At 41.5% G+C, this 144,179-nt stretch overlaps 2 protein-coding genes and 2 long non-coding RNA genes across 22 annotated transcripts in view; 2 read left to right on the top strand and 2 right to left on the bottom strand.

The window, feature by feature from the left end:
* Window positions 1-8,448: 8,448 nt before the first annotated feature.
* RAB31 (RAB31, member RAS oncogene family) lies at window positions 8,449-72,480 on the bottom strand. 3 transcript variants are annotated; one of them, XR_005817794.1, is made up of 8 exons: window positions 72,330-72,480; window positions 46,819-46,898; window positions 43,795-43,876; window positions 31,065-31,136; window positions 29,060-29,166; window positions 23,805-23,914; window positions 14,062-14,173; window positions 12,657-12,781 (listed from the first exon to the last, which is right to left on the bottom strand). XR_005817794.1 is itself a non-coding variant. In XM_040550003.1 (8 exons), exons 1-7 carry the CDS (start codon window positions 72,366-72,368, stop codon window positions 13,720-13,722), a joined length of 510 nt encoding a protein of 169 aa, XP_040405937.1. In that variant the 5' UTR covers window positions 72,369-72,480; the 3' UTR covers window positions 12,657-12,781; window positions 13,671-13,719. The 3 variants fall into 3 exon arrangements, 2 of the variants coding, with proteins under 2 accessions (XP_040405936.1, XP_040405937.1); XM_040550003.1 differs by lacking the exon at window positions 14,062-14,173 and adding an exon at window positions 13,671-13,739; XM_040550002.1 differs by lacking the exon at window positions 14,062-14,173 and having other exon boundaries at window positions 8,449-12,781; window positions 72,330-72,479.
* LOC121066480 lies at window positions 70,573-75,659 on the top strand. Its single transcript, XR_005817795.1, has 3 exons — window positions 70,573-71,102; window positions 74,345-74,480; window positions 75,007-75,659. It is a non-coding gene; the product is annotated as an uncharacterized LOC121066480 (long non-coding RNA).
* An 8,814-nt stretch (window positions 75,660-84,473) lies between these two features.
* Window positions 84,474-89,092, bottom strand: LOC121066488. The gene is made up of 2 exons (XR_005817797.1): window positions 88,889-89,092; window positions 84,474-84,617 (listed from the first exon to the last, which is right to left on the bottom strand). It is a non-coding gene; the product is annotated as an uncharacterized LOC121066488 (long non-coding RNA).
* Window positions 89,093-89,162: 70 nt separating this feature from the next.
* PPP4R1 (protein phosphatase 4 regulatory subunit 1) overlaps window positions 89,163-144,179 on the top strand; it is a 63,720-nt gene continuing 8,703 nt past the window's right edge. The window contains exons 1-13 of one of the 17 annotated variants that reach the window (XM_040550021.1): window positions 89,202-89,241; window positions 89,906-89,950; window positions 104,273-104,357; window positions 112,770-112,876; window positions 122,912-123,054; window positions 124,696-124,842; window positions 126,376-126,483; window positions 127,241-127,306; window positions 128,746-128,904; window positions 129,835-129,965; window positions 131,479-131,996; window positions 139,606-139,781; window positions 143,619-143,714. In XM_040550021.1, the coding sequence (XP_040405955.1) occupies window positions 104,299-104,357; window positions 112,770-112,876; window positions 122,912-123,054; window positions 124,696-124,842; window positions 126,376-126,483; window positions 127,241-127,306; window positions 128,746-128,904; window positions 129,835-129,965; window positions 131,479-131,996; window positions 139,606-139,781; window positions 143,619-143,714 (1,710 nt within the window). In that variant the 5' untranslated portion in view covers window positions 89,202-89,241; window positions 89,906-89,950; window positions 104,273-104,298. Of the gene's footprint in view, window positions 89,277-89,451; window positions 89,672-89,782; window positions 89,803-89,905; window positions 89,951-89,970; window positions 90,189-90,259; window positions 90,390-104,221; window positions 104,358-105,139; window positions 105,266-106,773; window positions 106,981-111,159; window positions 111,203-112,769; window positions 112,877-122,911; window positions 123,055-124,695; window positions 124,843-126,375; window positions 126,484-127,240; window positions 127,307-128,745; window positions 128,905-129,834; window positions 129,966-131,478; window positions 131,997-139,605; window positions 139,782-143,618; window positions 143,715-144,179 lie in introns of those variants that run through there. The other 16 variants (XM_040550030.1, XM_040550018.1, XM_040550020.1 and 13 more) reach the window with 16 other exon arrangements.

A 144,179-nucleotide genomic window follows, 5' to 3' on the forward strand; every position in this document is an offset into this window, starting at 1 on the left:
CTCAGAGAAAAAAAAATACTGCATTTTGCTCTCGTTAGCTATTCAGGGACGGTGCGATAGTGACAAAATGAGCTGAGCTGGATTTCGGCTTATGCATCAGTAATGAAACTTTTAACCAAGTTAAGATATTGAATGTTCAATCTTAGTGCTGGCTAAGCCAGAAAGATCACTTTTTAGGCAATTTTCACATTCTAAGCTGAGTTTCCAAGTCTGGCATGTAATCTTCAGCAAATCTTAGGAGGCTTGATCTGGATGATTTTGATGCACAGTAAATCAAGGAATCGCATCATTACATTTTTACAAATCCACACTTTAAATCTGAGAATTAGGCTCTTCCCTAAAAACTGTAGGTCATGAGTTTGGGAAAGCTTGCATATTCCAGTGACATGCTTGATATTTCTTCACAATTTTTGTCTTTGTATTTATTCAAAAGTGAAATGAAGTTTTAAATCTTATGTTTTCTCTCTTTTAGAGGATGAAGTGGATGTAGAATTCTGAATAAGTCCTTTGGGCCACTGGCTCAATTCTAACAGATTTCAGTAACATCTTGTTATAAAAGACTGGACAGGATGGTGGGCTTCTGGCCACATTACAACTGACTAGACTTCAGATCTGTTTCAGCCTGTGTAACATAGCTGGTTCCGTTCTTAAACATGAGCAGAATTAATTCATGTGATGGGATGAACGTAACAATGTCCAGCCGTTATCTGACTACTTTTCTAGAAAGTGGTAGAGCAGTAGAGTTTACACAAGATGAGCTTAAACAGACATTTGGACATTTTCAGTTTTTATTGTCTTTGTTACCTTCAAGCCAGTTGGGTAGCTAATAAAATGTAACACTTTCTTTCAACTGTGCCATCAGCAGCTACCACATGACATCACAAGGAAGTGAAATATCTGCAGTTGCCTCACAGGAAAACTTCGAGATGCACAGAAACACCCATGAAGCCTACTCTTCTATGAAGCAACACTGAGGCCAATTGTGACACAAGTAATGGAGTTGCCATGGAGGCCTGACAGTGTGCTAATTCAGAAAATTTTTGCATCATCTCATCACAGACTTTCTATGGCACGGTTGTGTATGAAATCAGATGGGCCACTTAGCTTGGAACAACTTGCTTACATTTCTAGCATGATCTGATTTCTACTTTCTTGCCTGTGGCTGGCTGCCTTAAAATACACATCAGAATTATCTAACACCCAAAATTTAGTTATGCCTTGGAGCACTTGCTAAGAGGAAGGAAAATATCCAAGGCTGGGCAAAATGGCAGGAAGCATAACGTCTTTCCTCAAGCATCTTGGAGAATGGGGATCAATCACGGAAATTGTGGCACTGCTTCACAAAAAAAAAAAAAAAAAAAAAAAAAAAAAAAAAAAAAAGCGAGTATTCTTCAAAAGCAGACGTGTCAGAATGCAGCCTCAGTAACTTCAGGCTCTCCTGCACTTCCAGAGACATGGGCTGAGTCATCTTGCCAAATTGCCAAGTAACCACTTTCACGGAGCTTTGAAACCCATAGCTCCCAGACTTCCTCATCTCGCTGTCACCGATGTGATGCGAAACAGGCTTCTCAGACGGAGGCTCTCTTTCTAATCTGGTAGTTGCTTCAGGCCCTGTAATTTTTCTAACTGTATCTATCACACAAGAAAGGGTGCAATTTTCTGCCATGGCATGCATCTTTCACTGGTGTGTGATTTGTAGTGAGATGAGGTGAGGTGTCTGAAAGACATGCCTGCTGACAGTGATAACTTGATGACTCAAGTCTTCTGGATTTTATAAGGCATCAATTTCCCCCTGGGAAAAATAAAATTAAAAAAATCCTCCATTTTATCTTCCAGTGATGGATGTTTTGTTACTGTAAAGCCTTTATACTCCCAGCAGCAAGTACTTAAGTACATACTACATGCTGCGGTTAAATAAGTCAATGTAAATCTACTTGGATACATTTGTCACCATCTTATTCTTTCTTCCTTAGCCTTTTCTGGAACAATTTGCCCTTTTCATGTAAAACAACCCATCATGCCAAAACATCTTTTAGCTAGAATCGAGCTTCATGAAAAGCTAAACCATGCAGGCAGCATGGCTACGTAAGTGCACTGGAATGCATTAGCCAGTCATTAGTAGTCCAAGGCTCCTACTTGCTGACCTGTGTGTCATGGACTACGTGAATGTGTGTCATCTTTTATTCAATGGCCTTTGTACTATGTAAATTCAGGCATAACCACAGGTGAAGATATAGTATCATTTTTTTTACAGATGGAGCCTTTAGCCACCTGATGCACTCTTAATCTTGAATTTGTTTATGCTCATTTGTTGGCCAAGGTTCCTAAGCAACAATGGTGTTAATGTGGCTGTGTCATGAAATGCATGTATATGCACTTTGACCATTTATAATGTGACAACCCTTTACCCAAAATCCAAATTTTCTATTTCAGACATCTCTTTTTTTCCTTCTCTACCACCTCAATGGGGCTGTGACCAACCTCAAAGAGTATCTTCAAGGGTAGGACATCATCACGTTGTGTGTTCCTTATTTCCTCTTCAGACTTTTATAGTCAACGTGACATTCTGGCCTTGTTCTCATTTCAGGAAAACTATTTCCTCTCCAGAAATTTCAGCTTCTAAAAAGTAAAAAATAATAAATAATAAGAATAAAATATTGTGGTGAAAAAATTCCAAAAAATATGAGATTCCTTTCCAGCTATCTCTGTCTTGAGGAAACAAGTTTATCTGTTTAGAGCCTAAATCATTATAAGTTTGTATTTCCAGCATATCTCCAAAGTCTCCTTTGTATGCAAAACTGCCAAGAAATAGAGTCACTGCCATTAGAAACTGATGTTAATAAGACTTCTGCCCCTCCTTCCTGTGACTATGGGGAGAACTATTCTTGTGTTAAAGGTTGTGTCGTAGGAGGAGAGCTGGTTAGGTGCCAATGGGCGGTTCAGATTGCCACCTTGAAAGCAAATTTTCCCTGAGAACAGAGAATGAGTGTGGTAAATCTCAGAGGACAAATAGTATTTCTAAAGGGAGTGGTGCCAGGAAAGCTTTTTAATTCTTATTTTGATTCCTGAATGTCTTAAGAAATGGCACAGAAAATCTAAGTATTTATTTTGAAAGTCCTTTCTGAGAGCTCTTATTAGATTCCTACTATACATTTTATGCTTTTTGGGTAAAGATTTACAGGGCAGAAATGTAACCATATGATGAGTGATGAACATAGACAGGAACTTGGATAGTTGGTAGTAATTCTAGGTTTGCTGATGACTTGATTTTTTGCGGAGCTAGCATATTGAAAAGGGATTTTGAAATGCACTGTGTCATCCAGGTTGCATCCATTCCTCTTTAACACTAAACTGCTATGAAATCTCCTGACATGTATTTGTCAGCAAAGCAGCCAGGTTCTTTGAAGATGACAAGAAGCAGGATTTCTTTTATAAGGTGCTTAACCTACATTTCAACCCTATTAAACAAGCAAAGAAAAACCAGAACTATGCTCATTCATTTTTTATTTATTTGCAAAGTCAGTAACGGCAATGCTATCACTTGCCCCCCAAATCACGGTATATTGCCAAACAGGAAGAAATGTGATGTTCGTTTTCCTCACGAGCGTCTCTTAGACTTGTAAGCTGACTTCCTTATTGATTGGCACTTGTCAATATGTAATCAGAAGCCTAGTGATTGCCTCTCTCTTAGTCTGTAACAGATCATTTCCCTAGAGTACTCTACTTGCTGTAGGGGAATAGGGATTTAGTTATCTCCTTATTTAAACATGTATTTTACTGCAGTGAAGGGAGCAGGAATGGCATTGACTACGTAAAATAAACGTGAATGAAATGTACTTCAGTGGAAATGTATTTTTGTTTTCTAAAATACCTGGAGTGTGGGAATCAGAAAGGTTAAGGTTCTCATCATAAACTAGGTGTGTCTTAAAGAAATTTACAAAGATGGTCAGAAAGATAAGGTTCGGGCTCTCAGGGAGGCTTTGGGAAAACAAGGTCAGCACTTTTCAAAGAAAGCGTATTTGTTTGAAATACTTCAGGGTGTCTCAGGGATAAAAATGATTTCTGACTGGAGTAATCTAAGAGCCAGAAAAAAATAAATCCTTCCCAAGCTGATACATTTTTAATACCTAACCAGAAGCTTCAAAATTCTTTTCCGCTCTAGTGCAGGACTTTTATGCACTGATTAATGACATCTTATTAAAAACTTGTTAATTGCTATGACACTAAATGCAAGTTAGTACAAGTCTATTGCACTTCAAGTTCTGCCAGTGTATTATCTTCGAGCTTTCACAATAACTGTGTTACAAAACAATTTGAATAACACTTCGGGACTTTATCTATTGAAAACACATGATTGCGAATCCTAATATAATGAGCATGTCTTCATATTCCTACAAAATTCATAGTGGTGATAAGTGATAAAGCAAACTAATCTGTATCAGGACACACTTGGTAGTATCAGAAGCATAAAAATACAGACATTTTGCAATAAGGACTCTTCTTGCAGAGCTTAATCCAGAGAGAAGAAACCCATCTGAAATTGATTTTTCAGACAAGCTGTATTATGCTACATTATGCTATTACTTATTCCTTCTCATCTTAACCTGCTAAATGTGGTCAACCATTGATTTTACAGTTTCTAGTGAGGAGTCTTATTTTTGAACAGTGAAAAAAGCAATTACATTATATCAAACAATGAAATTAGCACTGGTCCAGCTGCTAAATAGATCTAATCAAAAGCAGATCTTATTAACAGTCAAGAACACCATCAGACATGAATGCATCCTATTGTTGAAGCTGGGTCCTTAGGGAGTAACCTGCACCAATTAATGGAGGGGTTGGCACAAATACTTTCAGCCAGTTTGTCCTCCTGTGAGTGTTTTAACGCTTTTAAGAAAATTACTCTGTAGCCCTGTGTAAAACAACATCAAGGAGGAAAAGAAAAATTGCACACCTTACTGTTTTCCTTTCAGGGAAAAGAGGTATTTCACAAATCTGATAGCAGCCTAAACACTTTTGCAGATTAGGTGAGGGGGTGGAAGTATGAAGTAGATACACAAACTGTTTCATCAGACTCTCTGTCCTCATTTCAGAAGAGTGCTTGAGAGATCACAGCAGGGTGTCCTATGATGCTCTCTGCAGAAAGACTGAAGCTGCATTAGGGAAGTTTTTGAAGCCTGTAACATCAAATACTTTTCATTATGTGCCCTGAGACACAACCTTCAGTTTTCAAAAGGAAAGCACAGAGGGTTTATTTCCCAGCCAACTGTACAGTTCCCCCCTCATTGCAAAATAAAACTACAAACTAACCTAAAGCACTACGAGAACATGCTCCCAAGCCACGTGAAACCTCCCACTAACAATGCAAGGACTTCTATGTCAATGGGCACAACTCCCCGCACTGGAAGGAAAAACAGCATTCACTTCTGATTTTCCAACACACTGATAGTAGTTACAAGCAGCTTACTTAGTTACAAAAGATGAGGAAAAGGCTGAGGCACTCAATGCCTTCTTTGCCTCAGTCTTTAGCGGCAAGACCAGTTGTTCTCTGGATACCTGGTACCCTGAGCTGGTGGAAGGGGATGGGGAGCAGGATGTGGCCCTCACTATCCACGAGGAAATGGTTGGCGACCTGCTACAGCACTTGGATGTACGCAAGTCGATGGGGCCGGATGGGATCCACCCGAGGGTACTGAGAGAACTGGCGGAGGAGCTGGCCAAGCCGCTTTCCATCATTTATCGGCAGTCCTGGCTATCAGGAGAGGTCCCAGTCGACTGGTGGCTAGCAAACGTGACACCCATCTACAAGAAGGGCCGGAGGGTAGACCTGGGGAGCTATAGGCCTGTTAGTTTGACCTCAGTGCCAGGGAAGCTCATGGAGCAGATTATCTTGAATGTCGTCACGAGGCACTTGAAGGGCAACCAGGCGATCAGGCCCAGTCAGCATGGGTTTATGAAAGGTAGGTCCTGCTTGACGAACCTGATCTCCTTCTGTGACCAAGTGACGCGCCTGGTGGATGAGGGGAAGGCTGTGGATGTGGTCTACCTTGACTTCAGTAAGGCTTTTGACACCGTTTCCCACAACATTCTCCCCAAGAAACTGGCTGCTCGCGGCTTGGACTGGCGTACGCTTCGTTGGGTTAGAAACTGGCTGGATAGCCAGGCCCAAAGAGTTGTGGTGAATGGAGTCAAATCCAGTTGGAGGCCGGTTACTAGTGGAGTCCCCCAGGGCTCAGTGCTGGGGCCGGTCCTCTTTAATATCTTTATCGATGACCTGGACGAGGGGATCGAGTGCACCCTCAGTAAGTTTGCAGATGACACCAAGTTAGGTGCGTGTGTCGACCTGCCCGAGGGAAGGAAGGCTCTGCAGGAGGATCTGGATAGGCTGGACCGATGGGCTGAGGTCAACTGTATGAAGTTCAACAAGGCCAAGTGCCGGGTCCTGCACCTGGGGCACAACAACCCCAAGCAGAGCTACAGGATGGGAGATGAGTGGTTGGAAAGCTGCCTGGCCGAGAAGGACCTGGGAGTATTGGTTGATAGTCGGCTGAATATGAGCCAGCAGTGTGCTCAGGTGGCCAAGAAGGCCAACAGCATCCTGGCTTGTATAAGAAGCAGTGTGGCCAGCAGGTCTAGGGAAGTGATTGTCCCCCTTTACTCGGCTCTGGTGAGGCCCCACCTCAAGTACTGTGTTCAGTTTTGGGCCCCTCGCTACAAGAAGGACATGGAGGTGCTCGAGAGAGTCCAGAGAAGGGCGACAAGGCTGGTGTGGGGTCTGGAGAAAGAGTCTTACGAGGAGCGGCTGAGGGAGCTGGGATTGTTTAGCCTGGAGAAGAGGAGGCTCAGGGGAGACCTCATCGCTCTCTACAGGTACCTTAAAGGAGGCTGTAGCGAGGTGGGGGTTGGTCTATTCTCCCACGTGCCTGGTGACAGGACGAGGGGGAATGGGCTAAAGTTGCGCCAGGGGAGGTTTAGGTTGGATATTAGGAAGAACTTCTTTACTGAAAGGGTTGTTAGGCATTGGAATGGGCTGCCCAGGGAAGTGGTTGAGTCGCCATCCCTGGAGGTCTTTAAAAGACGTTTAGATGTAGTCCTTAGTGTTATGGTTTAGTGGAGGTTTTGTTAGTGTTAGGACAGAGGTTGGACTAGATGATCTTGGAGGTCTCTTCCAACCTAGACGATTCTGTGATTCTGTGATACTTAGGCTTTCCTTGAATTATGTACAGAATCCCAGCACGGCTGAGGCTGTCAGGTCCCTCTGGAGGCCCCCTGCCCCAGCCCCCTGCCCCAGCAGGGCCACCCAGAGCAGGGTGCCCAGCACCACATCCAGGCGGCTTCTGAAGGTCTCCGTGAGGAGACCCCACGGCCTCTCTGGGCAGCCTGTGCCAGTGCTCGGCCACCCGCACAGCACACAAGTGCGGCCTGCTGCTCAGAGCTGTGCCCGCTGCCTCTTGTCCTGCCGCTGGGCACCACTGCAAAGAGCAGTTTATCGTTATGTACCTGGGTTCATTTTCATTTTTGAATAGCTGGAAAGAGATACATAATTTTTCAACGTGATTACGAATGCTTTAAAGTAGGGAACAGATCCTGCTGGGTATCTTCAAGTGGGATGTACACTCACAGCCTACATAATCCCTATTGAAATACTGGTTTCTCCTTGCATAGATAATTGGTGGGTTTAGTCACCTGCTACTTCTTAGTCACCATGGTCCTGTAAGTCAAGATATTGATAAGATTTCTTATGTGCTTCTCGTTTATTGGTGTGCATTGAATTTATCATGGTAGTTAGAAAAGCTGTACTCCAAAATCCTATTTTTTTACCTTAAAAAATAAGACCTTTATTCATAGTCCTCATCACTGTGGTAGTAACTTTAAATCTCTGAATCAGACAGTGCAACAAATTCAGGTGAGTTTAAAGGCCTCTTGAAACAGTAGCACTAAGAAGTATGAAATACTGCACGCTTCTTAAGGGAGTATTAATTCTTAATTCCTAAAGACACGCTCAAGGGGCATCAATAAAAAGTAAAAGAAATGTACCGCCAAAAATAAAATGTATGAAAGAGTGTTATATGAGCCATACTAGTCACCTTTACTATTCCAAGCGAGTGGTAACCGCAAGCTTGCTTCTTCCTGACAGCCACTAGTCTAAATTTCCACGCTGGTACTGGCCACTCAGGTATTTCTCTTCTAACAGGTAAGTCAAACAACTTTTGGGAAAGGAATTTTCAGATGCTCTTTTCCTGTTTTTTGAAAGCCCGGCTGAACTCCAGGATTCTCCCAGAATGCATTCAGCTTCTGCTAAAAGGCCAGTGCAGTCACACACGTTTCAAGCAGCATTTTAAATACCAGTTAAACACTCCGCAGACAGCCATTTTTCTAGAGCAAATAATGTGAAAAGCAGGACCTATTTTGTTCTGCTTTATTGAAACCAGACGTCCCCAAATCAAAGGTATTTAAAACATTTATTAGCATTAATCGTTGTAGGTTAAATAAAACACAAAAACTACATTTTAGGGCAAAAATATTATTAGGTATGATACAATTAATATGTAAAACAGAAATTAAAGTATTAACAGATTGCAGCATCCTATACATGAAGCGAGTGGGTCCAGCCCAATCAAAGCCCTTATATAAACAATACAGAGGAAAAGTACTTAGCAAGTGATTTTAAACTGACAATTTATCACTGACTGTGGTTTAAATAATTAAGGGTAGGATACTAAAATACATCATCACTGTACTGAAAAGGTCTGATTATAGTCAGAGTGCTCTCATTACATCTAGTCATGCTTATCATCACATGCCATGAAGGATTAGTGAGAAGACAAGGGATGATAGATAACTTTTCTAGCTATTAATGTATACCCATGTTATATTGTAGCACTTCAGATAGACCTGCTGTATCTTGAACAAAAACAATTGGACTTTTTTTAATTTTCCTCTTTTTTTTTCTTTTTTTTTTCTTTTTTTTTTCTTCTTTTTTAGTGCAACTTCAATACTTCTGAGTCCCAATTCTTGGATAATAATGGTGTTTTGTAGATTTCTCAGTCTGCAAGACCAACTTTTTCTACAATATGCCATTTTCATGCATAAGAATGGCAAGTCAACAATTGTACCTATGTGTATCTCCATCTTCTTGCTAACCTTCAGCCTGCAGCTTTTAGTTCCTAAAGATGAAATGATCATTAAAAAAAAAATGTACTTACAGAATACAATGTGCAGTATATGAGAACCAGACATAGTGAAAACACTACATGTCAGCATAACAATATATAACTTTACTTATATACACACACATATGCAGAGCATATATGAAAACTAGTTCCTTCATAATCTTTTTTTTTTTTTTTTTAAACTAGTTCATGACTAGCTGGAAAAGCAAGTCACCCACAACAACTGGACGGTCACAGCCTTGAATCATGGTGCAAACAAGACTCCACCAAGCATACTTGGTACTGCAGCTCGTGTTTCAGTCCTGCTGACAGCTCTCTTGGGAAAACCAATCTTCAACAAGTCCAGCACCAGCTGGCCAGTGAAGAACTGCAGCACTATTATTATTATTGCTATTATTATTATTATTATTAGAGCAGATCAGCTACAGATTTAAGTGCTCCTATACAGTAATTTAGCTTTCAACCAGCCATTAACTACTAAGGAATTACAGTTGCTGCTGAAACTTTTGACTCAGACTTTGTTTTTTTCTAAGTCATTTTTCTGGCTGTTTAAGAATGGTGGTGGTACTTTCTGAACAATGAAGGCAACAGAAGAAAGCAGAAATCATTAATTTCACATTCGAAAATCACAATTTTTGAAACCAACCATTCCCCCGTTTGAAGAGGCAAGTTAAAGCTGCATTTCAGCTTTGACAAACAGCAGATAGACAACATCATCATTGAATGCTGGCCCCATCTTCAAAGAATATGCAAGCTACTGTACAATACAGTTGCTTTATATTTTCACCTGTGACTTCTGAGTTGTCCACTGAAGCTTACTGTAACCCAAATTTCAAGAACTTAATCAATCAAAATCCTTATTCATTTAAAACTTCCTTGACTAAAAGCAGAATAAAGTAATTTAGATTTGACCCACCAAATGCAAAAATACCTTTAGCCTATTTGCTAGCATTTGAATTTAAAAATCTGCCAGAGATCCATCGTAACAATTTCCAATTCTACACTATTTAAAGATGTAACTCACAAACCTGCACTGATTCACAAACAGCTCAATGGCAGCTGTGAGAGCTGCCTGTTCAAGACAATATCTATTTCACACAGACCAGCATTAATTGCCAGTTCCAGCAGAAAATCAGACTATACAAGGTACTTTTAGAACTGTCTTACAAAGCTTTCAGACATCTCAAGTAGGATTTAATGCATTTTGAGATGTCACATTACAAAAAGAAAGATGCCATACAGATTTATGAAAAGTTAACAAGTCAGTTATGCAGAACTGTTATATGTTGAACTAAAATTCCTAACATCTTTTAAAATGTGGGCTAAATCATATCTTGTTTTCTTGTTAACAGGCCTAGCCTTTGACCGGGTTTTACTTAGGAAGCACCAGATCTCTTGCAGCATGTGGTCATAGATCCCATCAACTACCTGAATCTGTGTTGTCGATCAGTTTGATATTTCTTTAGCACTGCAGGCCTGGTTAACCTCCCCTGCCTTCCAGTAGCTGCCTGGGCTCCCTCAACAGCTCAGGGAAAGAGCCAAGCACCCTGGGCAGATGCACTTATACTGGGATGGGATGAGAGGGTCCCTAAAGGAGTCTGTCTCCCTCCCCACCTGTCGCTGAATTTTCATGTGAATGACGCTGGATTATCTGTAAAATACTTGCTGCAACTAAGCAGTGGCATGGATCTTTTATCAACATAGGTGACAAAACAAAGTTTACCCTAAATATCGTTTCAGGTGGTAGCTCTTGTGTCTATGTGCATTATCCAAGTACAAATTTTCAAGTACAAGTGCTTTCAAAGGAATCCAAAATACCTGAAACATCGTGCATATGTGAAAAAACCAATGTAGTTTAGATTCTGAGATAAGATCAGGTGAGGAACATCCCACCTGACATTAATTATTTCAGCCCTCTGAAGAAAAGAAAATAATACTGTTCAGTATATCCAGCTCTGGTTCAAGCGCTAATACTTTGTGCTATTTATCAAAGCAATCTCACAACCTAGCAATAAAGTCTGTTTTTATGCATAAACACAGAAGCCCAGCTCTAGCCTGTCTGTTTACAATTTATAGCAGAAAGTTATTTTTCTCTTTTGATTACTTTTCATAAAGCCCCCAACAATGTGCGCTGAGTTTAACTTTCCCAGTAAGAGAACAAATGAATGCTGAGAAATGCGGGTGGGACTCTGCTTTTGAAGCCTGTATTCCTTATCCTAGTCCAGATTTCAATTTGAATTGATGAAGAAGAGGGAGCCATAATTTATCATCTTAATCACACACATTCATAAAAGATCGAAGTGGAGAACACATGCAGTTTTACAATACTCCCAGTACATAGCCATCTATTGGGTTTATTTTTCTACACTATATTTTTTCAAGTGCATTAAGCTTCAAATGTATCAAGCAGTAGGTCTTCCAAACTGGATCCCTGTGTTGGTGAAGAGACTATTCCACAAATGAACAGAATTGCATTTGTAAGGAAACATTCTATTTTGTTTTATTAGATTCCAGCCTTTAAGCCCAAATTATATGGTGCTTTCTTAAACCATTTTTGTACAGAGCTGCCATTCTTCGAACAGCCTCAGTGAGACTTCCTGGAGTGCTGAGGTGAGACAACGAAGGAGTCCTCCTGACTCACTGGGGCAGCGTGGCACTCTTTTAGAAATAAAGAAGTGGAATCTTTTAGCAGAGACAACTTCGGTCTGGGACACAGATTTGGAGGAAACATGGTAAGTAACAGACGTTAAATCGAAATTTGTGTTCTCTACAATTTCAGTGATTAATAAAGCCTATGCCCTGGAAAAGAAATGGTTTCAGGCAAAGCGCAGTGGCTGCAACTTCCATTCTTTCCAGAGCAGTGAGAATGGCATGGGGTCCAGCAGTCTCCTTCATGACGATTCCTTCTTTCACATACACAGCAACCTCATGACACAGATTTTGACTTGTAGCCTGTAAAAATTGCACTCACTCATCCTTTGGATCCATTTTACTAGTTAGCAAATTCAGTCCAGTTCTTGCTGGTATTTACCGAAAGCAGAAGATGAAGGTACAGATTTAGAAAAATACAGAAGCAGAGTCCAGCTAGCAAGATGTCAGAGAAACTGTAAGCCAAAACTCTGGTTTTGTGTGTTTTTGCACCCTATTGTTACACAGAAAACTCTAAAGACATGCCAAGTCCACTTTGCAATGTAAGAAGAGAAGGTTTTGTAGCAAATCTAGAATTTATAATATAAAAGGTTCTTTTTATTAAAAAAAATAGTCATTGACTTAAACAGAGAATCAGAATTCTTAGGACATTGTAATTTTGAGTGGATTTTCCAAGTAGGTTTTGCAAAATCGCTTTGAAGTAAAGCTTTCCACTTCTGGTCCTTGCATTATTACTCACGGGAAGTATTGAAATTACTGCTTTCAAGATAAGGAGCCACATCACCGAGATCATGAAGTCCTTTCTCAGTGAAAAAGCAAATGGTGTTGTTTTTCAAGTAAATCTCAAAAGATCAAGTTGGGTCAGCAGCACCGCCTACCCGTCTGTGAAGTCTGCTTTCCAAGTTTGATTGCTCCATTGTTACCATTTTCATGAGGATCTAAGGGTGGAATTTGCCGACCTGAAATACATGAGGAGACACAGCATATTAAATTTTCCCAATGTAGTAACAACACATGCAGACAATTGGATGATTTAGTTTCCGTAAGAATTACATCTGTAAAGTTAAACCAGAAAAGAACCATTTTCTTTGTACCTTGAATCTTTTCCCCTTGCATTCTGCTTATGAAAGAAGAATGTTTTAACATTTAAAAAAGACATATGAAATATGGCTATCAAAGAAAGCCCTAAGTACACTGAAATTGTTACACATGTATTTCAAAGTTATCTTACTTAGAAATTCACAATTAAGAAGCAGAAAAATCCTTGGTTTTCTCCGAATTCCAATTAAACATGAATGGTTCTAGTTTAACAAGATCTTGACACTCCTAAATCTGCATGTCATTTAGTCCTTGTACACTAGAGTTTTACAAAGAACTGTAATTAAATACATACTGCCTACACTTGGAAAAGAAAAACAAATCGGTTCTTATTGAATCCCTCTGTCCTTCAAGGGGTACCTATGTCTCCAGGGATGACAGCTTTTATTAATTAACAACACCCATCCCCAGCTCTCCTGACTTCTTAATAATCTTAAGGGGTGATTATTTTAATCATCTGAAGAAGTTCAGCCATCACAGAAGATCTAGAGATCTCCCCCAGGGCATAAAGCACTGATCCACGTCTCTACCCTGTGTCTCATTAGTACTGCTGCATCTTTGGTCTAACTGGCTTATCTACTCATGGACAACGTACCATAATATGCTCAATAATCAGAATTATAAGAGGAAAAACAAGATCTTCCCCAGTCCAACCTTGGTCTCTGTCTTTGGTCAGGCCTGGCTTTTCCATTACACCTACTGTGTCATCTCTCTTTCAGTATCTCAGAGGTTACAGTCATGATAACTTACTTTCTCATTACCCTGTGGATTTGCTGGAAATTTTTTTCTGAAGCTGAATCTAGTTTCTGTGAATTACTCCTGTTTTTACTCTTACCTATGTTAAATAACAAGAGTCAAAATATTTAACTGTTGTTATATGACACTTTGAGAACATAAAGGTTCAGTGAACAGCTGATCATAATTCAGGTGGGTCTTAGGAGTTCAAATTTCCCCCTCCTTTGCTGTATTTATTCACAGCTCTCTCTTTCCAAACGTTCCATGAATTATTTATATACGTTGAAGCCTGAGTCCTGCAAATTATCTGAGGGTGGTGGCAATGAATTAAAACCGTTCAGGTAAAATCCAATCCCAATGAGATCAAACAGCAATATTTCATTGGTCAAACTTGTCCCTAAATTACCTTTGGTCAAATCCATCAAAATTTCATCTATCTTGTTCAATCATTTCTGAACAGGTGTATTATACAGCAAAAGTGAGACTTTTGAAGCAGACAATCTTTTGTATTTCTATAACTGAATGAGAGGACAAAAATTCATCATATTACTAAGGTAAAAATACTGTACCTGGTCCAACACAGTAGGAAACAAGTATCTTGAGGGCTTAAGCACGTATAAGCACTGTCATTACAACTCTGCACTCTACTTTAAGTCAGTAAAATATCAACTTTACACCCTGCATGCAAGCAAGAAATCTAGCCATAATCTAAGTGCCCTTCCAAGGTAAAATAAAAAGCAGAACAGGTGGTCAGGGATGTTAGGATGTAATCAGTTCTATCAGCTTTGTTTGGAGACTGTCTCCACTAATTCGTAAAAGCTTTAGAAATTATGAAGAACATATTATCTGTAAGAGGCTTTCCAAGAAGATAATGTTGTCATTTTAGAGACATACCTACCATTTCCAGGTAAAATAAAAACCTGCCCATTTGTCCCAGAGCACAATGTAGCTAAAAACAGTTGGAATCTATGGACACGGTTTCTATAAGATACCATTAAGCAAACAATCCCTAAACATTTGTTTCTTCTTACAGTAAGTTGGGAAGAGGAAAGCTCTTACAGGCAAACTAGCTTAACTTTTATTTTAGAAGTCCACATTAAACACTTATTATCTCTATCTGTTTCTCATTCAGTATTTCATAGTTCTTATAAGTTTAAAATATTTTCTATAGCACTTTGATGGTATGCAAACAAGCAGGCAAGCTTATCTTTGGAGCAAAAACATTGTAAGCTTCAAGGTTGGCAAACACTTCAGGGCAGTTCAGGCACTTCCTGGCCAGTTCAGGGCAGGACACCATACACATAGTTAAGAATCACCTCGGTTTGTTTCATTTCTCACAATGATTTTTTTAAAAAAGTAGATAACAGATACCAAGCATAAAGAGAAAAATCTCTAGGCATAATATTTGCTGATTAATTATTCTGGGCTTTGATCTTAAGTACTGTTTGTCATTAACCACTCGTTTTCTGTTGTTTGGATATACCCCCTTGAATTCAACACAAGGAAATAAAGTTTTAAACAGCTTAAAAGTTTACAAGGTTTTCTTTTGTTTGTTTTTTGTTTGTTTTGTTTTGTTTTTAGTAGGTGAGTTTGCTCTCACTCATTATTTCTCCTATTACAAGATTTGTTAAGCCATCAAGTTAAATCATTTTAATTTTAGTAACAAAACTTATCCCTGCTCAAGGAACTTTTACCATCCGACGAGGAGCTGACAGGAGTAACTTCTGCTGGAGCACGAAACTCAGTCTAATAACTAACTGGGAACTGGCTCCACAGCAAACGATATGGTGATTCTTCACTGAGAGTCGTGGGAAATGGTATTAATTTTAGAAAGCGTGCTTTCATTACAGAGCAATGGATCTAGGTAATAGGAAAATAACCAGCCAGAAATCTGTGTGGCTGATTGTCTCCCCCTGGGCCTCCTTAACAGCCAGTCTCACAACCGCACTGTAACAGGGAAAGGTTTAAGTTGCAAAAGAACATGAAGAATTAGCAGAGAAATGCTGAGCCTTCATCTGCATTTGGTGCTTCTGAAACAGCTCAACTACTATTGCTACCTAAAAGGATTGTCATCATCTCGTGTTGTAATTCAGCTATTGATAAACATAGCGTTAATATTGCTGACACCAACACAGTCCAGCTGGCACCGAGTCAAGATCAATAGAGGTTATAAACTGAATTAATTTTTTAAAAGTATATACTCATTTAAAAGTATTTTTCACTGGCATACATAACTTCTGTTCCAGAGGACAAAAAAAAAATGCCCATATACCTTTTATAACCTACAGCACTGTTAATTTATGCTATTTTCTGCAGTTGACATCAGATAGGAGCAGTAGTGCCCCGACATTTGGCCCAACAGTTCTCTGCTCAAGAAATAAATAGATTAAGATAGTTCCTCCTCAGACCGAATATTGCTCTGTTAAGACTGAACTAGCTCAAAAGTTCTACGGGATATGGAACTCTTCTATTGCTTAACTTAACAAACTAGACCATAAAAAGAATACCTTTTCCACATTTTACAGAGCAGCATACAGCCAGCCAGCTTACCATTTGACAAAAGAATACCAAGCACATGCTTTAGGATTCCAGATGAAATAGCTGATTAGAGAAAAATAGATGTGCATACATTTATCTAAGAACTGGTAAAAGAACTTACAGATTTATTATTAAATCATTCTGCTAGAGGCAATATAATGCTCCATATGGTTCCCATCACTGACACTTACATGGAGTCAAGTCTATTGACTGTGATTTAAAATTAGATTTTGCACCTGCATTAATTATGTAATTACATATTTTGATTTAATTTCGCTAATGTTTAGAGCATGTTTCATAGATTATTTTATGTAATGAAATTGTTTGTAAACATTCACCTCTATGCAGAGGCCTTGAGGTCCTCCATGATCTCATTCCAATAAGCACATAATCATGTATAAAATAATAAGCATCACAACAGACTGCTCAAGGTAGGATTACAGAAATATCAAGGTTCTGAAGTGAACTTTCCAGGTTAACAGGTGGGAAGCACTAAATCAGCTGTATCTCCCCCTTTCTGGCATGTCTGAGTTGGGCTGAGGCAGTCCAGAATGAAGGTCAGGGTCTTCTCCAATGCCTGGCTGAGTTCCAACTCCTGCTTTTGGATCGGAGATTTGTAATGCAAAGACATTAATTGGCACTCTGGGAATTGTGGTTCTGAGAGTGCCAGAGGCAAAGGAAGGGAGGGAGGGACAAGAGGTAAAGAAAATAAGAAGGGAGAAAAAAGAAAACTGGAGCAGGAAGCAAGAGAGGCAATAGGGACTGGGTGACAGCTCTGCAAGAAGATCTTGAAGAAAGGCTGACGGGGATTGCTCTGCTGCAGCTGGAAGCATGACGCATCATCACAGTAATAAAAATCTGCTCTCTTTGTTCCTTTTTGAATGTGATGCTCCAGTTGTAAGCGCTGAACAGATAGTCAATTAGTGTGTGTAGGAGAAAGGAAAATGGATGTGATGTGATCAACCTTAGCTGGCACATCCAAGTGATGAAATTCAAGCCCAAAAGAAGCACAGTCCAATCTAACAAAACGTCCTATCTAAAAAAAATCCTAAAGTCCTATCTAAAACATCCTAAGTTCTATCTAAAAAAAGTTATCTAACAAAACTACAATTCTGCTAAGGGTAAGAGGCAATGCATTGTGGTGCTGCACTGTGGCTCTGTGCATTTCTCCTACCTGTTCTCTTTCTGAAAATGGTGTACAACACTGGGGGGTTGGGGAGAGGAGGCTGGAGGAAGGGGGCATTTTTTGTTAGGGTGGGACGTGAAATCCATCTCACTTGGCTCCAGAGCAGCAGCCTAACGGCTGCCACAGCTTTCTGGCAATGTGCTTGCTGTGGCTCACCTGAGAAAAGCTGGGCTGCCTCAAGTACAATGGTTAGACAGTGGCCAGAATCTCCTCCTAAAATTGCTAGCTGTATCACAGCAAGGTGAACCCCTGCAAAGTACCGCTTTCTATAAACCATATTAGCAAAGCCAGCCATCCGTGAATGCACGGCAGAATGCAGCAGGCACATCTTACCCAACAGTTTTGGCATTTGCATACATGACCCTTTGTGCACTTGTGGGACTTATGGCAGTCACACTTCTTATCTCCCCAAATCCTTTCATCCTTTCAAACCAGTTTCACTGGTATGGTAGATTTTCCCCGTGTCTCTTATGTGGGTTATAAAGTTTGGCCCAGTAGTTGATCTCTATTTTCCTCTTCTCCCCCATACTTGCAGTGAAGCAGAATTTTCCCAATTTATGGAGCTGATAGCTGTTTACTTCACGCAGTAAATTTTCATGCAAGGTAGCACACGTTTACAATAAAGGACATTGCATAATTGAACATAGGTTGCAATTATTTTAATGCTACTAATAGCATATCTAATAGCATCTCCAACCAAGATCTTTTTTTTTTTTTTTTCAAGCAAAAGGATAGAATTGTGACATTCAAATTCTTGCTAGGGCAAGTGGCAGTACTGTTCACGTAATCGAAATCATCAGAAAAAAAAAAAGACATATATGCATCAAAGTAAATAACAGGAAGCCTAATGCCTTTAATTAATAAGAACTCCAATCTTGAGTTGAGGTCCTCCTGTAATTAATTTGGGTCTGTTTTGGTTTACTGACTTGTTTACGTTGAAAAGCTCGCCTATGGTTGGAGAGAATTCCAGGACCTTACAAATTTAACTTTAAGAGTAGTCCAAAGGCCAGTAAATTTTGCCTCACTAATTAAAATTTTGAAAGCAAGAGGAGAAATAATCCTATAACACAGGGAGGGTAAACTGTAAAGAATAGAATCTCAAACATTTATAAGTTAATTTTCTTCCATCTTTTACAGTATTGTGAATGCCTCCCACAAAAATTCAGTTACGAGCTTGGGTTATAGCAAATCACATGCCAAAAGTGGCATGTGAATTGCACTGTAGCGTAAAAGTACTTGATTTGCTTAAAATGTCTTTCATAGACCTCTCCACAGTGGTTCACAGATCTCTGCATATCAGCAGATAACAGGATGAAAGCCACCCAAAGCCCACCTACAACTCCATTCATGTAAGTAAGGCCATTTATACATTCCTCTGCAGTTTGTCGAGTATACAAGTGGTTAAGTTGTAAACTCCAGAGGGTCTTTTTCGTTGTTGTTGTTGTTTTTTAATCTCCCAGTATTTCTAGGAAACAAGTATTTGGGTTACATTAAATATTCAATATACGAGCTGCTGGCAAGGCATCAGAAAATCAATGGCTTCATATGTGTATAACTGAGCATTTACGACATGAAAGGTTGTATCCAGAGACAGAAACTCTCTGCTCTAATTAGCAAGCCTACTCTAGGAAGAACTTTCTTCTACGGATTGTAAAACATAAGCCCGTCTCATGCTCTTAGTACTAGCATCAGTAAGACCGAGTGTGATAACAACTCTTTACAAGCGTTTTGCAGAGAAACCCCGATAATCCTATTCCTCATTTCACAGAAGGTGCTGAAATACTCCAACCTTGGTTCCTTTGGTAGCACAGGCCCCTATGTTTGCCAGACTTGGAGAAATAATGTACATCCAGAGTTTATTTGTTGCTTAAGGACATGGTTGTTTCCCATTTCATTTGGCTAGGTATTCTGCAAGCAGCTTACTTGTCCCACTGCCTGTTTACCTTTGGACCTGCGGAGGCAGAGGGCTGTTAACCTGGGAGGTACATCTCAGCTCTGTCGTTCGCAGAGGTGGCTTTTATGTAATCTTCTCTCTCGTTTCTGGGGCACCTCCGTGCTCAGATAACAGGCAGTATACACACACACTGAAGACAAACAGCTGGGTGTGTACTAGATTTGAATAATGTAACTAAGGCTTGTTTTACTTGTTAAATGAGCGGGTGTTTGAAAATTACAAGGGTGTGATTGCTTGGGGAAGCAGTACACTTGGGGAAGCTCGCTAAGTCATTTAAAACCCGATGGGTAAGCTGCCTTCACAGGCACAATCAGTGGTCAGTGTACTACAGTGTACCCATAAACAAGAAGGGACATACAGACATGGTGTGACCCAACACACATCCGCAACTTTTACCACTATTTTTAATACATTCCTGGCATTTTTGCCGTTGCTGAAGTCTATACAAGTGGCGAGTTCCCAGCATCTCCTAGGGCTGTGATCCTTCTAAGGCTGGGAATCAAAACTTAATTAACATTCACTTGCATAGACACTTATCTTTTAAACAAAAATAAAAAACCCTTACAAACATAAACAACACAACTAGTAGAACACATTATATATATATATAAAATTATATGATCTTTATATGCAATCTTTATATATATATAAAAGAAATTTGAAACCCTTTTGATGCGAAAACCCTTTCAAGAAAGTCATCTGGAAAAATTTAATCCAAGCAGGGAATATATGACTGTACTAATGACATTCTTTTCTTGTTTACAGAGAAATAAGCAGCCATGTGATGTTTCACAATCACAGCAAGCCTTCAGTCAGGCGCTGCTAAATGTAATCAGGCTAAGTTGACTGGCTTGCCGTCTGAAATCACAGAGGTACAACAGACAGCCAGGAGCTGCATTTGATTATGCAACTCAGTGAAAACTCTCCAGCACAGAGGACACCGACTTTGCTGACTCTTTTGCTCAGTCTGCATCCCCAACTTTATTGGCCTAAGTATACTGCCTGCAGAGTCCCTGTCCCACCAGATTTGCCCCATTGTCAAAAATGAAAAGTTTTTGCAGATTCTAGTCTTTCACATGTTGCATTTTCTTGGGAAGAATTAAGGATAACATATTTGCTTTAAGGCTCTGCAACTTAGACATACCTCAAAGCAGCCAAATCCCCAAATCCTGAGACTTATCAAAAAAAATCTTTTAAAAATAATGTAATACAGTAACTTTATAAATGAAGTGATCTGTCTATTACCTCCATAATTTTGTCAAGATTTATCTGGTTGTTAGCAAAACAACCCAGTTTCCCTCTTATTTTCCACCTTCTCTATCTCATTACGTGGAGTAATTTTTCCCATTATACTATTTCACTCCATTCACAATACTTTCCCTGAAAAAGAGACAGCTGTTATCCACTTTAAAAAGCTGAAATGGTTATGTTCAAACATCCTTGGAAATATAAAGCGTAAGCAAGCAGAAAGTAACTTTTTAGATAAATTAAAGTGTAGTCTACGCTTTCCGTTTGCTGCATCTATTTTGGGAAGGTTTTTAATGGAGAAATTCTCCACACGTGTTGGAATCTCCTCTTAAATCCAGAGTGCAAAACAGACAATACATTAAGAAAGCATACCTACAAGAGCCACTCTACACAATAGCTGCTGCCTCTGCTATGAGGCTGGGGAGGTGCACCATGCCCTTCTACAGAAGCACAGTGAGAAGGGCACAATCTCTCAGGCAGCACGAAAGCAAACCCAAAGCAGCAGCAAGACTTACAGGACACCGCATGAATAAAACTGTCAACAGGGTTGGAGCCCCGCAGAGGGGCTTCATGCACAGAAAAGGCAGAAATGCTGCCATGCAACTTGGTCCAGAGACAGACTATTTTTGAAGTTGCAGCCTGCTCACTGGAGCCCTAAATACAATGACTGAAGTGGTGTTAAGACATCAGAAAGTTATCCCTTTGGTCAGTCAATCATATTAATTCATTCTTCTGCTAGGTAAGCATTTTTCACTTGGTTTTCACTGTATTTCTGTGAACACATACTACCAAATCTCTCCTTTCTCTCCTCTGAGTACTTGATAAAGTCACGAGTACATCCACTGAGACCTAATATTTCTATATATAGAAATAATTGCCTGTGGTATTAAGTGCACTTGCCTGCTTATCTAGTTCATACCAAATTCAATTTAGCTGATTTTCCTCATCTAATATACCCATTATTAGGGGCAGTTCATGCTGCCAGCTGCAGCGCTGCCTATCAAAAATGGAAACTAATTATCTAATTACGTGGCAAGGATGAGTTCCTCCGCTAGAACATTCACAACCATCAGAGACAGGCAAGGAAGTAAACTATCACAAGGAAGAACCGGTTCCTCCAGACAGCCATGTTACACATTCGCCCTTTTTTAAAGGACGTAACAGAAAGGTAGACATATTCCAGGAATATCAGTTCTCATTGACAATTTCAAATACAACCCATGCAAGCCAAGCAATACTTGAACAGGCCTATCTCAGGCAAAACACAATAGATAATACAAGCTGATTATGAATACGTGAAGGGAAATAAAGACCTTAGAGAAACAAAGGTGAGGTTGAGCTGGACATGCTGTCTCCTAGGCCTCTGCACCCCAAAAAACAGGGTTCGGAGAGAGGAGGAACCACCAGTGACGGAAGAGGATCAAGTCACGGAGCTTTTAAGAAATCTCAATCTCTATCATATTTGAAAGGTTTGGGACATTGAGGGAGGCCCCCTATGGCTGAAGAAAGGCAAATGTTACATCTGTCTTCCAAAAGGGCAAGAATAATAAGCCTGGGAACTAGAGTGTGGTTGGCCTCACTCTGCTTCCTGGAAAAAACATGGAACAAATCCTCTCAGAAGCTGCTTCTGAGCACGTGAAGGTAAAGAAGGTGAACAGGACCAGTCAGCATGGGCTTAACAAGGGTAAACCATACCTGACCAGCCTTATTGTCCTAAATGATAATATTGCTGGATCTGTGATGAGGGGAGAGAACTGGATGTCATCTTACCTTGACTTCAGCAAGGCTTTCAACATTTTCTCCTACAGCATCCTGATATACACAAGTCGGGCTTTTATAGTCTAGATAGGTAGACTATTAGCTGCATGAAAATTTGGCTGGATCATCAGACTTAAAGGCCACTAGTTAACAGTATGTATCTACCTGTAAGCCAGTTACAAGACAAGAACTTCAGGTACCTTGCTTAATATCTTTTATATTGGTGACCTGAAGGAGAAAAAATATGCATCTACTCCAGGCCTGCAGACAATGACAAGATCAAAGGTGAAGTCAACACGCTTGAGGGCAGGGCTGCTGTTCAGAGGGCATTAGACTAGAAGGATTGAGACAACAGGAGCATTGTGTGATTCAGAAAGGACAAATGCCAAGTCCTTCACAGGGAAAGGAAGAGCTCTTGGCTACAAGACTCCCTGGGGCTGGCAGCCCAGGGAGAAGCTCTACCCTAAAGGACCTGTGGGCAGCAAACTGAGCACAAGCCAGCAGTGCTCCCTGGCAGCAAAGGTGGCCAACAGTATCCTGAGTCATACCAACAACACGTAAGCCAGTAGATCAAGTGAAGTGTTTAGCTCCCTCTAGATAGCGTAATGCCTGCTGAGTAATGCATCCAGTTTGGGGCACCACAACATAAAAATGTTGGCAAACTGGTGTGGCAGCGGCTAAGAATTGAACCAGGGGAGGTTCTGACTTGATATGGGGTGTGGTGGAGGGAGAGGGCCATGCCACTCTGAGGACTATTTAAGTACTGGATTTGGCTGCCCAGAGAGGTCGTGGGACATCTACCCTTGGGCCCAGCTGGAAAAAAGCCTGAGCAACCTGGTCTGAACTCACTAGCAAGTCTGCTTTGAGCAAGAAGTTGGACTGAAGGTCTCCTGAGGTCCCTTTCAGCACACAAGGTCCTGTGATTCCCCCCACTCTCAGCCAGAGACCCAAACTGGAATTCGTAGGACACAAACTGAACCAGACATTTTTTCTGATACTTGTGAGGAATGTCAGCCCCATCTTGTTTAAAAGACTTGGAGAGAACCTTTTTTTTTTTTTCTTTTTTTTTTTTAAATGGATTCCACTGGAATGACTATTTTCTACTTGTTGTAGCCCTCCAGGCACATTTCTCAACATTTATGTTTTTATCAACACAATAAGATCAACAGTATTTCCTCCACAGCAGACTTGGTCTGAAACAGAAGATATGACTCAGTTTGGGATTTAGACACAGATTTAGAAGGAAGAGGCCTACCCTATATCTACTATGTTTTGCTCTAGCACATTCAAAGTCACTCTTAGCTTACATCTGCATAAAAAGCAGCCACACTACTGGCCTAACGAATTTCTTGATGTCCTTGGGAAAGAAGATTTTAGACCCGAAACAGACAACCATTTCCAGAAGCCCTCTAAACAATCACCATTTAAAATAAATAAAATCTTGTTTATAAACTAATTTACTTACTTATTCCTTGAAAGAGTTCTTCAATGTTAACAGCATTCTTTGCACTGGTTTCAACAACAATTGCACCTATAGATTCTGCATATTCTTTGGCATCCTTGATAGGAACCTCCCTATAAGAAAATTGACAAAAGAAAGCAGTTTTTCAAAAAAGAATTTAATTTTAAAAAATAGCTTCTTTGTTGTAATTGCTCAAATCTTTATCTCAGAATGATTAATATGTGTTGATAAACCATGTGATACTTGCTTCCACCCTGGCCCACATAGATACAGCAAAATAACTCACGACAGACAGATCCAAGATAAAAAAGACCATTGTGGACTTCACAAAATAATTTGTAAAGGCCCTGGGTTTTGCTTGTTTGCTTTTTGAATGTGTGGCGTAGTAATATTTGGAAGGTAACCAGATCCAGAACATACATGTTTATTCAAATTAACCCTTTTGATCGTGTACCCAATTTCCTTCAAGAAGAACTCCTTTCAGATGGTTCTTAAAAACAAGATTATCACACCAGTACTGTGGGTTAAAGTGCCCCAAATATCTCCAGGCACAGCTATTGCCCATTATCCTCCGAAATAGCTTCATTTTCATGTTCTTTTCTCTTCTTTCTCATACACATAAAATAACATAATTAAGATACATGTTTCAGGTGGTCACAGAAGCCTCTCTACCTGAACTTTTCCTGACAGAAACACACTTGAAAACAATGTTGCAGCTGAATACTGTCAGTTCACTACCACCACACACATTAAATAAATCTGAAACTTCCTGCAGTCCAACACTGAAACGTTAAACACAGCCTAATCAGAAAAGCATTAGTATGCTCTTCCTCCCTGCAAAAGAAGTCATCTTTTTCTTTCGTCATTTAGTCACACTCCAAATATCCATATTTCACCAATGACTGATTTACAGATTTCTTGACCTGCTGTTGAATCCATGCCTTGAAAGAAGGGAGATAATTTAAATGACAACCCCATTTATTTGTCTTTTAAACATGACCTTAATAAGAAAAGCATTAAAACAATAGCGAAAGACCTACAGCTCTGCTGATGCAGCCAGCAGCAGTACTGTCCTTACCAAGTATTCAAACAACATAGGGTATGACTACTGTGAAAGAAAACAATAAGAGCATCATATGTCTAAGTGTTTGCAATGTGCAGGAAAGTAAGGCAGACTCTGAAAAGAAATATGAAAGCCATTGACTCCAAGCGCATTGGCAAGAACAATTTGAGTGTACCATTTTTGCTGGGGGAATAAAACCAATCCGTGCCATGTCACCAAAGTGACGCCGTCTTAAAATCACAGGTAGAATGTCCTCATTTCGTAGCTAGGGCTTCATGCATGAAAAGTTGGTAAATGCAGTTTACAACATGCAAAATAACTGCTTCAGACACAAAGCAAGCCCCATGCTGATGTTGTATCTGCCTGAGCCAGGTGGCTAAGCTGATCCTGGCTGTGCCTGCCATTATCTGTAACCACTGCTCTTCCTGAATTTGAGCAACATCTCAGAAACAGAAACTGAATGTTAATGTGTGAACACATGTTGAAATACCAGGGTGCCAGTACTACTTTTATTTCCAGTTGTTCAGTATTTCAACTGCTGTGTTTTGCCTGGCTTTACTGTTGCGTGTTGCACAGAGTTTGCTTCAACCCCTTCACCCCACAGCTGTGACATACTAATCCAGAGATTCCTAGTACGATTTCATCCTATTACCAGTGCCTTGGACTTTAACAGAAGTTGGAGCGCAACAACGTAATTTCCCAGTTAGTTTATGGAGGTATATTATTTTAAATAATTCAGGTCTGCTGCTCAGGGGAAAGATTTAGAGAGGCAGAATAATTGCCTGATTTATTACAAATGGTTTCTGAAAAATTAGACTGCAATTACAGTATCTAGAGCTTGCTGCCACTACTTGCTTCTTTTCATTACATGCCTTTTTATTGTAGAAGGCACAGTGAAAGCAGCATTCCCCTCGCTAATTGTGAAACGGCACCTTGGCCTTTATCATGAAAGATATTGCCATCTGTGGATGGCCGCTGAGATATAAAAAAAAAAAACAGGAACTTAACTACATAGCGTAATATTCAAACCACAGTAAAGCAGACATTTCAGAGCATAGGGTTACGTAATGCAGACTTGCTGTAATTTATATAAGAAAGCGAACTTCAGCATTCCAGGAAAAGATAAAACAGCAGCACGTGACAATATTCCAAGGAAGCACCACAAAACTTCTGAGCCCTCTCTGATGACATTTCTAAAGGAAGCCTATAAACTTCCACAGCACATGGGCAGTAAGCATCTCCCTCCAGTGCTGCTGGAACTGAAGACTCCGCTTGATTTATACATAGCCTGAACGTCAACACGGCTAAGATTCTACCTTGTCCAAAAGAAAAAGCACAAATGGTCAAACTCTAGGCAAATAAATGAATAAACATCAAGATGGGTGAAGAAGGCAAGAGCCACCATCGTAGTGTTCAGAAAGCTGAGAAAGTTCCAGGCCTACAGGGAAAGTTAGAAGAATACCTGTTTTGAAATTCATCAATTATTTCATTTTATGCTTTCTAAAGTGTTCTGTTGATTCAATCCCCATTGAGATTTTCTGAATAGTTACTGAAATAAATAAATATTCCAGATGAATAGGGGAAAGACCTGATCAGGAATTTCTGCCGAATTCTCTAACCAAGGGTCTGGCACTTTCCAGTGAACATGATATGTTAAGGTGCACCATATTTTCAGAGAAGTAAGTGCTACTCAGTTGGTGTTATGACTATTATTTCTTTATTGCTCATATTTATATATAAATATACGATATTTACAACTTTTTCATGTTCATATCTCAGCTTCTGCCTTTGAAACTATTTTTAATGACCTGTCAGAAGGACAGGACACTGTAGGAAAAGGCTATTACTTAAAAATATGCCAAACATTCAGCAGTACTACAGTTTTTATAGTTTTATAACAAAGATGGGGATTTATACTAAATAAAACTGCCTGTCTAGCAGTAGAAAATCCTTCAAAGTGAAGAAGAAATTTACTTCCACAAAGCACCAAGAACTGCTGATAGCCTATTAACAACACTGTGAAAAGCTGCATGACTACTGTGTGTCCCAAATCCATCTGGCAGATCAAACACGATTTTAGATGCTAAATGAGGAGGGCAACGTGGCCAATGATTATGAGAAATAGTGCCAGTATTTGCCAGAGGAAAAGAATCAGTTCCTGCTTCTTCCATTCATACGTCCTTATATTGCTTCCTACTCTCATAGAGATGGCAGAATGAAATCAACTGGGACCTGGTCAGCCAGTCCTCTTTTGCTTCCATTCATGTAGGTCTTTAAAGCAGCTGTCTCTCTAATTCCCAACAAAACATCTGCCAAAAGTTCTACAAAACCAATCAGAGATGCCAAAAATACATACAAACAGCAGCTTGCTTTTGTGTGCTCACATCATCTTACTTTTAAATTCTCTGTGCCCAAACGCATATTCATTTCTACTCATTGGAGACAGTGTGATAAATTGGTGACACATTTCACCCATAATCATTTTTACTGAAGTCACTTTTAAGACATAAAGCAAACAGAGGATACATACAGATGCATGTATTGCAGAAACAATCAGATTTCTGGAAAAACTGTGAAAATAACGTGTATGATACAGTCTGCTCTCTATTTGTCCACCAAAAATCTCTTTAAATGGACATCACTGGATGACATTAGAAAGAGAAAAGGCTGGGGGGATGCAGAAAGAATAACTGAAGAGGAAAGAAAATCTCAAAACTTTTCGTAATTATGGGGGGGGGGTCAACAAAACGACTAACAGTTCATTGAGGACAATGAGCACCATGCAAACACTGGGACATTTTGTGTATGGAAGAGCTGCACTGGCCTAACAGGAGCAAGAAATGTATGATCAGCAATCAGGAAACAACAGGTAGCATCTGAGAAAAATATGGCAGGAAAAGCACAGTCACTGAGGAACCACGGTATTCTCACAACACTTCTACGGCGCAAGCTTTTCTTCATGTCCCCACATCAACACGTCTCCAGTAGAGCACATTTGAAAGCTTGCAGCCGCAACAAATGCTACCAGAAGGGAGGGGGAGGAGAGGCTATAGATTCATTTGCAATTAGTGCCATTTTTGACAATCTCCAAATTTATTATCTTTGATTTAATCGGGCAAATGTATTGCTCAGAACATTTAAGCAATAAATTTAAAGTGACTCTCAGGGCAACTGAAAGCTCAGATTCCTGCCAGCTGATTTTTGCTTTTATTTTTTATGCACATCCTTCCTCTTGTTTCTACTTCACATTTGGAAACCTTTTGTTTCATAGTACAGGACTCAGCTTCACCATGCTGACAAACATATCACTTCATCTTGTAGGAGATACCAACATATTGTGTCCCCCATTCTTATGAAACCAGGAGTCTCCAGTGTCAGGGCTTGTTCACGTTTTACAGAAAGCTGTGACTCAGTTTTGTGTTGGTTCAGGACTGACTGAGGAATGAGAAAAAAAAATTACACAGACTCAACCCTTATATATTCCTTGATTCAGTAAACACTGCATCACCTACATCAAGTTACACATGTGCTTCAGAGGTCTGGTGAACCTGGGCCAAAATAATGACTATAAAACAACAGGGGGATATATCTGAACAACCATGACAGTCTTTGAGGTCCTTAAAAGAGAGCATCACATACAGCCATGGAGTCTGTACTCATAGCTGAAGCAAGAAATAACAGTCACAGACTGACACAAAGGTTTCACTGTTGTGCAACAGAATATGCTTCCATTCCCAGAAAGGATAAATGCAAACCCAAAATACAGCTAGCAAGCAGAAGGGTGAATCTAGCCTCACTCTCATCCCAAACAACAAAATCTCAGCAGATTCAGCCTTCCCCTCACATTCCCAGGAGGTTCTTGCTCCACATAGGTGACAAGTCTTTCCCAAGGTCACACTCAGAAAAATACAAACACAAAACAAAACAAAACAAACAAAAAAAGTTTCTACATCCCATATGAGACAGTTTCAGTTGTTGCAAAGCATAAAGCACAAGTTCTCAAAGCTACTCTTTGAATAAAGTTACTCTACCTCAGGCCCATCCTTCTAGCTTTACATTGCTGGGTTTGCTCATACCATAACACATTCTGCATTTTTAATGTGATTGGAAGACAAAAGTAAAGCAAATTGGTTACTTGAAGGAAGAAACCGCAAAGTCACTGCAATCAAAGCAACAGGAAAAATGGATGCATTACCTGATATCAGAAAGATCACATTTGTTTCCAGCAATGGCCATTACAATGTTTTCAGGACCATGTTCTTTTAGTTCTTTCACCCATTTCTTCAAAGTATGAAATGAATCCTAAATCAGAGAAATGATAAATAAGCTACAAGCCTAGTTGCCATTTACGTGTGTATTTGCTTTTTTGTATTTTTCAAGTCAGAGGAACACAGCTTTGACAGTATTAATGTAATAATTTCATAGACCTCAAGTCCAAAAGAAGATTGATGGATCTATGCAATCTGTTTTCCAAACTACATCATAAGACTGCCCCAAAATTTTGAACTTGCTCACTGTTTTTAAATTTCTTTATTTTCAAGCAGCACTGAACGTTTCTCTTAAATATTCACTGATGAAGAATGCCACAGCTCTTCTTTTAAGTTTATTTAGCAGCTGATTTCCTTCATTTTTCATGTGAGCTTCTTTTGTCTCATTTCAACTTTTCCCTAGTGGATTATCTCAGCCACTCTCATATTTTCAGCAATGTCCAGAAGAGTTTTCAGTGACCCCTTTCTCTCCTTCTTGAGCACACAGCCATACCCCTGCATTTCCAAATTTGTGACCTGGTAAACCTCAATTTACTCATTAGTAAATGAAAGAGGCAAGTGACAATTCATCTGGCTTTTTCCCTCCAAGTAGAAAATTCACATACTTTTTGATGCTACCTACCTTTTAATAGTAAATTTTCTACTTCTGCACACCACTGAACTAATAGCATTAAAATCACTTTTGTTCCTAGAAATATTCATTTTAATTCATTAATATCTCTGAAGGGGGAGCACTGTCAGTTATTTGGGAAAAAACACCCATTCTACTCTTACGCTCAACTCTGTGAGCATTAGGCATCAAAAAGTGAAACACACATTCACCTTTCCTCTCCTATTTTCCCCTCTATTTTGTGAGTTGTTCCATGTAAGTTAGGAAAAGGGATGGCAAAACCAGGTTCTATTCTTATAATGCATTGCAAGATCAACTATCAGACATTTAAATTACAAATAATCATCAGTCCAGTATAATTCACTCATTCTCATCTTTTCTTGCAAATTAGCAAAAGGAGAACAGTACCACTGTGCTATAGTGGCCACCGTCTGCTGCCACCGATCGTTTGTTACACTAATGCACTGGAGAACCAACTCGGCCTTGTCAACCTAGCAATAAATAATTCAATCTGCAAGATGGGAATAAAATGCAAGTGAACTGTTATGTCCATCCATCCATTAATGTCTCCTCTAACTTGGCTTTATCAGTAGGGGGTTTCTTTCAAAAACAAAAAGGAATTCCGCTAGAGCCTCCAACCTCCTCTGGCTGAGAAATGAGGAAGAGCAGTTTAGCATCTGAAAATACAATTTTCATTCCAAATGAATAATGTTGAGCCAAAGGTCAGAGACTTATTATTTCATTACTAGTTTCAAAGTTAAGCAGCTCTGGAAGACTTCAGTTCCTCAATGCAAACACGAGATTATATGCTTACTTAAAAACACTTAGTTTTAAAATCAGTAATATGTAAACAAAAGAATTTCTGTCCAGTTGACAAAGCAGCTAGCTGTTGTTGTTTGTTTTTTTTGCAGTAAAATTCAATTCCACCTGCTTTGGGTGACCCTGCTGAGCAGGAGGGATTGGACCAGATGGCCTTCAGACGTCCTACAAACCCTCTGTGATTCTGTGACTACAGGTGGTAACAGAAGTGGGGGGTGTTGCAGGATCTCATCATGTCTGCCCAGCCAAGGGAAATCCAAAGGAAATTCCCCAGAATGCAGCCTCCAACCTTTTGCCTGGACAAAGTTTAAACATTACAGAAGAACTTTACATTCAGTGTTTTAAGACAGTTGGACACTTCCAACTGAATCTACACAAACTACAGAAGCCTATAAACCCCACTGACATTAGCATGTAACTACTTCTGAAGCTGCAGGTTTTACATCAAACCTGGGCCCAAGCAGAGTACTTACCATAGGCAAAGATCGTGCACAAAGCCTTACCTGCTTGGTGATATCATAAACTATGACAGCTGCTGCTGAACCTCTGTAGTACATCGGAGCCAAGGAGTGAAACTGTTAAAACACAATGCCACACCAATAAATAAATAAATCATGAATAAAACATCATTTATCCACTAGAGACCAGGCCTCGGTGGCGGTTGTGGGTCTCCAAATTTCCTTAAATCCCCATGAAACAATGAAAATGAGTCCTCCTCCTTTTCTTCTGCTGCTCTTCATCCCGCTGGACTTATGTGATCAGCACTATGGGCTCTATGCAGGTTTTGCATTACAGTGAGAGGACTCTGAGGAGTTTTGACATGAAATTCCCTGACATTTGGAAGCCTCACCTGACTAGATATATACCCCTTACACTGGCAAACACCAAGGTTTTGCTCTGTAGTTTTAACAAAACAAATTCAGCTTGGGGTTGAGGTTTGTAATAACACTGCAAATCACTCAAAATTAATTAGTCAGAAAACTATGAACACCTGTCATGTTTAGTTATCCTATACTGTAACAGTTTGAAAAACATGGGTTCTTGCCATTTAAGTTACTCTTCAGCTTGTTTCACGTCAAACATCCTTTTAAGAAAAAACAAAAACTACAAATATGTTCAATATAACAACAGCTTGCCAATGAACAGCAGTTTTCACAATTTACCATGACTAAGCACCTGATTTAGAATTGCATCTTATAATTACACAGAGAGAGGAAGTCGAGAAGCCTTTTTGCTGATTCACCTAAAGCTATTCTTAAGCAAACCAAAAATAATCTGTCCTGGAAAATACGCTTAGCCTCACTGTACTCATGGAGCCATTTTGCAGATTTTCATGCGTAAAGAAAGGCACCTGTAAAAGCTTTGTACAAAACTGCAGCTAATAACTGAAGACGGGTCCTGAACCAACTGTGTTATTAGGGCTGGGTATGAATTTCAGTGCCTGGTGAAACCTTTGTACAGACCCATGTGTCACACCGCAAGCTTCTGCAGACTCATGGAACACATCTTTGCCTGGAAACTGTACGTCCAGGCAGAGCATTTACACCTAGGCAGCCCAGGAACATTTCATGCCATTTCCTATGTAACACAAAAAGCGAGTTATTCCTAATAATACGAGTCCATGTGCCAGTGTGTAAGCTGTTCATCCAGTTCAAGGTCGGTGCTTTCCCGTACCAACGGGAAGGATGCACAGGCAGTAAGCGTGACAGATGGCCAAGGGCTGAAGTGCTTTGGGGAGGGATGCAGGTGGAACAGCTCATTAATAGGAGAAAACAGCAGGAAGGGGGATGAGAAAAGGAGAGAGGAATCAGTCGAGAAGACAGGTCTGAAGAAAAGGGATCAGCCAAGATCCTCAGGGAGTCGGGTAGATGTGTGTCTGCTGGGCTTATAGACTGCGGCCTTACTGCATGTTTAATGCAGTAAATGCTTTCCAGCATTTTTAGCCCTCCAGATCACTACAGAAATCTCCAGTGTGTTGTGTTAAAGTACCCTGAAAATCAGGGAGCTTAAGTGAGGAGGGCAGTCTGACCTTTCGCTGTGTATATGCACCCCTCCCAGTCTGTAAACTTCTGGAAAAAAATTACATATCCCCTACACATACTGATTTGGTTTTAATCCAGACGACAAGGTATTCATGAATTTACAAAAAGCTCTCAGATAACAGTAATCACACTTCACAGGAGCCATGCAGTTAAGCTCACATGCTTTGGATTCCTCCAGCACTGGCCCAGAAAGCACACCAGGAAGCTGTACCACTTCTTGGGAACGTCAGCCCTTTTTCTTTTGACCAGGTGATGAGAACACTTTCTGTAATAACTGTTTCCCTGAACAATATTGCCAGTGTTAATGCCAGAAATTAAAAACCGTGCTGAAAAGCAGGCATCTTCCACTGGATCCTGGACAAGTAGGTTTTAATGAAACCAGGATGCAACCTACCAATTTGTTTGGTAGGATTAATTTTCAGCTGGGTTCCCAAACCAGCTTGTTGTGCATCTGGTAAACCCTGGGCTCAGCCAAAAGGAAGGAGTGGGAAAGCGTGGTGGAGAAAAATGAGGAAGGGCAGGACCACTAGATGCCAGACTGACAGTGGTTCAGACCACACTCAGGTAAGCATGTGCTTCCAAAATTATTTTGTGCACATCTCTCTGCAGGTACAGCCTAGTTCTGCAATCAGTTTTATTTTTTTCCTCTTTTTTTTTCCCTCTATAATGAAAGCCATAGTCATTGTAAATCAGTGAAGGTAAAATGCAAAAACAAAGAAACCCTCTTTCAAAACATTTTGGAGATTAATTAATCGCCTCAACAGCATGTCGCATTCCATTAACAGCAACACCAGACTAAGCCAGCTGACCCTTTCCTTGTGTCAGGAAACACAAAGTGGCACACAGAGGCGCAGCACGCAGGAGGAATGCGGTTCCTCTGCTGTTTAAGACAAAGTAATCTTTTCAAATATTCCAGTTCCTTGCAAGCTTGCGAAGAGGGAGGGCAAGATCACAGCAAGGGAGATTCAGAAAGGCAACTGCCTTTGAAGGGCACTGAGATTCAGAATAGATGTTGATAACACGTGTGACCTTCCTGCCCTGTAGTGCTGGAAATCTATTTGCTTGCTCAGCTGGCAGGACAGTTATTTCCCCTTCCATTATTTTACTGTAATATCTTAGCTATAAGGCATTTTAAGAAAACACTTCATTCATATTTGAGCATGTGGCTTCAACTTTTTTTTTTTTTTTTTTAACATCGTGATAGATTTCATCCAGCACGTACTTTTAATGACCAAAATGGGATTACAGTGCATCTTAATGCAATTTCCTAAGGTCTGTAAGGAAAAAAATACCGTGAAATTTTTTAACAACAGAAAGTACACTAGTAATAACTACCATCAATTATCACAGTACGGAATACTTATCAAATAAAACCAAAATTCAATCCCCTTTGTCATCTCTTTCATATAGTCCAATAACAAACATCATGATATACTAAGTCCCAGTCATAAGAAATCACTGTTGTCCATGAGAAAACAGAAAAATAATCTTTGCAGCATCAAATAAATCAATGGGCATCGAAAAATTGTAACTTGAAATAACTTTAATAAACTAATAATAGACTCTCTTAACAAATGTGTTTTATCAGCGTGGATTTTCACAGGTTACAAACAAACCAGTAAAAATATGCAAATAACTACATTTACTGAATGCCTTCCCCCCCCTTTTCTTTCTCTTTTTTTCAATTCCACTGCCCAAAAGCAAAGCTGTCTTGAATATTTTTCTGGCCTAATTATCTGGAAAAAAAGAGTAATGCAAAATTAAAGGGATATATAATGCTAATGTGCATATTTTTCACCTGCCAAGGACCAAATGTGGGACAGAAGCCCAAAACAAGTGTCACACAGAAAAGCAGCTCACCGAATTAAATCTCACGGGATTACCTTCTGTATTAGAAAAGTACAGTGTCTATAACCTCGATTTTATAGCTCAGTATTTCTGTATCCAGAAATTCCCAAGAAGATTAGGAGAAACAGGAGCAGTTCAAGATTTGGCATGAGGACAGCTCTGCTTCTCAAGAAAGGCTATCTGAATGGTGGGTAGGCAGACACGGCTCTGCCCCGTGGACACCCCAATCCCCCTTCGCTGCCACCCCAAACTTGCCGAGGAGTCAGACCCTCTGTAACCTACAAGGAAGAGCAGCCAAACAGCCACAGAATCAATAAGGTTGGAAAAGACCTTCAAGATCATGTGGTCCAACTGTCCCCCTACCAACAATGTCACCCACTAAACCATGTCCCTAAGCACCATGTCCAACCTTCCCTTGAACTACACCCCCCAGGGACAGTGATCCACCACCTCCCTGGGCAACCCGTTCCAATGCCTGACTGCTCTTTCTGAGAAGAAATGTCTCTTCATTTCCAACCTGAACCTCCCCCAGCACAACTTGAGGCCATTCCCTCCAGTGCAAGAAGAGGCCGACCCCCCAGCTCCCCACACCTTCCTTTCAGGTAGTTGCAGAGAGCAATGAGGTCTCCCCTGAGCCTCCTCTTCCCCAGACTAAACAACCCCAGGTCCCTCAGCCGCTCCTCACAGGACTTGTGCTCCAGGCCCTTCACCAGCTTTGTAGCCCTTCTCTGGACACGCTCCAGGGCCTCGATGTCCTTCTTGTAGTGAGGGGCCCAAAGCTGAACACAGCACTCGAGGTGCAGCCTCACCAGAGCAGAGTACAGGGGGACGATCACCTCCCTGCTCCTGCTGGCTGCACTATTCCTGATACAAGCCAGGATCTACCAGCTCCCACTGTCAGAAATAACGACGTCGCTTAACCCCTTTCAAAAGCTGACTAAGGTCCAGCTTAATCACGTTTTTCCACACTGCTCCTACAAGGATGATATTATTTTGGCAATTACAAAAATTCTGAATTCCCAGCTTGAATGACTAAAATTCAAGCATCAACGCTTGCCTTTGGCTGAAAGATCGATGCAGAGCAGTCTTTTAGCTTCTGCTTTGCCAGCCTGCTAAACCAGGCTCTTTTGGTTGGAAGGTAAGTCTAGTGCAAGAAGGCAGGATCTAACAGCCTGCCACCTGGTGTCCCTTCTGGGCACTGAGAATACCTCCTGTCCGTGGAATGAGTAAGCAGCTCACCCCATATGGGAATTCAGAAGTCCTGTACCTCTCATGCAGCAACCACAAAAACCATGCCGTTTTCTGCAGAGTGCCAAGGTGGCAGGCAGGGAATACCGACCCATGCCCACCACTCATGAGCCTGTTCTGCTTTTGTAGGGTTCGATAGCAACTTGTAAGGCTGAGGTCACCACCGCATCCAATGCAACAGTTAAGTTTCACGGGCGTACCTTTCATTTCAACAGCTCCATCCAGGCTGAAAGGGCCATCCAAAATATAAACAAGGAACATATTTTACCATACTAAAGAACAAAACTAATGACTTGCGTAGCTTCACGCAGTCCCGAAGACTCTTTTACTTAAGAGTCACGCGAATATTTGAAAACTGTCTTCAGAGCACACTCCTCTACCAACGTGTTCCCTTTGCACTTGTGGCTTACCATCGCTGCCTCTAAGGAAGAGGTTGTGAGGCCACACGTGACCTATGAAATTTCCTTTCCCGTTTTTCTCTCGGAATCTGACTAAAGACAGCACAACCCTCGCAGCTGTACAGCCACGTGCCACTGAGGACAAATCCACTCTTAAGCGGTGCAAATGCAAGTTCAGCATAACCAGAGCTGCTCTAGTTGATTCCAGGAGCATTTGGGGATTTTGCAACCCCAGATCTGGCCATCTCACTGAAGTCAACAGAAGTTTCACCCTTGCAAAGGGCAGCAAAATGGAAGCAACCAGCTATTAAGGAATTCACCGTTTATTTAGAAGCTCTGCAACTTTTTTGTGAAAGTTCCTTTGCTTTCCATTTCCCACGTATCCCATCATGAAAGGGTATCCTTGGTCTTATGTAACACCTTTTACATGTCCTCTGTACTAACTGCACAGAATGGGGAAGAAGAAAATCCCACAAAGTAGCCATATCAGAATAATCAGAAGAGAAAAACAAATTCAAAGGAGCACAACATAAATCACACCCAAGTTGTGGTAGTGAAAGTCTCTCAACCACGTCTTGTGTAATGTTAGTTTAGAAAGCAAGAGAGAGGCCAAATTAATATAAAAATAAGAACTGCCACTCCTGCCTATTTATAAAGAGGCTAACAAATCCTGCTGAAGACAGCTTGGGTTCATTCAGTCTGCCAGGCACACCAGGGAACACTAATTCATGTCTGCAGCTCTTTGCACCATCCTGCAGTGCTACACCCCAGCACTGGCTCTCTGCCACACCAGGCTGTCTCCTCCAAACTCCACAGCCAAAAAGAAAAAAATAAAATAAAAGTAAAAAAAAACAGAAAACACCCACAACCCCTCTATTGGATTGTTTTTATCATACTGGACTGTAAAGAGCATCACTTGTTCTTGCTGCTGAGGGATTACAATTTTGCCTACATGCATAGCCGGGAAGGGTAAGGATGCACAGCACAAACAGAAGCAGACCAGTGCTCAGAGAGTATTGTACACCTCCGCACATCAAGAGCTGAATTCAGAGAGTGTTTTCCACATGGTGCCTTTTCAAGTACCTGCAGGTGCACATCAGCACAAGGCTTGCTTCCTGACTGCTGCAGTCATTCAGCTAGATTTCATTCTCATTTCTGAGAAGCTGCTCTCTGACTACATACGTAGCCTCTGAGCGGCCAAGACCAAACCCCTCGGCTACTCTCGAGGTGCACAGCACGAGCTCATTGCAGCGGTCTGTGCGCCATTAGCAGCACATATACCACAGCCTGGGAGCCTCTACTTGCCCAAGTCTAGGCATTTAATGCCTCTTTTTATCATCTTCAAGGCATGGCTGCCAAAATAAAAAATAAAAATACAGGATGTGGAGAGAAGCAAAGGAAATAAACCAGAAGTGTCAAACAGATTATCCCAAAACATAAGCTTCTCACACAAGAAGCAGCAAAGGAAGGGATAAAAAATTCCTGACATTCTCAGCTGGCAAAGAGTAAATGGAAAAATGTTATGCATGAATGCCACTATCAGATACGATTTAGCATTTTATAACCTTGAACAGTTTTTGCTGCCATGATTCAAGACTGTGATTCTAGTTCTAAGGAAGCTTTAAAATGTATATGTTTTCTTATATCAGTGTTTCATGAAGGTCAGGAGGGAAAAAAAAAAAAAAAAAGGAAAGACGAAGTAAAGATCAGTCAGATATCACTCCTGTAAGGGTATATAGGAAATCTCAGGATTTGCAAGCTTAATAAGTCAGGAAAGATCTATCTGTCTCTGATCTTACATGTATTTTTGCTAGTTCAATTGATGAAGATTTATATAAGAGAATGAGCATTTTTCTCAAAAATGTAAGAATTCCTAAAGCACGGAGGGAAAAATGCCAACATTTTAAGATAATCTATTTGAAAATATCTTAAATAAGCAGAAAACAAATCTTTGCAGCATCACAAAAATGACCCGTGCTGAGCCTTTCTGCAGTTTACAGTCACTAACCACACATGTAAAAGACAGCACGCCTAAGCCATGGCTCAAACTACACATGCTGCAAGTTTGTTGAAGCTTAAAAAACATGTTGGCTTACAATGACTTACCTTGCTTTATGCTCACCCTAAAAACAGTAAAATAAACATATTCACTCACTAGTTCCAATGCCACTTGTGCTCTCACGAACACACACTACCAAATCACCCGTTGACCTTCACAGCACACTGGCAGTAGCATCCGTGGGGATGTCCTTACATCATGTATAGGAAACGACCTCACAATGAGCCAGCAGTAGGCTACCATCACAATTACCCATATACAACTGTAGAGCAAAATTCAGACATCTTCACTGCAGAAGCAACTCAAACCATTGATACATGCTGTTACCTCCTCTCAGGACAGTGTGATTTCAGTGGGAACTTATACAAGCTTGGTAATTATGTTGGCAAGGCACGATGTGCTAGTAACCATCGACCTGTTCTCATTTGAGACTGAGTCCACACAGACTGGACAGCTTCAGCACCATGCTGAGTTACGTTTTGTTTCTGGAAAGAAATCATCTTAGGATGCAGCCAGATTTTACATGTGAACAAGTTTCTCATGGTTTTGTGGTACCAACAGCAAGGTACCCTGCCTCCTCTGCCTGTTAAAGAGCAGAAATCCACTACTTCTGTTTAGGTCCAACATCTAATTTCCAGCTTAGGAGAAATGCGGAAAAAAGCCCTCCTATCAAGGAGCATTTACACACCTTACCTTGTGACACTGCCTTAGAATCACCAGAACAACTACTGTCACTCAGAAAAGAGGACTATGAAACGCTACTTATATCTTTGCCAATCTTTTCCTGAAAAATCATAGAATCATTAAGGTTGGAAAAGACCTCCAAGGTCATCTGATCCAACCATCCCCCAACCAACAATATTACCCACTAAACCGTATCCCTAAGTACCACATCAATGAACAGTTAAAGAAAAAAAGAAGAAAAAAAAAGAGTACACTTAAAAAGGACAGAGATAAATTTTTCTGCCCTAGAAACATGGCCCTCAGGCTCCCTAAGTATTTGCTACAATATTCCTCAGCTGGCAAAATGGAAAGCTGGCAGCCACCCAAGGTATTCAGACAAAGCATTGTAATTAGAAGCTACTTAGGGCATCATGAACCAAAATATATGCTAGTAAAAACATCATTAGCTAACTTGTGAAGAGATTGTTCTTAGGGAAGGGAGTCTTTGCTAACAACAACAAAATTGCCATGAATTTAAGTCCTGAAGTCCACAGCAACAATTTAAAGCTGATGGGGAAAAAATGTAAGATGGGAAGAAAGGGAGATTTGAAAAACAGGCTGGATGGAGGGAAGGTGACAGTCTGAAAAACAGAATAAAGTGAGCTCGTCTGAAAACAAACCAACATCACACAACTGGGTCTGCAGAGACCAGTATCTAGACATAGAAAAGCAGAGGGATTTTGTTAAGCATATTGCCAGTTTAATGCTTTGCCTACCCAAGAAAGGCAAAAGAGGAAACAAGATAAAAGGATTAACAAGCTTTCTCTTTTTGTCATCAACTACAATGTGTGTTCTCCACAGTGAACGCTGCTGGAAAGCCACGTCCCCCTCCCCAGCTCTCCTCCAGGAAGCATGCAGAGCATTCTCTGCCACCAACACTGCGATAGAAATGCTTTTCATCTCCATTTTCTGCTGCATTGTTGTCATTGTGCAGAAGTGACAGCTGTTTATTATCTCCCATAAAATGGCAATTTTAGTTACTTCTTGGCTCTGCCTACAATTCCAAGTCTCCTGACACAAAAGAAATGAAAATATTGTATCTAATATCCACACCAATCAGAAGTTATCTGCTCTCCACAACCAAGCTCTGTCTGGCTGGTCTGTATATTCAGTTTCTTCAGTAAACCCAGGTGTTACTACAAGCTTTCAAAACCAATAACAACCAACATTTCCAAAGGCTTGACAAGCTACAAGTGGGTATCTGAAAGTTGATTTAATGCCTCAAGGGGGTGCTGAGTGCTTCCAGCTTGCTTTTCTCTCGCCTTTGCTTCCTCAGCACCCTGTGTGTGATTCTTTTCAGAAAGAGTCCCATGAATTTCCAGGTTCTCTCAGCTTGCTGAGGGGGACCAGGAGGCACACAGCATGCAGCTGGCACAGCGGGGGAAGTACAGGGTCCCCCAGCTCCAGAATAAGCACACGCGTGTCCCGTGCGCGGCCTGGCATTTAGAAGAACAAAGCTAAATTAACCCAATGTTGAAAGAGCAGGAAGCCCTAAAAAGAGTTATCAGCTGTATTGACAACAGAAGCATTGACAAAACTCCCAGACTTTATCACTGGAACATAAAGACTCAACAAAACGAAAGAGAACAAGGAAAGGACAACATTTGTTAGTCTGCTTACAAATGTATTCTAAGTTGTATTTCTCAAAGCAGAAACATCATTTAAAATACATTTGTTAACACAATACGAAAACAGCAATAGGCCCTAAGTTTGGGGGTAGGTTGGAAGCTTTGGGTCATCACTGTTCAGAGGATAACTAGAAAGAAATCACGCTTTCTTGAATAGCAGATCAGAAGGAGCAACATGATGAAGATAAAATAACAAGAGTCCCAAATAGAAATTAAAATCAATAAACTACTGAGAAGAACGATGTGTTTACCCATAAAATGGGGATATTCCAGGACAGAGAACCACCTAGACCTCATCTTGGGAAACTCAGCTGACTTGGTAGATAGGGTTCAACAATCATCAACATCATTTATCACCCCGTATTTCAAGAGTCCAAAGGACTGGGAATGCATTCTGGAAATACAGAAGAAAAAGATCCCTAGGCCCTCTTCAGGTCCCTGGCCTAAAGATGTTATAATTCATTATTACACATGAAAACCATTAACATAACTTATCTGTAACAGATTCTGAGCGATTTAACTATATTTGTGGTTGCCACTGCTCATCACTGTTCGAAAAAGGAAAGGAAAACAGATGTTTGGAAAAAGATGAACTTAAAAAAAGGGGGGGATGGGGACATAAGGGACTAGATGGGAAGGACAGATTTTGTATCCAAGAGTCAAAACTCAGTCACAGATTTCCTGCCTCAAGTGAGGTATCATTCAGCTTCATTAATACAACATATTAATATTCATCTACTTTAAAAAGCTAATACTCCTAACATGCTTTGAGAGTCTTAAGATTATGTGGTAAAATAGATTCATATTTCTACCTACATCTGAAGAACAGAGTTCTATATAAAGTACATAACATGATGGGTGAGCAATTAGCTGATGGACTGGGCTCAAAGAGTTATAGCAAATGGGGTGACATTAGGCTGGTGGCCAGTCACTAATGGGGTTCCACAGGGCTCCATTTTAGGGCCAGTTCTCTGTGATGTTTTTATAAATGATCTGGATACAGGACTCAAGTGCATGCTAAGTAAGTTTGCAAATGACACTAAGTTAGGAGGAGCCGTTGACTCCCTCAAGGGCAGAGAGGCCTTGCAGAGAGACCTTGACAAAATAGAAGCTGGGCAATCACCAACAAAGTTCAACAAGAGCAAGTGTCACATTCTGCACCTGTGATGGGGCAACCATGGCTGCGTGTACAGACTCTGGAGAGCAGCCACAAAGAAAGCAATCTGGGGGTTTTTGTTGCCAGAAAGTTGAACACAAGCCAGCAGTGTGCCCTGGCAGCCAGGAGGGCCAACCATGTCCTGGGATGCATCAGGCACGGCATGGGAAGGGATTGTCCCACTCTGCTCTGCGCTGGTGCGGCCTCACCTCAAGTGCTGTGTGCTGTTTTGGGTGTCACTATGTCAGAAGGACATAAAACTACTAGAGAGTGTCCAAAGGAGGGCTACAAAGATGGTGAAGGGCCTGGAGGACAAGATGTATGAGGAGCAGCTGAGGTCCCTTGGTTTGCTCAGCCCCGAGCAGAGCAGGCTGAGGGGAGGCCTCATGGCGGCCTGCAGCTCCCTCACGAGGGGAGCGGAGGGGCAGGCGCTGAGCTCTGCTCTCTGGGGACAGCGACAGGACCCGAGGGAACGGCATGGGGCTGGGACAGGGGAGGGTCAGGCTGGGGGTTAGGGAAAGGGTCTGCACCCAGAGGGTGGTCGGGCACTGGGACAGGCTCCCCAGGGCAGAGGTCACAGCACCGAGCCTACCGGAGTTGAAGAGGTGTTTGGACAACGCTATCAGACATATGATTTAGTTTTTAGTTAGTCTTGCGTGTAGTCAGGAGTTGGATGATGATCCATGTGGGTCCCTTCCAACTTTGGATATTCTGTGATTCTACGATTGTGTGCCAAAGAGCTACAAAGGGAGGAAAAAAAAAAAAAAAAAAAACCAGAGTGGAGCAGTGGAGAGAGGAAGGAGAAAGAATAAGCAAGGAGAAGCAAACCATGGGAAAGAAAACTGAACCTTTGCTATCTCTGACCAACTGAAACTCCACACACAATCTTGCAGTACCTTCTTCAGCTCCAGGCCATTCAGAAATGGAACAAACAAGGTTCAAGGGAAGGGATGATGCCGTATTTCATGAACGTTTTTAAATATCCCTGTTCCCATCATAAATAACACACCAAATTGCTAAGAGTCAACAGATTTCAGAAGGCCCGCTTTACGTCACGCTGCACATTGTAAAGAAAAGCGTGAGTATTTCCTGCACTTGACAGCAAAATTCTTTATTGTCTGCAATTCACACGCAAGGTTTGGAGAACACAGCAGGATGCAGTAGGACAGACACTGCAGTCTGTATAAGCACCTAATTTTACCCCACCCTACCATGAGCATAGCTGCATTTTTCTAAGAATAGGAACACTGTAATTTCATAGCAAGTTTTAATGATGCTTTAAAACATGTGCATGGATTTTTCCATTTCTTTTAAATTTCTCAACATAAATGTAGGCATAGATTAAGAGAACTCTACAGTCAGCCTGCTCTAGAATACCACTGCCATTAAGCCTATTAAAAGAAACAAATGACCAAACAGGCGTATATACAATCAATATGAAAGATTGCCCATCATTTCCATTATGGCTTTTTTGAAAAGCCAAAGGAAAAGCTATTTAATTTGAGCAATTCACTCAACCCACTTGGGGAAAATTAAGAAAAAAAAATAAAATCAAGACACAAACCCTACATGGTTCAGGTTGCCAGTGTTAATCTCAAAACCAACACCAGCAGACAGCTTGTGCCTACATTCAATATCCCAGCTCAGGACAGCCTTGGAGTCACCACCAGCTTAGCCAAGTGATTTCCAGTGTAAATGAAAGCTGCCACATATAAGTCTCAAGAAACAACAGAAGAATTGCCCAGCCTTCAGGCACACCAAGCTGTGGCAAGGAAAGTGGCCACCAACTCATGCAGCTGCCCTTAGGGATCACGGTGTGGGCACAGGTAATGTCTGCAGGCTGAGGCACAGCTCCATCATGAAACCAGAGCTGAAATCCACAGCCAGCTTTTCTTTTAGGTCAGTTGTACTGTCAGCCTGCTTCTGCATTTTCTCCAGCCGAGAAATGGGAACCTGTTTTACAGTGACTGCCAACCACCTACTTCACAGAACCTTACAAAAAAATTCAGCAGATTTACACTTGCAAAGTCTTCTTAAGATGAAAAAAGGTTGTGTTGTTTTTTTTTTTTAAAGTGAGCAAATGCATTATGAGACCAAGATAACAAAAATGTACTGCACAGTTAATACTCACCCGCTCCTGACCAGCTGTATCCCAGATCAGAAATTTATGAAGCTCATTCCCACAAGGCACAGTTTTAGTCATGAAGGATGCTCTGAAAAGAAGAGTAGGGGGATCTCACTTATGGTTAAAAGAAGGAAGCAGCATAAATCCTTTACATGAGTGACATTGAATAAAAAATACCTACAGATCTTAGCCAGTTCTGCTGGGATAGACTACATGTAGGGAGCCACCAAAACTTTGATAAAATGCCTACAAAAAGAGAAAAGCCTCTGTGGTTCAGAGGGCTTATGAGCACAGGAACGCAAACGCTCCTGCCACTCACACTCTGATGCTGCTGCCACCTGTCTCCATCTTCTTGGTGATGCAGACCTGAGAATATGTCAGTCAGCATCATACCAGGCAACAAATGCATGAATTTTCAATTAAATCTAGGAGGATGGTCACGAGCATTTGATCAGTAGGGAACAGACAAGTCACCTGCTGAAATGCACAGAGTAAATCAATTAAATAAAGTTCTTCCCCCTCTCAGCCCAGATGAAGAAATCTTTGTCGCTTCTTTTATTTTTTGTAGGAAATGTGATTTGCCTATGGTTTCATAGCGTGACTTTTCTTCTATTAGGAAATAATTTTTTAGGCTTTTTCTACATTAGAGCATTTGAACTGAAAGCTGGATGGGAGAAACTGCCAAACTCTGGTAGATTTTTTCCCTCATGCTATCTGGACACTGCTGAGCAATTTCTGCTGCAAAAACTTTTTTCCCAGCTCATAAAGATGCATTTGATACAATACACTGTCATTACAAAAGCACCAAATTATATCAAGGACATATGACTGATCAAAACATCTCCCGAGAATGATATACAAGAGTTCTTCTCTACAGCCATCTGCAAATTGTATGAATTTAACAATGCTGCACTGCATACAAAAATATTAAGGCAAGCAAACAAATAAATAAAAAGTAGCATTTTCTTCGGTTATTTTCAGGGTGTGTGCTTTCAGCTGTCGTTCTTCTACTCCAAGTATTAAGCAACACTTCACAGTTCCAAAAACAGGAACTTCAGAGCCTCAGCAGCTACTGTAGATTTCAAGGACTGTATATTTAAAACTTTTGATTAATTCTGAAAAAATAATGACAACAAAAAACTTATCGACATAGTCATCCTACACAGACAAGTACTATCATCTGCATGCAAACTAGTCTTCACAATTTAATCCTCAAATAGAAAAATATTTTTCCTCTGTTATCACAATTGTGAAAATTAAAGGATTTTTTCCCCATTTGAGCAGAAGACATTTACTTGGCAACAACAACTACTTGGGGAAAAACGCTGATGATGACACAGAAGTGAAGAACCACTCAAGTTTCCATCAATTTCTTCACTGCCAACAAGTGTCCTTCAGTCAGTAATGTTACTCATTATGTGCTTGCTTGGTTCCCTTCTCTCTGCCCATTTTTCTCTATTCATTACAAGTGGGAGTCCAATATTGCCCTGGAATTTCAAAAAGTTCCTCTGCATTCAAAAGCAGAGGTTTGAAAGAAATCTTCCAGCCCTCCAAACACCTCTCAAAAAATTACCCATCTTTCACAGAAGATTTAAAACAGCTATAACACACAAGAAAGATCAGCCTTTCCACCCAAGTTACTCCTTTGTGAACATCACATATTCAATTCCTCTCCCATAAAAGATCAAGAATTTTCAAATTTTTCCAGGTAATGCTGGACTTGGCAGATTTGTCCCTAGGATATTAAACAAAAAAAAAATGGAATTAAAATGAGCTACAGGACTAATATGCTTCTGATGGTCTGAAATGCAAAAGCCTGTCAGTTTTTATAAAGAGCAGGTGTGAATTATACTTTGTTTAAATTGCATTATCATGTCTTTTTCAAAACAGGGACAATGTGACATCCTAAACCCAGATGAAAGCACATCCACACCTGGGAACAGGCACTGTCAATATCATGGTCCAGCCTGACAGCATGCACAACTTAGGAACATTAAGGGTTCCCCATCATTCTTCTGTCACCACTCAGCCATGGGATGTCCTGGTCATTGTGCAGATCATAGCCTGTTTGGGTTGTTAAGCTCCAAGGATTAGATCTGATACCTCATTGACCACTGGGAACTAAAGTAATTTTAATCCTAAACTCTTATGATCAAAGCATCATCTCCCATGGGAAGTTCTTGATGAGTAAGAGACCTAAGATGGGTATAAGACAGGTGAAGAAAAATGTGATAAATTAAAAAGAGAACAGTAAAAAAATGATTCATAGGATTATTTAGGTGTTATGGGCTCACTAGGAACTTGCAGGGAAAAAAAATAAACAATTATGGGGTTCTTTTTCTGTTCCTTTGTGTTCTTGGAAATCTGAAGTATCTCTATGTTTACACAAACACAAAAAATATCAGTTTAGCCTCAAGTCCTATTTCTGTGAAAACCAAAGCAACTAGCTTTTACTTACAGAGATTTCCCAATTGTTCTGCTGCATGGAAAGTAAACAATAGTACATGTAGCATTCACCCATTGTCAGCTCATATACATATAGGCTCTCTCTATATGAAAATATATAGAGAGAGAGACGTATATGTCTATAACAAACATTTTACCATATTATACCATACACCGGACCATGCAAAGGGTGAAAGGAACAACACCTGGAAGCCATGGCCATGCCCAACACAGGTCAGTAGAGGTCCTGGGCAGCTTCAGCAAAGAGGTGATTTCAAGAGACATCATTCACGTGAGAAACAAGGCACAGCTCTGACACCCTCTCCATCAGAGAGCACATGGCCATAAAGTAAGTTGCAGCCCACTTTGTGTTCCCAGAACAGGGAGAGCAGAGCAGAGCTGGTTTGGGCAGCCCCAGGCTCTCTAAGCAGGTAACACAAGCGGAAAGCCATTCAAGGAGACTAAAGGGTTCAGTGAGATTGGCAAAAATGCAGTGTTCAGAGCCCCAAAAGTAAGGAGAAGAGAAAGTAGCTCAGCTGAGGGCAGTGTCTATATAAGAAAAGTGATATTATGCAGGGTACTTACCCAATAGTAGGACTAATATTGTGATCAAAGTGGTCCTGGACGAATCGACAAACAATGCTTGATTTCCCAACCCCGGTATCCTGAAATTAAGGAAAAGTATGACAGTGAACTCAGGAGACCTTAGTTATCTGTATTTTACCTGAAGAAATAGTCAGATATTTTCTGTGACATTTTTTTTTTCTAGTGGTAAGTGGGGCAGGTGAAATAGTTCAACAGAAAAGAAAGCACAGGGATTATTACTTTTTTAGCGTCAGAATTATGAAAGGTTCTCCCCATTCCTCATCCCAAGACTTCCCTCTCTTGAAGCCTTGTATTTTTGGGGTGCATTTATATTCCTGTTGGAAGGAGTGCAGTACTTCGAGCACAGCCATTTACTTGTTAAACAAAAAAAAAAAAAAGATGCACTTTCGAACACAGGGTGCATTACCCAGCAAAACCATGCGCCAGAGAATAATTTCATTCAGGCCTGTTGAGGTATTCAGGTATTTTTGAAAAGGCAGGAATCCAAAGGGCCGAATCCCCTGAGACGTGCAGCTACCCCTGTGCCAGCTGTGCTGCTGGACTGGGGTGGAGCAGCGCTGCTTTAAACGCGACACAACCTGCTCTCCACACTGCGATGCAGAAGGCTGCTTCGACTTGCACTTATTTCCCCACCACAATCAATAAGCAAAGATAAGAGCTGAAATCAAATGCAGAATCCCTCCCAGACGAGGGGTAGGATGGGGAGAGGAGGAAGGGAAGAAAGCTTGACATTACTCAGAATTACTATTTTAGGCATTTAAGATATGAGCAACTTCCCCCCAAAGCAGCATTTTTCATGTTCCCTCTGCTATCCTGAGAAGCTTTGTATGTTAGGTAGCAGAATATAAATACAGAGAATTACAAAGGAAGGGGAATAGCAATATCACTGTGTCTCCCAGAGAAATGCAAAGAGCCTTCTTAGAGACTAAGAGGATGCCAGGAAATCGATCCTGACCTTTCCGAGACATCAGCGATGACTGCCCAGGGCCCAACCCAAGTCACTAAAAAGTCTGTGGAAAGCTTTCTATTAATTTCATTGGAACTAATTGCAGAAACTCATCTGACATCCATTTGTTTCTGCATTTTAAGACATTTGAGTAACTTACACAAATTTATCAGAAATTGCCAAGACAAGACAGCAGTTTGACAGCACTACGTAACTACATTTAAAAAGAAAAAAGCCTTTGCCTCTCCCGTAATCAATTTTGTCATTTTTATCTTTTTTTCAAATATGAAAGAAAAAGGATGCCAGTATTTAATTTCCTTCCTGTGTTTAAATGAAACTATAACACCACTGCAAGAAATCTTTATATACTGCACTTATTAGAAAACCATCATTTCAACTCTCATATTTAATTCAAAGCTCTCCTTAGTCAGCTTAAAAGCCACAATAAATGCTTGTGCTACAAAGACAGTTGTTTATCTACCGTGTTCAATCGATAGAAAAAAAAAAAGATCAAAGAGAGTAAGTGTTTAAAACCAGCCCTGTAGCCTTTGATCAATAGCAGAAACACATCCTATTGCTTTTCCCAAATTTTGCCTTCATTATCAATTCCAGATGACATTTCTGTATAATTATTAGACCAGGATAGCACAACACATTTTTAAAAAGACAATTCTCTGTGCTGAAACTGAGAATCTAATTATTATTCTGGATTTAAAATGCTGTGGGGAAAAAAAAAAAAAAACTACCACCCACTGAATGTGAGGAATTATGTTTCCTTCTTGTGGGGACGTAGTTTCTGCCACTGCATTCGAAACTAGATATTGCTTCGTGTGACCTGATGGTACTTTAGTTTCGTGTACTTTTTTTCTGCTCCCTTGATGGGTCACTAAGAAAGGCAACTGCAATTACATCTCTTAAGCAAGAGGAACCCAGTCACCAGCAGGGACGTGACATCCACACGCACGGATTAAAGCCCAGCTCATTTAATGGAAACTCCTGCGTCTTCAACTTCCAGTTCATGACTCCTGCTATCATTTCATGCTAACGTTAACTGAACTTCAGAAGTTTCTCTTTCCCTCACATCTCTCGCAATGAGCACAGCTAAAGTCAAGCACATGCCAGCTATGTTGTTTGCCCTCAAATACCTTACAGGCACCCTCAAGACTTCGCTGCTGTGGTTGCTTTGACTAAAGAGAGGCCAAAATTTACCCTTGGTCTAACTCCAGTGAAACCAGTGGACCTGGACCACCAGTGAAGCCAGCCTACACTTTCCAGGAGCAGTCAGTTTATGGCACAAAGGGGTCCAGCCGAAAAAGCCCTCCCATCTCATTGCCTCAAGGGTCTGAATGGCCAGCTACCCGAGCATTATTAGAGCCCAGAGGGGAAGGGAATGAAACAGAGAAACCTTCCTACTTTAGGCAATGAGTGTCATTCTACTGCTGAATTTAAAGCTGCGCAGAAAACTTTCAGTTCGCAGTACCGTGCCCACAGGCATCAGGTAAAACACCCACCTGCCCGAAAGCAAAGCAAAGCACGGTGCGTGGACCTTATGCAACAACTTGAAAACTTCGTAGAAATCTTTTACTGCTAATCGGACCTTATATTTTGCTGACAATATTTAGGGAATGACTTTCCAAGTAGCTCTCACAAAAATGAAAGCAAGCATGGTTGCTTCAAAGAAGTAGAAACGTCATTCACTTCTCAGCAATGCATTCAATTTAACCTCCTCACTACAATATGCAAAGCATTCCTGCTACCACCTGCTTTGTTCTTTGCTACGTGGTCTTTCCCTACATATATTCATTTTTCTAAAATGTGATGAGGATGATCATCCTTGTTTTGTTTCTTTTTCTTCAAAGGGTTATAACAGACCTGTCAAGCCACATGCCTTGCTAACACTCATGCTTGTGGATGACTTCTTTTTTCAGTTCTCAAAGTTCTGATGTTCACCAGCTTTTACATCCTTTAATCTGGTTCTTTTGTTTCACTCCATTGGTATACATATAACATCAAACACACACCAAGGAATAAAATTTTGGCCTATACAAAAGGTCACAGCAGTACTGAGCTGAGCGGATTTGACAACCTACAGAAACTGGGAATACGTCCTGAGGGATTATGTCACACTTTAAGGAACAGATCCTGTAATTCTTCTGAAGAATCCTGATCCATGGGAAATCCGAGCCAAGGGTTTCAGCACTATGTAATGCACATGCAATGATGGGGAGCATACCACCCCATGGAAGGAACAGCAAGCAAGAAATATGTCTGTAATGACGACTCTGAGCCGAGAGTCCTGATCCTGATGCATTAGCAGTGACTGAGGCAGGCATACGCAGTCATTTGCATTGTCAGAAGAACAGTTGGATGAGTCACTCATGGGACCAACCGCATGTTTGCTTTTCTCCTTTCTTCTTCACAAGCCTCGTAGCACATTTACAAAATTTCAGTTATAAACTGCATTGTACTGAGATGAGCCAAAGGGGTGGGGTGGAAGGAAAGGAGTAGAAACGTAATCCACGGTAAGCAAACCGCTGTTAGTTCACTGAAGTGGCCACAACTTCAGAACCTCCCCCGGTCTGCAAAATGGATGTGAAAATCTAAAGCAGCATCAGATGGTTCTGATAAATACAAGGAACCAGCACAAGCATGACCGATTCTTGATTTTTTTGCTCCATAAACCTGAAAACACATTCTCTACTCCTCTGAAATCCTTTAACCACAGATTGAGGCAGGAGGATTTTAAGAGCGCCAGAGCAGAAAGCAACATGCCACAAAGCTCGGTGCTTCCACCCACACTCCTGCTCACAGAGAACCACCCCATTTGGCTCTTCTCTGCTCCCATTACTGTAAAGAAGATGAGGCTACATTTCAAGCCAGCAGAATTACAGGATGCTGGCAACTAATCTGCAGGCAAACAACAACCGAGATGCTGATTTCTTCTGGCTGATCCACAGCAGCACACGAAAAAAAAAAAGTTAAAATACGAGCCGTATATATTAAAAAAGAAAAGCATTTTCTCATTACAAATAGGCAGTGGGTATATTCCTCTATCCACTGTTCCAGATGTGTGCATTCTGGCAGGGGAGAAAAAAAAAGAAGAAAAAAAAACAGGAAAAATTAGCTCTTTAATTAAATATGGATGTCTTGTTTATACCTTTGCACCACCGTAGGACTCAGTCCTCGAAGCACTTTTCCATGTGGAATGGAGCTATATGACTCCGTAAACACATCCCTGATTAGGGCCTTATTCTTTAGCCCAGATATGTAACAGCTTTTAATAGATTCAGACGGGTCAAGCCCTTTTGTGCTGAGCAAACTAAATTCTTCATGTAAATTCTTTCCACATCTGAAACAGAATAAATGGTGAATTCACAAAAAAAGTCCATGCATTCTGTGACTGATGACTAAACAGTAGTCCTATAATTATGCATACTGCTGCAACAGCTATTTTATTCTTGACAGCACAGAATCCTTCTGTGCCATGTTAACACACTGGGCTTTTTAATATATGTAAAATTAGATAAACCATGCAAAAAATCTTTTATGACCCTAAGATTTTGGAAATGCAAATAGAACAAGAATACTATACGGTATTTCACATGAGGAAATGGCATGCTAAAAACAAACATACTGCAGAAACTGTCTTCTGTCCTCTACTTGCAAAGTAAGAAGAAAGAAAAAAGAACATCTGGTTTGTAATCACTACAGATCTCATGACTAACTTCCCATTTCAGCTTTAAAAGAGGGTTCAGATACCCTGGCGACGGGTGCCATAAAAATCTGCACTGAGAAGTAAAGGAGAACTGATCTCTACAAAATACCGATCAAACACATGGCTCCTTTGGAGGGATGGAAGTTTTCCCATCAATTTAGACAAATCCAGGATTCAATCCAGGGTATTTCAATTTGTATAAATTGAAAATGTCTGCCCTTCCAAAGCATTTTTTGGTAATAACTAAGATTCATTCAGACGTGGTCTAGAGGCAGATGTCTCATTAGAGCTGGCAGGGTTTAACATGAGTCCTGCGTATCGCAAGAAGAATGACCATACCTTAACAACCTGCAGGGTATTAATACTAAGTGCTCAGAAAAAAAAAAAAAAAAAAAAAAAAAAAGCAAGTAAAGCATATGTTATTTTTCAACAGTAACGTTAGAAACTTTTGAAAGGCAAAACTCTTTAACCTTTTCTGTAAGCAGGAGGACTTGAAGCATGCCCCAAGTGGCTTCTACTGCACTTGGTGTGACCGCCCCTACACCTCGCACGGGAACACATCTGCCCTTCAGATCCAGTTGCTGCCAAAGCTCCCCAAAAGCTCCCCACACTGAAAAAGCCAGGCTGCAGACAGAGGGCAATACCAGCAAGCTGTTGAGGTGCACTAAGTGCATGCACCATAAACAGCCACGGTCAAATAAGGCCACTAAGGGTCTTGTCAGTGTACCTTCCAGTGAGGTAATGCTGCCTTGTGACATCTGACAGACACAGAGAGGAGGGGAAGGGGAAGAAAAAAAAAATAATAAAGGACAGATCAACATACAGAATAAGGATACAGTCAAAAAGCAGTACTGTTCTCATGGAAGAGGATTTGCTCAGAGACGAAGCTAGCTGCTCCTTATTATTGGAATAAAGAACAATTCCTGGCTCCCAGTCACATATTCATGCCAATGGACAAGTTTCTTGGCCGGTTTCTTACTAACTGAAAATAACAGAGAAGCCAGTTTATGCTCAAGATTTCCCATTAAATTCTCCCTTTTTGTTACATGCTGACCTGACTCCTGCCAGCACCACAACAGATAGCAAGGAGAAGTCCTTGCTTTGCTGACTGCAGAACTACCAGTGTTGAAGTAATTAGGATGTACAGATGAGAACACTTAAATTGGTATGAAGTTTTCAAAAAAGAGAAAACTGTTCTTTATCATCAGTATATTTAATATTTTTAATACAAAAGAAGGCGCTTAAAATCTCTGCAGCTGGCCGGGCAGATCTGAAGTACAGAGATATGGTTTAAATTTTAGGGAAAGAAAAACAATCAATGAGTCTTAAACAAAAAAAAAGGCAGAGACCTTTCATTTTAGTAGCTCTCCATACTGCAGCTGGTTTGGACTTGGCAGTTCAGCCTCTGCACATTAAAATAGCCGCTCTTTCCACTGTCAGAATTGGCCATGATTTAGTTTTTGATTTACAGCTGAATCCCCCTGGCCCATTCCCATTATCCACAGCAGGACTTTGATGGAATTTGAAAATTCGCAGCAGCGTAATCACATCGCAGTGCTGCTGGATGGCTGGCATTTTATTAGCTATCATCAAACAAATTGCTGGGCCTGCACTATCAAGTATTGGCAGGCTTCTGCAGAAATGTATGCTCAGCTCTGGTCAAGCCTGGTATCTCGGAGGAATGTTGCTCCTCATGCAATGACTGGCTTGCAGCACTGAGATATCCAGCCTGCATCTTTGCTGCTTGCAGAGATGCTAGCCCTTAACCCACAGGCATGTGGTATGGCTGAGGACAGGAATATTGCTGTCTTTTAAACTCCAACGGAAGGTAAAAAAATCCATGAGCTGAGCAAAAACAAACAAACAAACAAAGCTTTGCTATTTGCAGCCTGCTTTATAGTGCTGCGTGCCTGCCATTAACATTTCAGTCATTACTCAGAAGATCAGATGCAAGCAGCATTGCAATATTTTCCATGTCTTACTAATCCAGTTACAGCTGCTCTGGAAGGCTGTGGCAGGCAGCTTGAAGAGCATCTGAAACTGGCTTCGGGTTTTTATTGACTGTATGAACATACAAGGAAGAGTTATGCACAACAGAATCCTGATCACAGTTTCCAGGGGCAGTATTTGAATCCAAGAACCATCTTACCCAGTAAACTTCTGCTTGCCTTAAACATATCCTTTGTCCTTCCCTGTATTTGGGTATCACTTACTTGTCTGAAGACGCTGCAGTAAGGAGAAATAATATCTTTCAGGAGACCCGGGTTCAGAGACACCCCTGGGACTGAACTGAACCTGCCAAGCATCAGGCTTGCCCCAGCAAAAACGCAGGCACTTGCTGAGGGGTGGTGTCTAGGAAGAAGTGCAAATAGCTTCTTGCTGGATTCAGTTTTTCCATCTGCAAGACGTATCAAGTGAGCAAACGCCACCGCTGCATAAGCACATAGATGAAAATGCAAGAGCAGCCCTCAGACTGACACAGGGGCTCCCAGCTGCTTTGGGAACATAGAACTGCCTGTGACTGTAGGCTGAGCCAGAGGAAAGCGGGCTGAGGTGTCCTGATGCCTTGCTTCCGTGGTCCAAAGGACACACGCCTCATTCTGGCCACAAATAGTTTTTGTGAATTCTAATTTTCTGTACATCCCTGTATGGCAAGAAATAGGTTATTTCCACGATGAGCAATCTGATCCTCAGAGAAGACCCTTTTCCTGTTGATTTGCTGGGAGCCACCTACCAGAGCTCAGCGCTGGGCTGTGGGTGCCCTGCTGCCCAAAGCAGCAGCATGGTTTTTCAGCCCTGGATCCGAGGCTTGTGCTTCTCCCCTCATTCCGCTCACCACCTTTAACTGACTTTATTTGTTACCTCGGGTACTCTGAAGGACTTGCACAAGCCCGGCAATGTGCCTCTGCAACAAGAGCTCCAAGCAACACCAGACAATTTTACGCCACCGGTGGCGTACTGGACACTCTGCAAAGGTCCGGGGGATACTTGGTCACAAAGCAAATTCTCGAAGGGAAGAACTGGAAGCAGAGTCGGCCTCTGGGACCATCAATGTGCTATCGTGCATTTCCCAGAATGAAAGGTGTTTGCCAAATGAACAGGAACATGACTGCTGAGTACTGGAGTGGAGCTCCTTGGCATCCATCCCAGCACAAACACCCCAATCTCGATGCAACTGGGTTTGTAGGGGCAGGGTTATTCTGCAGCTTCTCATTGTTTCAGTACAAAACACCACAGCTCTTTGGGTCATTTGTCAAGAACGTCCCTGTTTGCATTTCTGTTTCTCATACACTCTTCCCTAAACTCATTATACGTACTAATATCGGTCTCTTAAGTAAGTGGGTATATTACTCCCATGAAGTTAAGATGGTCTGCGTCAATTCTCCCACAGCAAAAACTACTCCTAGTCATCATTTTTAATTGCTAGTGTAATTTCAGGCCCATGCTGGTGTTGTGGAGCATGAAATAGCTGCAGAGTAAGGCTTTATCCTCTGGTGTGCATTAGAATTAGATCAATTCCAACTCCCTCTACAGATAGAAAATGCACTGCTTGTTCTCAGAGATGCTTTTCTACTCCAGCCAGGTCGGTCTTGTTATATTACGGCACAATCCTTCCTCCTAGTGTTGCAAGGACTGTGTTTGGCACTGGAACTTTTGGCTCTGCTGGTCTCAACTCACCAGCTATTAAATGAAAATAGTAATGACTCGATTTTACCTTCTAACTGCATTATGAGCATTTCAATCTGTGATAGTTCCAAAGTGTTCAGATGCTACAGTGACAAAGAGCCACTGAAGTGCCTCAAGAGATAGCCAAGTGCTAAGTGAGTTTGTTTGGTATCTTTATGCACCCTCACTACCACCTGTATATCCTAATAAGCATTTTAAAACCGAAAAGTATCTGCTGGCCAGGCTTTAATGCTATCTGATCTCTGAGTCTATAATGTACCATCTGATCCCTTCTCTCTATTTGTTTTCCTTTTGCCCACATTGATTAGTAAAATGCTTACAGCGACTGCCAATTCTGCTTTGCCTCAAAGCTGGATGTCCCTACGGTCCTATCCACCTCTCCCGTTCCCACTCAGCCGTCATAGCAAAACATCTGCTGCCAGGTTTTGGCTCCCTTACCAATGTGATTATTCAGCATGTGGTTTCCTTTCACATGCATCCTGCACACATCCTACTGTGGAATTAAACTCGGGCATATACAGCTCCTCTGCTATCTGCTTTACCAGGAGCCAGCCAAATGCTGTCCTACTTGTTCTGCCATTTTGCAGATTTTCTCTGGAAGCTAAAAACTTGCTATATATTCACTGTGACAGTTTCTCTCAATTGCTCTCCACCAGGTCCTAGCTCGGTAATCTTCTAGAAACAGAAAACCCTAATGCCTGAGTTTCAAATACACCTTCTTTAATATTTTGCTGCATCCTTTTCCTTTCTCATAAAGGAAAAAAAAAAAATGTATTTCCAACCTTCCCCCACCCCTGGACTGCAATATTAAGATCTCTCCATCTATCTACTTTTACCAGAGATGTGCCCAGAGACCCCAAACAAGATCATGGCCGGCCTCACTAAACTAGAAAGTACAAAAGCAAACATAGACAGCCAAGAACATTTTGTCATCCTGTCAAAGTGATGTGCTTGGTCAGAGAGGAGAGAGACTGAAGAGCAGCTAATGTCTATATAGGAGCTAATTGTAACAATAAATTCACTTTCATAGCAGCGTTCATATGCAAAGATATGAATGCTCCTAGGAAAGTGAATTTATTGTTGGAGCGGGTCCAAAGGAGGGCCATGAAGATGACCTGAGGGCTGGAGCACCTCTCCTGTGAAGAGAGGCTGAGAGGGTTGGGGTTGTTCAGCCTGGAAAAGAGAAGTCTCAGGGGAGGCCTTATAGTGGCCTTCCAGTGCCTAAAGGGGGCCTCCAGGGGAAAAAAAGCTGGGGAGGGTCTCTGTCAAGGTGTGTAGTGATAGGACAAGGAGTAATGGCTTTCAACTAAAAGAGAGGAGATTTAGACTAGATATAAGGAAGGAATTCTTCACTCAAAGGGTGGTGAGACACTGGAACAGGTTGCCCAGAGAAGCTGTGGATGCCCCATCCCTGGAAGTGCTCAAGGCCAGGCTGGATGGGGCTTTGGGCAACCTGGTCTGGTGGGAGCTGTCCCTGCCCATGGCAGGTGATCTCTAAGGTGCCCTCCAACCCAAACCATTCCGTGATATATAATATTATATGAAACCAAGCTGTATCCTAGAGAGCTGGCAAGGTTATTTGGCATTACCCTACTGTCATAACAAGGCCTCCAATCTCAAGTGTTTCATGCTAGGTGGGAGACATGGAGAGTTGCTGCTGCAGCCAAAAGACCTTTGGGATGAGCGGAGTGGCCATACCTTCCCTCCTCTCTCCTTCCCAAACACTTGGCTTCCAAAAGGATTCATCCAAAGTGTTCTCTTATCTCAAACCAAGACCATCAGCTAGCTATTCAACTAGGAGGAACTCCACTAACTTCAGCTGAAAAATTGACTCAAAATGTGGAAAGGTTTCTCCAAATGTGGGGACTCAAAAGAAGGCACATTATCACCTTGAAAGAAGGCAAGACCGTGATGGAAAGACAATCCAGCCAGAAAAGGAGCTATATTTCCTTCATACATAGTCCAGCGATTGAAATGGCATTAAACCAGCAGTAAGGAACAAATCCTTGTTTTACACTGCAGTGGATGGCAGGAGTAGCAGTCGCTTCAACTATCTATGATCCAAGAAATCACAAAGTGGCACACATGACTGCTGTACACTAACTCACCCAGAGCTTACAAACTATGCTGCTCTTCTGTGAACTGCCAACTCCTTTTCTTTTTTTTTTTTTTTCCCCTCCCCGTTTCTCCCTTAAAGTTGGCAAGGAGCTATAAAGCAATCTTCGTTTATGAGAAACGGGGCTGCGGAGGGAAAGGGAGAACAAAGAAGCTTCCTTCAAAGCTATTTTTTAAAATAACTCCAATACAGTAAAACTAAATAAATAAAACCATGAGGCAAAACAGAAGTGTAATTGATGAAGAAAACATGGCCTGTGGGTCAGTACCGCAGCTACCTCAGCTTCTTTCTCTTCACCATGACTCAAGAACAGTAACACTGTAGAATATATTAAATAATAATAATAATAAACTTTGCAGCCAGCCTAGAGATTTAAAGCACAGGAACACCCAACTTAGTAAATTTTAAAGCTTGTCTGTTTTAGTAATAGAAAAGAAAAGAAAAGAAAAGAAAAGAAAAGAAAAGAAAAGAAAAGAAAAGAAAAGAAAAGAAAAGAAAAGAAAAGAAAAGAAAACCAACACAACCTCATACTCTAATTTAAATGTATATGTTTAATCACTGCATCACACTGCACAAAGTGCAAGCTAACCACATTGCCATGCTAGCATGAGTGTGGATGGCAGAGATATCAGTGCTCAGTCACTATTAAAATTATTTAGAAACTACTTCCCCACAACAAATTTCCAGCTAATTCTCCAAACCTTCTCTTATATGCTTCCTTCCCTTCACCAAACAAGTTATCAAATTCAGAGCAGTAGCTGAACTGCCAAGAGAAATGGAAGGCATTAAATTGAAATCAAAGAGCGGAATCTCAATCAATTTCTTCTGCCCTTGTCAGCATGTGGTAGGGGAAGAAGTGCCTAGCCTGGTGAAAAGGAAGATGGGAACTCGGTGCTTATTTGCATTCCGTCATCTTAAATTGTGGCTTTTGGGGGCACTGGCAAATTGCTTAAGAAGCTAAATCCCTTGTTTTGAACAGCCTCTACAGTTTCAAGTAAGAGCTTGACGTCTATTGAAAAAGCAGCTGGAAATTAGGTGGTATCAACCTAGCTAACTAATAAGATGAGAAGATGAAAGGAGAAACCCTTCAGAGAGTGGTCACTCACACACAGACCTCCTTTGGAGCCGCAGCACATGCCAAGGAACCTGCAGAAAAACTTCCACTGGATGCAGGGGGCCCAGGTGGGTACCCAATAGCACGAAGACTGAGGGCATCTTCAGTGAGACTTGCGCGTGCTTTATACTACAGACAAGCAGCTTTTGGAGCACAACAGTGTGGTCACAAGCTGCGTAGAAGCAGTCCAGTCTTCTGGGGTCCTCAACATCGAAAAAGCCTCTGGCTGATTCAGTCACAGGGAACACCTGTGCCTCAAAGGGGTTGGCTCAAGACAGAACCCATGGCTAAGAGCAAAACCCCTCGCTACTTGACACTGCTGCCCAGGAAAGAAGCTGCAGCACAAAACCTAACGCTGTGAAACCCTTCTCCAAGGGCTGGAGGGCACTGCAACACAAAGGAGGGCATTTATTTGGGAAATAGCACCACCTGGTGACTCCTGGCACTAAGGGAGAAGGAAGTGAGACAACTTGGCCATACTGGGACAGGAGGGAGAGAAAGGAGCGCTTGCTAAACCGCTCAAGTGAGTTGGGGAACATGAGCCTGGGTAGGGAGGGAAGATGATGACATGGTGAAGTTGCAAGAACTAGACAGGTGGGTCAGACAGAGATGGAAAGAAGAGTGCCTGAGCACCTTCCCTTGGAAACAGAGGCATCTCTCATTGCTGTTATCACCGCAGGACCGCTGCGTAACAATGAGTGGCTGGAAAGGCAGATGGAAAGGCTTCTCCACATCCCACAGATAAATCACTGTACTAAAGCACCAAGAAAGGAAACAAACTAACAAAACACTGCAAAGCATCAACAATGTTGACCAAAGTACCAACCTGAGGAATTTTTATTTGCTCATTTTTAGGAGATCTATAGCTGTGGGACCTTATAGAGCCACTACCGTGCAAACAAGAATCATGCCTCTCTTTATTTGCCCTCTACTCATCTCTGAATCACAGGGTCCTCTTGACCAAAGTGTAATAGAGAAGTGCTAGTAAATTTACCCTCCCAAATGTCCCAAAAGAGATGAAAAAAAGTATTATCTCGTACTCCTTGATATACTCTTCCCATCTCTTCACTGACACCACCCTAGTTCACTCTAATGACCTCTCCCAGTTACTGTCTTGCTGATTTCCCAGCTCAGTACCACCAAATATATTTAAGTGTGATCACTTCCATGTCCATCACTTCATTTTTCAGGTGAGGAGGAGAAAAGAGTCCCATTTTACCATGGGAAATTTCCTATCGTGGTGGTTGGTGGTCACTGTTCTTCACCTTCCCCAGATAAGTAGGAGCCACGTGCAAGCTTAGCAGATCTCTTAAGCATGTCAGACCTTATCAGGGAGGAGCTAAAAAAGCCAAAGTAAAACAAAGAAAAATTGCAAGTCCTACTTCAATGCCTATACAATTTTACTAAGAGCACTATCTGGCAACTCAAATGGAGCTTATTTTCTGGTCAAACTTGGGAGACCTTTTAACATTCACACACGGATTTCCTTTTCCTATCCACTCTATCTCAAAATATACATGCATTCACAAAAATATGCATTTGGCATACTACTCCTCATGCAGGTAAATTCCTATTTAAAAGGCAGTAAAAACCCGTGTGAATAATATCTGCTTGAGAATTCAAATAATTGGCCCTGAACTTGAAAAATTAAGGAATAAGTGTAAGGAAGTAACTTACCAGTTACTGTACCTCACATTTTAAGAGATAACGAGGGGTGATTGCAAGCTGTTATCTCTATTGGCCACATGCACACGCACCAGCATAACAATCTGGTCAAACACCATTCATCATCATTGTGCAACGCAGTGATGAGAGAAACTAAATTCAATTTTCAGACTAAATACATAAATAACCTGAGGCTTTCATAGTTCAGTAAACACATTAGGCAACAGCATCCTGACAAATGTTGTTTTTGAGTACAGTTTGGCAGCAAAAAATGAGATAAACAATTCCGTGTTATTCTTTCCAAATCAAATTCTTTTTCTAAGTGAACCTTCCCCACATATATTTATAACAGTTGAAACTTTCCAAATAATCGTATGACAAGGAGATAATCTTTGACCCAAACTGTTTCACACGAGTTCCTTTTTACATTCGAACACACTGTCTCTTCCGTTGTCAAATCCTATCAGTGGGGTCATAATTCCAAAACTGACTTGTTAGTGTCACTTAATAAATAGCAAGCAAAAAATATATATATACATATGCCTGTCCCCATATAGAATTTATTTTAAATCCCCCAGTCAGTCTGGAATCAATAATCCAATCCAAAGATTATAGTTTCGTATTACAGATTGCCCACAAAACCCAGTCTGGATGAAAGTAATTTGGTTTTCTGCTCAGATGCATGAATTCACTTTCTTCTATTAAAAGAAGGCACCAACTCTTATGCAATTGACTTTATGCACATCAGTTAGGTACAATATTTGAGGAAATGGCTCTTGGTATTCAGTTTACTATTTCAGTAATATAAAAATTGTCATGTGGTTACCTGGAGAATTTGTAAGAGAGCTGAATTACCTTCAAACTTGCCCATCCAAGCCCAGCAAGCAACTCAGTTCAACGTTCAGACATTCCTCCCCCCAGTTTGCTACTAACTCGTCTACAAAGTATTATTGCATTTCATACCAAAGAGGAAGGAAAAAGCCACATAAATTATGAGTGCCAGCCGAAACACCAGTCAAAAACTTGGATTCTGGAGAAGAGAAAACCTCTCATGCACCAATGGGCAACAGAGAGGAAGAAGGCAGTTTCAGAGCGCGGCTATTTAAATAAATTTCCCTTAACAAATGGAAATCAGCATCGCAGCTCTGATCTTTGCTCTAAGTTAGCAGAGCCCCACCAAGTGATACAGCACCTGAGAGCTACCAAAGGCAAACATCTTGTTGCCCTCATACGCTCCCTCTGCCCCATGCCTGCCCCTCATATGTTGGGCCCAAGCCATCCATGAAGACCACTTCCAGCAGCAGCTTTACATTGGCCAGATACCAAAACTCTGTCAAATACTCTCCTGCTGCTTATCAGTTCCCTTCCAGCTGATCCACCCAGCACCTGTAAGATCAGTAATCTCTCATGGCCATTGAAGGTAGTCTCCTTTGGTGAGCAGCCTAAAGGTCAGCCAGCTGCTAACACCGTCTTCTTTATCCAGGAGACCCTGAAACCCCACCCAGTCTTTGGAAACCTGCATTCATCAGCTTTCCAGACAAATTACAAAGAGTGCCTTCCCTCAGGCCATCAAGGGAAGGCAGTCAGCTGAGATTTACTGGAATTTGCTTGTTATTTTGTTATTTGTTATCTACATACTAAATGGCACCATAAAACCCTTGAAACTGGGTGGTTTTGTTTCCCAAACTGATGGGCAGGAATAAGAACGGAAAATAGGAGTAAATGTGTAAAATGTGTAAACCTAAGCTAGATTTTTTTCACCAAACCATTATGTTTAATTAACTCAGATTAGTAGTGATTTCATACTCATCTCATGTGTTCTCTAGACCTAAAGTTCTCCCTAGTACTATAAGCACCACCACTTATTTTGTAGTGTCATGTGAGGACCCACCTGGTGCTTTCCCATGAAAGTAAACAGAAGCGGTAATGGCAAATACAGCATAATAAAACCTGGGGCTGAGTTTTTTTATCCGTTGATTTACTGTGCACGGTGCTGTGAACTTACTGAAAGTAAAGATACCTGCACCAAACAGGCTAGTAAATGGACGACTTTATCAGCGTAAGGCTACATCCTTGAAGCAGCTAGCTGCTTGAATGTTTTCACCTCCTGCTGATTTCAGCAGAGATGAAACCCTGCGTCTCCCAGAGCTGGTACCACTAGTGCCATGGAGTTTAGTTTTTCAGGAAAAAGCCCTTTAAATGAGCAGAAACGGGTTTTGTTGCCATTATCATTAAGGCACCTTCCACACTCTCCACCACAAAAGTAACCAGGAGATTAAAGTGTCTAACTTTCCTCTGCGAATCACTTGTAAGTGCTGATACACCTGGCCATTTTATTTTTTTTTTTTAATTTCTTTGCTCAGAAATTGGAATCCACCCACAATGGCCAAAAGCACACAGGCTTTGCAACCTCCATTGAAAACACCCAGGGAACATTTCAAATGGCAGCGCTAAACCGAGAAGTTTAGTGCAATTAGGAAGGTCCACTCAAGGGACAAGAATAGCTGGGCTAGAAGAGTGGATTGGGTCTTTCCCTGCAAAGCACAGGAAGACTCAGCCCCACACCAGGCACGGAGGACACCTTCTCAGCACAGCCCATTTGGACGCTCAGTGTGCACACTGAGTGCTCAGGACCGTGCAGGACTGAGCCCACAGTTGGCATTGACTGCGGAAGGGCAGGCACAGTGGCTCTGGATGACATCTCCAGCGGCCCATGAAGGCCTAGCAGACCTTCCCTTTCAGCTACCGGCTCTATGACAGTGCATTCTCAACTGGCCAAAAGGTACAGCTTCATCTGATGCCCTATAAACAATTCTACAGGCTCAGTTCAAAAAATGTTTTGAAAGATAATACAGCAAAGCTAGCAAAGTTACAGCTTTAAAAGTTAAAAAAAAAAAAAAAAAAAAAGGACACTAGAGGCTAAACTGAAGGGAGAAGTGGCCGGCTTTTTTCACCCCACCATATTTTTTGGTGTATTATTCACTTTTCCCTTTTGCTCTGCTTTGCATGGTTTTCTGTTTCCCTGCTTTCAGGTTCTCTTTCCCTCACCCCCCTTCTATGATTTTACCCTCTGTGTTCCTCATTACTGGTCCCCTACAACTCTTTTAATCCTTTCCCCTTCACTCTCTCGTTTTCTTCCCTCCTTCCCCAGTATTCTCTCTATATATCACTTTTTTTCTCCAAATCTCCTCTGTGCTGATACTTACACCCATTTTTTCTACAGGTCATCACTTAACTCAAACTATTCCTGGAAAACTTTTGGGTGCTAGGGGTCTCACTCTCCATAAGACAAACTTTTGTTTTTTTTTTTTAATTTGGTCTTATTCTACAAGCCCCAAAGGTTCCTTCTCTCTCTCATCCTTCACACCAGCCTAAAGGTTTTCCTAAAGGCAAACCTAGTCACAAAATTCTGGATCAACTTAATTACCTGGTCAAATAAAGCACAGTCTCCAAAGAGTCTACCAGTTCCTAAAAACCAAGCAGAGGGAAAAACTGAGCTACTTCATCGACAGCTAATGTTAAAAGATAGGAATCACTCAAGAGCTGTGTTATCTCAAATACTTAATTTACATAAACTTTTTTTCTTTATCCTCCACATAGCCCGGCATTCAGCTGTGTATTAAAGTATGTGCTGAGTCTTAAGCTTGGAAATCAGTTCAGCCCGTTCAAAGGCTGAAGGATGTACCCCATACACTGCCGAAGAGCACCCCAGTGCTTCGAATTCAAATTAGGGCTTCAGCAACATAACCTTAAATCAGTATTTATGTTATCTGGTTTTATACAACTGACATTTCTGGTGTTTAAAACATGCTCCAGATGCCTCTGTAATGCTCAGGCATGCTATCAAGCACACCTTGCAGGAAAATAAATAAATAAATAAATAAAAATATCACAGAATAGACTACTCAGAAGAATATTTTAATAGACTATTAGCACAAGTTATACTCTGCTGCTGCAGTCACAACCGTTGAAGAGATTAACTGTGGGACACACTGCTTTGTTTCTTCATTGACATCCAAGCAAGTGAAGACAAAAACAAAGAACGTTTTTTTTTCTAAGAGTACAATTATCAGCATAGCAATTGCAAAAGTTGAAGTCAGCATGGATTATGCACCATGAAAGGCCCGTGGCCTAAGTGTGGTTGGAAGCTTCCTGTTCATACCAGCTTTAACGAGATACACTGCAAGTGCTGATTTTATGACTCTTAAAATAGTCCCACTTAAATTACTTATATTTAGTACACTTCAAGAAAAAGAAAAAGGAGGAAAGTGCTTCCTGTTCAATAACAGGAATGAGTTCTTTCTCACTTCTCAAATCCCTCCAAGAGTTTAATCAGTCATCAGATTTATCCAGTCACCATGAAGAAGTGTGCCTTTATGTACTGGTAGCAATATTTGTCTGTCAGCAACAGTTTTCCTAAATTAACAAATGCTATCTTAAGCGAACAATCATAATATTTGCCTCCACAGATGGCAGAAGCTGCTTGAGATTAACATTGTGACTGCGCATGGACAAACACCTCAAGTATCTCAGTTGTGACATGCTTCTAACTCCTAAACTGCTAACCAGAGTGGTAATGTACTTTCCTCCCTTTAAGTGGGGAAGCTGAAAATGCATTAAGTCCCAAGAAATGAGCTGAGCCTTGTATAATTCCATGCTGCATCCAAGTGAGTCCTGTCCAGGATGATTTTCACATCGCTCTTTGGAAAGCCACCAGCGAGCACGGGAGGCCATGCAAGCGACTTCAGATCTGTCCCACCACCCTGAAGCACAGCTTTGGATCCTGTCTACACTTGAGTTTTGTTTGCCGCAGAACTAAACGGGCCAAAAATAAATAAATAAATAAATATTTCAAAATCGATCCTGCTTTAGGAAGCTCTTCTAACTCTGCTCGTCTCTACAGACAGGCTCTAAAATAAGGGAAAATCTGCCTCTGGCAGTGCCTAACTACAGGTGAGTCCACGCAAGAGGCTGATATTTATCATTTCAAAAGATCGCTCTGGCAGTATTTATAGTCCCTGGTGACTGTGCAGGGCAGAGAGTGACCCTGTCCAGCCGATGACGTGAGCCACATCCTGTCACCCTGCTGAACACAGAGGAAACAATAACTCTGGGACACAAAGTGTTCGGGAGCTGGATCTCACGCACGTGTGCTCCCACGTGTCTCCCAAAGAAGGACTTAATCTGCCCAAAACAAAAAAGCACAAAACCGAAGACTGCTCTACCCTGCCCTCCAAGAAACATAAAAACCACACACCAGCATTTATGTTTAAAAATAGCCACGCGCAAATAAAAAACGTTTGTTCTGCTGACTGCTGTTCAGCTTTCATTAGTGGCTCTGCAAGCCTGGAGACTGTAAATTAAAACACTGGCATGTGCTTACACAAGGCAGTGCTCAGAAGAGGCCCGTTGGCCGCATCCGCTCACTGCTTGCTTAGGTTTTCCTTCTCGTGGCAGTGTTCGAAACTCATTTAGGGGCACAACGAGCCCTGGCAGGGAGCAGAGCACTGAGGACTTGCTCTGCCCTGCCCAAAAAGCAGGGCACGAGCCAACCAACCAGCGTGATTAGCGCTGGATGGAAGTAATTTTTTTTTCTTTTTGTATTCTATAATTATCCAAAGGAAGTGGAGGGAGGAAAAATAAACTGGCTTCAATCTGCTGTAAAGTTGAGCAGGCTCAGCAGTTAGAAATACTCAGGTATGGAGAAGACTAGATTGAACACCAGCTTACGGTGGCTTTCAAAGGGAAAGTCCATCAGCGCAAGAAACTCCAAGAAAATAGGAAGCTGCCTTCCTTTTCCTCCTCCCTCATCAGGCAGGGCCTGCTCGGGACAAGCTGTCCCCATGCGTGTCCTCATGCCACCCCTGCAGCAAGGCCCAGAGACGCCCACACAACCCAACAACCAGCCCTGGCCATGCATGGGGCATCGGCTGGCCCCAGAAGCAGCTCTGGGAAAACACGAGTGGAGGAACAACCACATCTCCTAACCAAGGATGACAACAAAGGGGTTGAACCACAATTCCAAGCCACCATCCTGCATCAACAGAGGTGACACAGAGCCAGAGAAGAAACAAGCAGCCCTGTGCTCAACAGCTTGTTCTCCGAGGATGGGACGCAGCCTGAAAATATGTGATCAACAAACAGTCCCCATAGGGTCTTCCAGCTGAAGACGGCATTTGGAAGAGGGAGCAGAAGGGAGTCAAAAGAAAAGACAGCTGCTTGAAAGCAAGCAGAGCTGAGCTGTAGCCCCTCTGTAAATGCTTCTCTGAAGAAGGAGTTAGTTTTGGAAATTTTACAAAGAGTACGTTTATCCAACCTGTACGCTTACAAAATCTACATGCTCTGTTCAGACACAACCTAACACTAGCAGAATTTGTCGGCACTGTAATTTATAAACACCATCACAAGCAAAAGCCCTGCAGCCCAGCCCAGCTACTGCTTATTTTGCCACTTCCTTAAACTGGATTTGAATTGCAACTGTAACATTAAAGGAAATAAATCATTGCTGTGGAAATAAGTCTTAATATTAACCTGAGTCTCAGGAAACAGACTTTAAATGCACATTTTAAAAAACAGAATGAGAGCATTTTTCTCTTCCCCACACAGCTCTTGCATGCAGTTTGTGATTGCTTCATAGTCTGCCTCAGCATTACTTTACTAAGGAGGGCTAAAACTGCACTCATCCGTGTTCAAAAAATGGGGTTTATTACCAATTCAACTTCCTTATTTTGGCAGAAAGAACGAATTTACTTTTCTCAGAATTACTGTGAAACAAGAAGTGTCACAGCTTTTCAGCCACCACTAAGAAATCAAAAAGAGGGGCAGAAGCAAGAGGCTGGGGAAGCTTGAAAAAAAAAAAAAAGTTTGTAACACTTTAAGCAAAAGAAATAAATATGATTTGACAGATAGAAAAACTACAGCCTGCACATGATTTGTGGACAATAGCCACATCAGGACGGTAGGGTCTCATTCAACAGGCAAGTCAAAACCAGAAGACAGGAGCTGAGCACTGATGCTCAGTTGATGGGACCCAGTTACACGCCGTCCTCCCCAACAAGAGACGGCCACAGGGAATTATTTTTCTGCCCAGTTTATTAGTGACAACAAACTTCGTACTCGGACGCTTTGCAACTACTGAAAATAAAACCTGCTTCCAGTTCTCCCTTCTGCTGCTTCAGAGCTCCTCTGGAGCTGTCAGCATGGTTGTGCTGCTAGACACGAAAACAGAATCTGGCCTCTGCACTTATCTTTTCCTAGAAAGATGTTTGGGTCATAACAGTTTGCTCACTCTTCTAGCTAATTCCACTCAAAACTTCTGGAAGATGCAAGGAAATAAATGTTTGGAAATAGGTCAGGAAAGCAATAAGGCCAATGTCAATATGAAATCATGAATTCCGTTCCTCCGTGGCTCTACATGATAAATTGTTTACCTAGATATTTAGTGTCTACATTGCAAAAATCTGATTGCACCACTTAAACCAATTTTACAACTTAATAGGAAAAAATATTTTAGGCTTCTCGACATAATTGTTTATTGATACAAAAGACAAGGCATTTTTCACTTGTTATGTAATTGGATCTTTTATGCATTTTTTTTGCCCCAAAACAAAATAACCAAGGTCCCTGTCTTCTAAAGTGCCTTGGCAGGCTGTTCTTTTGAATGGCAGAGTAGGGCAATGGAACATGGAAGCAGCACGTGCATGCCCAAGTGCAAACTTTGGCCTCACCAGCTTTCCCAAGGAAATGAGGCACATGCAGCCCTACTAACGGTGTGTCTGGCTGCCCGCCTTTCAGTTCCTCATGGGCTTAAAATTGTTGTCCGGTTGAACACATGATTTGATATAGGGCTAGAACTTCCAAGACTTGCAGCCACCTTTGTCTTTTGCACTACTTTGGTCCCTCTTGTTCTGTTCGAGCCTACAACATTGCAGCTCATGGTTTAGAGTCAAATGAGAAGTGAAATCGTTGTATTTTATAAACTGCAACGCAAACTAAAAGAGTCTCAGTCATTCACCATACATATAATGGCTACTTAAATAAGAAGAGTGGGTACTTCAACTTCTTCCTGAAAGGTCTGATGTACGTGTGCATATATTTTGCTATGGGGATTTGTTCTGCATCCAGCACAATCCAGACCTTTACATTATCATGACATTAGGATAGGAAAACCACAGGGATTTGCTCCTCAAGGAAACTACTACCACATTCCCAATTACTTTAAACATCAAACAATTCTGTGTTCAATTCCACACTCTAATGCAGACACCACACACTGAGGTGCACACCGACAAAGGTAACAAACTGTTCTCCAGACCTGGATCAGGATTAGGTTTTGGAGAAACTCCCGAAGAAACTTTCTCCTCCACAGAGGAGATGCCACTCCTTTCACAAGTTTAGGCTCACCAACTTCAGACACCATTCTGAGACTACGTGCGAGCATCTTCCAGCCAGCAAGGAAGTGAAAACACAAACAGGAGGATGAGAAATGAAGTCACAGGCAAGGAAGATTTTAGGCACTATGTTTGGAGAAGCTTTTTATGGTATGAGTAGATAAGCTTTGGAAGATAACCCTGGAGAGAATAGAAACCTTTGTCACAAGCCTTTTAGAACAAATATGTGTCAGGAAAGTTTAAAGAGGAGCTTTAGAACCAAGGGATCTCTTCCAGGCCTAACTCCTTTGGTCCTGTGATGAACAGTCACAACATAAAAATGTAGTAAACAAAAACAAAAGGAAAGCAGCCACAGAGGTCACTTCAGATGGCAGCTGGCAAGCCACCTCCCACAGCCTCTCTGAGGATCCAAAAAGTTTCCTCAGGAAGCGACAAAGACAAGAAACTTCGCCTCAGTCCTAGACCTGGCAACCTCTCCTGCTGTTGCCACACAGAGTTATGTCAGGACTTGGCAGAGAGCTGTAAAATCGCTCCTCCAGCCTGCATAAAGACAACGCCGGGAGCCAGGGCACATGGCACTGCATGGCCGCAGCCAGATGAGGAAACCCAGATGCTCTTCCCAGCTGTGCACGTGGCCACGCTTCAACCCTGAGGGAGCCCAGCAGCCCCTCTTCGCCCCTTTCTCCTTCACCCCCCTCAGGAGGGCTTCCACCCAGGACAGAAACATCATGCAAGCCAAATGGGAGCTGCAGTTCAATTCCCCAGACAAAGTGAGCTGCAGCTAAACCCTGCTCAGTACCAGGAGCAGGCAGCCTCCAAAACACAGAAAACTTATGTGAACAAACAACAGGTTGGAGTGAGAGGCCAGGAAGAATTTGGGTTGACAAGACAGGGCTTGGAGCAGATGCTCAAGTGGCTGTATTTACCAAGATGAAGGCGTTGCACATGCAGATACATCACTGCCCAGCAGCGGTAATTTACTACATGAAGCAGTTTAGGAGCAGGCTTGAGGCCACTTGCACGGCAGCATGCTCAAGGTAGCTATTAAAATTGTAGCTTCCTCGCTGTTACACCTGAGGCCGTGAGGCACCGAACGATTAGGCAGGCATCCTGTTCCTACCAGCCCAGGAGCAAGTTGAAACCATCTCTCCTCACAGAACATTGCTTTCCCAAATCCATGAGTAACAAAGCTCCGTGACCAACAAGGCCTGCCTTCCAAACTGACTCACACTTGAGATGCCCCAAAACCCCTCCCTGTCATTCCTGGTGCTTCCTTTAACATCCACAAGCCTCACGACCACCCCCTTGTCGTGTGCGACTTCAGGCTGCTCCAAATCTCTCCCATCTCTCCCATAGAGTTTAGAAAACTCCAAGCTACTTCTGTGGAAGAAAGAGTGAAACTCAAGTACCAAAACTCAAGCTTTGATGGATTTATATTGAAAATGATGAGCCAGGTTATCTCCTGTGCTGCAGCAAGACCTGGGCAACACAGGGTTTTCCCTCCAAGAGCCGGTAACTTACTCCCTGTCCTTACTGCTGTGGCACCAGGCCTAACGTTAGCCCTGATGCACAGCACCGTGAGCTGGTGGCATGGAGCATAGCTCTGCTTTCTCTGTCCCCCTCTCTCCTCACACTCCCATCTACACCTTCTACAGCCGAGCAGGGCTTCAAGGCTTGTGGAGATGGTGGCTTTGCCACTGCTGAGCCAGCTGCCAGTTTTTCCTCACTGGGGAATGCTGAACAGGCTGAAATAGCTGAAGTCCAGGCCCTTCGCACAGCTGAGGGCTGTGGACCATCGGGGAACTGGTGCAGATTGAAACCGCGACCCTCCTGGCTGACATAGAGGCGCAGTCTAGGGCTTTGCTCAGAAGTGGAGGTGAAACAGGCTTACAAACTAACTTAATCCATAATATCTAAGGATAAGAACTTGAAACGTGGACATGTCAGACTTGACAGATTACCAAGGGGTCTACTGATGCAAAACAGATTAACCTACCAGGTCTAGGACTGATTGAGAAGATGACTGTTTAGACTCCTCTTAGTAGATCTGCAAACTTATTTTTGGGTTGCCACCTAACTTTTAAGCAGGTCAGAAGATGAGTGGCTGCGGTTGTTCACACACACAGGTACCATTTCCCTGTACGGGCAGTCTGTCTGAACTTCATGAGGGGATTTTTGCAGGATTCCTCACTTTTGGGAAAACAGAGTGTCAGCCTCCACAGGAAATGAGATGTCTGGTCAGAAGTAGGTGGTTTTCTAGGATTACACACTATTAAAACTCAGGAAGGAACATCTTCTCACTAATCACTAACTACTAAGCAAATATAACTACAAATACTTACATCTTCCCGAGGGTTTCCACTGCCACCCTATCATTTTAATGAATCTGCACAGTAATTACATACTGCTGGTAACACAGGGCTGCTTTACAGCTTTCTTTCCCTGTCTTAAAAGTAAACAATTGGACTGCGAAACCTCCAGTACATTTCAATGTTACACAACAGCAGTAAGCAGTGGGCAAGAGGAATGCCATTCCAGAAGACACTTCATCTCTAGAAAATTGCAGGATTTTCTGCTGGGGGAGAAAAAGACTAAAGACACATCCACATGTTCTACCACAGGCTCCTCAGGTCTGTATAAACCGCATTTATTTTGTCTCTGTGCCATTTCCAAAGCTGAAGGCAGGAATTCTCGCTGCGAAAGGAGGACTGGCCATTGCCAAATAGTCCCTGGTGCTCTGGCACCACGTCCTGGCGCTTACCCAGGGCAAAGTACCCACTCCTGCTGGGCTAAGTGTCAACACACGCCACGGAGCACGGCGGTGGCTGTCTTAGTTTCGTGTTCAGACGTTCGGCTCGCTAGTACTGCGTGAAAGAATTCACCCTAAAATGCCTTCATTCATGCAGCTCTCTGAGCGTTTATGGAGATAAGGACCTGAAAGCGGCCTGACTTGCATCCGATACGTTTGAGACATTTGATTTAAGAAGGAAATAAAAAAATAAAAAAACAAGTAGCAATGCTTGGCTGGTGACTGTCAGAGGGGGGGGGTCTGTTCTCCCCGCAGTGTTTATATCCCCACTTGGATGTGCAGTTCCCTCTGTGCAGGGCAGAGCGGGGGCAGGCGGAGCCAAAGTGCAAAGCTAAGCACATTGTTGCTCCAGATGTTAAACGCACACACGATTTCACAAAAAAAAAAAAAAAAAAAAAAAAAAAAAAGGGAAAGAAAAGAAAGGAAAAAAAAAAAGGAAAGGAAAAAAGGAAAAAAAATAAAGTGAAAGACGAGAAAGAAGTTGCAGGATGGCAGTTCTGTGAGGGGTCAAGGCACAGCAAAGCACAGCACCCGCCGGTACCAGGGGGCCGAGGCTCGGCTCCCGGCCGTGTCCCCCCCTTGCTACCGGGGCTCCGGCTGCCGGATCCCACCCCGGGAAGGGCTCAAGGCGCTGGAAAACCCCTCCGGGGGAGCCCCCCCTTAAAAATATGGCCCCTCGCACCACCCTCCAAACCTTTAAAAAAAGCCAAAAAGAAGTTGAAGTAATTAAAAATGGGAATAAACAAGCACACAAAGAGAAGAGCCGCCCCCCCCCGGAGGCTGCCAAGTCTCGGCATGGAGGAATTTAGGGCGGCCGAGCCCCCCCAACCCCGGCCCGGACCGACGGGGGGAGAAGGAGCGGGGGTAGGGAGGGGGGAGCTGGAAACCTCCCCCTCTTTTTTCTCCCCTCAACCCCCACCTGCGGCAGCGGCCGAGAAAAGCGGGACAAAAATCTTAATAATAATAAAATAATGATAATAATTAAAAAAAAAAAAAAATCAGAAGAAATAAGAAGAAGAAAAATCCCCCCGGCGCCGCCGCTACTCACTCCAAGCAGACACACTTTCAGCTCGCGTATCGCCATCATCTGCCCGGGGCCGAGCCGCTCCGCATCCCCCTGCAGCCCCGCACGGCTCCGCACCGCCCCGCACCGCCCCGCACCGCCCGGAACGGGCCCCGCCGCCGCCCACGGCCCCGCCTCGCCCCTGCCCGCGGCGGGACCGGCCCCCGGAGGGGGGGACGCCCCCGGAGGCTCCCGTCTGGGTTTGCACAAGAGCAGCCCGAGGGCACGCCGGTAATTCGGGCTGAAAGGCCGGCTGCGCTCCGGTGCCGAGGTGCCCCGGGGTTGGGGGCGGGGGGAGCTTGGTGTGCCAGGACCACGGCAAAGCAGCAGAGAGTTGTCTGCTGGGCTTTAAGGCACGTAAGCCTCTGTCCTAGGGACTGCCTTAGTCCTCCCTTTCCGCTGTTTTGTCGTATTGAACAGGTAGAAAAACCCTTCGGGGAAAACTGGGAAAATCTCAGTTAGTCGCTAGGAAGTCACTGCCACGTCATTAGGAGCGTCCTGGCAGCAAGGGGCATTTACTACGTCAGGAATTAGTTCCACCTTGGGTCCGCAGGCTGATGGGCCAGGAGATGTCTGCGCTCCCCCAGCCGTCCCGGATCCTGGGCCAAGCATCCTCGGAAATGGTGTCCCCAGGGAGGGAACCCCAGGGCTTTTCTGGTAGAGCTGGTCAGGAGGGGGTGTTGGAAGAGAGACCAGAGGAGAGGCCCAACAGAGAGGTGCTTGTGATTCATCTTTTTATTATTATTATTATTATTATTTTTAAAGGTGAATTTATCAAAGAGGAAGAAAACAGCAAGTTTTCAGGCAGCCCTTACAGGATTATGCTAGTATTCTGCCTACTCAGTCTTCTACAAGACTGCCTTATACTGTAGGGTCTTTCAATAAACAAAATACACTCGCTAACATAGAAAATTTTCAGTTTTTTACTGATAGCACAACTCATTCAAACCAGCTCAACATTTCAGCCAGTAATTAACTTTACAAATTGGCAGGAGGCGTGGAGTTTTAGGGCTTTACACCACCCTTTTTATCAATTTTAAGCCCAGGTTAAACGTTGCCCCTATGACCTTCGGTCAGCCCTTTCCCCTGAGAATCCCAGGCAGTGTTATGGTTCAGGATCATCTGTTGCACAAATCCATTTTTTGGTCACATCTTCAAACATTTCTGTGTCTCTCATATATCCCAGTTGCTATCTACATTCTGCAGAAGGAGGCTGACAAGCAGAGCACTGTGTTCAAAGCTGTTCGGTGTCACACCCACAGCTTGTCCATAGGTGCACTTGGATTCAGCTACAGCGATGCAATGGTAACGAGACGATACATCGAGCAGCTTAATGAACTGTCCTGTGCGGCACTGACTTTGCAGCTTTCATTGAGGCACCATAGCTTTCCAAAGCCTCTCAATGCAGACATGCACTGGAGTACGGTAAATAAAGTTCCAGTTTGGGAGAGCACTTGCTTAAGCCCGTCCATTTTCAGGATGGTGATGCATCCTACTGCCTTCAAAGCCCTGTAAGCCCTGATGTAATGCAAATCAGCGCCAGAGAAATCCACCTGGGAAAGTAAGTCCCATTGCCACGTTTCTTCTCGTCTGTGGAAACGTCTTCTGAAATACTCAGTGGTGAAAGAGGAGCCATTGCTAGAAAGGCTAAAGCACGGACCTCAGGTGATAGCAAATAACCAACCAGCTACTTATAAACAAGCAAAGTGTTTAAAACAGCGGCACAAAGTTGACCTAGAGTTAGCTGTTCAGGCCGAAACAGCAGGAGAGACAGAATTAAGGAAGGGCAATTTAACTTGCACACAAGAAAAAAAGGAGACCAAAAAAAAAAAAAGAGAGTAACCAGAGGAAAAAAACTAACCCATTGTATTCAAAGAAGCTCAGAACCAGGAAGAAAAAGAAGTCCCCCAAAACTATGGAGATAAGAAGAGAGAAAAATAACAACACAAACAGACATGTGCTCACGCATTAAAAAAAGCTAATGACGTCTTTTCTTCCAGGAACTGGCATAATCCTTGTGTTTGTCTGCATGCAAGAAGCTGTGGTCAGGAAAACATTTTTGAGGAATTGGTCATGTTTCAGTGTTTTCAAATGTCTGGTTAAAAGGAAACGAAAACAAGCTTTTGCGTCCTAAAGGTTTGTTTTTTATTTTTTTCTTTGATACCATCTTTTTCAAGTCATAATTAGAAGTTTTGAAACAATGATTTGCCTCACTTCTTTCTACCCAACTGTATCTAGTTTTGGGGAAATACAGTCAGGCAGCATTGGTTTTCAGTAGCCTTCCCTCGGAGTTCCAAGTAACCCGTTCTCTCCTCAGAAATCACTTGCTTCTCTTTCCAGAAAGTGGAGGAGCCAGACCATCCTTCACCTTCTTCTAATTTTATAACCCTGCAATTGCACTGATCTCAAATTAGATCTCACCGAATTGCACTGATCTCACCCTTAGTGTGAGATTTAGCTCCTCAGATCTGGGCTTAAGCCAGCAAGATGTGATCAGGCTCAAGGTGTTTCCGAGTGTGATATCTTGAAAGTTTGTTCAGGCCTGTCTCTAGCTGGAAATCCAAGGTAGTGCTGGTTGCTGTGGGAAGGTAGGATTGATTCATCCTTCATTTTGTGGTGTTTTGTGTCTTGCTTTTTTTTTTTTTCTTCTTTTTTCCCTTAGACGGCTCAAGCGGGACTATCCGGTCACTCAGCCTGATTTTCTCAGAGTAACATCACTGGTTTCACACGAATAGACCCATCGAGGAAAGGTAGCAAGAAAGCTGTCTGGTGAGGTGCACAAGAACAAGAATCAGAAAAACGTGGTTATCCTGCTGCCTCCAGCATTGCCTGGTTGCAAAACCTGGGATGAGGTGTTTATCAGCACTCTGTCTTGGGCTGTCACAAAAAAAAAAAAAAAAAAAGAAAAAAAAAAAAGAGTGGTGTAATGGTATTTTTCTAGCCTGCGTTGTTCGGAAACTGGATGCTCGTGAGGTGCTGGCAAGGCTCCCAGGCGCACGAAGGCATCTGCCTGCCTGCCCCTGCTTTCTCCCTCCTCCTGGCTGGTGACTCTTGACCAGGCTGGGGGCTGCACGGAGCAGGGGCAACTTAACCCCACTCTGCTGTGGGGGGCCTGTCTGCTGCTCCTGGATGTGCAATGCAGCCATGGCAGGCAGACATCACGCCGGCGCCTGCCCGGGGAACTGCCAAAACCTCTTCCAAGGAAAGCAGCTGCCGCCGAGCGGGCAGTTCTCATAGCAGGAGGAGAGGCTTCCAGCTCAGAGCCTGCGTCCTGTGCACAGTCCTGTGGTTACGAAACGGCCACACTTCTGGAAGATGCTGCTTTCTGTTTGCTTGTTTTCTTCATTGACAGGAAGGTCAGAAAAAGGTTGCCCTGGTCAGGCATCACCAGACTCCTCAGATGTGAAAAATGCAGAAGAGGAATGGCCTGGCAGAAGGAAGGAATGGCCGATTTCAGTCACACACATCTTAAGCCACTGCAATTTCTTTTACTTTGGTAGGGTTATTCCACTTTATTTCACAGGCAAAAAAAGTAAAATAGGCCCTTCACAGCCCACTGACTCCAATGCTGACTCCAGGAGAATCCGCAGCTGCCTGTTACTTCAGTGTACTGAGGAGCTGCTTCATGTTTTAACATCTCTCATTTGTGGCATTTATACGGTCCGGTCACTCCCTCCCAAAGAGAAAATCTGCTGGGAAAGGTTAGAAGGGAGTAAACCGCTGCAAGATGCTACTTGCAGTTTCACTGCCAATTGCTCTGAAAGAACCGGGGATTGTTTGCATAAAGCTTACTGGCATGCTTCTTGATGGACTTTGAAACAGATGTGCTGTTCCTAAAGCATTTAGGAAATGTTCCTGAAGCATTTTCCCTAAAGGGAAAGATTTTTGGCAATATAAATGTACACTTGTAAAGAGGGACAAATTTACCCTGCTCGTTTGCTGTCAATCCCCAAGGCAATCTGCTATCATAGGAGAATGCTAGTGAAAACTCGTTCAAGTTTTCTCATTCCTCTGCAACTCCTGTGTCACAGCCCCAACCTGATGAGAGTACTGCATTTCTCCACTCAGACTGTTTTACCAGGAAAATCAAAAAGACCGGAAAAACAGAAGCTGAGGTGCAATATGAGAATGCCACAGATAAGCAAATTAGCACCAAGAAAGGATAAGAACTAGCTAAAGAAAAATATTAGCTCAGCTGAAAAATAGATGCAAATTGGCCTTAGACATGTTTAGACTGGAAGTTAGGAGTAGGGCTTTTCAAGGCTTTGGAAAATTTTTCTGATAGTAGCTGTCAGAGCGACAACTGAAAACAAATGAAAAAAGAAAATTATGCAAGAAGAAATTTCTGGGATGACCTGAAATAGCAGAAGTCAAGACCCAGTGACACAGTAGATTGTTTGTCTATATTTCTAATGATTTGCCAGTCAGCATCAATTGTTTAGGTCTGGACATCAGGCCTGAGGTATCACAAATGAATCAAGTTAGAGCCTTTTCCACTGAGATTGAAAGCACCAAAGTATTTCATTTAGTCCAGCAAAAGCCATCCAGCTGCTTCAGCCTGTGCTTCTACAGGCTGAATTCATGCTCTCAATTACTGATGGAAGCTCCATATCTTACTATCAGTCTCTTTTTTCCTTATGAACCCTATAAAAACATTTATATGAGCCAGTAATGTTGGACGAGCCCTTTCTCATGTTGCATTCCATAAAAAATCTGCCTGAGCATGCATGTATTTGCAATGTAAACAGCAAAGGTTGTTGTGATTTCACGTACCAATGCACAGCTCAGAACAGGGGTCTCGTGATCTGTGGGCATCCAAGGCAGCAGTTCAGTGGTGTCCCACAGCTGATACAACATGGTTCATTTTGCAGATCCTCTCCTCTCCTCTCCTCTCCTCTCCTCTCCTCTCCTCTCCTCTCCTCTCCTCTCCTCTCCTCTCCTCTCCTCTCCTCTCCTCTCCTCTCCTCTCCTCTCCTCTCCTCTCTCCTCTCCTCGGGCTGCTTGTTTTGAGCACGGTTTGAAACCTTCTCCAACGAGGTGTTGTCTGACTGGAATGATTACCTGAGGGAGAGAGCTCTTCTTCTAGCACAAAGCCTTCCAAAACGCATCCTTGCAAGGATGGCAATACCTTGTTGCCTTCCAGCAGCAAGGACAGCCCAGCAAGGGTCTCATGATGAATTGCAGCTGGATTTACTGAATAGTAATGCTATCTCCTTCTAGCGGTATATTCTGCAGTATAATATTCTTATACAGAACAGGATAGTATCTAGTGGCTAACTTCACCCCGTTCACCACCATTAGCTTTGTATGGGGAGAAGGAGCCTGTGTTTACTACCAAATGAAAGGAAGCCATCCACAATTCTCCTTTTAATTGAGCTTAGCCTTGTAAAGTATGAAAAGGGTATTATATTAAGGCCAATGTTTTACTGTCAAGTAAGCAGGCTCCTATTGTGCGTATTGCCAAGCAGAGATAACAGGGCTCTTATGCAGTCAGAAATTTGTCCTGCCAAGTAGGCACCAGGTTTGTATAAAGCACACTCAGTGCATGTGTGTGCGCATGTACTGCCAGCCAAAGATTTGAGCTTGGCGTTGATTTTTCCCATGAAATCCCCAGGCAACAAATGCATGCTGATAGGCATTTCCTTTGTTTGCAGGAGACCCGAACCAGGGATCTTCCAAACAGGTCTCAATAATTTTTTTCATATGAAATTGCCCCTATCCATCCTGGCCTTACAGTAGTTTAGGTGTGGACTCGGATGTCTGCAGCCGGGCTGGGATCTCTCCTATCTTTTTATCTGCATCAGTGCAACTGAACATTTGTTAAAAACTATCATGAGGTGACTGAAAAGGAGAAATTAAAATTCAGTTGTAAGTGAGGTGGTGACTGAGGAGACTTATCTTATTGACTAAACTTGACTTAGTTGTTTAACAGTACTACCTGTATCTAGTAAATAGGAAAGCAATCTGAGAGAGAAATCTCAGAGGGAGGAAAGAAATCTGATCACAATATTGCTGCAATACAACTATCTCATCATTCCCAAAAGATCTCTTGCAGCATGAATGATAGAGTTACTAACATTTTGTTTGTTTCTTTGTTTCTGCTATGAATAAAATATTGGTGTGTTTGAGTTTCAGTCTGAGTTTGGGGGTGTGACTTCTCCTCCCACCACCGATCTAAACAGTCCCAAAATGGGGAGGATATTTGATGTAAATTCCAAATCCCTGTTGGGTTCTAGGTCCTTTATGAGGACAAATTAACCCCTAATTAAACTTGCAGTTTTTGCTATGCTGACACAAGTTATAATTATTGTTGTTATGACGTCCATGTTTTTCTTTTTAGGACAAGTCCTAAAAAGTTTAATACTTGTTTCAATTTCCGTGTACATCAGTGGTAATGCTGCCTGGTTATGGACTTCAGAATTTGCCCCCAACACATGTAATCTCAGTTTGTTCAGACTTGAAAATATATGTTTTTTTTTGTGTAGTTTTTTTTTTTTTAATGTTTAGTAAGAAAATGCTCTACAAGGTGGAAAAGAATTCACTATTTGATCAACATCTTTATCTTTTCTAATGAAGAGCGATGATATATTTATCTCTTCAAATAAGCAATAAATTGTCAGGGCCCTGAGTGCACCAACAGATGCTGATTACCCTGACATAATTCATAGCCCAGACTATTTTGAAGAGCAGAAATTGAAAACGTACACATTGCAGCATATTTTAAAGGTGATTGAACTGTGACGGATGCTTCAGGTCCAAAGATCTGGCAGTGCACTAGGAGGCTGTAAATGTTATTATTTAGAGTAGTTAAATTCCAAGCAAAGGTGGAATTCTATCCTGTCTTTTAAGGGTACACAGACATACCTTCACCAGGTAGCAGCTGGATCAGGAAATAACATATCACCCTCACTGCTAGAAAATGGGTAAGAACTGAGGGGAATAAGCATAACAGAGCAGTAAGTGGAAAGCTCAGCTGTGAAGGTATAGTTTAAATAGAACTGACGTGAGTTACCTGCAGTAACAGAGTCAGCAAATTGGAGATATACATGAAGGACAGCTTTAGAAAGAAGCTTCCACAGCCAGAATCTTTCTAAAGATCTCAGAAAGGTAATAAAATTTATTAAAAAATAGTTAAATCTGGCGCTATAAGGGAGCCAAAGAATCACTCAGTGAAAACCCAGAAAAGAGCCAAAAGCCTCATTTTGGTGTTAGGACAAATTTGTTAGGACAAATTAAAAAAAAAAAAAAAATCCTTTTCTTGGTGGAGGTGTGAGTTCGAGAGAGCCCTGCTGAAGCCCAGTTCCTTCGGTGAGTCCTGCGGATCGCACGAGAGTGTGGAAGCCAGCCCCTGGCCCCAGTGCTCCTGCAGCCACTGCAAGGGAGAAGCTTAGTCTGTGAACGATTCAGACTTTTTTCGAGCTGATGCTGTGCACTGAACTTCTGAGGCAGCGCACCTGGGTGGGAAAATCCCCCTTGGCTTGGCCACAGCCCCAGGGCGCTCTTCTCCTCCCTCTTGGGCATCTGGGTGACCTAGGGCGCAGCGCTTGCTTGTGGCTACAGAACAAACAGCAGCCTGCAAAGAAAGGAAACCAGGCCTGTGGGAATCACCGAGGATTGAGGGACCTGGGTCCCACTTGATTTGCGCAGAGGATGGGGGGATATTGAACTCACAGATGGCTTTGTCCTGCAGGAACTACGCTGTGTGGGTGCAAAGACTTGTGTTGAAACGGGTGTGTTATCCCATAGAGACAACAAGTTAATAAAAACGTATTTATTCCAACATGGGAGCGAGGACCTAAGTGTCCCTCCGAGGGGACACCCGTTTCTTGACCTGGTGACCCTGAGAAGGAAGCACAAAGGGAGGGCTGGCTGGTTTCTTTAGCTAGCCCAAGGGAAGAAGTAAAATATGCTTGATGTGCACGTGATGTGTCAGTGGGACCTAAGGAGCTAAATGTGTAAGAAAAAAGGATGCTGATATTTTTGAGGATAAGAACACCTAAGGCCTAAGTACATGTGCTGCTCCCTGCTCTATCTTTATGAAAACTTTATCTCTGGATTAAAGAAACTAAGTCTAACAGCTTGTTTTTTTTCAAGATAAGCCAAATTTTCACTGCCTCTCCTCTAACTCGCACTGGCACGCTGTACAGTGCCTGCTTTTGTGTCTGCTTACCAGAAGCTATCAGAAGTAATGCATATAAAGTAGAGCTTGGTAAGAGAAAGAGCTTTTCATTTACCCTCAAGTTCCAAATATCCTGAGGTTTTGTTCCTCAACAATTCTGAGGACTGTAAAGATCAGCTTTTACTGTCCAGGTGGAGGACACCACAGCTAGCACAGCCTTCGATTTTGTCCACTTGTCACTGAGTTGAGTCACAAACCAAAATCTTCCCTATATATTTAATCTCATTTAAATCTCAAAGTACATTTGAGTGAGAGGACGTAATATATTATTTAGAGCTGGTCCATTAGCCTATGGGTTAAAAGCATTTGTGCCCATAAAAAAATTAAATAAATAAATTAAAAAAAGCACAGTTGATAGGAAATTTTGAGAACTAGACAGCATCTGTGAAATATTAATTCCTTATACAGAGGTCTTGAAAAACAGCAGACTGCCTTCCCAAGTGAAAGGCAGAAAGCTCTCTGAACACATTGTACCTGCACTGTTTCCTACACTGAATCTTTTCCAGCATTAGCATTAGGGCTTGTCTTTTTTTTAGCCCCTGATAGCAGAGAGTTGACTGTGTCCCATTCCGTCCCTGTTTTGTGAGAATATGGTCTCTGCAAGATATCTCTTCTCTGTAACACTCTTCCTCATGAAACAGGGTATCTACAACTGTCCTTTCACTCATTTTCCTTTTATTCCAGTAAACTGTCCTACCTCACAAATGCATGGATTTTGCCCATGAAGCAGTTAAGACCACAGTAATAACATCATTTAGCCACCGAACTGTACCAAGGCATTGAAAAATGGCACTGGTGCAGTTAGCAATGAGAATATCTATCTCCTCCACCTCCTTGACATACAGCACGTATATACCACACGGTATATAGCATGTGCATTGCCATCCTCTGGGTGTGCACCAGAGGGAAGGAGCTCTGTTTGTGGGACCACTATGTCCCTCAGCTCTACAGTGCTGTGGGAGAGCACAACCACCCTTCAGAGATGATTTTGCCCTTGGAGCGCATCAAAGTGGAAAAGGCAGGGATGCTCTGTTCCTGCTACTGAGCAAGCAGTATAAGAAAGGGGACAAAATTCTCTATCAAGAACCAGAGAAATGAAAGATAATATAACTAAGCAGATTTAAAATAAATAAATAAATAAATATAGCAGCTTGTTTTTGAATAATTAAACTTAGAAAACGTTTATCACTTGTACTGGTATGAAACCCTCCAGGCAGGACTTAGTTTCTCTGTGTTAGGGCTCCTTGTGCTCAGTATGAGTGGCTCCTTAGTCTCAGAAACAAAATCAACACTGTGGTTTTCAAAGTGCTGCCTGGAAAGAGATGTGAACAGGAAGAGTGCAGAGAGCATGAGGTATGTGCATGCAAATGTGCAATCACAACAAATCCAGCTCAGCAGGCTTATGTATGCTCAATTAATAGCAAAATTTTATTTAAATAAAAAACTTGCACCCACCCTGTTAGAGAACAGATAGAAATTTCTTCTGTGTTGGAACTGCAGACAGTGTCCCATTAAATCAATGTTATTTTTATTCATTTTATTCATTTTCCTGTCCTTCGCTCTCGACAAGTCTCATTGCCAATGGAATATCTGAGGGTGAACGATGTGACTTTCTTATTTTACTTTGTGACTTTGATGTTTTCATTGGGGTTCACTGGAATAAATGATCGTTGGAAATATACTGATATTCTCAGGGGATCAATCAATCTTTATTCAGAAAGAAGATTTCCCGTATGCTGTGCTTGACAAACATATTCCACTAAAATGTTACTTTGATCCCACCCACATTCCAATACCACTGTGCATACTTTGTCTAACTTTCTTTATGAATCACCCAATAAAACACACCCAGTTCAAGATATTATTGGCAATGTTACAGTCTACGTACCTTAAATCTCATTTAAAACACAAACCTTTGAACCTGAGACATTGCCAGTATTCAAATCCAAGAAAAAGCCAAAATGCTGTAATGTAAAGCTTCTTAATGTGCTGATGATAAAAAAATGTACCTGACGTCCCTGAACTCTTCCCACAGTTAAGAGATATTACAGTTTACGCTTGTACCACAACGAGACACCTGGTGGTTCAAGCCCTGTATGATGGTAAAAAAAAAAGAAAACAGTAATTCATATATCAAAGGCACAAAGTTGATTTTGACATGATTGAGACAATGAGCTTAGCCAGGATTTGCTGTAGGAGTACAATTGCCCTTTCACATATTTAGTAATTTAATTAAACTGGGAAACTATTTTTGGACCAGACAGTTCTTTCAACTTTTGATACGTGGTATTACAAACCATCTCGCCCCATATATTGTCAGTTTTCATAACTTCTGGGTAATCACCATCTTCCTCATAGATTACACTTTTTTTTTTTTTTTGATGTTTATTTGTATCCTCTCTAGGTTTGTGTACATTTATTTCAAATACAGCACTTCATTCTTTGGGTTCCCTCCCACTTCAGTAACAGAAGTTCTGCTTAGAAACTAGCATGTGTCAAGAGCCATCATCCTTATTTTGGGTAGATTTTAGGGATTGTTTTCTCTGTTATACAATCCATGCTCATAATCTGTAGACTCTACACATTTTGTAACATTGTAAATAGGACATAAATCGAGTCTTTTAGAATATTCTCAGCCTCCGCTTCTAGAGGCACAATAATTTCAATTTCAATTATTTCTTCACTGAATTGACCTGTGCCATGTCTCATGTATTTTTCACTGGTGTCCTGGTGTCATGCCACTGTCTGCCCACACAAATGTCTGGGTCAGTGCTGCATGAAGGGTAATTACATGGTTGATGATTGAGTCGGAGCACAGGTAGAATGTCGAAGACTCTACAAATAAACGCATCCAAAGACTGACTCCTCCAAGGGTCTACAAAAAATGTGTGTAACTGACCCTGAAATTCAGTAAGCTTCCTACAAGTGCCAAGGTTATCTAAACAAAGAGTTCTTAGGGTACAACCCCTTGACTTCTCCCCCCATGGCATTTTTTCTCATTGACAGGTTCTAGCAATTGCACAGGCCAGGATAACAAGTCACATCCCAGACCAATCACGCTCCTGACATGCATCCCACTGGCACCTACCACCCTTCAGATCAGCAAAAAAAAAGTGCTTAGCTGCCTGCATAGGCATGTACCCAATTCTCCCTGACTAAATAGATTGCACTGCTGTTGGCTGAACAAGGTGGCCAAGAAGACTTCCAGCCAGCTCATATTCACATGGGTTGTGAAACAGTGTCACTGTTGAATCTGACCTAAGCCCGGTTGAAATCCAAAAAAAGGCTGCAGACAGGTTGCCAGACTCAATTCTGCCAGGATTTGGGGTTTGTTTCCATTCTGCTTTGGATAAATGCAATGTGAGGACAAGAAAACAGTAAGAAGGTTCAAAAACTGTTTACGAAAACAGAATGAAAAGTGCTGTACAAAGAAGCTTGCTGAGAGGAGTTTGGGATGGAGGAGCAAGAGGGCAGGCAGAGCCACAGCTGTAGTGAGAAGAGAAAGGATCACAGGGAGGAACTAGTTGGAAGGGTGTGAAACTAATGTTGGAAAAGCAGGTTTGGTGACAGCGATAGTTCAGTCCCATCTGTCCCTCTGAGATGTGTTCTGGGATCTGAGTAACCCACCTCTGATTCAGGAGAAGAGTGTGAGCCTGTTATATGTGCCAATATCTAGGCAGACCTAGAGAGATGCAAATTTAAACTCAGTAGACCAGGAAATGAAGGAGTAAACAAATGCAAATATATTCATCTGAAAATCAGGTTGGGTACTGCCAGGTAGGGACTGGTTGGGTGGGGAAGGGAGACTGTGTGGGCTGAGGAAAGGCTGGAAAGCCTGGCTGATTCAAGGGCAAATCTTATAGGGATGTAGGGTCTGTCCTGGCATACAACTCAGAGCCGGGACACGCATTTACATTCGTACTTGTCATGAATTGAGTGACATCAGATAGTGAAAAATAGCAAAGATCTTCTTGTGGTTTATTTTATTCCATATTTTCCACATCAGGAAATGTCTTGCTTCAGGAAACTTGCTTATTTCCTGATAAGCAGCACTAAGCACATCACTTTGCTTCCTTTGTTCTCTGTTTCTTTACCTGTAAGAGAAGAATAATGGCATTTATTTCCTTTCAAAAGGATTTGGAGATCTAGGACGAAAGGGGAGGATATCAGTGTCTAACTATAATAGCATCCCAGCTGCACATATGTGTGGGTGCTGGAATTTCTTCCAACAGCCAGCCAAAATTCAGACTTTTTTTCCCTCTGTTAAAAATAAAATAAAATAAAATAAAATAAAATAAAATAAAATAAAATAAAATAGAAAGAAATCTCAACAGGCAACTGAGGAAAAGATTCAGAGTTTCTGATTGTCCAGTCTTGTTTCCTTCCAGTATGTTGGCAAGTCACAGACCTCTGAGAACCAGGAAATACGGAGCTAAGATACATCAGAGCAACCTGAACTCTGCCCTGTTTGATCAGTGATTCAGCCTTCCATACCGACCGTATGCATGATGCATGATTCCTGAAACGGAGCTCCTCGGAGATGCAGCACAGCTCTCTGCTAAAGGAAAACCTGTGCCCAGGTGTGTGACACCGAACGAGGAATCCTGTATGTACGTGGCTCTCAAACACTGAGACCCAGCTCCCTGGCACAGCCTCTGGGAGCACATAAAGGATCAGATACAGACAAAGACTTTCACTTGCCCAACAAAAAGGCCACAGACCACTCTCATGCAGTGCCTATAGCCAAAGGATTTGGGATATCACCACTGGTAGTGGTCTTAACAGTAAAATGAGGCATCTGGACTCTCTCCTGCATGCACACCTCTCTTTCTTTTGACTACACGCAGTACAGCTGCCATCCTTGTGCCTTTGGTGCAACAGGTTTGCTTGCAAATCCATGCCAATAGCCTTTGCCAGGTCCAGGTGCAGTCTTAATGTTGCATTGGTACGTAGCTCAGTTTGGATTCCCCAGTTTAGAGAGGTTAGAGCATCACTTGAACTCGCCACTGAACTTGTCACTGTCCTGGAACGATATGAGGTACCCAGATTGCAAAATTAACTTTGTATTGAGCTCTCTGTCAGCAAATTTAGATGTTAATCCATTCATGGTTGTCAAACTAAAAAGCCTGTTAGGATCTTCAAGTCCTGTATCTCAGCAGAGTCCTGAATAGGTACAGCTCTTGCTCTGGAAATGGGTGAAATTAAATAAAACTGAGTGGTGCACAGTCAAAAACCTTCATATCCAAAAAGGATGTATTAAAAAAAAAAATAAATAAAAACAAGACACAAACACCACCATGACAACAATACAAAAGACCTTCAGGATTTTTATTGGAGGGAGAAAAAAAAAAGCAACAACAAAAAACCACAGGAATGGGGAGGAGAAGGGAAGGAGAAAAGGAAGGAGAACGGGAAGGAGAAGAATGGAAAGGTTTTACGACGAGCATCCCTTTTTAGCAGAAATGCTTCAATGAGATATTTTCAAGAGCGCACCAACTGTGTCCGAGGCTTCAGCCATCGGGTTTTCATGTGTGGACCCATTCATATTACAGGCACCCATGTGCTTGTGCGTGTATATGTATCTCAATCCGACTACTTAGTCGTGGGCCAGTTTTGGTTACGCACTATGCGAAGAACAGAAAGATGGTCTATAAAGTGTGTAACTTAACCAAAAAGCCATATGTGCACAGACAGAATCCTGGGGGTGGACAAGAAAGTTATGAGTCAGTATTACTCAAGAGGATAAGCATTTGTCTTAGTGCACCAGCAGTCTAACCCCAATACATTTTTTGTAGGCTTTACAAGAAAAGAGCTTTGCAGAGGAGTCTGGGGGAGGATCGCGAGATGGTTCTGCGGATATTTATGGGAAGCTCATCCCACACAGGAAGGGTAGCCTGGGAGAAATGCAAAGCTGGTTAACATGCGGACAGTGAAAGCTGGCACTATTGTCTGGTCAGACACGGTGACTTGCTTCTTCACAACAAATGAGAGGAAATGAATTATTTTCTGTGAGAGCGCTTGGCCCTGCGGTGGCTTTGAGCCTGAGCTCCATATCCCTGCTGCAGTTTTGACTGAAGAAATGTTGGTAAACAACCACAGGATACCATTTTGGAAATATGTCTAGATGGATATGAGGTATCTTGCATCTTGCTTGGTCATTTGTGTAGGTTTGTAAATATTTATGCAGTACTTTATGCAAATACTATAAAGTCTCGTTGATTGCTGTGGGCTTTTATGAGATACTTCATACAGATAGCAATACAGGTGTCTTCTGTCCCATGCAAATAATCTTGCCAAGTAGTTTTCCGTCTGTGTCTTTGCATCCATAGCCTTGGCATCTGTCCCTTATAGTGTGTTTTTCCATGAGATGAGTGTGTGAACGTGAGTTTATCCATTTCTTAAATTTTGTATTTTCCAGCGCCTGTACAGGTACTCAAATGGATTATGAGAACTCCAGCACAGATCTGTTAGAACATTTTGGCAGGTGCTTTAGAGCTTGTTCCTTAACACGTCTCGTCTAATGAAACAAGCCTGCTCTGAAAAATTTCTTGTATAATTAGGTACCTTATTTTTGAATGGCAGTTCAGCAGTGTCAGAAAGAGTGGGCTTGTCACACACTTACAGCGTCTCTGCATGCCTGCTTTGTGACCTGTGGCAGGCAGTCTTATGATGGCCTTGAACTTTGATCAGGCCCCTAAAGAGTGCCAGGGGATTTGCGGGTCTCCTGAGGCCGAGAAGTTTAGAAATATCTGGTTACTTATTCATTAAGTGGGATTTTACATTGCATAGTAGCTTGAAGCCAAATCAAAGTGATTTTTCTCCAGGTGCATGTCACTGTATGAGCCAAAGGTTTTGCCACAGCTTCTGTTCACAGAGGAAGAGACATTTCCCAATGACTGCTAGCAGTGGTACCAGGACCAAGGGCATCTGAGGAGCTGTCTAATATTCTAGGGCTAACTTGTAACAAAAAATTGCCATTCTTGAACCGTTGCAATTTGTTTTGCAAGGTTAAATCACTCTGATCCTTGTTATCTGTGCTATTTACATCCCACACACTCCTGCCTACAGAGAAAATCACTAATCACTGCTTGAGAAGATCACATGCATATAGGAAGATCCAAAATTAATTTATATGAATTTATGTTAAGTATGATCTCTTGCAATCATTTACCTTGCTTTCTTGCATAAATTGTACACTGATGATAATTAAAACTATTAATATACTCTTAAGAGCAGTAATTCTGACGTATTCCAAATTATAAACCCAGTTGCAGCATATGTATCTCATTCAGTTTGATTTCTCATTCTGATAATAATAGTCAAGACAGTTTTGCTGCACTCAGACCACTGCAACCTAGTGTGCATTAGCACCTTTTTATAGAGCTGGAAAGAGAAACCAAAGCCCTTGATTCTTTCAGTAAAACCAAGCACGTAGCATTTTGAGGCTATTGCTGTTGACTTCAGAAGACGCAAAACTGAGCCTTGACTGTGGTGAAGAACGTAAAGCAGAGAGGAAAGAAACCTCCTTGAAAATAACTTGCAATAATAAGAGATAATAAAAATTTGGTCTTCAAGCGTGGTCTGTATTTCTGCTCTAGGTCTACTGCTATTACATCCAGCATTGCTAGCTATTTGCACTGTCAAATATTTCCCCTGAATCTTCTCTTCGATTACTCTGGCAGAGAATATCACGGTTCATATAACATGCTCATGTTGGATTTCTTTGATTTACTCAGATTTTGAGGTCATATATCTGAATAAAAGCAAGTGTTGCATGATCAGTATCCAGTAGGCCCGAGTGATTTCTCTAAAGATTGAATGTGTATGAAACAGGGCAGAGCTTGTTCAGAGTGTAAAGAAAAGAGATGTTTGCGTTTTAAAATATTGCACATTTTCAGCCACAAAGGCAAAGAAAAGGAAAAACTCTAGATATTTATCCCTTATGTGACTTATCAAAAAAAAAAAAAAAAAAAGGAAAGCAGTAGTATGATGTTAAAAAACAGCTTACGAGGCGAGGCGTACTGTCAAACATTAAGTGAAAAACTGAGCAACCAAAACTGCATCCTATTTGGAAAAACTGGACAAAAATAACTTATTTTGCTCTTTCGTGCAGTAACAACACGACCGATGATTACAGAGATAAAAATAAGACTGGGGAACAGATAAGACTTCCTGGTAACATCAGTATCCATAATGTTTTTTCTTTATCGAGTGTTCTGGGTATTAACTAATTAGAACATTTGTTTTATCCAACATTTTTCAGCTTCCCATGTACAGCGGAAAATCTATCTAGTTACAAGCAGCGACAACAAACGCCAGCACTGACTGGGAGGCACAGCTAGCAGGCGCGGAAAATGAGGGATACCTTTATGTGTACGTGCAACTAAGTTTTTATAAAGTCAAACAGCAGCAGCGTAGGGAACTGGCCGTGTTTTTAAGCCACGGGTGCCCAGCTGCTGCAGCTCGGCGAGGCCTCCACCTGCAGTTTACCCGAGGAGGGTGCTTGTGTGTGGCGGTGTGTTGGTGGCAGGGCCACCTCCTGGGGACGTTCTCTCCGGGTGACCTCACAGAGGCCGAAGCAGGGACTTCCCGGCACGGAGCCTTCTCTCCGGACTTTGCCATCTCAGAGACTCCTCTCCCCAGGAGCGACTCCACGAGGGCCAAAGCGAGATTTTTGGCGTCCCAGCTGCCCCGCTGCGCCCCGACCCCTCTCCGCAGGTAACCCCACAGCGAGGACTCCCGGGCCCGCCCAGGTGAGCGGGCCGGGACGTACGGCCGTACCCTCGCCGACCCGAGCCTCGCAGCCCGCGGGCAGGGCCGGGCGGCTCCGGGCGTGAGTCAGAGCGAGGGGCGGGGAGCGCGGCGCGGCCGTGTGCGAGCGAGGGAGCCCGGGAGCGAGCGCGGCTCCGCCGGGCGGAGGCGGGGGCAGCGTGTCCGGCCCAGACCCCTCCTCCCCGCCGCCTGCCTCCGCCCGCCCGCCCGCCCGCGCCGCTCTCCAGGGGACGCGGGGAGACGCCGCCGGGCCCGGAGCAGCGCCGGGGCCGCCCCCCTTCCTCCTCCTCCGCAGCAGCAGCAGCCGCCGCCGGCCCCGCTGCCCGGCTCCTTCCATGTAGCGCGGCGCCCCGCGGGGGCTGCAGCAAGATGGCGGGTAGGTAGCGCCCCCCTCCCCCTTTCCGCCGCCTCCCCGCGGAGGCTCCAGCCCTCCTCCTCCTCCTCCTCCTCCTCCTGCTGCTGTTGCTGCTCTCCCCCGCCCCGGTTTCGGAAGCGCTTCCCGTCCGGGTGCGGGGGGCTGCGGGGTGGGGTCGGCCGGCGGGGTGTGTGTGTGTGTGTGTATGTGTATGTGTATGTGTGTGCGGGGCTGACGGTGCGCGTGTCCCCGCAGATCTGTCGCTGCTCCAGGAGGACCTGCAGGAGGAGATCGACGGATGTGAGTGGGGTCGCGGCGGGATGGATGGATGGATGGAGGAGAGGGAGGGATGGGAGGAGAAGCCGCGGCGCGGGGCTGCCGTGGGGCGAGGAAGTCGCTTCAAATGTGGATGCCCGGGGTGCATTGTGGGAGGAGGAGGAGGAGGAGGAGGAGGAGGAGAGGCCATGCTCGGCGCTGCCCATGAAGCACGGCCGGGGCTGCGCGGGGCTCCGCAGGGCTCCTCCGCGGCAGCGCCGGGGTGCGTGGGGCGCCCGTTGGCGGCGGGTAACGGGCGGCGGGGGCCGCCCGCCGGGAGCTGTGGCGGCGCCCCGAGGGGCTGAGGAGGAGGGAGGGAGGAAGGGGAGGGGGTCTGGGTGGCGGTGGTCGTCGCCCCGCACGCCCATGGCCTCGGCCTGGGCAGCCTGTGGGGAGGAAGGCGCCGGATCCCCGTCGGGAGCATGTGGGTCGCTGGGCGGTTGGTGGGTTTGTTTGGCTCCCCCACCCCGCCTCTCAGGCCCCTTCTTCTATAAACTGGTGAGAAAAGGGTCTGGAGAGGAGTTGCGTGAGGGCGTGAAGCACAGGACGCGGTTCTGGCTCAAAACACAAATTCAGGGGTACCAGGGCTGGCGGGCGGCGTGTATAACGTTATCTAGGTGAGACGGCATCTGTTGGCAGTGTCAGCACCGAGGCAGCTTTGGCAGCACAATAAATATCAGGTAGGATGTGAAAATGGAGGCAGCAGCCCTCTCTGAGGCGGTTCGTAACGCAGGCTCCTGCCTGGCAGCCTGCGGTGGGTGAGCAGACCCTTGCCACCGTCTGAAGGTACGTGTCTGCTGCACAGCCTGCTCACGAGGAGACCAGATTGCAGGAGAAACCCCCTTTCTTCTTTTTTGTTTGGCTTAATTTTTATTTCTGGGGGTGTTATTTTAGCTTTTCAGAGCCTAACTGAACGTTTTACATCTCCTTTTCTCAGTTTTGGGATCTGATGTTTAAAAGCTATTTGTTGCGTGTTGCCTCACACAAAGAGAGAGCCTTTTTGCAAGGCTTCATTTTTTTGTTCGCTTCTGGTTGCTGGGAATTCGGACTGATAGCAGAGCTGTTTGAAAACTTTCTGTGATTACAGGAGGACTTCCTTAGAAGTGACACACTTTGAAAAGAAAGCGCCTTCTTAAATTTCTGCTTAGGTTATGATTTTTCTCGACTGTAAGACAGGAATTGGAGGAGGATATGACTGTAGTCACAGGAGAGATGATTCTGAATCTATGGTTTCCCTGGTGGTGGTTTGAATATTACGGTCTTGTCTTTAAAAAGGGAGAAATTATATATGCTGGGATATATATGAGTCAGTCCAGATGAGAGCATTCTGAAGGCAAGAGCCAGAGAAATCTAAAAACTTGAAACCTCATTAAAAATGACTGAGGTTTTGATGGAAGTAGATAAAAGTCAATAGCTCGATATTTCAGTGTTTTACTTATAACAAACACAAGAGGAATCTGTATGAATCAATGTGCGCTGTCTGGACATAATTCAGTCACGTGATGTCTTTTATGGTTCTTAATTTTATATGGTTTTGTTCTTGTGAGGTGGGCGTGAGCTACCAAAAAGTGATGCAGAGTGGGGAGACTGTACATCCCTTGGGATGGTTTTTGTACCTGTTTGAAATAACTGTATGTTGTATCCATGTACAACAGGTCTTAAGGAATTTGTGAAGGTTTTTGCAAGCGATGCATTATTTGGGATTACGTTTCATGGTTGCAGGGATTAAAAAGACAGTTTCAAAACAAAAAACCAAACGCCACAAAAAGTCACAGTTTTTGCCTGGCTTTACCAATGCTGAACCCCACCCTTGCTGTACTTTGCTGTAAATATTTCAAATGTTTACAGCTCTTCTGAGCAGAGGAGTTAGGTACTGGTTTAGAGGTGTATTCCTGCATGCTAGAATGCAATTGTGAGAAAATTGGGAGTGCTGGCAGCTTTTATGCATGTGTGATTCTGGCAGCTGTGGTCCTGCTATTAAATGTGCTAAACAAGGAAAAAGAAGTGAATTGTACAAGAAGGCTGAGATGGGGCCAACTGATAGGCTATTGAGAAAAGCCAACTGTGTAGTTTTAGTCCTTGTGCTTCTGACTGATCTGGTATCCACCAACAGCAAAACATCTGTGAGGTTCAGTGGAAAAAAACAGGAGGAGTGATACAAAATACAAGACTAGATAACAACATGTTAAGGTCTGGACTGGGCATCTGAAGCTGGGTCTTTGCTTAGGCCTGTGGCTTGGCATGCTGCAGGAGGTTAGGCATTCAGTTATAGCTCATCGGCGAGTCTAGGTTTGATTCTGAATCACAAAAGTGTATTTTTTATGGTGATAATTCATAGCGTGAGTCACCATTTTCTAATGCAGTAGAAGTATTACAGGAAATAAGGACGCAAAATCAATAAGGTAACTAATAGATAGCTTTTATTGGTCAGGTTGTAAAACAGTAGGAGGAAGTCCTGGAGTTGAGCAAACAACAATATGCAGTTACTGCTACAAGTAATAAACTAAGCATCTGTACAGCTCTTCAGAGCTGACAACAGCTATTTTATGGTCTTGGTCTTAAGGTCTCTAAAATGAAGTATTTTACCAGAAAACTGGCATTTAACGAACAACTTGTACAGCTCTACCTCTTGTGCCTGCTCATTGAATGCTGATTGACCTGAAATAGCAAACAATAAATTATTTTTATCTTTGCAGTACTGTTTCAATAGTTGCTTGTAAAATAAAGTTTACCTTTGCCTGAAGAGGACTTGATAAATATTTAATTTAACTGTAGCTTTACTAGATATCAGTAGAGAGTAGTAATCTGCCTTTGGGGTAGTGGAAGATCTTCAGGATATATGTGGGAAGCATCTATTTAGAAATTCCCTTTTGTTTATTTGTTTAAGAGGTCAGAGGGATTAAACAGGAGCTTTTATAAGAAAGGCTTTTAGAGAGTGGCTGACAAACCAGCTGAATTGACTTTTAAATAATTAATTTTGCCTTTAGTTTGCTTTTCTATTTTGAAAGCTTCATATTTTCTGCTCTTGGTTGCTTGGTAACCACGGGAAAGCTCAGATTTTTATTTTTCAGGTGAATGCGTACTTCACACCTGACAGGACATCACCCAGATGATTCCTTTAAGTAGTTGCAGAGCTTGGCAAGTGGTATTTCAGTGCTTTAATTCCAGCTAATATTTTGCGTCTGTACAGGTAGCTCCTGATGTTTAAGGCTATGATAGTAATTAAAGACATTGTTTCTCCCATGGTCAGCCAGTGGCTTTTCCTTGTTTGGAAGTTTGAAGTTTAAGACAAAAAACCTCAGTGGATGTATTCTAGCAGGACGTACAGAAGGATATAAAAGAAACTTAATTCCTAAATGGAAGTTCTTACTGTGAAAGCAGCTTTACTCTTAACTGTCGTCGTCATGGTGTCCTGCCCCCACCCAGTTAGTAACATTTGGTTGCATTTTGTCTGTGTGGAGGTGAACATAACAGAAATCCTAGCGTGATATCCATTAAGGTAAAAAAAGGAGGGAAGAGAAATCCATGATGGCAAGACGGTGAAAACTCAGATTGGAAGCCTGCAAGAAGATTCCCCATCCCATCTGGCCACTATGCAAAATAAGGTAGCGGCTCAGTTGCAGCTGGGCAGTTACACTACTTGAACTATTGGTTTTGATTTTCCATCGGAAATCTTGTACAGTATGTGCAGAGAAGTCTGAAAATTTGGCTTTTGTTCACATACTTGTTTTGTGCATTCAAAATAGGAAGTGTAGTAAGCTAAGTGGAGAACAGGAAAGAAAATAACCAACACCAATGATTGAAAAGTAAACAAGAGTGTAGAACTATTTATTTTTGCTGATAAATAAAAAAAACCTTTATAATTCCTCCTAGATGTATTCTACCTTCCTCCCTTCCCCATGGATGCTTCTGAAGATTGAACTGATCAGTCCGGATAGATGCAATCAAACATACCGTGATGCTTGCTCCTTTCAGTCTGCTCATCGATGTGTGCAGGCTGCGTGCTCTGAAAAAGACAGCTATCTGTAACTAGAATTCAGGTTGTGAAACAGGATAGCTTTATTTCATTCAGGATTTTAATTGTGATTTAAATCGAGGGAGGAGAGAGATTCTGATTTAATAACTGGTTTTACTATTTTGCATTTTTTTTGAAAAAGTTTATTCTCGTTGATGACTGACTGCTGCATTTACATATATGGCTTTTGGACTTTTGACAATCGCAAGTCTTATATGCATGCTTTGGTGATGTAGTAGCCTAACATTCAGATTCTGAAGCTTTACCATTTGTCATGTTGGCAAACAGTGAGTTACTGTTGTCTGTACAGTTAGTGTTCACGTGAATTAAAAATACAGGGACCGATATTTTAAAATCTAAAAGTAATTTAGATAGTTGTAGTCTATAACTTTTAAACGAGGCTTTATAGCTAAATATATATGCGGGTGTGTATATATTAACTTGTTTTCCTTAGTATTAGACTTTAACAGTAAGATAGTATCTTTTTGTTAAATTTTAAAACTAACACTAGCTTTATTAACTGTAAAAACTAATTGGATTTTACTAGTGGATAGAGCAGTCCTAAAGATTAAAAAAAAAAAAAAAAGAGTCCAGTAACTTTAATCTAATAGGTCTCTGGTTTTGGTATCTAGTTCTTTTTTCAGTGATTGGCAAACGAGGCCAGGCCTTTTTACCCTTTTCTCCCAGCGAATGAATGAACCAGTTATTTAGCTGAGCTGAAGAAAATACTCTGTGCATCTGCAGATGTCAAAAGCTGGTTTATCACTGATGTGTTCATGTTCCAGGTAATCAGCAAATCATCTGGCATTAACAGTGAGTTTGCGTTGGTTGAATGCTTTTAATTAAATTATTGTATTAGACTTTGGGTCGTGCAGAGGTATCTTCCCAAACAGGAGCTTATTTCTATTTGAAGTATTTAATTTCAATTTCATTTTTGATTTTTTTTCCGGCAATACTTAAAAGATTTTTTTTCAGTTAAATAGGTCTGCCTTTCCCTGTGGTGTCAAATCACAGTTGCAGTTTGACGCTGTGTTTTAGCTCCTATTCTCTTGCAGTGAATTAAGTATTGTGTACTGAGACGCCATGCTATGTTAAAATTCACCTTGCCTTTCTCACAGGCGTACACAATAATATCAGAAGCTTTTGTATTGTAGCTCCTTACCATAGAGCAAGAATTACCAAATCTTATGCTCTTAGTTGTTCTGTATAAACTGCAAATTAGGTCTCTTCTTAGACTTAGGGCTTTTGGTATAATTAAATTCCAGTGTGATGTTCAAATGCTGTGTTGCAGTACTGGCCTCTTGGTCTCGTCAGAGACGTAGCTCTGGGGAAGGAGCACCAAGGTATTTGGAGTTAGTGGGTTGGCATTTCAGTAGCATGCAACCCGTAATCTCTGCATTGCAAAAATTAACAGCAATTAATGGCAGGCATGCCGTAGTGCTCGGGATCAATTCTCTGGTGTGACTGAGATTCTGTTCAATTGGGAATCTAATAATCGGTTTTCAATGCTAATGAAGCGTGCTTGTTAAGTCTTTTTTTTTTCCCCTGGAGATCATGCTTTAATTCTCCTGACTCCTCAGTTCATTTCTTTGTCTTTTAACTGACCCTCACAGAAACTGGGAGACTCAGGTCGTTGGCTGTGTCCCCTTGGAATTACAGTTGTGGGGGTCTCAGGTGGGTAATAGTTAGTCTCTTTTTCTTGAGAAACCTCTTAGCATCCTAGAGAGGAGATGATGATTTGAGGAAAGGGTTGTGCTTGAATTGATACAGGCTAATGAACCTTCCTCATGCAGCTGCACGTTTTCTCCATTACCCCTAGCAGAGGATTGAAGGAGAGGTAATTTTCCAGGCTTTCAGCTTCCCAAGGTCAGTAGCATCACTTTTGATGTGGAAATACACTTTTCACCAGCCACCTTTTATGTTCCTGTCTCTGGCAGGAATCCTCAATTAAGGTTGCCAGCTCCTGTTTTTTTTTTTTTTTTTTCCTTCTGATTCTCTCCTAGGGCTACAGGTATTCTCCGCCTCTTCCCTTCCTCTCCCACTTGGAGAAAAAGGGGAAGGAGGGAGAGAGTCAGGAAAGACATGAAAGCTATCAAAATCTTAAGATAACATGAAACCTCAGTGTTCATGCAGTTCTTTCTGCTGACCTGTTGTGGAGGTGGCAGACTGCAGCATGTTGAAGATGAAATGCCTCTCTTTCCCGTGTGTCTCTTTTGCTGCCGAGACTTTCCCTCTGCGTGGGCAGAAAGTTTTCATTGTAAGAGTAGTTGCTGCAAGAGGTGGCTTTGGCAGGAGCTGAACTGGCTGAAACGGCAGCCTCTGCTGTGTGAGAGCTGGAGTAACAATTCTGTCTTCCCCTGAAGGAGCCCAGGACAGCAGGGCATCTCTGCCTGCTTTGGAAGGTATAGCATGAGAAAGATCAGCATGGTTTTTTCTTGGTTTGGGTGGGATGCTGCACTTCTTTCTGTCACTGGCGTGTTAAAGTTCTGTCCAGTGGGTAGCTTGAAAAAAGCAGCAAAATGCATGTGTGAAGAGTGTTCATTTGAGATAGCAGCACAACTGCATTAAGAGTTGAAACTACTGGGTTTTTTTAATACTATTTTTAAGGCAAAGAAAAAATGAAAGGCAAATAGTACAAAAAAATGTGTTATTCCAGGATACGATTTTCATAATAGCTAGAAATATTAATATATGGAAATGTCACTCTGTAGGAACCGTAACGCAGACCGTTGGAATGTTTTTCTCTAATAAACAAGCCTGCTTAGGTATTTTTTGTCTTGTTGCCATGGTGCCTAAATAGCTCCCAAATATTTGAATGTAAGAGAGACCACCTTTTCCTTCCTCTCCAGCCTGCAAGACAAATAGCTTGATGAGTCTGTAGGGATACTTCATGTGTGTTTGCTTGTTATGTATGTGTTATTAGAGGAAATGACTTTTGATAACATTGAGATTAACATCCATGGTTGTTCTTACTTTTTCTAAGTGTGAATCCAGTACATTCAGTGCCACTTCATCTTTTCCCCTTGACCAATTCTACACTTTGGGCACAAACAGGAAAAGTGTGAAGAGCTGCAGAAACGAGAAGAGTGTGAGGAGTCGCAGAAAGAATGTCCTCCTGTGAATGCTCAGGAAACACGAAGGCTTATCCCAGCAAGCGTCTTGAATTCTGTCAAAAAAAGAAAAGTCTGCAGAGCATTTAAGTGGAGAGAGGAGAAGGACAGCTAGGAAGTTCCAAGTGATTTACGTTGCAAAGCTGTATTTTACAGACTGTGGATGTACTAGTCATAAAGCTTGCCTTTGCAGCTTTTAGCCCAAGTAAGCAAGTTTGAGATGCTGTGCTCGAGCCAGTAACATAACTGCACAGTGAAGCAGTGCTTGAGCCAAGTGGAGCACTTGGGTTTGTAGCTGATGTGGTGTAACGCAGTGTCACGTCACTGCAGAGCTAGCGCAAGCCTTTACAACATTTGAGCTTCAACTGCTTGCGTTATAATGCTCTCCCTTCCGGTTAGTCCAAGCTTAAAACACAGTTTGAGCTCGATGTTTTTGTGTGTAACAGCTGCCCAATTAGGGGCAGAACGTGAGCGTGGCTCCAGGCACAGTGAATGTGGGCATCCTGTCAAGGTAGGACCGGGCAGAACATCTTGGTCGGAGATGGAAATGGGGTTCTTTCCACAATGCTACAAAACTCAAATAGTCATGCAGACAATCAAAAGCCCCAGAAGCAGCAGTGGGATACGTTCAGAGGGCGGCTACCTTTGACTGTAAGGTATTTGTAGCGGAGAAAAAAGTACCTCAGAGTAACTTCCTGCTTGCACTGTCCTTTACTTCACTCCAGCCTCCTTCCAGGAGCCTTAATTGCATGCAGTGCAAATAGCAAGGGACACGGATACCATGGTGATGGGTGTGACATGCTCCCAGCAGGAAACTGGTAGACAAAATATAAACTGCTGATTGTTTTAGCTGGTAGCTTGGATGTCCTCTTTGTTTCAGTTTCCTGCGGACCAGCTCTTGTTGCAGGTCTGGCCGTTAACCGGTAGAAGGTCCATTCCGCTGCTGTGCAAATTAAGGAGTAGTGAGCAAGAAGAGCTTTCTTTCCCTTTGTTTCAGAGCAGATCAGGATTTGCAGTGCTGCTTGTGTACGCCTTGAAGAGACAAACCTGTTTGTAGCTGCACCAGTCCTTGTTGCTTTTAAAGGATTTGTATCACCCCTTGTTTTCTCTTATGTTTGATGAGAAAGGCAACTCCTTTGGCATGCCTGATAATGGTCTCTGTCTTTTTTTTTTTTTTTGAAGGCTTTTGCTAGACGAAAATATTCCCTTAGTCTGTTATGTTTAGTCTAGTGGCTCTTTTGTATTTGCTGTGCCACACTTGCACGGGTTCTGTGTGTAAACTGCTGCTGGTTTTGATTCCTGTGTCTTTCTTTCATCTGCTAAATGCTCCCCTCCTGAAGCCTGCAGTCAAGTCTGTTTTTAACGGGTTTGCTCTGTCTGCGCGTCAAGCTGTTAACAGACTTCACTATGAAAGTGCTGCGTAGTGGCTAATGTGGTAAGCTTTGCTGTTAGCACGGCAACTTTGGATCAGAGCTGCTTTGCGCTTCCCCCTCATCTTCCTTGCTTCTGCCTCTCTCCCTTTTCTCTCCCACCACCAAGCCTGGAGTGCAGACGGGGAGGTCTGTGCACACCGGTGAGATTTAACGTGCATGGAGCAGAAGCTGAAATGGGGATAACTCTTCGTGCTTCAAAGCAGAATTGGGGTGAGAGACAGAAAAGGGGAAGCGTGGTTCTTATTTCTACTAATAGTTGGCCAGACAGAAATCTCCAATTACCACCTGCAGATCCTTTCTAGACTTCTACTCACCTGTCTTGTATTTTGCTGAGTAGAATCACATGCTGTTCAAACTTGCGTTTGTCTCTTACAACATCCGCAAAATCAGGGTAAACTTGTGGCACCTTATTTGCATTTTCAGCCTCCGAAATCTACTGTCTGCTTTTCTGCTGTAGTATCTCACGGAGAAGTCAGCTCCAGCTTTCTGTGATCAGCAGTGAGTAGTGTCAGGCAGGTGAGGTGGTGGAACTCGGCAATACACACACGTTTTGTAATATCTGTGTAATTGTAGTTGCAGTAGCATTTGGTTAACGTTACTGAAGCGGTGTGGTAGATTTATGGTAGCAAATGAGGCCGAAATAGAATGACTTTGGGCTGTGATGTCACTGTGGAACTGGAGATGGAATACAGTGCACAACGAAAGAGAGTAATGAGTCTGTAACTGAGCATAAATTCACAAGTTTAGCTTCCATGCTCTACTAAAAACCTCAGTGTTGCTGTGGTGGACTTCTCGTTGCAGAATATCAAGATGCAAGGTGATTCTCTTACAGAAAATGAGTTGGAAAATAGCGTTATTTGCAATATTGAAGGGCTGAGAATACTGCTTGTGTTCTGCAGAAATCTTAATGCAAGGTGAATTTATTCTTTCATAGCACAGAGGAAAGAACTTGCTACTGTTATTTTGTGATACAATATTGAATGTTTGGGCTTGGAGAACTAATATTTTTACTTTACAATTAAACAGAAAAATTACTTGCTTGAACAGCAGAACAGAACTAAGTCCTTTCTCCATTTGAGTGCTTCATTGACATGAACATCTTTATGGTAGCAATCAGTGTAGAGAGCAAATGGTCTGTGCTACAGTTGAAGAAAGAGTTAGCCAATTTTTTTTTTTTTTAGTTATACCTGTAGCAATTGCCATAGAGACTCCTTAATAGATCTAGAGAATGCTTTGGGAATGCAGAAGGTAAAATAAAGGAACTTGATACTAGATGGAAATCCTGAATCTTTAAAGTTATTTGTTGCTCAGCTCTGAGAAGTGAAGAGTTGCTCATACTCAGAGTGCCTCTCTTCTTGTTACTGACTTTCTGTGCCAGAATGAAGGAGGTTGTGTTTCTGCCATGGAGCCCATAGCAGATGCAGAAGAATGCACGTAACCTTGCTACTGAACAGTCCGTGGTAGCAAGTCATTCACGTATTATTAAATACAAAAAAAAGTAGTAACTATTTTTTCAAACGTGATCTTTTGTGCCTGCCTGTAAAGACATGACATGAACAAGACCTTTGTGAATGATATCATGAAGATGCGACTTACAGTAGAAAAATGAGCTCCCTTGAAAATCGGCCTGCAGGCAACAGTTTTATAGGGGGCCGAGTTTTAAATGGACTTCACTGTGTTGCGTATAACTTCTCAGCCAAACTTGTCACTCGTTGACTAAGCACAGTCTGTCTCAGCAAGGTGGTTTGTAGTCCGTGTTAGTTAATAACTGGGGCAAATAATTGTTGTATCCCTGCCATAAAATGGAGAACTTAAGGCAGGTGTGTCTTAATATATTCTTGGTATGGTGTGGACCAGATGCAAGACAGAGACAAGCCTGAAAAACGTGCATAAAAGAGTCAAACAAATGATTGCGCAGGAAAACAAAGGTAGAGAGGGGAATTACATGGCTTGTGTCATACATTGCAGTGATAGCCAGATACTGAAACAAAATCCAGTGCTTATTCTATTATTCTGTACTGCCTTGTGTTTCATGGTAGTAGTGTAGAATTTTGAAGAATCAAGAATTTCTAGAATTGAGAAGTTTGCAAACTACTAAGTACAAACCCAGGCCATCTAGATAAATTAATGCATTTATTCATTTTGCACTGCTTGGCTTATGTGGACAGAACGTAGTGGCACTGTGATTGCTTTTCATGCTGTTGGCTGATGAGTGTTCCTCACCTCACCACCACTAGCAACTTTGAGCTAGTGGGATAGGATGTTTTTTTAGAAACCCCTAATTTCCTAGGTCTACTTTTGCAAGTTGGCATGAACATAAGGCCAGATTAAAAGCTACTTACATTTGCAGTAGTTTCAATGGTGGCATGTAGCTTCAATGCCTTCTGAGCATTTGGTCTTGGCTTACTGGTACTAGTTGGAGAAAGTACAGAAAAATAGGGAAAGTGACCTGTTGTTTCTCTGCAGCAGGAGTGGGAAGTGACGTGTGGCTCTGTTGCTTGGCCTGTATTGTGAAGTGGGGATGAAGCTGGACATTTTACATTTGAACAAGTCAAGACATGTATTCAAGGGCTTTTTGGCATTTGTAAAATGTATAGCACAAAAGGTACGGTGGTACTTTGCTTTCCACCCAACTCTGAGCACTCAGCCAAGGAGAGCTGAAGAGGCAATATCCAGTTAAAAGCCTTTTTGACACCTGTTTTGGAATAAGCTTCAAATACTGTGGGCTGATGCTCCTTTTAGCTTGCTTGAAGCAGTGTCTTGGTGTTGAGAGTGAAAAAGAATATGTAGGTAACTGTAGAAGTGCTTTTTGTAACCATGCACTGATTGATCTTTAATCCCCCTTCTCTGCCCTGCTGGTATTTGTGTTGCTTTTATCAGGATGCTGCCATTTGAACGAGCTCTTCGGCTAAAAGCTGAGGTGCTGGGGCTGAGTAATATTGCTCAGTATCAGTAGCGGAGGCATATCAAGCCTGTTGCAATGCTAAACTTAATTTTACAACGTGCAAAACACCGCGGAGTCAAATGCACATACCTAATTTTCTGTTTGAATTAGAATGAGACCTCAAACAGAAGTTGTAAGTAGCTCCTAATATTTATATGTATCATATTTTTGTCATTGATACTTATATCTGACACTGGTTTGACCAGGTAAAAATTACGAGAACGTTCAGTTCACTTAAATCAAAGGCATCAGACGTCCGGCCAGCTTTGGTGTATGTGTGTGTGGCATAAATAGACTGCGTGACTAGTTTGTATGGCATAAATTGAGTGAGCTGTCTTCGTGCTCTGCAGCGGTTAAGATGACGTCTGCGTTGGACCGCTGTAGGAGTAGCAGACAAGGAGAAATGAAGTGGGGGGGGAAGGGGGACGTTGAACACAAAGTTGAGGTTGAGAGGAGAGAAATGGAGGAAATAAAGCTAGCGGAGGTTGGTGTGATGGTCAGCATATTTTTTACTGATACTTTTGATAAATAAAATAAAAATAATTCTTTTGGCGACTGTATTTGGCATAGTTTCCCCAGTTTATACATGTAAGCGTATAGTCTGATCTACAGACTTTCAGATAGGAATATAAGATCCTGCTATAAAATTAATTTCACTGAAAATTAGAGTGATATTTCCACCCCAGTTAATTTCTGTAGCTTAGAAATCAATCTGAGTGCGGTGGTGTAGCTACCTAGTGAAGGTAATGACTGTAGTGATTAAAAATAAATAAATAACGTAGTTCATCTCTTGAGATGAGGAGTATGCATCTAACAATGCAAGTACGGGTGCTGCAGAATTGCTTCAAAATTATGTCTTATACCAGCCCTCTGAAAGTAGGACCTCTCATACAACAGTAAGACAAGTCCGTGTGAGAAAGGTGTGTGTGCAGAGGTGTCTTGGTGTAAGTACTAACACGGGAAAACCTCTGGTTTCAGTTGAATTCATGGGTTGAATTTGATTCTGTGAAAGGCTGTAACCTGCTTCTTGTTAACTTACCTAGCATAAAGTCCTAACTTGCTTTGTATGTTTTTACCTTCCCTCGCCTTTTCCTGCGAAAATAAAACTGGGTCTTGAGGAGGAGAGAAAAACCAAACAAACAAAAACCCAGCAACACCCAGAAAACAAAAAAACCCACAAACCTGAATCCTTGTGCCTTGGTCCCTTAAGGTCTGGGCAAACAGAAGTTCAAACAGTTGTGTAAACCCCGGGTTGCTAAGTGCTTGTCCTTCGTGCTGCAATAGCTTTATGCAACTGACCTTTTTTCAAGCCTTCCTCCTCCTCCCCCCGCAGTGTGTTCCCCTCTACCTTGGGCATATCCGAGAGCACTACCCCAAACTGCTCTCACAGCTGCTAGTACGCTTTCTTTCTTGCCACTCCCTCTCCGATTCCTCTTATGCCCTTCTATTAATATGCCCTGCTCTTTTTCCCATCGCTTCTTTGATTTCTTTCAAGGATTTTTATGTGCTGCCAGCAACTGCAGAATTTGGACCTTCATCCAGGCATAGGATTTATTTATGACCATTTAAACGATATCACTGTCTCTCTACCGAGAAGATGGAGAACTAATTTGCTGGTAAACGGATGCTATTAATTCAATTTAGGTGTGAAAATATTACTCTTCTATAGGCCTTTGGTTGTTAATTCTTTTAACATTTGAAATATGGTGAGGAAGGCATTCAGAAAGTGGTAGCTGCTTAGGTATTTGGAACGTCGAATATTGAGGTTAACAATGCAATGCCTAAAAGTCAATATACTATAGCTGTATGGAAGGGAAGAAGAGTAATCTTTTTCTCCACGGATTTCACTTGAAAAAAAAAAAAAATCATCATTGGACTTCTAGATCAGTCCACCTATCTATATCTGCCAGTTTTCAAAAGGCTTTTCAGATAAAAGACCAAAGAAGAAGTTGTAGCATACTGCAGTGTTGTATTTTCAGGGGTGAAGCTGGTGACCTGGGATAGTTCTTGCAAATAAGCAATTGCATTTGCCGTTGTTGCATTTGCAGGCTGTGTTTGTTATGGGACTGCGGTGTTGAGTAGTTTAGAGGGCATGTGGAAGCTAGAAAAGGTGGTAGTTCAAATCCTAATACTTCAAGCAGCTTCGCAGAGCAGGGCTGGACCCCTTTTCCAGTTCATCGTGGTTTCTGTTCATATGAAGTTGTCTTTTGACAAGCTGGTTAGTAATTATGCAGTAAGTGAACTGTACCTGGTTTTTATTTGGTAGTCAGATAACAGCAATGCGTCTGAACTTTTTAACATGCTTAATTTAAAAAAAAATTTTTTTTTTTTTGTTCTGCTAGATGTTGCATTAGCTCTGGACTAATTGCACCTATGATTTTAGTCCGTGCATGTTCAAAAAGCTGATTTTAGAATTACCTAAAAGTCACTTGCTTGATTAAAAATATATATATGTATATAAAGTATAAATGTCAGATTAAAATCGCTAAACATCCAAGGTTCGTGCTAAATGTCATGTTTAGGAATTTAGAGACAATACCTAAAAATTGGATTAAATGAATTTTGAGTAAATTACTTTTGTATAGGAAAGGCTTCCTGGGGGCTGGGGAAAGGTGGGGGAAATGATTTAGTGCAGCTAGTAAATATATTGTCATCAGAGCCTTGCCTAGACTTGTGTATTTCAGACCAACAACAGACATCATTTTAGTGTTAAACTACTGTGATTATAAGGAGTATTTCTGATGTCTCTGATAGTTGGTGTGGATGACTACAGCTCAGAGTCTGATGTGATTATTATACCTTCAGCCCTGGACTTTGTCTCACAAGATGAAATGTTGACGCCTTTGGGAAGACTGGACAAGTACGCTGCAAGTGAGAACATATTCAACAGGTATGCTTTTTAAATGCCTGCCTAACAACGTGCAAACTACTAATCTGATTCATATCTGACTGAAGTTAATTTGCATGAAATACAAATAATGATCAAAAAAAAAATACTTAATTCTTCAGTTTCCACTCCTCCTTTTGTTTGCTGATGCTTGCTGTACTTACAGATAGCAAAATATTCTTCATAACAGAAAACATTTGCTTACCTGTTAATACTGTAGTCTGCATTTGCCCAATTTTATTTCAGTAATGCCACTGAGCTAATCATTTCACTTAAAAGCACAGGTATTGTAGAATACTTCACAGGCCTGCACCCACACAGTTCCATTGGATGAAGAAATTCAAACTCAACATTTAATTGTAACTGTAAACAGTTAAAAAACAAATGTATAAAAATGACTTTTTCTGGTGTTTTATTTTAACAAAGTTTTGTTTGGTCTCCAAATACATCTTTAATAAAATGTGCTTGCTTTTATGTTGAATTCTCTGATTTAGTAGCATATGGAAGATAAATCTATGACCAACCACCCTGTAGACCAGCCTCTCAATTTTGTTGTTCATGGCCCCTTCTGTAAGGATTTAGCCACGTGCTTCAGTCATGTGAAACATGCTTAAAATTCCATACTACATACATGAACATATCCCGGTTTGGAAGGTTGGTTTGTTTTCCTTCTGATTTAACTGAAGCTAAGAAATGTATTACGGTTTCTCTTATAGCCTACACAAATCTGTATGTATAAATTAGTTCTGAAATGCCCAATTTTAAAGTTTTTTTTTGTTTTCCAGAAATTCAAATTTTGTGGCATTTTAGAGTTTGAGGTGAAGTCAGTAACTTGCCACCCAGAAGGGGGAGGTTGGTTGTTCAAATTTTGTGGGGAGAGAGGAACGAGGAGACAGCTTTTAGATTTATAGGTATTTCATTGTGACAGCCATGTAATAAAAGCCAGTAGAGTGGAGAATGAACTTGGAAACTCAAGTTATGTGAAACTTGAGTTTTCATCAAGAATAGTAGTCCTCATGTTTTACTGGGATGCGGGGCATGCATAACCTTGAAGTCTTTCAATGCTGCTGCCCACCTTTCTGCATCCTGTGCTTACCTCTGTCTTTCTGCAGGGGAACATGGGTGGAGTAACTATAATTTTCTCTGGTTTTTGTTTTGTTGTTATAAACGTCTTGCTTAATCCTAGCTCTCTTTGTTAGGCCTAGGTGTGTTATGTAGCATAAGAAAATATAGGAAATAGCATATGATAGTCATTAGTGATAAGACTAAGTAGCAATTCAACTTGAATGAGTTAAGTATTACAGTTTATGATGACTTAGCATCAGTTGGTCTGAGGAAACAATGGAGAGATTTTTGCTTAGAGATAAATTGGATCATTTCATAGGCAAAAGATTGGAATAAACATCTTAAATATAAGTTAATTTCTGTCTCATTGAAATGGTATAATCACATCCAATTACCTTATGTGTAGGTTCAGATTCACTTAGATTATGATTAAGTTAACAGAAGCTTCCTTTTATGACCTTGAACCTGCATTTGTGTTCAGGCAAATTGTAGATGCCCAAACCCTTGAAACTCAATCATCGAGCCTAGGTAAATTTTGATAAGATTTTTTTTCTTTAATTAAATGGATGAATTCCCTTTTCAGTGTTCTTTGAAAAAAAAAAAACAACTTTACATGTCATTTTAAAGTATTCTTTCTGTTTGCATTGTTTTTATTTCCATTTTCTGTCTGGTTAGTAATCTGCTTATGTATCACATTTGCAGTGTATAATTATATTGAATAAATTGAAATTATTTTTACTGATTATTACAGAAGCCTAGTCTTTGAGTGGATTCTTGGAGCACTTGCGATTTCTTAGTTGGTGTTTGAAGGTCAAAGGTAGTTCCTCTGAAATGGAAATTGATCTGTCTGGATCCTAAGAAGTATTAGCAGATAAGACTAGAATTTGTAAAGAGGAATTGCCTCTTTATTTAAATATATATAACTTCTGATGGGATGAACTGGAAAAAGAGCATAAGGTAGGGAGGGAATCCTTTACCAGCTTTCTGAATGGCAGGAGTGGTTGCTGTATTAATTTTTGGCATGTTGTGGTCTGCATCCTCACTCTTTGTAAGGGTTTTCCTAAGCTTTATCACCATTAACTTGCTTCTGTTCATCATTAAGAAGGCTCAAAGTGCACAACAATCATTAGTAGGTCTATTTGAATGGCGAGATAGCACCTGAACAACAGACCCTTTCCTTTTTGATCAGCCTGCTTCCTGAGGAATTGCTGTTGCCCTTTCTCTTCAAAGTGGATCTTGGCGGCAGACTTCCATTCATCAGTATGATCAGTCCTGGCTATCAGTGAGGGTATTTAAAGTTACTTCCTTGCTATGCTGCTTTGTTTTCTGAAGTACTTCTTTGCTTTTCCCTTAGAAAATATTACTTAAGAAGTTGCAGAAGAGTCCTTTTGTGTACCAGTGTAGGAGTTCTAGCCTACGTATTGGCCAGACTTTGTCAGCTGTGAGAAAACCTCATCCATCCATCCATCAGAAGAATCCACCTTGTGACTGAATGGGGAGGTCTGGAAATGCTCTACCTGTCTCTTCTCTGTAGGCATCCTCTTCTTTGGATGAGGCTCATGTAGGTCCCAGAATTGGTGATAGTGACTTTAAGATGTTTTAGGATGATTTCAGGTTGTCTGCTTTTTACCAATTCTATTGATACCTGATATTTTTTGAAATACTAGTTCTTTTTTTTTCCTTTTATTAATAGTTTAATTTCAAAATACTGGTAGAGCAGCACTCAGTGGTAACTCAGGATGTATTGGATCTCAAAGAGGGATTATGCGTAGGTTGTACAGCTTATCAGTAGCACTTCTGCTGTCTCCAGCATAGGTGAAGATTTGGCCTAAAGCAGTCTGGGTGACTTGTCTTTTTTTGCCTTCAGGGCACAGGCTTATTATTTTTGGTAAGGTCTGTGGAAAGTACTCTTCCTGCTTTCTAGGCTTCAGATGGACTTTAATGTGGCTTTCTGATTCTTGACTCCAATAACACAGTATACAGTTTGATTTTACATGTCTGTGATTCTGGAGCAGATCTAGAAATTTTTAGAATATATGCTCTATTGTGGAATGAGACTTCTTAGGAACTGAGAAGTCAATTTCTTTCCAAGGAATTAAGGGTAAGGATGAATTTTTGGAAATCCAACTGCATTCTGTAGAGTCAAGAATGTTATTTTACTATATATTTAAAAATTAGGATTGGCATGCAGAAAGTGTCCCCACTGAAACAGGAGTCTGCCGTTTTCATCCCTCTGTGCTGTACTACTATCAAAAACCTCTCAAAGACAGTAGGCTTGGTAGGGTGTTGAGAAACATATCAAGACCTTCCATAAGCTTAAGAAATTACCTTGCCTCATTTTCGTTCAGATCAAATTATAGCCAACAAGCTGATTCAGAGTTTGGCTATCCAAAGCTACCCCATCTTTTTTCCTCTCCACACTCCCTTTCCCTCTGTCTGTGCAGATTAGCCCAGTGTAACCTTCTCTTTTCTGTTTATTTGGTGAGTACTGACAATAAGGAAATGCCAAACTCATGCAAAAGCCATGCAGGTGAAACTCTAGTGCCATTCATTCCGACTGGGATGTTTCTTAAGAACTTGTCATTTTAGGATAAATCAGGTTGTTTCTTCTCATTTCTATCTTCTCTTCCTGTGTACCGATGTTTCAGTCCTTCTGATCCCACTGTATGTCAAAGAATAAAATTTAGTAAAAATGAAACAACCCCCAAAACACAGAATTGCAGATAAATACATACAAATTAAAACGACTCAAATTTAACTTAGAAGTGTACATTAAAGTTATATAAGCCAAACTGTTACACGTCATAATTTTCCCAAAGCACTAAAAGAAGTCTGAATTACTCGTGATATATATAATGATGAAGGGAGCATGTACCTCTGTTCGTTTAGCCTTTCTCCTTAAGAAAGGTACAAAGATGTTCATTTTGAAACTGGGATTTGATTCAGAATATAATATTCATGTAAACATAAAAGCTCCTCTTGGAGCTAAACTTCTTGGTTTAGAACTTGTCTAAAAACAGGCAAAGAAAAGCTTTTCTTTCTTCCTTTCTGGTAAGGTTGGTAAGGTAAGCTAGCTAGCTAAATGCACCCCTTCACGCATATGAACTCTGTAATTTAAATTTTATGGTATAAATTTAGTAAGGGGCTAATAATGATGATTGGTACACAGCAATTACATCACTTAGAACTCCCAGTACTGATTCCAAATAAGGTCAGTGTACAAAAGGGGTTTGAATGAGCCATGCAAAGGTATTTATAGCTCTTCTTGGACTATGTCACTGTGTATCCCAATTATGTCCTTGTGCGCAGTTTTCAAAATGTCTGTGCTGTGCATGTGGTCGTAAATAAAGGCAGGGTGTTTGTAATCTATCCACATTTTCTTCTGCTAGTCGCAGTGAAGTAGTGCCTACGAATATCCTAAGTGCAAGTCCATCAGTTCTCTAGTGTTTTGCGAGCTCTCCCCGTGCATGCTGATAAAAACTTGAACAGATGAAGTTGAACTTCACTAATTACATTTCACTGCAGCACATAATAATTAAAGAGCTTGCGCTGTGTGCTGTGTCCCAGCATTTGGTCTTTGCCCTTTCTTCAGCCAGAACCTGTTTAAGGGATGAGTAGGTACGTTGCTGTCTAGGTGGCAGTCAAAATGTATGGTGAATAAATAATTTTGTTTGAGGGTTCACAGCTGTAGGGTTACTGACCTGGAAGCTTCACTTGCCAGGGCAGCTAGCAAAAGTCCGTTTGCACCTGGAATACTCAGGGTAGCAGAGGCAAGAATATGCAGTGCTATTAGCTGTTGCAATGAAGACAACTCTTCCTGCACTGAGAATGTGTAAGGGTAGAAGTTCTTTGTGGTTGGTATCTTATTAGAGGCAAGCACTGCACAAGCCCCAGGAGCAGGGAAATGGCAAGAAATCTTTAATCCTAGACCCAGGCCATGCCCTGATAACCAGGCGCATAATGTATAGTAACAGGACGTGTGCCTCTGACACCACTTACATGGCCATCACTGATGTTGGTGGAGTGATTGTGTCATGAATGTGTTTCAAAGAGTCTGACTCCCTGTTAGATTTCAGTCCATGGGAACGTGGTGTCATTATCCCTAGAGGAAAGATCTCTACCTTTCCTTGTCACAGGAGGTGTCTCCTTGCTTCACTTGAGCATGAAGCCTGTTCGCTTCTGTTTTTATATCTGTGCCTAGCTCAGACAGGTCATCTTCACTGCTCTGTTACGATTTCACAAATGCTCACCTGGCAGTTGCTGGGCAGGCTACCACTAGATATATGTTGTTCTACTATGCATTAATAGTTCATTGCAGTCATTTGTCTTTTTTTGTAGCTAGCCCACCAGTGTTTGCATGAGAAGAAGCATTAGGCTGCTCAGGCACTGGGGACCTTCCCTTACTCTCTACACTCCAGCAGACAGAGCATTGTTGAAGTATAAGCTTGCAGTGCCTAAATCGTTCCTCATCAGTTGCTTGTGTGCTAGCTCTTGGCCTGTGGCAAATGTGAGGTGGGTTTAGCTCTGTCCTGTGTTTATGCTTTGGAAGCACGTGGAGAATTTTGACAGATTGTTGGGGGTAGTGGCAGAACTAAGAGCCCCTGATGTTTTAGGGGACGTGAGTGGACATGGTCACCCAGAACACTGGGCAGATGGAGTTAGAGATTACCGTCACTAGAGGCTGCTTACCCAGTTGTGTTTTCTACAAATAAGCCTAACTTGCCCTGTTGCCTTCTGATGTAATGCTTTTTACCATAATCTAGTAAAAGCAAAAGTAGATGCAGTGATTCCTGTATGAACAAAAGAGAGAAATACCACCTGGATGCAGGCGGGGGCCATCTTCTACCTTCAGTCCATGAGAAAAGTTGAATGTCTCTTTGAGTGGATTTAATAGGAAGTCATTTCTATTTCAGGTTAAGTTTTGTGTTTTCATCTCTTCTTGAGCAGAAGGTTTGTGGCCTCCAGCTTACAGGGAGGCTACTTCTGCATAGCCATGTGTACAGCTCACAGGAGCTAGCAAAAACGTAGTGGGATCCAGCCACAGCTATTCAGAATATGGCTAACAAAGCTCTGTGAGAAGACGAGTCTCCTCAAATCTCCCTGTAGGGTAGGGGCCCATTCCATAGTCCCCAGGAGCCAGATGCAATAGCACTGTTTGTTGTGGCTCTGTATGTTCTGAGATTGTTTTCAAACTTGGAAGTCCCATCCATCCCTCCTTGCTGGTACGGGTAGAATATTCTGTAAGTGCAAATGCCAAGTTAAAGATCCAGGATCAGTTGTTGCACCAGACGGCTCGGATGCTGTTTCAACCGAAGTAAACGGGTGTAAGAAAGCTGTATCTGAAATAGAAGAGGTGCTTGAGGTGGTTAGTTCAACACGATTTATAGCTCTTCTGGGTCACCAGGGTAAAAGGTTATCGACAGTATACTTGATTGGAAGCATTTTATTCTAAAACTCAATTCTGTCTCCATGCCCAGCTGGGAACAATGTCTGGGGTATGTGTTTTTGTTCAAATGTGCAAGGAATTGCTGACCACCATCTCGTACAGCTACATTTAGCATAAGTCCATTCTCCAGTCACTGTTGTTACATCTACATCAGTAGGCTCAAAATCCCAACTTGGTGGGACAGTTGTCATGTCTCTTTTGCTTTTCAAGGTTTTACTTAATGTGTAGGAGAGACAGGCATCCAGGCAGGCTGGTGCATGAAATACGCTTCATATGTTCCTCTTCTCTTTTCAGAGCTGTCCAGCCCTTTAAAAGACCAAGTCAACTCTGCTTCTAGGTTAGTCTGTTTCCCTCCATTAGGATTTTGATAGCTGAACTGGCGACTGAAAATCAAGATCTCTGCCTAGAGACATTGCACTTTTACCGCGTTGAAGAGTGAGGAAAAGGAAATTTGTTAAAGGCAAAGAGTGTTTTTTGAGTTTGTTTGGTTTAGAGGATTTTGTTCATCTGTATGTCAAAACAGTTTAATTTAAGAGTTTTGCAAGTGGCCAATGTCAAACATTTTAAATTACTGATTTTTCAGCTTGAGAAAACTTAAATATTTACTTGACTTTGGGAATTCATGAAAGCCTACTGTATTTCTCTGATGGCGTAGAACTGTGAAGTTCTCAGGCTTCTCCTGTACGCTAGGAATCTAACCATCTGTTTGCTACCAGCTTGTGGCAACTGCTAGCATTCACCATTTGTTGTGAACACGACCACGTTTATTTATGTTTCTGTCCTTGTTTACAGCACTGCTGTTTGTCAACAGTCCTTATATCCAGGCTACACCCTAACAGTGGTTCTGTCAGTCAGTTCTGGAAATATCTGGCACTTGACCCCTGCTGCTTTAGCATTTTGATAAACTGCTCAGGGGCAGTGCAAGAGGTAGCAGCACGTTGGGCAGTGCTCTTTGGCCCATTCCACTGTTGGGATAATCCTGCTAGCTCTCTGAACTGGTGTTCTCCAGCCACGTTGCCCCAAAGAGGGAAGAACAGAGTCAAGATGGCCATATGTCATTGCAGGCTGTTATTGAGAAGAAGGGTTGCTTGCTACACTGTCAGCTGCATTGGTTAAAAACTTAGGGTTTAGAGCTCTGTAACTGATGAGTATGACTTTGTAACATAGGCTGAAACAGACCGGTAGGGGGAAAAACATTTGACTGCATCTTGTCACTGAGAAGTTAACCCTTAGAAAAAATCCTCATGAATTAATAGTAACTGAGGTGATTCTGACTCTTTTCATGTTTTCTTAGTATTTCATTTGCTTCTTTGCTTAACATATGTCCCAGGTGCACATGGGCTTGCGTGTGTGTTCTTCTTATTAGCACAGTATGTGCCCACTGCTCTTTATATCATTTAAATGAAGTTTAGCCTTTAAGTGTCATCACTGATATGGAAATCTTCAGCTTAAGTTTTCACACTTTTGTTATAAAAATAAGTTCATAATTATGACTGAAACTGTTCTGACAACGGTGGTGTTGTCTTGCTTTGTATGAATCAAGTGAGGGAATTCAGAGGTGAGGATGGAAGGCTGACGCTGTCTCCTAACTTCCCACACTCCTGTTTGCTCACTTGGCAGATGGTTACCATTTCTTAAATTTGTGGCTGGTTTCACTTACTCTTGTAAGCTGAAGAGATATTTTTTAATGTTACATTTAAAGTAAACACTTCTTCAGGATTATGCTGAATATCAGAATTGATGATTCCCAAAGCAGGCCTAACTAAATTTACCGAGTTAAAAGTGAACTTATGCAAAATTTTGTTGTTTGGTTTAAGAAACTTGTATGATTGCATAACATTTTGATTTGGCCGTTTTTCTGGGCACAAATAATTCTATTTTTTTATTTCTTCCTTGTAAACTAGGCAAATGGTGGCTCGAAGTTTGCTGGACACTTTGAAGGAAGTCAGTGATGATGAGAGAGATTGTATTGCTGTGTTGGAGAGAATCAGCAGATTAGCTGATGATTCAGGTAAGTAGCATTAAACATTTTACTGGGTTAACGAGGGAATATCAGAATTGCTCAAGTTGGACCAATGTTTTCTCTCTCTTTATCAATATTCAAACTAGGTTTCTATAGAATGCAATAATGCCATAAAATTCCATTTTCCTGAATCACCCCTCCCCTTCCCCCAAGAGAACATTTTTCCTTACTATTTTCCTTGATAAAATTAAGCCCCTTCAAGGTGTGTGACTACCACTTTCCATCAGTATAATTTAAAAGAATTTTTATGTACTTAGGCTACTCAACAGATCTACGTGGTTATTTTGGATTTGTAGATAAAGATGATTTTACTGCTTTGAAAAGGATCTTGCAAAGCATCTGTGCAAAACTCCCATTACTTTTGATAGAATTTGAGTGCAGAAGTTGTTCTTTTGGTCTCTTTTGGGCAACCAGTGGTGAAGCTGAGAGGCAGCAGGAACTGGTAGGCAAGATGCAGATATAAGTAATGAGTAAGAAAGATCCATAGAGAGGTGCTTCTGCTCATTAATTTTTTGAGACTGCTGGGTGTTTGGAATAAAATGTAGAAGTAGGAGAATAATGAAAAACAAATGTGAGAGGAAGGAAGAGTTCTTTAAAGAGGGCTGGTAGGGGGATAGGGTCGAGGGGAAAAATGGTGTGGACAGAGCTGCAATGAAATTCCAGGCTGAAGATTCTCTGGAAAAAATTAAAGGACTTGACTGGAACAGTGCTGATATGGTTGAAGCACCAGAAGAAAGAAATAAAAGGCTTTAGCAGCAAAGCATCAGAGAAATTCATTTGTCGCTGGTGAATGCTATGGAAAGTTAGAAAAACTTTGTTAAATTTACTATGAGATGAAAATCTGTTTCTTTTGTTTAAGGTGTGTTAGTTCTTCTCCCTTCCAGAATTGCATAGCGCAATACTTTCAAAGGGTAAAAAAGTACTCTGTAAGATCCTACTGTCTTCATTTGAAATGCACATTTTTATTTTTGTGAGCTAATGTCCTTGTTTAGCCAGGAAAAACAGCCCGTCGTAAGCATTACATACTTGTATTGACTACTTCTCCAACAATTCTTTAAGAGGAAGAAAAAGTCACTATTCATTTAAAATGAAATGTTTTTAATCACGAACAGTGGCATGCAACTGTTCTAGAGCACTCAGCCAAGCTCTGCTTCTGAAATCTGTATACAGTTTGTGTGGTGCTCTTAACAGCTTTGAGCATCAGGAACTTGCTGAAGTTTCATTTCAGCCTTGGCAATAAGACAGATGCATGGAGGAGAAAATGACTTCGTGCAGCAACTTTGTAGCCTTAGGCTTTTCCTTGGTGATCAACCAAGTGTGTCAAACTCAGGCTTGTTTAGGTAGAAACTTAATGATTGCCAAGAATTGAGCTCAAATCAATTTGTTTCCTTTAACAGGGGTGGAGTATATTTTTAGTCAGGGTTGATATTTTCCCAGCGTCAGTAAAAGCAGCATTTCAGGCTTTTCCTGCGTTGTAGAGGTTGTCTTAGTTCTGCCAAACTAGTAGCACTAGATTCTGCAGCTGCTCCACAAATTAAATTTCTGCAAACTTAACTGTGAGTTTCATGCCTCGAGCAGTTGCAGTATTGGACTTAGTATATTTCTGTAACAGGGGTAATTAGAATAACCTTACGTCTTTAACCATACCAAAATTCATTAGGAAACTAGATCTGCTTTGTATCTTTGTAATGTGTGTTCTTTCCTATTATGTAAACGGCAGTGTTGTGGGGTTGTTTTGTTTTGTTAAGGTTGCTATTAATAGAATTGTTTTTCATTTTTCTCATATCTGACACTTTTTTCCACAATTTTTCCAACTTGCTTTGTAAAACATAAAATAACTGAATTTGGAAGAAGAAAATATAATATCTGTGCATTTTAACTTGCTTGGTTAGAGCCATATGTGTATATGGTTAGGGCCACCCTGGAGTCAAATCGTGTTTAAATGCATAAATAAAAAACTGCTGGGAAGTCAACCTAAACTGTGTACAGGTCTTCTCATTTCTGATAGCTCTTACTTATTAGCCTGTTTTCCAACTTTGGGGAGTGTTTTCTTGTCAAATCAAGTCAGCGAAAGTAAGACGCTTTCTGTTTTTTAACAGTAGTTGATATATTAAGGTTTGAATTGAAGGATGCAGCTGGCACATACAACATCCATGCTATCTTTGTACTGCTGGTGTTATCTAAAATACTGTAAAGATATCTTAGCAATCCTTTTGCCCTATTAATACCTTGTAACTTCTGAAGTCCTGTTGCTGGGCTGATGTTTTTCAAACATATTCTTTGCTTCTCTGCCTGAAAAATGAATGTTTCCTTTTTTTTTTTTCGAATGAGTTGGGACTACAATAGGACAGCTGTTTCTTTTTGTGTTTGAGAGCAAGAGAATTTCAAAACTAATTATTTTTATTGTTGTACCGTGATAACTCTTTAAGAATCTAAATGACATCTTTGTTGTGCTAAACACTGCATTAATGTGAAATAAAAATCTTTACTACAAAGAGATCTGCATTCAAATATGTGATTGCAGGAGGGAAGGCACAAAAACCCATGAGACAGTATGTGTCAATGCGATACTGACATCATACTGACACATCTTGATATACCGATCCCTATACAAGCCCATCTTGATGTACCAATGGGCTAGCCATGATGTAAATTTTTGAGGCATCATGACAAAGGCAAATACCAGCCGAAACTGCTTATGAGAAAAACATAGTGACAAAAAATTCTCAGATATCATTTGGTAGGAAGTCACTTGGACTCTTCAAGTTACTTCAAGTTGGACTCTTCAAGTTCTTGTTAGCATCACTGATTTATGAAAGTTTCTTTGGGTATGGAGGGAGAGAATTAAGTATTGCTTATTGAATAGTAAGTGGTGTTTCAACAGCTTTCTGTCAACAGTCAGTTTGTGGGTTGCAGGTGGACAGTGAGTTGTGTGAAATGTAGTTTGTGCAAAAGAGTCGGGTCTACTGTTGTGTAATTACATGTACAAATTGTATGAAGTGGGTCTCTTCCTGGCAGGGCCTTTTGGATGTTTTCTAATGGAGGGGTTCCACGTTGTACTTGGCTTTGCAGCTTAGTGTTAGATCACTAATATCCGCTTGAGACAATACTGAAGATGAGGTGCTGCCAGCTTTGGTGTGCTGAGGGAACGCAGCAATTGCTGTGTCCTAGCATCATATCCTGCTGTAAGTGGCATCAAAGAATAGCAGTTTCACTGGAGGAAAAGCATCAGTGATTGTTTAGGAATAATCTGTTGCTTCCAACCCCCTTACTTGCCAAATAAACTTTTTCTTCCCTATGATCTTTGGTAGTGAGTTACCTAGCATAGTTACAGCTGTGCTAGGAAGGTGATACCTTACATTTCTTTGGAATCTACTATTTAATCACTTTGTAATTTCTCTCTTTCTTTAGGGTTGCTAGGTATGGCTTCCCACTTAAATGTTCTTATGGTGTCTTTGAACCCATGGAAGCTTGCTGATTGGCAAATGTGATTTTATTTCCCAAGAAACCCTTGTTAGTGTTAGAAACAGCTGGGCTGTCTTCATTCTCAAGTGTAGACTAGTCACAGACTTATGTGAGTTTGAACAAGGCCCTTATGTCTTTTTCACTTGTATGAATTTGTATTCATTTTTTTTGTCCCAGCTTGTGAATGGATTGTATAATGTAGGGCTTCATTGCTGTGTGCACAAGTACCATCAACTTTCTTTGAAAGTTAGCCTCAGCCAGAATTGAAACATTTTTGGCATTTTGCATAGTGTGACTGCAATACCGTGCACCAGAAGCTTTACATCTTTTGCAAGGGTTCTTTTAGAGGGAGGGAGCATGTGTCTTCATTTTTAAAATGTATGTGGTATTTTAGCATACTGGGAAATAGATATACACAGGTATCGTTCTAGAGAAATGCTGCGAAAAAAGAAAGAGACTTGCTGGAGGAGTTGTACTTACTTGCTTGAATATAACCACCTAGAAATTTTTTCTCCTGAATGAAAAAGTCTTTTTTTTTTTTTTCCTGCATAGAATCAGTTGTGAATGCAGTTTGCAGAGCACACTGATTTTTAGAAACAATTATTAGACTAATTGGTCATTAAGTTTGGAAGCTGTGTAATCAGCCTTAATGTGGATGGCCTCACAACCTTAATTACTTAATAGCGTGCTTAACCTGTGTTAGCAACACCATTCAAATCAAATTGCAGTTGTTACAGTGAGAGGTGCCAACAGTGTCTGTCCAACGGCACATAGTACAGCATTGCATTTAACGACATCTTCATGTTTATGAAATATCAGTGGGAGCAGGGAGTTCCCTTTCCCTGCTGTCAGCAGCTACCCTCATACCTCTTCCCCCACCTCCTGCTACATGATTTTTTCCCTCTGCTGGTGCAATCCTTTTTCACCTCTCCATGCTTCTAATTGATGACTAATGGTGACTTTCCCCTCGCTCATTAGTTACTCTGTATTTCACTCCTGGTCTGTCAATCAGTAATGAAATTGATTTCTAGTTAGTAAAAGAAAATAACCTGACTAGTGAAGCAGCACGCAAATCAGACACATCAGTCTGTCTGATGGACCCTTAAGCTAAAAGGATGGGCTCTGGGCACACAGTATATTTTTCACTCGTCTAGGTTTTCTTTGGCCTTCAAAAAAGGTAGGAAAGGTGGAGGGATATATGAAATAGAAAATGAGAGAAAGCAAAAGGGGAAATGTAGTTAATACTAGAAGAAAAAGGGGGGGGAAGGAAAATTATATTTGGGAAGGAAGGGGGTAAAGTTTGAATTGGTAAACTGTAGAATTTATTTAATTTAAAGTTTATTTTTGACCATGCAAATGACTCTTTCCATTACTGTCTGAATGATGTTGATAGATTGTCATATCCAGTATGTTGTGGACTTTATACTCAGGCTGAATACATAAGTGAGCATTTGTTCAAGGGGGATGGGTATGAAGGTGTTTTCCACATGGCTTGTTTCTCTCTAGTACGTGCAAATCAATGTTTTCGTTTGGTCTTTCACAAAAATTTTTTTAAGAATGAATGTGTAAATGTAAAGCTATGAATTTATATATTTCTTTCTTACTCACAACCCTCTATGAAAATAAATATTAATACTGAGGTGTACTTAAAACATTAATCAGAATTGTCAATTGAGGCAGCCTTAACATCACCAAATTGTGTTGTGTTGGTAACAACACAAAAACATCACAGTTCCTCACAGATGTAGGGGAAACTGGTCGTTTTGGGATAAATAACGAAAGCTTTGCAGAATTTCTTTTAAATACTGTATGTGTTGCAGAATAAGCTATTGTGAAATAAGTCTAATTGTGAGTTGGCTCTGGAATAATGACTTCGTTTAAAAATAACTGTTCTGGAGCAATTAGTCTGCAGTAATTCCCTTTTCGTTTCTACTATACAGCTAACCATGGTGCTTCACTTCCTCATAGCTGAAGAATACAGTAAGCATTACACACTTTTATAGGAAAACTAAGTGTATGTGCAGGAGTAGTTAGATGAAAATGTTGGCACTTTGCTTACGTGAGAGATGATGTCAAATTTTAGGGGAAATTGAAATGTCTTTCACAGGTAGGAAAGGAACAGTTAAGTACTTCTATGGTATTGGAGTCAGTTTGGGATGTTGATTTAAATGGTGATTGGTGAAATACCTAAAACTGAAGGCTGACATGTGCAGGTTAAAGTCTGCTCAGGTTCTTGAGATATTAGAAGGAATATGTTACTGGTTTTGCTTGATCTGGAAATTGAGGGAGGTAGAACTGCATAAAGAAGTTGCCATAATAAAATGAAGTTATTCCACAAACAGAAGAAATAGAAGTCTATTTTCATTTCTTCTGTCGTTCTTTTAGTCGAGATTGATTTCTAAAACTTGGTTCAGTAATTCTGTGTCTAGAGAATACAAGAGAGCTGACAGAACGAAATAAAGTGCTAATGAACGAGAAAAACAAATTGAGTTTGCTCCTGAAATCTAATCTGGTGTTAATGTTTCTTTCCAATTTTTTGTTTGTTTTGACAAGTTGCAGGGTTTTTTTAGTAGCCTACTACTTTAAGGCACAGACATATACCTTCAGGAGATAGTATTTTTAAATGCTCTTCTTTTCAGATTTACTCTGCCAAATGGAAATAATACTGTTCCAAGTAAATGGTATGGAGAACCTAATTGTACACAGTAAATTTCCAGAGTGCTTAAAATAGAAACTTTTAATCTTGACATGAAGTGAAATTTCTCCATCCAGATTTTGTTTGTATTTTGTGAAAACATGGACCTGACTCTCTTGTGCAGTGTAAAAAAAAAAAAAAAAAAAAAAAAAATTATATATATATATATATATATATATATATGAAATACAGATGTGTTCCCCAGCTGGATAAGCTTATAACTTAAGAAGCGACATGTAATGATTCTATGTGATACTTCCACAGTCCATTTGCTCTGTTGGTGACCAAGGCATAAATTTGGTTATAAGCTACTGAAAAGTTTAAACTAAAATGGCAGACACTGTGTTGAAGCCTGCTGGCAGCCTTTTGGAGCTGCAACCCGTCTAAGCTGAAGCCAAAGCTGAGGAATGAATTACACGAATGACGAAGTGCAGGATCTTTAGTAGAAGTCTTTGGCATTGAGTTATGTTTCCTAAAGACCCAAGCAACAACAACAAAAAAATTGCTCTGCTGTAACGTTGTCAGACTGCAAGATTAGATGCTATTCAGTACACACTGGAACATACGCTTCAGTGTTTGGAAGAATTGAGGTCTTATCTAAATTGGGAAGCTTACAGTTCAGGTTCTTGCTCAGCAGCAGTAACTCTCTGGAGCAGCACAGTGCCTTTTGGTAGTGAATTATGGTGTTGCTTTACAGAGCCAGTGACACACAGAGGGCTGGTTTGTTTGTTGGTTTTAATTGAGCTTACTAAGATCTCAGAGCCACATACGTGAAAGCTAGGAGATGTACAAACTAAGGTGCCTCTACTGTTCTAATTCATTCCTGGGCATGAATTTTTCACATCATTAATTGTATCACCCCATCTGTCTGTGTGCCCCACGAAGCCAGAGCTTGCTGAGTAGCTTAGGGAGAAGGGGGCTCACTTTACACGAGCAGCTCTTCAATACTGTCATGCAGTATGGCCGCTCTCGTAAGTGATGCATAATAGATGAATCTTGTTTTGAAGAAAAAAAAAAAAGGATATTCTGACTTTGGCACTCATTGCTGTTTCACAAGAGCGCTTCATAAAGGAATTCATTAAGTCATTTCCACAGCAAACCCAGTCAGTTTAGGGAAAGGGAGCATTGTCGTGACTTTATCAGTGGGCATGTAAACTGTAGAGGTATGAAAGTCAAAACAGCCTGCCCATTGTGAGTGCCTAGTGTCTGAAGCTTCATGCGTGGCTCTGGATATGCTTAACGTGGAGCTCTTGTTGGGTTTGGTTGCACCGGTATCCATTCTCCAGCAGTGAAGCCAGAGTTTAAGGCTCCAATCGAACAAGGAGTGCGCAATTACTCTGTGAAGGGTTTGGCTTAAGCATTTCACACAGCTTCGTGCTGGACAAAGGAGCAAATCAAGCTCCTCAGAGGTATTTTGCTGCTTCTGCTCTATTTAGATAATAGCATCACAGTAAGTAGTCCCTGAGCCCTCTTTTACTCTTTTCTTGCTTCTGTCATCAGAAAGTTCTGCTACTTGACAGAAATGCGTGATTGCACAGGGAAACCAATCCAAGTGCCAGTTCTTTCTGTTTAATCATCCTCGTGTGGTGGGGCAAGAGCTGTGTCAGCCAGATCAGTTCTTTGATAGGGCTTGTTGTCTGGCTGCACGAATGGTTGCATTGGCATAATGGAAGGGCCAGCTGCAAGTTTGGGGTTTGGGAGGGTGGGAACTGCCTGAGGCAAATTCAGGAACAATTTAAAAAGCACTGCTGTCAAACATGAAGCCTCAGCTGAATTTCTCCTCCTTTTTCCCACTCCTCTCCCCAACCACCCCTACCCCCCGGTAAGTATCAGTCATCTTCCATTTGCTGCAGGGAACGAGGCAGGGGTCCTAAGAAGTGAGAAAGAGATGCTAGTGATAAGCGTTGTGACACAAGGCTGGTGTACCCTTAGATCATGTCCTGGACATGTTTTGAAGTAGCAGCTTTATGGGAAAGGTGGGAGGAAGTCCCTCCAGCCCTGGCGTTGGGCCCTGCTTCCAGTTTCTTGTCCAGCAAGTTCCAGTCTGCCTTCCCTTCAGTTGCCAGTCTTACCTCATCGTTATTCACCTCTCAACCTTCCGTGCCTCCATTCCCAGCCTGGTGGTTCCTCACTGGGCTCAGTTTCCCTCTGTGGCTGTGCTTCAGCACCTTTTCCGGCCTTTGTCCCGTCTGCCTCTGAATTGGACGCTTTCTTCTGTTGCTTTGCTGAGGTGCTACTCAGTGAGTTACTGAGCCTGTAAGACAGACAGGCTTCCTGTGTTTGCTTCCACAAGCTGCTCCTGTTCCAACAGGACACATTCAGCTTAGCCGTGTGGCGCTGGAAGGGCAGTGTATGTACCCAATTGCTCTGAAGGTGGCTCATCTGTGGCCTTTCCAAAATACTCCAAAATATTCCAAAAATTGCTCCTGGGAGAAGGGATTTGCACAGCCCATCTGCAGTGATGATGGCGTTTTTGGTCTCAAAAGTGCTCAGCCAGGAAGGACTTCTCAGTTCCTAGCTGCTGTACTCTCTGTCATGTACTGGACAAGTGCAAATGGAGGGTGTTTGTTTTAAAGGCCCTGAGCACTGCCACTGTTGGGCAGGTTTTGTTTTATTCAGTCTTAAGCTGTCAATTTTAACTAATGTTCAAGAAAGCTAAGAGCTGCATGCATTATCCATGTTAAATACAATTACAAATCACATGTTCCTATTTAGCGAAAGGTTACAGTTTTAATGTTTCATGTTAATTCCAAGTATTCTAGGGAAGATGGTTTTGTCATGCCATTAAGTTTTACGTGGACAGTTGCTTTGTAAAAATATAGTAAGGCACATGTATGCTGTGAACTGTATACATTTTATTATTTAAAATATAAATCAAGTTCTTTTCACTTGAGAGTAATCGATGGGTTTTCAGTATGTGTTTTTGTAGGTAATCAGTTCTCTAACAGTAACCACAGATGTAAACAAATTCTGAAAGGAGAGAAATACTTAGTACTTAGGTCTGAAATGATTTTATTTTATTCATGTGGATAAGTGGACTATTAGGCATGTGATAATGACCTACTTCTTAAATTGAATATGTTCTTTTAATACTCAGTTGGAATTTAATCCATATTTAATTTTTCTTCTTGTTTCTCCTCTCATTCCCCATATAGACGAGCCCTTTCTGCAGGGATTAGGATTCATTCAAGCAGTACACCATTTTCTTAATTGAAAAAGTAAATTAAGTATTCTTGAACCAGTCACCAAGTTTGATGAAAAATTTAAACCTTAAAAACCTTAAACCTTAAAAAGGTTTAAGAAACAACTAGAAGGACGCAGGACCATTTCTATGTGACAAGAATATCAGTAGACTTAAAATGCATGGAATGAAAAAAGCAGCTGTGATTGTGGCTGGTTATCCTGCTTAGTGGAATCTTTCCCATATCAAAGGCTGCAGCCAGGAGCCACCCTCAGTTTGTTTCTTCCCATAGTGGTAGCAGCGTTGGGTTGACTTGCTGCATAGCAGTTTTCTTGGAAATAGGTGATGCTTGTAGGGAATTTGGATGGATTCTGATACTCAGAATGTTTGATAACTTGCTCTCTTGTGTCTGTGTTGTTGATGGTGTTAAATTTTTTTTGTAATTGATAATATGGGCCAAGGCTAAATATTTTGTAGAAGTTTAGCAGTACAGAGTGTTATTTGTACCTGGTTGTGCAAAAAGATGGTGCTTATCAAAATGACACTCACTGTAAACATACTGAAATGAACACTTGAGAATGCATTTTCTATACACAGAACTGTGAAAAGGCTTATTCTGGCAATATCTGGCAGTATGTTAACATTTATCATGCCTTTTTTGGTTTTATTTTGACCCTGACAGAGCCTACAGTGCGGGCAGAACTGATGGAACAGGTGCCTCATATTGCTATGTTTTGTCAAGAAAATAGACCTTCAATCCCATATGCTTTTTCCAAATACTTGCTACCTATTGTGGTACGGTACCTTGCAGACCAGAATAACCAGGTAAGTGTCTTGTAGAAACAGTTTATAAGCTAGTTAAATATTTCTGCTGTGAGTTTTTTCAACTTAACTTATTTAGGATCATATAAATGGGTAATATTTTGAAGTGAAAAAGGTTTTGAATGACTTGAAGTACAGGACACTCCGAAATCATTAAAAAACCTGAATATTTTTCACCTAATATGATCTGTTCTGATCTTGGGGCTTTTATATGGTATTATGTTCTTATGGACAAAATCAAACAGTCATTTTTCTAAGCTAACATAATTAAATTCTGGCAAAAAGGGACAATAGTTACAAAAAAACCTGACTCCTTGTTATAATTCAATTTTTTAAGCACTGTTACATACTTTTATATCCAGTTCTTTGTATAATGATCCAGTAATTGCTATTTTATAAGCTGAATTTGCACCGAACTTGGTGTGTTTTTTATGTTTTCATGTAAGAATTATCTCATCTAAACTTTTCTGTAGGATTCTCCAAGTCATTTCAAAGTAAGTCTGAGGTGGAATGTTATCTCAAGTAATTTAGAACTCTTTTGAGTTTTAGTCATTTTTTTAACCTTTGCCAGATTTTCCATAATTAAAAGTAGGTATCAAAACCAGACATTTTTCTTCACAGTGGTTGTGCTAATTCACAGATAATACAACAACCATTCTTCTGCTTGATATTCTCTTGCTTACAGATTCAGTAATTCTGTTCATCTTCATAACCTCTGTTGATAACTCCGTATTCCATTTTGCTGGTTTCCTCTGAAACAAAGATCTCGATGGTCTTCTCGTAATTACTGCATTGCAGTATTTAGTCCAGCATTTTATATAATGTTTATATCTCTTCTGATATACTTGACCTTGCATTTGCAAGTATTAAGTTCATGTACTATAAGCAAGCCCATCTTTTCAATTTATCTGGATTGTTCCAGTTGACTCCAGCAATTTCTGAATTATCTCCAAACTTTTATCAGCAACTTTGGATTTTTTTTCCAGAGGATAGCAAATGCATGATGTTACATTTGTCAGTGCTAGGTATACAGATACTGAAGAGCACTGAGGACTAATTCCCCTAGAAATAATTCTATTTGGTAATTATTACCTCCATGAAATTACTTCTTGAGTGTCAGTAGTTAACTACATGTGAAGTCAATTAGTAGTGGTCATCCTATTTTTGTACTTCTTTTTGCTAGATGGAACTAAACAGAATTGTCTCTCGGAATTTAAAACACATTCAAAATAAATGCAGTTATTTATTGTCAGCCAAACTTGGTAATCTCAGAAAAAAGAGGATTTGTTTAATGAAACTTATGCCATAGAACTTTGTTACTCCCAATTAGCTATGCTGCTTCTCTTCCAGGGCTTTTTTTTTTTGGCATGGCAGTCATGACTTTTGGGAAATACGTAGGCGGACACTTTTATAATAGCATTGCATTAGTATATAATAAGCAGGCATTCTTGGATCTGATGTTTTGTTTCAAACATGAAGTGTTTGCAAAAGCATTTTTGGAACACTTGTCCTCTCTCTCTGAGTCCCACAAAGAGTAGGTGTGTAGCAGTGGGTAGGTACAGCTCCCAAAATACCAGAACACATTAAAAAAAAAAGCCAAACCTCTTTAAACTCCTTGATTTGATTTTTGTCGTCTTCTTTTAGGTAAGAAAAACAAGCCAGGCAGCACTGTTAGTTCTGTTGGAACAAGAACTCATAGAGAGATATGATGTGGAGACCAAAGTATGCCCCGTTCTGATAGATCTGACAGCTCCAGACAGCAATGATGATGTGAAGACGGAAGCCGTGGCTGTAAGTAACAACAATATTGAACTATACAGTATAGCGTTTGCCTGAATGGTTGGTGTTGCAGTGATGCTGCCATGTTTCCAAAGATGCACATTAATGTGGTAGGAGAGAGAAAAATTTACGTTTCTATCCATAACTAATCCATAACTTTTCCATGCTGTCTTACACAAGTCAAGCTTAGAATTAAACTCAATAGCTTGTATATGCCATGAAGGAAAACCCAATTGGACAAGCCAGCACAGGGGATTAATGTTATTGACTCCTAAAGCATCTGCTATTGATGGCTTCTTGTTTTTTGCAGGTTTGTTTTATGGAGGTTTAAATTGCATATGTGGAAAACTTCCATTAGTGGAAAATGGTTAATGCTTGAATTCTTTAGGTCTTCATATTTGTTCTCTTTATCGATTTTTTTTTCAATTGGACAAAATAAAAAGCATCTGAGTTGAGTTCTTTTTTGTTTGCTTTCGCATTGGATACAACCGTGATAATTAAAAATTCCTGTGTGCCAAATTAAAATAGAAAGCAAATTAATAATTCATAAAGGAGAAAGGGCAGAGGCTGTGTGTGCAAATGCTTCTGTCTAATTTCTTCAGTTTGCGTTGATGGTTTTTGCTGGATGAATTTTTTTGTTCTTATTGGTTAAGAGAAACCTCATTAATATTTTACTGTCATAATGTGGCCAGACTACTAAACAGGCTGGGCATTTGACACCAAATTTACAGTACTTTCTTGAAGAAGCTTACAAATCTATAAGGGAATAGAATTCAAAGCAGAGATTGCTTTACCCATCTTCGTTGTTTTGAAGATACTGAAACTTGAGAAAGGTTTCTGTACTAAACTAAGTCTTTATTATTATAGAAAAGTTAGTTTAAGTTGATATACTGATATGACTAGGAAAGTTAAAATTCTTTTAGACTACCTTCTTTTAAAAAAAAATGTAAAAATCAGAATGAAAGAACAGTTAGACGGTAAAGCTGTCACTTTCTTTGGTATGATACAATTTTTCTCAGGAATTTTATGTTAAGGAATGACAGGTGACCAGTATCAACTATTGTAATTAATTTTTAAATCATACAGGAGATGTAGAAGTCACTTAACCATATTAATTGTCACTAATTTTCTGTTAACTGTCAAAAAATTCCTCAAGTACTGGAATAGTGAAAGTGTTGTAGTTTTTTGTTGTTTTGTTTTTTTTTGACTTTATAATTCAGTTTGGAAAAATACATGTAATTTTTGAGCTCATTTATATTAATTAGTTTTCATTCTGAGTTAATTCATTGAAAGTCCAATGCCTTCTACAACTGCGTTGCGTTATAGCAGGGAGAAGGTTAAAAAAAGGAAAAAAAAAAAGAAAAAAAGCTTCTTTATAGGAGTGGCCAAACCTTTTTGATTCAAGATCTAGACTTTTTTTCCTGTATTTTTCACAATTTTCAGTTTTCTGTATCAGAATAAAAAGTAAATGTAAAAAGGCTCTGCTTAACTGACACGGAATTGTCTTGTGCAGTCATTCCTAATTACTGTCTGTCTTGCCACTAGATAATGTGCAAAATGGCCTCCATGGTGGGAAAAGACATCACGGAAAGACTTGTTCTTCCTAGGTTTTGTGAGATGTGCTGTGACTGCAGAATGTTTCATGTTCGTAAGGTATGAATTATCAGCATCTAGTCTGGCTTATCTGTGAAAGGAGTGTCATCAACTTGGAACTTGCATTTGTCTAAATGACATTGGCCTGCTAGATTTCGTTTGTGACGTTTGTAAGTGAAAGCTATGGGGTTTCTTTGTAGCTTGCCTTTCCACAGATTGTGTATTTGACACTTGAGTTTTTTCCAGAATACCTACTTTTATTATCAGAAACAAAGAAAGAAGCTGTATGTCCTTATGATTGTGCAGGTAGCATTGTGTGCATGATTGTTCACATGAAAATGTGAACCAGCTGTACCTGATAAAGCATCAGCTACCTGAGCTCATAGCTTAGTACTTAGAATTAGAGATGCTCATTAAGATGAAGCAAACCAGTATTCCATCATGGAACTTGGGTGCTGAGGCTGTGTTTCGGTTTCACCCTGCCATTGTATAACTTCTTTTTCTTTATAATTGCTTGGGATGTTTCATTTGACAGCACTTTGAACATATTTAATCTTCCTTCCCTTTCACTTAAGTTTTGGGGTGCTCCTTTAATGATTTTTAAAAGGCTGATTAAAGTTGAAGATTTTTTATTATTTTATTATTTTTATTTATTATCATTGTTATTTTTAAACTGTAGAAATTGATGGACTGGGGAAGTGGCTGATTTTGAGTTAGCACCAAAAACTGCTTTTATGGTTTTAAAAGCTGTTTAGATTTTTTTATGCTGTATTAAAACGATTGTTTTAGTAGTTATTTCTTGCATTTTGTCTGCAAGGTATGCGCAGCCAACTTTGGAGATATCTGCAGTGTGGTTGGGCAGCAAGCCACTGAAGAAATGCTGGTAAGCCATCTCTTAAAGGTTTTTTCTTTTTAATACAAGTCCGTAGTGGAGTTAGACAAGGTATACAGAAAGACAACTAAAATTATTAGGAAACTGCTATGTTTCCATGGTAAGGAGAGACTAAAATGCTGTGACTCTTAGTTTAGTTTAACTGATAGGAGGTTTTGACTGAGGTTTGCAAAATCTTTGAAGACAGTTACCATGAATACAGACCTCTTACTTGCCAAATCACACAGTCTAGAGCTGAGGGGTACTAGACCTAGGAGAAGGGTTTAAAACTGACCAAAGAAAATACTTCAGGTTGTGAAGGCAGAGAGTATCAGCAAGTTCAAAAAGGCAAGAAGTAGGCAGGAATGTGTCTGCTAATGTCTGTAATGCAATGAGAAATTGCAGGTACTGAGGAGTAAGAGGGGGAGTAGACTGATAGGAGTGGGCAAGGCTTGTATGGTCTGTTAATGCTGCAGTTCATTGATTCCTTCTGTTAAAGTCAGATTTCCTAACCCTTAACAAAACCTCAGAGCCCTCCTGGGAAGGAAGGAAAGGGAACTAGAGGGAAAGAAAGGCAGAGAAAATAAAAGGATCTGGGCAATAACAAACAAAGGGAAGAAGACGGGCTTAAAATGGAAAAAGAGGGAGCCCCTGTTTTTCTGGGTCAGTAAGCAGAGGATCCTTAACAATACCTCTCATTCTCTTGGCATGGCATGTCCAAGGAGCTGGGGGATCTTGCTTGGCTCAGGGACATGACAGGGTTAGGGAGCAGAAATTAGCATGAAAGTCTCTGGGATCCTTCTTCAAGCTTTCTTCTCTTGGTGCTGTGGATGGTGAGCTTGTTGAGGGCTGGAGGAGGTTGATGAGTCAGTCCTGTGAATTAGTGGGGTTCTTCTGTGGAGAACAGTGTAGATGCAGGCACAACACCTGCACATGGCTCCAGAGCCTCTTGTTGATGTGACAAGTAGACCTAGTCTGGATCCTCAGGAGATTTCTTATGTTCTTACAGTATTCGCTGCATTGTTCCTTAGGTACTGTGTGATTCAAGCCATTTGATAATGGAGTATCTCTGCTCAGATTTACATCCTACATGCTTCTTAATTACAGATGTAAATTGATTTCTTTTACACAGATGCCGTCTTCTTAGTGATACATGTCAAGAATTTGGATTAAAACCTTGTAGAAGGTGCAATTGGAGTATTAAAAAAAAAAGTGGTTATTAGTATGTCAAAGCAATATCATGTAGCTAGACTGTTCTTAAAAATGTTGGGAATCTCTTTCCATAACAAAAAATGCTATTTTGCATGTTCTTCGTCATGTGAACTTAGTTAAAGTAATGCATCTGTTGAGTATGAGGGCAGAGAACTTGATGAAGGAAGTGAATGGGAAAAAAGAACCCACTTTGAAACAAGTGTCTGCTAAGACTTGCAAACTTATTCTGTCCTGAACAGTTGCCAAGGTTTTTCCAGCTCTGCTCTGATAACGTGTGGGGAGTTCGAAAAGCCTGTGCTGAATGCTTCATGGCCGTTTCTTGTGCAACATCACAGGAAGTCCGACGGACAAAGTTGTCAACCCTTTTTATTAATTTGATTAGTGATCCTTCACGATGGGTAAGAACTGCATTTTATTTCTTGAGTAACTGTTACGGTTTAAAGTTTTTACTGTGGTATTCCGTATATAACTTTTCCCTATAGGTATGGATAACACAAGTTTCACATGTCTTGAGCAAGACTCTTGTTGGAATGCTTAGTTTGTCAACAGGCGTAAAGATTTCCTCACATTTCCACTGCAGCATATAAGAAAAATTTTGCCACTAGGACAGCTTTTTTTAGCCACAGAACTACCTGTGACTTGACATTGCTAAAAAAACTAGATGCAGTTTATTTATATCTCAGATCCCTATCACCATCTCCTTTTTGTCCTCAAGGTCTACTCTTCAAACATTAAAGTTGTTGAGCAGACTACTTCTAAAGAGCCAAAAGTGATCTTTTACAAGTTGTGTAAAAAAAAAAAAAAAAAAAAGTCATGCAAGGTGTAGCCCAGCAGAATTAATCTAATAATAGAAATGGACATAGGATCATTGGCGAGAGGGGAAGAATAAATAGTAGAAGAAAGGAGAGCAAATGAAGGATATAATGAACTAGAAAGGGAAAAAATACTAAGCTTGTCATCAGTCAAATTCATGATAATGAAATCTGTGTTTGCCACACCACAACTCTTTCCTTCCAGGTCGTTAAAATTCTCGGCTGAGCTTTCAGATTTACATTTCTGATATTTAAATAATTGTGATTTCTTTGGTTGTGGGGAATGGGCCTGTCAACATAAAGTTAACCTGTGATTTAAATGTTTTTACGCTGTTTTTTCTTAACATTTTTCACCTATCAGTCTAGATATACAGCTGGCTTGCTTTTCCAGAAAAGAGCCTCTGCTGTTGCTTTCCTGCATAGACTTGTGACCCTTCCTACTCCTAACAGTGGACTTTTATGTTTTGTAGGACGGCGCTATTTATATAACTTTTTTTCTTGGACCCTTTCCACTAGGTCCGTCAAGCTGCTTTTCAGTCTCTGGGGCCTTTCATATCAACTTTTGCTAATCCATCCAGCAGTGGTCAGTATTTTAAAGAAGAAGATGGTAAAAACCCAGAGGATCATGGTTCTTCACAGGAAAACAGGTAAAGAATTTCCTAAATCTACAGGTTATTTTTCTTCTATGTGATTTGCAAGTTCAGAAAGTTAATTTTCCTGTATAAATCTTGGAAAAATCTGGAACTTCTCATCTTACTGAACAGAATACCAGAATTTTCAGTTATTTACTAAAAATACAGAGCTATTCATTAATTTAGGATGCCTCCAAATACCTTACAGTGTACTGTCTATGATGAAGTAACTGACCTGCTAGATGAGGGGGGAATAGTGGATATCGTCTATGTAGACTTCAGTAAGATTTTTGATGTTGTCTTCCATAAGGTCCTCACAGAGAAGCTGTTGTTGACTTATGGGGCTGGATGGGTGGGCAGTGAGTGAGGTGGATTTAAAAGTGGCTGAAGAGCCAGGCCCAGGGACTGGTGATGAGTAGCATGAGGTTTAGTTGGAGGTGAGTAAAAAGCAGTGTACCCGGGGTGTACTGGATTTGGTTCTGTTCAACATCTTCAGTAATGATCTGGATGAATGGGCAAGGAGCACCCTCAGTGAGTTTGCAGGTGACATAAGACTGGGAGGAGCAGCTGAGACACCAGAGGGTTGTGCTGCCATCCAGAGGGACCTTGAAAGGCTGGAGAAATGGGCTGGCAGGAACTTTGTGAAGTTCAGCAAGGGGAAGTGCAAAGTCTAGCACATGGAGAAGAACAACCCCAGGCACCAGCATGTGCTGTAGCTGCCTGGCTGGAAGGCAGCTCTGGAAAGCAGTAAAGGTCCTGGGGGTCCTGGTGGACATCAAATTGAACATGAATCAGTGTGCCCTTATGTTAAAGAAGTCTAACGGTATCCTGGGCTGCATTTAGGAATACTGCTGGCAGGTTAAGAAAGGATCATCCTTGCCGTCTACTCATCAATGGTAAGGATGTATCTGAAGTGCTGTGCTCAGTTCTCACAAACCTGAAAGAGATTGAGCAACTGAAGAAAGTCCAGCAAAGGGCCAAGATGATGGTGGACTGGAGCATCTATCCTGTCAGGACAGGATAAACAGAGCTGGGACTGTTTAGCTTAGAGATGAGAAAGCTCAGGAGGGGATGTTATTAACGTATATAATACCTGAAGGGAGGGTCTAAAGATGGTGAAGCCAGACTCTTTTCTGTGGTGCCCAGTGCCAGGACAAGAGGCAATGGGCACAGACTGGAGCCCAGGTTCCCTCTGAACATCAGGAAGCACTTCTGTGCTGTGAGCGTGACTGAGCACTGGGACAGGTTGTCGAGAGAGGCTGAGGAGTCTTCCTCCTTGGATATCTTCGAAACCTTTCTGAATGTGGTGTAGGTGTCCCTGCTTGAGCAAGGCGCTTGGACCAAATGACCTCCTGAAGTCCCTTCTAATCTCAACCATTCTCATTCTTTGATTCTGTGACTTATTTTGCTATGCTGTAAGTAAAACTAATTTGATAAATAACAAGCTGATAGTATTCTTATGAATTTTCAAAAAACATGTTTGCAACAAGTTTTTTTTAAATAGTCTGTTTACATTGTCACTCAACAGTGAACAAATCAGAACCGCAGAAGATGTCACAGCAGAGGATGAGCACAACAGAACAGAGGATCTGTCTTCACATGTTGATAATGATGGTTTTGCAAGAAAACTTGAAAATGCCATGGAAGATCAAAATGCAGTGTCAAATAACTCCCAGAGGGAAAGTGATTTCCAGACTGAGTCACCCTTTCATTGCACTTCATCTTCAGAACCTTGTGGGGAAATGGCTGACGAGAACGAGCGAAGTTCTCATCGCTGTACAGCAGGACTGCGGGAGGCTGGGCTAAGTTCACAGGAAACCTCTCTTTCAGAGCAGGAATTGTACAACTCCTTTCATTTCTGGAGGACTCCACTTCCTGAAATAGATATTGACTTTGAGCTTCAGCAGACTTCTGAGATAATACTCGATAGAGAAATTCAGGAACTCACAATGCCAGTGTCTCCAAACATTCCTATGGCAACAAGGAAAGAGCTGGAAGAAATGATAGAAAATTTGGAACCCCACATAGATGATCCAGATGTAAAAGGTATTGTAAAGAGACTGAAGCATTTTTAGTGTTCGGAGATGTGCATATGTTGTTTTAGCAGTTTGGGCTTGAACCTTGTCTTTAAAAGTCAGAAGAACTGCTTTCTCCTCGTCCTTGAAGAAATCATTTCTATTTTGATTTAAGTGGGAGAAGTGATGATGTACCAAAAGGGAACTTGCATTTGTGTAAAAATGTTTAAAGGTAGTATAATTCCTTCCATAAACTGAATACACATAGCAGTATAAAATTTTAACTGCCTGTTTTGACAGTATAATCAAATAGATGGTTCAGTGGTATAAGCTGTAGATTGCGATATGATTTTGTAATTAGCACACATGCAAAACAAAGCAGATGAAGATTTTTTGAAATACCAAAATATGATAAATGTGGCTTTCATTTTATGAGTTACCTATTTTGTTTTTAATGAATTAGCCTTATCCATTTTTCTATAAGATCTTGATTATTGCAGTCTCATGTTGTCTGCTTAAGTGTGCCAAGTTGAAAATTGATCCAAGACGAGTTTTTGAAGTGAACACACATCTTCCATTTTAAAAACTTAACTGGCTGGTACAGCATCAGCTCAGAGATGCCCCTTGGGCTAAAACGATGTGGCTGTTTCACACGTACATACTGGAGATGTGTTTCCTTGCAACTCATATGCTGAATAAATCCTAAGGCATATCAAGTCTGAGGGTTACAGCTAGAAAATCCAGAGCTACCACTAATGAAGAAAGCAAGTTATTCTGAAGCTGAAGAATCCCTAGAGGAAAGCATGCATCTATACAAGAAAAAGTAGGAAGGAAAAAGAGGGGGAAGTTTGGAGTGGGGAAAACCAGATGTTTTAGAACAAACTGTTACTGCTTTGAACTTCTTTCTATTCTGTTAGTTGGGTGATGTGCTAAGAATGTTATTCAGATCCATTTTGGGTTACTTCTAGCTGATCTATTGTAAAATCAGCAATTTTTTTTTTTAATTTATTTTTTAAACTTTAAGAATGCTTTGGGCAGTCTTTCTTTCAAAGGAAGGAGGAAAAAAATCAGCCTTACTGATGATCTCGATCTTTAAATAACCCATCTGTGAAGCCCACTGTTAAAACTTGCACACAGTTCTGTCCAGTTACAAAACATACCTTAAACGGTTTTTATTAAGATTTATGTAGGCTATGTGTTGTATATCCAGAATTGTTTTGTGTTATGGGGTTGTTGTTTCTGTCGAGTGTTTTCATGTCTTGTCTCAGAGCCTTGTTTTGTAGCTCTTCCGACTGGCTGTGAAGAGGTTTTCAGTACAGCTGCTGACCTGTACTTGTGCATTTCAGTGGAAGAAAACTAGATTGTCAACACCATGAGTTCCAAGTGCCCATGAGTTTAGGAAGGGTTTGAACTGGGCTTACCAGAGCCATTTATTCTGGTTTGTTTATTTGTCTTGGTCTTAATTACTCAGTGACCCTTCAGAACCTCTGACTTGGGCAAGGCCGTGTACTGAAGCCCCATGAAACACAACTTTAAAACCTTGCACTCAACGCAGAACTGCTTGTTTCACTTCTTTCCCTTGCATGTGCTCTCATAATTTTGTCCAAATACTTCAGAAGCCAGAACTTTACAACATGCCTGTTTTGACTTGGTAGTGTTGCTTTTAATTTTACACTGCAATTTTAATTTACAAGTGCATTGAGGCATAAAAAAAGTTGAGACCAAAACTGATGGAATGAGCACTGAAACACTAAAGCATACATAAAGTGGTGGGTGTCCAGACTTTAATCTGTTAGTAGCTGACTTAGTGCCTATGGTTTGGGACTTACACTCCGCATATTGTGGTAAGAGGGAGGTGGACTGCCTTTGGGGATGATCCAGAAGGTTGGAGCACTGCCCCTGCCTCCTTGCTTCTGGCAATACAAGGAGGAATGCTTCTATCTTAATCGTCTAAGGCTGTTTTTGCAAACCGATGGTTTAAATATTCAGTCCAAAGAATGTCTTAAATTGTTATTCTCGTAGCAATATTACAAAATTTCTTAATTTCTCAGGTTACTGTCATCTTCGGTATTACTTATCCTGCAAGTGTTTGCCAAACAGTCCCGGTGTTGCTTAGGGTTTGTATGTTTTTTTCTCTGAGACTAGCCACTGCTTTTTTATGAGTGAGTGGGCTGGCTCTTGACAGCAAGGACTGAGCGTGCAGTGAATTTTCTCTTTCCTCCCCCACGACTTCTTTCTTGCGCTTGTTTTCATTGCTTCGTTTTCACCCAAGTCCTGGATTCCTGCTTCCGTGCTGTGCTCCTGCCTTTCTTGCTGTGTTCCCAGCCAAGGGATGGGGACAGGAGGCGCTGTGCTCTCTGTGGTGGGTGAGCGGAGGCCTGCCATAAGTACTGGAGAGCTCTCGTAGGTACACCTCTGCTTTCTGTGGCAAGTGGGGCAAACACGCTAAGAGAGAGCGCAGGATGAAGTGAGGAGGAGGTAGCAAAAGCATTTGGGAATGTGATGCTATGTCGCAACACATGATGCTATGCCGCAGTGTGTGATGCTATGCGTGTGTCAGTAAGGTTAAGCCATTCAGACAACCTTAATTCTGGCTGTTCTTAGCTTCTCAGTGCTTTTGACTGAAACTTCAGCATCTTTCTATTGACATGTTCGGTTTCTGAGGATATTTTCTAAATAAAAAAAGAATTTCTGTTGAGTGGAACAACGTCGGCCTGCATCTTTGGCAGGGGTTTTTGAAAGTTGTTCAGATCACACGGCATTTGTATTACTTGTCTCTGTACAGTAACTGGTGACGATGATAAGCTGGTGCCCGTTCGGGAGCAATCAGCAGAGGTCAGTGATTTCCGTTTGCTGGTTGGTGTCAGAGCCAGTCCCTGGCAGCTGAGGCAGGTGTGGAGATTTGGTCTGGAGTTCCACAGGTAGGGATTCTTTCTGAGTCAGAGGAGTACAGGTATATTTCTTTTTCTTTCTGTGCTTTGCCCTGCATACCCAGCTGTAGCAACCACCGTACGTTTGTACTTGGATCCCTTCCTCCATACACATTTCCCCTCCTGCTTCCTTTTTTTTTTTGTTTTCATTTCCTTTTCTTTCCATATTCCACGTTCCCCTCTACTTCACGTCTCTCCTTGCCCCTGTACGTTGTGTAGAGGTGCTGCTTTTCTCACCTGCTTGCACCTTTATGGGGGAAGGACTGAGAACAGAACAACCTGGTTCCTATCCTAGGGGTACCTGGGGATGCCACGGCACTGGGGAGGGTCGGTTGAATGGAAAGGCACTGCCAACTCGTGCAGCCCAGAGGGCAGTGTGTCCAGTGCATACCCCAAAAGTCCAGGTGTCCGGCTGCCAAGCACTAACGAGTTTCTGTTTATGTAGGCAGAACAAACTGTTTGTTGTTGTGTGCTTTTCTCTGTGTGGGCGGTGGTGGTTTTTTGTTTGTAACTTGACTGTGTTTGCTGTCTTTCTGCAGCGCACCTCCCTGCCATCAGAGCAGTCTCCATTTCAAACTTCAAATCCTTGCTCCAAGGCATGGGAAATGATGAGGTCTCTAGCAAATATAATTTTTAACAGAGGCCAGCAATTGCCATTGAACACATTATTTTTCCATAAACTCAGTGTCAGAAGGGGGTGAGCTGCTTTAACTGAATCTCCCTCCCCAAAATCCTTACCCTGAGGCTTTCTTTCCACAACTAGCCTGTTGCCAAAGTGATAAATCTTTGCAATAGGTCGTTGAGCAGGCAGCAACCAAGATAAAGGCAGCCTGTCTCTGCTACCCTACATTTGAGAGCTACCCAGGCTGTGCAAAGTTAAGCAGTGATAAGTAACTCCTCTTAATATGACCTTTCCAGTCAACCGGCCACACATCCAGAGGGTCTTAGAAACTGGGAGATGGAAACCTGCACGTTCCTCTGGAGTATGTCAGCTCTTTTAAAATTATCACAGGGGCTTTATTAGGTCACATTTTTCCAGCTCTCTGAGGCTGCTGCTGTCTTCACTTACTTCAGAAGTTGCTTTTCTTCCCTTATGTACTTTTATCTCCTTATTTCTCTTTCCTGAGAGGCTATCTTGAGCTTTATTTATCGCTTCATGTGCTGGAAGTGTTAAACGATGCAATGTCAGCTTTTCTAATTATTTGGGGGAAGCTGGAGAGCTTGGCTTGCAGGTTACTGGGGCTAACTGTGGCTTATGCCAGCTCCAGGCTGCTTTGGCAAATGGAGACTGAAGATGGAAAAAAACCAGCTCAAATGCGTTGTCTATCGACCCCACTACATATAAAAACTATGTATATAGGGTAGGCTACTAGCTGTGCCTACAGTAATGGTGTAAAATGGTTGTTCATGGAAGGGTAGGTGGGGAGAAGCAGCTCCTCTTATTTTAATGTTTATTAAAATAATAATTCTCTCTAATAATTCTCCTCTTCAACTCAGAGTCCCTGTTGCTTGGATGCTATAGGCTGTGTTTCCTTAGTGACTTGCATTGCTGTCCCCACTAATGTTGCCTGTAGCTTTTGCCTCTGAGTAAGAAGTGAATGCAAGGAAGATCCTTCAGAAGAGAGAAGGGAGAGTGCCACTTAGAAATATTCGTGTCTTCTAGTGAAACATCAGGAGAAATGGAAAACAGCAATACGGTATATTGAAAGGGCAGAAACTCCTGAGGACCAGGGAGTGTAATAAGGCCAGGTAAAAAGTATTTTTGAATTTAAAGGTTGTGCCAGTTATTTTAGGATGTGGCTACAGTAACCAAGAGTAAATCATTTCTTGCTAAAAAATACCTGAACCTGAAGTCAGAGGAAGAAAGAATTAATTAGAGGATGGTTTAAGTTCCAGTGAACACTGACTGTCTTACCAATGCAATACATCCATCCTGTGTTTTGCAGAAAGCTGACCTCTAAACTTAAATTTTTACTTTTTAATTTTATCTTTCACAACTAGCAGGTCTCTGTCCACTCTCCCTCCCAAAACCTTGCTTCCCAAGAGCTCCAAGGCACGTGCATCCTGCATCAGAAGGGAGCCTTATCTTTTTGCTTGTACTTTTAATGGACTTCTGGATAATGTTGCCTGTCTTATAGCTGTAGGAAAGATCTTTGTGAAAGAAGGGGAGGAGAAGCAGCCCCTACAGTTAGAAGGGTATGTGATGGCATGGCAAGGGGACATGCCCCAGCAGTGAAGACAGCTCATCTGGACACTCTGGAGTGTCAGGATCTTCAAGGCAGCCACCTGGAGCTACGCACACATATGCACGTACACAGGCACTCTCCGTTTCTCTTTCTGCTTTACCAAGCACTCCACCATTTCCTAGTCTCACGTGGATTTGGCTTTTTTTGGCTAGGACCTTAAGACGGTTATGGATTTTAGGTAATTCACCTTCTAGTGAATTAACAGCATTGGAGTTGCCCTGGGTGACAGGACCTATGGAGGAGCATTCAAAAAAATAGGAAGGCACTTGGTAATCATGAAATCCTTGGGAGTTTGGCCTCTCCTGGGCTTCATCCCCATGTCTTGGGACTGTAGAGTTGACAAGAAGCTGAGACAACACACGTTTGAATCCTGTCTTCCCTATGGCAGGCAGAGGATACCAGGCTATGCATGGCCTTTGTCCCATTAAGCTGTGTGTGAATTTTTTAGTAAATACATATTCAGGGTTTAAGCAGCTTGTGGTGTCTAGTTAAGGTAAGGCTTTCTTGACTTTTAACTGAAAATGAGAGGAGGGTACTTTTATTTTTCTTGAAGTTGTCTTTCGTTAAAGAAGTCTTCATGAAAAACGTCTCCTTGATGTGTTAAATTCCATTTAATTTTCTTGTTTGATTTCTCTAAATGAGAATAAACCAGAAATCTGACTGGCATATCTTGTCTTAGCAAAGGCTCTGAAATGTCCGCCTATTTTGCATGGGTTTTGGTTGGTGGGTTTGGGGGTTTTGCTTTCTCTGTGTGTGGGGGGGGGGGGGGGGGGGGAGTGGTTTCTTGTTTGATTTGTTTTGGAGAAATTTACTAACCTTGATCCCCTTCGTTCTCATGGACCCTGAGGTTCTGAGGATTATTGTCAGTGAAGGAACACTTGAATAGAGAAGTTGTAGCAAGCTTTTGTTAATCTTAAGACTTTTACTGTGAAATTCCTAATGCTATACTGTGATTATACATAAAAGGTGCATTATTATGTTAGGAAGTGGTTTCTTTTTTTGGTGGAATTATTACTATGATGTTGGCTTCGTTTTCTAAGAATCTAATTTGCAGTAGGTTTTTCATATTGAGGTGAATAACAGTAATTGTACAGCAAGAAAATGTTTCAGTTATTTGAGAGTTTTGACACAGCTCTGGAGCTGGCATCGCATGTTGAAAAGAATCGTCTTCACTTCTGCTTATCAGACCTCGCCTAGAAACCAGTCAACCAGCTGAGTGTTTTACAATTTTTCCTAGCTGAGATTGTGTTGAGTTCCAGTTTTGCTTCTTGTAATGGCTATATTGCATAGAAGAAATACCTTCTATCTACAAATGAGTCCAACTTTTTGTCTAATTCTTGTCGGCAACTGTCAAAAAACTAGAGGAAGAGATTCCGTAACTTGGTACGGCAAAGTGAGATTGGACACAAGCGTGTGGTTTGTCATTTAATCTGGGAACGAGCATAGCCTTTAAGAAACCTTAGAAAAGCCATTTGTCTGCTGAGCAGAGCTTCTGGACGGCTGGGTAAATTTAATGGCTCAGGAGAGGGAGGAAAGAAGGCAGGGTAAATCAATCTGCACTGAATTCTGTGCTGCTTGCAGGGAAGGTTGCTCGTGATGCCGATGTGCTTCAGTCGGGCTATACCCAAGGAACATTGTTCAACCGAAGTTGTGGGTTTTTTTTATTTTATTTTTTAATTAGCAGGAAGCAGAGGGTTGGAAAGCGAAAGAGTCCCAGAACTGCTGGATCTCTTTCAAAAGAGTGGATGGCAGAGCATGAAGTGCTAACGCAGCCTTTTGATGAGAGGACATCGAACAGTGCAGCCTTCCTTACTTGTGTGGAGGGTGCAAGGAGTATAAAGTGTCCTGTGCAGTTTCTGGGGTCTACGGCCTTCCTACATAGATCCCGCTGGTGTTGCTATCAGAACTCGAGAATTTAATGGTCAGAGAGAGAGAAAGAGACGGTCTCTTAGAACTGAAATCTGCAGCCCCTTTCAGTATGAATAAACCTGTTCTCAACCTTTATTTTAATTACTTTTCCTTTCCCTCTCTTATCCCCAGTTCCCACAAAAGACCCTACACGTATGTTGGTATTTGCGTGCTGTTCTGTCCCAGAGACTGCACCTTTAATACGGACTGAGGTTCTTACTGGTCCTGCCACAACAGCAGTTTTTTACTCCTGTGGTTTTTGTTTGGTTGGTTGGGTTTTGTTTTCATTTTATTTTATTTTTTGCTTTAGAGACAAAATTTTACAGAACTGTATTGTTGTCCCTAGGGAAAGAGTGGAGCATTTATCTACTTTGTCTTTTATGTTACGTGTCCGCAGTGCAGGACTTAGTATCGGTCAAGGGTCTTGAATTTGTCGTCTACGTAGCTCCTCAGCCTTTCTTCAATTTATTAGTCAATGTCTAAAAGTTGGTTTGTGGCCTTGCTAAAAGTTTATTGCAGCTCAGTCCCTCACGTTTTCCTCTTTCCTATGCTGCAGCACAAGTGGAGGTGTTGTCTGCTGCACTCAGAGCATCCAGTTTGGATCCTCAGGAAGAGACGATGGCCAGCACTGGCAAGGGAACAGACTCACAGACTGAGCTAACCATCAATGACCAACAAAACTTTAAACCTATACTGAGTGATATCGTGCCTTTAATTGGTGACGCTGTTGAGGTAAGATGCGTGCTTTGTGCTCTTTTTTTTTTTCCATTCAGATTTCCAGGGCTCCAGTAATAGAGCTGTATTCTGTATTTGTGCAGTAATTGCAGTCAAATGCTTCCTACTTTGGCTAGCACGATGTTTGGTTTTGTTGGCTTGTATCGAAACACTAGCTACTAAAATAAAATGAGTTGTTTGGGGTATTTTTATTTTTGCTGGGTTTGTGTTTATCCAGATAAATTCTTGAAATTGTTTCCGTTAAAATCTTCGTTGTGACTATCAGATTTTAAGACGTTTTAATGCTACTGCAGTTTATTACTGTGCGACAGTCTTGCTTAAAACAGAGTCCTGCTTGACAGTAAGTGAATCTACCTACTGCAGTACCCTCCCTTGCTCCCTCTTTTTTTCTGGCGTGCAGGAAGAGGTAGGTTGTTTCCATGATCCTTGGAGAAGTGTTTTATGGTAGTTTACTGGTTTGCATGAGAGAAGTTCAGGACCTGAAATCTAAGATGATGTGTGGATGGTGGAAAGAGAAACTGTATTCTAGCAACTAGTAATGTTTTGAAGGTTTTTTGGGTTGCTTTTGCACCTCTTTCTTCACCATTCTGCCACTGTCCCCTGCCCTACTGAAGTCTGTGGTGTTTGATACTAGTACTCTTAATTTTCTGTTATCTGCAGTGTCAAAAACACTACGTCAAAAACAACTGGTCACTGCAAATTACAATTACATAGAAAGCAATGGTTCCCAAATACAATTTCCATTATCTACAAGTGATTTGTTGAACCATGTTGCGTAAATGGCATTTTCAGATGACATTTTTGATAAGTGTCTGTGAGAAGTCCAGGAGCTGACGTCAGTCCAGTGCAGGCTTTCAGCCCTCTTTAATTAGAGCAGTGTTTCTAGATGACAATTAACGATTCATCTAAGCTGTTGGACCATAGAGCCCAAAAACATTTGGTGAGTGGAGGAATGTTGTGTTTGTTTGGATACTGCTCTGTAGACACAGTCATAATGTAACACTACAAATGTGTTCTTTTTTTAAACAAAAAGCGCGCACACCCCAAATCCTGATGTCCTGCTCGATATGTTTCTTTATCATAGCATCCTTTGTAGTCATTTTTTAAAGGTTAACCTGTAAAAGGATAGCGTGAATGAATCCTCTGTCCTTCTGATTTTGGGGAATAATGAGGGTAGTCTTTGTTCAGAGGGACCTGTTCTTATGTTTTATTTCTTTACAGAATAGGATGCTGACAGAAAGCATAAGAATGTGTCACATTTTTGGTACACATTGTTTTCGCATGCTTCAATTTTGCCCTTTAAAAGGATGCTCTTAATCTGCCAGTTCCTTGTTTGTTTCTGGCGCTGAACCAAATGCTCATTTTACAAGTGAAAGGATGTCATAGAGGTGACCTAGAATTTGGGCATCAAGCTGTGATCTGTTGGGCGAGTGGCCTGTTGCCTCTGGCAGTGAAGAGAGCTCTGATTTTCGCAGGTGGTTGAGGTCTTTTTGTTGTTGTTTTGTTTTGATTTTTATTTTGTTTTAGGTCTCAGTGTAGCGAAGAATCGGTAGGGGAACTGAACCAGAAGCTTTAGAAAAATCAGGCTACAGTATTCTATATTTGAAAGCAGCCTTCACAGTTCTGCACACAAAGCAAAATCAAACTGCTTGTCCTCCTACAGCTGTATAGGCTCCTGAGTGAGCTAAAGCTAGATGTTAGAGATTCTCTATTTAAATAGGAAAAAAAAAGGTATAATGAAGAGAACAGATAAGGCTTTGGAACATAGATGTAGCTTGTTCGTTGGGAATGAGGTTCCTTGTTTTATTTTTTTCTTGAGGACAGCCATTTTGGTTTTCTTTAGGTTGTCTGCTCTCTGTAAGGTTTCAAAGTAGATGAGTGTGGGAGTCCCCTCTTTTTGGTTGAAGGGAGAGGGAGCAAGAGGAGGAGGATAGAGATAGGAAACTCGAGTAAAATCAGCCCATCTCTGTCAGGCTCAAGTACCTCCCTCTAAGAAGAGGGTGGGTGCCAGGAGGAGACTGGGGGCTCCAATCTGAACCCCTGAGACTGGCCCCTTCTCTCTGTGTGTCGGCCACCTGCCCTGACTGCCAGGAGGCACCAGCAGTGCTTGTCCTGGTGCTGTGGGCTTGGTGTGCAACCCGTGGCACAGAGCAGGGGTCCTGGGACAGCCACAGAGCTCTGGTTCTGCTGCAGGTAAAGGAAATCTCGGGTAAGGGGCTTGTAAGGCCACTTTGCATACTCTGCATCTCGGAGGTGGTCGCTCACCAGTTTGGTATGCAGTAAGTTTAAGACTAAACCCTGCTAAATTCTCATGTCCTGGCTCTCTGCACTGCTCAATTCAGTGTGTGCACCTAACATGGAAGAAATACAAGCTAAATTGCACTTGCGGGAGTAGAGGTACTGCTTAGAGGTAATGTTGAAAATGATCTCTTGTAGATTTCTGAAAAAGAAGCCAAATAGACAAAGGAGTGAAGAGTTGACTGGCAAACTAGAATCCTGTAGAGTTGCTTTTCAGAGCCTCTGGAGGTTCTGCAGTGTGAGTTGTGTGCTGATGGACACATTTCGTTACCGAGTCACTTGCAGATCTCTTCTTCCCGTGGCTCTTTGACACCTTCACGCTGCTGCTTGATAAGCCAGGAGGGAGCCTTGGACTGCAGTGCCACCAACGTGCAATTGCCCCACGGTCCTGCCTGCCCTTTGTCACCTGTAGCTGTACCTCGGTGACTAAAATTGCAACCCAGTGCTTGGATGAAAGCAGGTCAGGGATGAGGAAAAAGCAAGTGTCTGCAGTCAAACCCAGGAAGGCAGATGGTATCCTGGATGCTTTTTTGAAGATGCTTATAGTTCTTGGCTTGAAAATACTCATTGTCAAACTGAGCTGAACAGCTCGCAGAGTAGGCATGCTTTTGGAGCTTATATTGACCCCTGAGAGCTCACCCTGCAGTGTTTATAGATACTTTGGATCATACCTGGCAAAAAGGTCTTTGTCCTGTTCTACCAGACAGCAGCCTGATCTACTTTTGAAGTATTCATCGCATGCTTCTTGAAATTCACAAGCTGATGATGCAAAGTTCATTGCATTTGGAGGACTCCACTGATACAGACAGTGACATCGCATCCCCTCAGCAACACAGCTGATCGTAGCACATCAAACCTTTGCTTCTTGTTCGAGTTCTGAAGCAGACTCGGAGTCTTTGTCCTTATCTTGAAGGCCCAGATGTGTACCCAGGATGCTTGAATGATTGCCAAAAAAACCAATTTGCTTAAAAAAAAAACTGCTGAGGGGTTCGAAGACTGGTGCCAACAGCCATTGTCCACTAGGGCACTGCATTATAAGGTGAAGCTCATCTGTAGAGATGATTATAGGGTAATCACCTCCCGGAAAGGAGCAACAGCATTAGCCTCATCAGTTTCCACTCTTATGTGTAAGAGTGGCTTTATTTTGACCTTTTCCTAGCACAAATGCAAAGCACCAAATCCAACAAAATCCGCTACAGATGTTTTCTCGTTTTCCCTTCAGGGAAGAAGCGATGTGACCCACATGTTATTTACGTTTTCCTTAATGCACTTTCAAAGGTACTCCTCTCCTGTGATTTTCGTTCCTTAAGAACCAAAGTGGAGCAGATCAAGAGGAGTCTTTGTTTGAAATTTAAAGCAGAAAGATTTATCTAATAAGCCTTTTGATTTTAGGCTGCATCAAAATTGTATTTGATATTAACACGTGTATTTCTTTAATCTAAGAAAAAGACCCTGAGGTGAGGGTAGCAATGCCTGATGTTGACGGTTTTGTTTTAATACTTGAATGTATTTTGTGTTTTTGTCTATTTTTAATAGAATATGGATTCCACACTTCACTATATCCATAATGATTCGGATTTGAGCACCAATAGTAGTTTCAGCCCTGAAGAAGAAAGAAAATCCAAAGTCCAGGTAAATGACAGTGATTTCAGTTTTTCCTACATATGTCAGAGAAGTGGGATTTTTAAATAAATACGGAGATTTCTTTTATGCTGTCAGTCTAAATAAGTAATTTTAAAATACTCAGTGTTTCCAGAGATAATGGCTTAATTTGGCAGTTGCTTCTGTTTTAATTATGTGTAAGAGATGACAGTATTTTTTGATGCAAGAACAACTATTGTAGACTTCCAGGTTCTGGTTTCATTGGGTTTAATTTTCTATGGAAGCTATTCTGTAATGGAAATTAGGTTATTGAGGAAACTGTTTTTTTGTTAAATGTTTTGAGTGGAACCACCCTCACCCCATGACAGCTTTTTGAAGAAAAGGTGTGAAAGCGTTTCATTAAACTCAAGCTGTCTCTGTCATTTTTTCTGAAGGAATTTTTGCTGTTCTGTAGTTCAGTATAATGTATGCCACCCGGCACACCGTGACTCTTTG

The sequence above is a fragment of the Cygnus olor genome, chromosome 2, assembly GCF_009769625.2.
Source record: "Cygnus olor isolate bCygOlo1 chromosome 2, bCygOlo1.pri.v2, whole genome shotgun sequence".
NCBI classification, from domain to species: Eukaryota; Metazoa; Chordata; class Aves; order Anseriformes; family Anatidae; genus Cygnus; species Cygnus olor.

Coding starts and splice junctions, on each gene's coding strand:
- RAB31 (XM_040550002.1), bottom strand. CDS start 72,368: ATGATGGCGATACGCGAGCTGAAAGTGTGTCTGCTTGGA. Junction 43,877..46,818: donor AATATTAGTCCTACTATTGG/GTAAGTACCCTG, acceptor TCTTCTTTTCAG/AGCATCCTTCATGACTAAAA. Junction 29,167..31,064: donor TTTATGATATCACCAAGCAG/GTAAGGCTTTGT, acceptor TCTCTGATTTAG/GATTCATTTCATACTTTGAA.